A 144,179-nucleotide genomic window follows, 5' to 3' on the forward strand; every position below is an offset into this window, starting at 1 on the left:
CTCAAACCATTTCTCTTTCTGAGCTCTGGTTTCACTTTCCTATAGCATTATAATTTAAACATGAAATACAGGTTGAGTTTTCCAATAGATACTAACCAAAACACCTACTCCAGGAAGCCTGTCCCTTCCCAGCATAAACATTTAGGATTCTTCTTTTTTATAGGTTTATAACCATTTACCCAGGGCGTATAGGTTGTCCAATGTTTGTTCTCTTATCCTGCACAACAGACTAACATTTCCAACTTTTGGTATTTTTGCCAAAATGGTAGTTTCTTTCAGTATTCTTTGCTACCCGTCACTTTACATTTTTCTACAACATGGTTATATGTACTAGTGAATGAAACTAAGGGAGCATAATAATGTTGAATGTCAAACCAGTCATGTTCATTATTTCACTTCAATTATTTTCCTGGCAAAATAATTTCATAAATGGGCCAAGTGCCAATGGCTCATGCCTGTAATCCTAGCTACTCAGGAGGCTGAGATCTGAGGATCACATTTAAAAGCCAGCCTGGACAGGAAAGTCCCTGAGAATCATCTCCAATTAACCACCAGAAAACCGGAATTGACACTATGGCTCAAGTGGTAGAGTGCTAGCCTTGAGCTGAAGAGTTGAGGGACAGAGCCCAGGCCCAGAGTTCAAGCCCCATGACCGACCAAAAAAAAAAAAAAAATCATTTTATAATAAACATTTATTTGGTAAACTATCTTATAACCCTAAAAAGTAAAAACGATTTTTTTTCATTTAGTGACAAAAAGCACAACCTCAGTCAATCCTCCCTCTTGAAAGCCTACTCCATAACAGAAGTGTTAATTCCTTGAACTGTATTACAACTGTGAGAAAGGAGAGACAGAACGAGACATTTACTAAACTTCCACAGGAAGACTGTATAAATCTGGCAATGGTTAAGTAAACATTAGACCATACCTAAGAGTACTACCCAGACTGAGAAAGTAACTAAAAATCTAAACTTATTAGGAATTTTGTTCTTAATAAGGCTAGGAGGAATTACACTCTTAAGTATGTGGTGATATCAGTTACATTTATATAAATTGGCATAATCAAAAAAGTGAAGTGGACAAAATGGACTTCAAAACCAATGTAAAAAAAAAACCTAATTGGATATACACAAGCAAGTTAAAAGGCCTTTTTTTAAAGCTTCACTTAAAACAAACATTCAGGACTGGAATCTTCAGAATTTTCTACTATCTTGAATATTCCTGTCTTCTCTTTAACTGGTCCAGAGGCTTTCATTTGATCTATGGGAAAAAAAAATAAAGCAAGTACTTTAAATAAAAAAAGAACCTGAGGAAAGAAATGAAAAAAAATTCTTGCAAAATGAATCAATCACCTGTCTAAAATATAAACCCACAGAAATGAAGAACATGCTTTTCCTTACCCAGAAATAGTTACAAAAACCAAGTATGTATTTCTCTTATTACAGCAAACTATAAATATAAAACATGAAACCTCGATTTGCTAGGCAAAACACCTGCTGAATTTGATGCAAAAAGTTAAAATAAACAGAATAGTACTTTGAAGTATAATTTTTGCTTGTTCTTTTGGTGGTCCTGTGGATTGTACTTGGGGCTCATGCTTGCTAGACAGGTACTATATCACTTACACCACTCTCCTTTCTGCGCTGGTTTATTTTCAAGGTAGGGTCTTGCTTTATGCTTTATGCCACAAATGGATGACAAGCATTTGTCACCTCACCCAAGGATTAGACAGATTTATAGCTAAAAACAACAATAACAAAAAAAAAACCCAACTTGGTAAAACTGGAATGGACTACAACAAAACTTAACAACTTTAACTCATCAAGACACTAAATTTGGGTCTGAGAATGAGGCTTAGGGTAGAGTGCTTGCCTAGCATGCATGAAGCCCTGGGTTCCATTCCTCAGTACCATATAAACAGAAAAAGTCGGAAGGGGCCCTGTGGCTTGAGTGGTAGAGTGCTGCCTTGAGCATAGAGATGTTCAGGGAAGAGCCCAGGCCCCAAGTTCAAGTCCCATGACCAGCAAAAAAAAAAGATACGATAACCAAAATAAAGTTAGTGCTAGCCTTGAGCACAAGAGGCTCAGGGACAGTGCCTTGGTCCTGAGTTCAAGCCCGAGGACTGCCCCCTGCCCCCAAAGGCACTAAATTTAAGAAGTGCTGAAAGATACATCCGAAGAACTTGTATCCACAATATATTTAAAATGTATATAAATTTAATAAGAAAAACCTGGTTCCAATGCAACATATGAAAATATATCAAAGGCATTACAACACTATACTCAATTGTGTGTTAGTTTCTGTTTATTAAGTAATAATCACCAACTTCAAGATCCTAGCACAATGTCACTAAACCCAGCTAGAAAGAGGACTGGCAATATGAGGATATGAGTTGCTTTAGCAATGCATTCTAAACTAGTTAGAAAATTAATTTTGAATGTTTACAAAATAATTGAAGGTCGTTATTATAGTAGCAACTCATTTTTCTGTAACTTGATAAATAACCAATCTGTACTACCCACTTTTTATTTTAGATGCTTTCTTTTCTAAATGCAAAAGAAAATTCCCAGTAGACAAATTTCAACTAATAAAGCTGATAGCACAGGCAAATCATTTTGCAAAACCTAAGGAAATACAAGTTCTAATCAATCACTATAAAAGTATGTTTAAAAAACTATTAAAGCAGTGTTTTTCTCTGTTCAGATAGAGAACTTAAATCTGATTAAGAGAGCTACTTACCAATCTATAAGAAATATACACTGAAAAACAAATTAAAGAATAAACATGGAGGGGGAAGAACCAGCTGATTATAAAGAAATGTAAGCCAAGCTGGGTGCCAGTGGATCCCACCTGTAATCCTACTCAGGAGGCTGAGATCTGTGGATCATGATTCAAAGCCAGCCTGGGCAGGAAAGTCTTTGAGACTCTCATCTCCAGTTAAACACCAGAAAACCGGAAGTGGTGCTGTAAGTGGAAAAGCTCTAGCCTGGAGCTGAATTGCTCAGAGACAGTGCTCAAGCCCAGAGTTCAAGCACCATAACTGACCAAAATAAAAAAAGGGAAGGAAGGAAGGAAGGAAGGAAGGAAGGAAGGAAGGAAGGAAGGAAGGAAGGAAGGAAGGAAAGAAGGAAGAAAGAAAGGAAAGGGAGAAAAGAAAGGAAAGAAGGAAAATTAAGCCATTTTACAGGGAAAGTACACATATTTTCTAGTAAATGATAAGGAAAAACAAGAGGGGTGCACTATATTTAACAATGGAATTTGGCTCCTGATTCAAATGCTACAAAATTTGATTCAGTTGGAAAAATCTGAAATAGATGAAATAAAGTTATCAGCCAATCCTCTCAAAATGACCTAGTATAGTTACAAAAGCCAAATCATATTTCTTATTATAGCAACCTATAGGACATACAATATGAAGCATCGATTTGCTAGGCAAAAAAACCTGCTGAACTTAAGATACAAAATTTAAAGCAATCGGGCTGGGAAGGCTCAGTGATAAGAGTGCTTGCCTTGCATGCATGAGGCCCTGGGTTCGATTCCTCAGCACCAGATAAGCAAAAAGAAAAAAGCCAGAAGTGGCGCTGTGGCTCAAGTGGTAGAGCACTAGCCTTGAGCTGAAGAGCTGAGGGACAGTGCCCAGCCAGGCCCAGCGTTCAGGCCCCACGACCAGACCCAAAAAAAAAAAAAAAAAAATTTAAAGCAATCAACAGAATAGTACTTTGCATATATTTTCCAATATTTTTTGTTTGTTCTTTTGGTAGTCAGTATGTTTAAAACTATGTTCTTATAGCTGAGCACTGGTGGCTTCCATCTGTAATCCTAACTACTCAGGAGGCGAGACTGAGGATGGAGGTTAGAAGACAGAACAGAAGGAAAGCGAAACTATTTCCTCTAATAAACTACTCAGAAAAGGCCAGAAGAAGTGCTGTGGCTCAAATGGTAGAGCACTAGCCTTGAGAACCAGGGACAGTACCCAGACCCTTTAGTTCAAGTGCCAGGAATGGCAAAAAAAAAAAAAAAAAAGTTCATTATTAAAAAAAATGAATGACAAAAACTTACCAATAAGATCACTTCGATCTAACAACAACTCTAGATCCTTATCACTAATGACCTTCTCTCTTGATCCTTTTACTTCCCTAGAAAGACAAAATATTAAATCAAAATGACGCTTCCTATTTTTATGAAGAAATTTTAAGGGCTCAAGGTATAGGTTAAATGGAAGAGCACCTAGCAAGCACAAGTATCCAAGTTCAATCCTCAGTTAACACATATACACATACACACACACATACACACAACAAAAAAAAAAAGAGAAAATTTTTACCTTTCATAATCTCTAGATTTTAATAATTCCATCAATTCTTTAGGATCTAAGAAAGTTTTAGGTTGATTTAATCCAGATTGGCCACCTTTGAAATGATCTAGAGAAAAAAAATGAACATTAAAAATCCATTTTAAAGCTGAACTGTATTATAAACCTATGAGAATGACTTATAATTTGTTTACAATAAATCCAATCAGGAAACAACAGAAGTATCCATTAACAAAAGAATGGACAAAAACCAAAACTACTTAGCAAAACAAACCTTCTAATTCAAGGATATGAATCTCAAAAATAGTATGTGAAAAAAAATGTGACATCATAATAGTGGATAATCTCAGACAGACAAACAGAGAGAATGACTGAAAAGGGTGCCTGCGTAAACTTTATTACATGAGAATGCTCATTCTCTTAATCTAGATAACTATAAATATACGTATTTCATCAAACTATAAATTTAAAAGCTGTGTATTTCATAAAATCTTTCAAATTTTTTGTGTGACATTAATGTCAGAACTTAGGAAAAGGGGCTGGGAAGGTGGCTCAGTGGTAGAATGCTTGTCTTGCATGTATGAGGCCCTGGGTTCGATTCCTCAGCACCACATAAGTAGAAAAAGCCAGAAGTAGTGCTATAGCTCAAGTGGTAAAGCGTTAGCCTTGAGCTGAAGAGCCAAGGGACAGCACCCAGGCCCAGAGTTCAGGCCCCACGACTGACCAAAAAAAAAAAACACCCCCAAAACAAGAACTTAGGAAAAGATAACTGACGATGTTACCTAAACTTATTTAAAGCAAATATAATTTATCTCATCATCTGAATTTCTAAAGTAACATGTGAAAACTTTTAAGTTAACACAAAAATATATTAGGTTAAGACTCATTTTATCCCCATCTGACTGTTGTAGTCAAATTACTGACTGACTAGTAAGTCACAAAAGTCAAACTGCTTTAAAACCTAACCCACTTTTCCTTAAAAACCGATTATCATACCAGCAAGCAGAGCAGTATTATAAAATTAACTTTCAACATTTTATTATTATGATGCTCAAATTTGTAGAAGCAATTTTCAACTCATGATAATCAAGTCATGAACTCAATTAGTCAATTTTATATTGAATAAAGGTAAAATTTACCCAAGGAATCTCAAAGAATGTAACATGAAAGACTTTAATGAGTCACCTCTGCTCACTAATTTTGAATCCTATCTATATTAATACACACAGATTTTGAATAGGACTAGTTGAATATACCATTAATTTAATGTTTAATACATTAGAGAACATGTAACTTTTCTTAAAAATTTTTGGTAAACAAGTATCTTTTTATCAGAAATATTTATTAAAATGTCAAACTCCCCATTGAGAAGAGTTTAGGGCACTTTCTAATCACTTTTAGTCCTTTGTCTACCCCTCTAGGCCTCATTTAGAAAAACAGTAATGTTCTATGATTACCAATTTAGTGTAGGCTGTTAAGAACTCCAAATCCTCCTCTGCTTATTAAAATCCTGTCACATAACTCTGCACTAATTTGTTTTGTAAGGAAAGTAACAGTAATGACATTAATGGGATTGTACACATGCAATGACAATTAAACAAAAAAGAATCAGAGAGCATCATTTACTTTTGTGGATGATCAACTTCTCCAACTTTCTTTTAGCAGCTGCTCTTTCCACAATTTTCTGGTCGATAGTATTTGCTGTAACAAGACGATATACAACAACTGGCTTCGTTTGACCAATTCTGTGACATCTATCCTGGGCCTGAAGATCAGACTGTGGATTCTTAAAAGTAAAAATAACATTTAAGGCCGGGCATCGGTGGCTCATGCCTGTAATCCTACTCAGGAGGCTGAGATCAAGGATCACCGTTCAAAGCCAGCCCGAGCAGGAAAGTCCATGAGACTTTCATCTCCAATAAACTCTCAGAAAACTGAAAGTGGTGCTGTGGCTCATATCGTAGAGTGTTTGCCTTGAGCTGAAGAGCTGAGGGATAGTGCCCAGGCCCAGAGTTCAAGCCTCATGACAACAAAAAAATAAAAAATAAAATAACATTTTAACAGTATTATGTTAAAAATTAACTTAACCCAAGATATAGAGGTAAAGCCAACATTCATGATAAAATGTAGCTTAACACAACTTAGGGTTCTAAACTATTTTCATAACATTACCATCTCATTATACTCTGGACAGAATTTAAATCTTTAAATATTCCAAAGAAACAAGTTCAAACTTTTGACAACTCAAACCATGACCTTTACAATGAAGGATTTGAAATTTAGAACAGAAATATAATTTGCCCATTGAGGGTTACAACTTACCCAATCACTATCATAAATGATAACTGTATCTGCTGCAGTCAAATTAATACCCAGGCCACCAGCTCGTGTACTCACTAAGAAAAGAAATACACCTGGATCTGTGTTGAAGCTGTGCATCTAAAAGCAGAGAAGATGAAAACATAATAAATTAAAAATAACTAACTAGCTGAGAAGGCATTGTTTTTAATTTCCACTGACAACTTTTCCAAACTTGGCCAAACTCACCTAGGGTGCCCTGCCCTGCTCTGCCTAGCAAATATGGGGCTATGAAGTCAAACCAACCTCAAAACAAATGAATTAAAAGATTAAATGCTAAATGGCTACCTCAATGGCTTGATCCTGTATCACATATATAATGACAACACATAGTCAAATGTTAATGGTAGGGTTAAGATGTGGATCAGAGGTAGAATGGCTACCTTTAACAAGGGCCAGATCCTGAGTTCAAAGCCCAGGATCAGGCAAGGAAACTATTTTCATAGCAAATTCTAGGTGGAATAATAATGCTAAGTACTTTCTACTTTGCTTCAGGCTTGAAATTTGTTTAATGAAACATTGAACCTGGGAGGGAAACAGTTATCTGAATGTTCTTCATATGTGATGATATATAGATACCTAGATATAGATCTAGATATGTTATCTATCTGAAAAAATATGTGCATATACATGCATGTATGTATATACACACAAGTACCAAACACCAACTCATGAATACAAAAACAAAATGCTAGCTTTTAGAGGGTTTTTGGTATTTTCTCATCAATTTAAAGGTCTTTTATACATTACTTCAAAAGTCAAATCAGAAGGTACAAAAAAGAATTTAATGGATGACAAAGTAGTCTTACATGGTTTTCTCTCTCTGAATAAGACATGGACCCATCAAGTCTACTAAAGTTGAAATCTCTAAGTTGACAGTAGTCCATCAAAATATCCAGCATTCTTGTCATTTGTGAAAAAAGCAGCACCTGAAATTTAAATATCTTAATGTAGAGATACTGATTCATAAAACTCAAGCAATTGAAAGTCCAATCAAAATTATCACCTTATGTCCTCTTTTCTTAAGTTCTGGCAGCATTCGATCCAAAATTAACAATTTCCCAGAGTTTGTTACTAATTCTTCATCAATCTTAGAAGTAGAAAAAAAAAGGATAGTTACTAACCATTTGCCCTATAAACATGAAAATCATCTGAATAATTAATGATTCACAATGGCAATTCATTAAAAAACACAAAAACCTTTCAATAGAGGTTACTGACTTCTAATGGAAAACATATACAGTAGAACGAAAAGTGATTCAGTACAGAAGAATTAAGTTCAAATAAGACCATGAGCTTATCCATGAACAAAATCTGAGCCTATCCATGAACAAAATCTATCTTACTCTTCTATCAAAAACTTTGTACAGGGGGTGGGGGGATATGGAAAGGATTGGGAAGGGGAAACAAAGGAGTCAACAATGCTTGATAAGAAATGTACTCATTACCTTACTCGTGTAATTGTAACCCCTCTGCACGGTATTTTCACAATTAAAAAAAAAACAACTTTGTACAGCAGGGTGCCAGTTCACACCTATAATCCTAGCTACTTAGGAGGCTAAGATCTGAAGATCGTGGTTCGAAGCCAGTCCAGACAGAAAAGTCTCATGAGACCCTTATCGCCAACTGACCATTCAAAAACCAGAAGTGGTGCTATGGCTCAAGTGGTAGAAGGCTAGCCTTGGGCACAAAGAGGCTCAGGGAACAGCACCAGGCCAAGTTCAAGCCCCACAACCACCACCAACAAAAAGACTTTGGATAAGAGAATGTAAGTTCAAATTTATTGTATAATCTGAGGGTTTTCCCTTTATAATCAAGTAACTTTTACAAAAATTGCTACCAGAGTTCCAGTACACATTAAAGAAAACATACGAGTTTATAAGTAATCTCATTCACACTAAAGACAATTTTCTCCCTTTGGTAAAATTACCCCATCAAAGAGGTATTTTTATACAGAAGTCAAGTTTTATCTTCCTTTATGTAAAAGTAGAGATTGTCAAATGATAGCATTTTCCCTTCTACCCACATCAAACATGTGGCAGTAGATGGAGTAGGTTGTCACAAATGGGGAAGACATGCGCTACTGCCACCTAGAGACTAGGGAACCTACTAAATACAGTGCACAGGTCATGACCTCCAAACAAGATCTATCTGGCTCAAAAAGTCAATACTGCCAGGGAAACTAGTAATGAAACAAGTTTTAGTGGTTACTACGAACATTTCTTTTAAAGTTATGCAACTTTTCTATCAACTACACAATTTTATTCATTGAATATGATTCTTTTTTCTGTGGCTATTTGTTGAGACTTAACCAGCAAGCGAACTGATTTTGATAAGCTGGTCTTTTAACATTCAGTTACTGAAAATATTACTACCCCCAAAAATAGAGAACAAAATAACTGAATCACTAAAATTTCAGAATAAATTCTAAATTGTTCACATAAAAGTATAAAAGAAGTTTTAAGGCTGGGAACGTGGCTTAGTGGTAGAGTGCCTACCAGTAGGCATGAAGCCCTGGGTTGGGAACCTCTGTACCACATAAACAGAAAAAGTCAGGAATTGGTGCTATGGCTCAAATAAAAATTAAAATTTAAAAAACAAAAAAAAAAAAAAAACCTCAGGCCCTGAGTTCAGGACTGGAGAGGAAAAACAAAGTTTTAAATGTATGAATTAAAACACTTGTTGCATAGCACATAGGAAATGACCACCATTCTCACCTTTCTGAAAGGACTGTAATTTTGGTAAACAGTTCTACATTAAATAATAAATCAAACAAAGTAACATTGTGTCCCAATATAAAAAAAGTATTAAATAATATTTACCTTAAACTCTTGTGTGACAGGATCTATAGGGTACTCAATCAGATATGGATGATTACAACATTTACGAAGTAGCATCATTATATTCTGCAGTTTCAGATTAACTTCAGATTCTACAGGAATATTCATTTCTACAACAGTCCTATCAAAAACATGATATGTGAGTGTGATAATTGTGAAAAACATAGTTGAAATTATTTCAAATTTATGTTTAAACTCACTTTTCGCGGTCCACTTCTGGCTGTATTTGACTCATTAATTTTTCCAATTCATTAGGAAACTCATCTAGTTTGCTGTAATTTATTGATTTTCTGGTTTTTCGTTTTGGTCGCCCAGTAGGACTTAGTTCCACTGATTCTTTCTGGAAGACAATTAAATGTCTATTTAAAACCCTATGTGCTTAAGTTCTAAATGTAAACAAGAAGTTTATGTTCGAAATATACTTATGTATAAAATGACTTTAAGATTTAAAGAAAACTGATCTTTGTCAAGTCTAATAATTCTCCAAGTTCACAATTACAAGAAATTCATAATATAAAGCCAAATATAAATATTCTCAATTTTTAATTTGACAGTTTAGAGAAAAGTCTAATCTTCAGTTATATAATGACCACATACTACCTCTCTCTTGTAATAAATGCATGACTACACCATTTTTCAATCACTATACTAATCCCATCGATACATTCCTGGTAAAGGAATTGATAAATAGAGAAGTCTGGACCAGGAGCATGGTAGCTCAAGCCTGCAATCCTAGCTACTCAGGAGGCTGAGGTCTGAGGATCCCAGTTCAAAGCCAGACCAGGCAGGAAAAGTCCATGACACTATCATCACCAATAAACCACCAGAAAACTAGAAGTGGCACTGTGGCTCAAATGGTAGAGTGCTCAACTTGAGCTGAAAAGCTCAGGGACAATGCTCACCCAACGCTCCCTACCCCCCCCCCCCCAAAAAAAAGAAAAGAAAAAAAATCATGCTGTAGGGCTGGGAAGGTGGCTCAGTGGTAGAGCGCTTGCCTTGCATGCTCAAGGCCCTGGGTTAGATTCCTCAGCACCACATAAGCAAAAAGAAAAAGCCGGAAGTGGCGCTGTGGCTCAAGTGGTAGAGCACTAAAGAACTGAGGGACAGCGCCCAGGCCCAGAGTTCAGGCCCTACGACCGGACCCCAAAAATAAATTAAAAAAAAAATCATGCTGTATTTTATTTACATTCTATTTCAAAACACATTCTACCTCACTAGATCCAAACATCTTCGCAATTGTTCGGTTCACAATGGCTGTATAAAAGACTTCTTGTTTCTTTGAAAGTGGTGCATAAACAACTACTTCTCGTTTAGGAGGAACTTCAAGAGCAACATCAGATTTCAGTCTTCTCAGTAAGAAAGGGGTTAGAATCTAAAATGTAAACATGAATAAATACAAACATTAAGTATTCCTTTCTTTTTGGGAATACCATATCCATACTTATCACACTTTCTTCCCTAGTGTATTGTCTTAAAAAAGTTACCACCTCCTTGAAAGATTCCCAAAGCAAACCAGCAAAAGATAAACTCAGTGTTTTCTAATCTTCCCCCTGCCATACATGCCAGTACTGGGGTCATATACTCTTTTCTTAAGCTTTTCTGCTCAACTGGCTATGTACCACTTGATCTACAACTCCACTCTGGCTTTTTTCTGGTTAATTGGAGGTTAAGAATCTCTTACATTTGTATGCCCAAGCTGCTTTCAAACAGACATCTATGAATCTCAGCATCCTGAATAGCTAGGATTACAGCTGTAAACCACTCATCCCTGACTTCTTTTCTATTAAAATAATATTTATTCTTCTTTGGATTGATAGTGTTAAGTCCAAACATTTTAGTGACATCTTAAGATGACTAGAGAGCCAACCAACTCAACGATATAAAATGTTGTTTCCTTAAGATCTTCAGGCTTAAAATTCCACTATAAATGATATATCACATTTATAAACGAGATAGAAGTTAACAGAAAAAGAGGATCATTGCTAACAATTTAGAGGAAAAGGAAAAAAAAAACCCACCACTATCTGTAGTTACTAGACATAACCCTATGACTTCTGGAAGTAGGAAAAGGGCAAGAAAGTGATTTGACTTAGGGAGACTCATTTCGCTTTTTAAGTCTGAACAATAATGGGTAGTGTCTCTAGAATTTATTATCTATGAGGGTGGAGTAAGAAACAGAGTAAGAAAACAGTCAACACCTGGTGTAGCATATGTAATACGTTTTGTTCTCTTTCTTTAGCTATAATATCTTCAGCAGTATCAGAAAGACTAGTGATGTCAAACCAAGACTCAAAGCTGGAAAAAAAGAGAAATGATTACAAGTTAACCTAACATAAACTCAATTATATTATCTTGAAACAGGGTTTCCAATTTCATAGTTTATTATGAGTCATATGGACAGTTACCAAATCCTCATATGTCATTTTTAATACAATGAAAAAGAACAAAGGACTGGTGACAAAGATCAAGTCATAAAGCATTTGACTAGCAAGTGCAAAGCCTTGAGGTCAATTCCAGTACCACTAAAGAAAACACACAAACAAAAAGGATGTAAATGATGAGATTCAACAATCAGAAACTGCAATCTAAAAGGGATGTTTTTTCAATTAAAAAATGTTAATACCCTATTATAATAAAAAAATAATAACTAAGGTACAGATTTTTGTCTTGTGGTGACAGGGATGAAACCCAAGACATGATGCTATAACCTCAGGCTAAAAGCTATTATTTTACCAAACATTATGAATAGTTGCAGAAATTACAGCTATTGCCAAAACATGTCTATATGGTCTACCTCTACAGAGTGATAGAAATCTGACCCACTCTAACTTTCAACAAAACATTTTTGTGGTTACAAGGAGCTTTGTGTATATTAGGCAAGCATTCTACTACTAAGCTACAAGGCTAGCTTAGATTGAGAAAAGGACATGGTAACTAGAACATTTGGACATCTTAATTACAGCTACCTTTGCTATTCTATGGCTACTCATTTTTTGAAAACATTTTGTGTGTGTGATGGAATGCAGAACTCAAACTGTTTCCTACCTTAAAAAAGTGGTAGGTTAAAATTGGGAAATCTTTGTTTTAATTTTGTTGTGGCACTAACTAATCAGATTTTGTAAAAAATTTATGTCTCTGTTTTCTAATATATTTGAAAAGAAATGGAGGACACTTCCATTTCCAGAGTTTTGGGGTTTTTTTTTTTGGTGTCTGTGCAAGTGTGTGCACATCAATCCCAGGGCTTGAATTCAGAAGCCTGGGTGCTATCCCAGGCCTAAGGCGAGTGGTTAGTGGCTCTACCTTTTAAGTCACAGTTCCATTTCTAGCTTTTTTTGTGTTAGTTTACTGGAGAAAGAGAGTTTCACAAATATTTAACAAGCTGGCTTGGAACTGTGATCTTTTTTTTTTTTTGGCCGATCCTGGGCTTGAACTCAGGACCTGAGCACTGTCCCTGAACTTCTCTGTACTCAAGGCTAGCACTCTACCACTTGAGCTACAGCACTCACTACCTCTGGTTTTCTTCTGTTTATGTGGTACTAAGGAATCAAACCCAGGGCTTGATGCATGCTAGGCAAGCATTCTACCACTAACACACACGCGCGCGCACGCACATGCACACGCCCACACACATGCACACACACGCACACGCACACGCACACGCACGCACACACACACACACACCCTCTTTGTAGAAAGCCCCAAGACAAAATCTTGGAAATATTTTCTTAATATAATATTTTTAGTTTTCCTTTCATTAAAATATAGTTATAAGTTCTTTTATGTGCTCATATATATTTTATGTCAAAAGATGAATTTAATATATATCACAAAGACTCTACCAAAAGATAGCACTTAAATTCAGGTACTTAGAAAAGGGCAGTGAAAAATATAAAACAGTAAAGTAACTGGCTTACCTACCTTTTCAAATCATCAAATACATCTGGCAACAAAAAGTTTAGCAATGACCAAAGTTCTGATAGATTGTTTTGCAAGGGAGTACCAGTCAAAAGTAGTTTGTTATCAGCATTGAACCGTTTTAACTCCCTGATCAGACGGCACTTCATATTCTTAATCCTGTGTCCTTCATCTACTATTAAGTATTTCCAATAGCAATGCTAGAAAATGAATTGAGGGAAAACATTTTTATAAATGATTTTTTCCTAAAAGCATTTCTAAAATAAAACTTCTTTTATGAAGATGTATAGATGCTGAATCTTTTTTTTTTTTGGGTCCGGTCATGGGGCCTGAACTCTGGGCCTGGGAACTGTCCCTCAGCTCTTCAGCTCAAGGCTAGCGCTCTACCACTTGAGCCACAGTGCCACTTCCGGCTTTTTTCTAAATTTTGTTTATGTGGTGCTGAGGAATGAAACCCAGAGCCTCAGGCATGCAAGGCAAGCGCTCACCACTGAGCCTCATTCCCAGCCCAGATGTTGAATCTCATCAAATGTCACTTTGGTATCTAATGAGATAAACATGTTTTCAAAAGATTTAACAATGAGTTAAACTAATGGATTCCTAAACCAATATAATCTGAAAACAGATTTCATTAGGTCAGGAAATAATATTTGAAGTCCATCTGTTATGACGCTATTAGTGCCTCATTCTTTCTGTAGTAGAAGTAATCTTTTATTTCCAATGTTTTATCAAGTTTTGAAATTAGATTTAAAAATTCTAGCCAAAGTTCATTAATTTCATGTATTCTGAAATTTTAAACTGCGTTAGTATTTTCACTTTACAAAATATATCTAAGATTGACACTTTATCTCAGTGTTCTCCATTTTTTTCTTTAGTTTTTAAGTCTTTTTTACTAGAGTCAATTTTAGTAACTGATATTTTCAATCACACATTCATTTTAATGAAGTCGTCCTGAATTTTTTTTTCACTTTTAACACTCATGCTTTCCTTTTTGACTTCTAATTTACCAGGCAATCTGATTTACTTCTTTGTTTAAAAAAATGCAAAAATAGGCACTAATTCTGAAAATATAAACACCAACTAAACATGTATCTTTCAAAAATCTAAGACTGGCAAACTGGACAGAAGAGTATAAGAATTCATCTTTGGCATGTAACTTTTTTTTAAGCATATTACTAAAAGAATAGAAAAAAATTGTATTATTACTTCAGTATTCTGTCTTGCAAAGGACTTAATTTTCTGCCCATCTAACAAATCAGATAACATGAATAATTTTTCACTTTAAGACACCAGTCTAAAACAATAAAACATCCTTTGTAAATTAGTATGTGAAAGAAAAATGAAGGAATGTAAATGAGGAAGAACCTGAAAACAAACTAGTAAGTGGGCTGTCATTCAAACAAGAGCTTCAGAATCGCACTCTCAATCACCCCCTAAAATTAAAATCCTTACACTGTTAAGGCTCAGTGAAAGAAAAAAACTGAAAACATTCTAGCCACTGGCAAATGGAACTGACAAGGAAACCTATTTCTTTTTTATGCTTTTTCTTTTGTTCTTTTTTTTTTGGGGGGGGGGGGAGCGGCGGCACGGGAAAGGGGAGGTCCTGGCTTAAACTCAGGGCCTGGGCACTGTCCTGATTCTTCTGCTCAAGGCCAGTACTGTACCAATTTGAGCCATAGCTCCGCTGCCAGCTTTTTAGTGGTTAAATGGAGATAAAAGAGTTTTTGGAAATTTCCTGTCTGGGCTGGCTTCTCTGAACCATGATCCTTAGAACTCAGATTCTTTGAGAAGCTAGGATTATGAGTTTGAACCACTGGTTCCTGGCTTCTGAACTATTTCAATAGGGGCTGCATAGAGAGAAGAAACTGAGGTGAGTCTTCATATTAGATTATTTCGAAAAGTGTACTCATAGTATGATCCTAAGTACACATTATACCTTTATGTTAACAGTAATTCTTCATTGTCAAAGTAAAATTCAAGTAAAATCATACTTTTATCTCCATAATAAATTTTTTCTATTGACAGTATATATTTTATTGTGAAAAAAATGATTGATATCGTCATACTATACATTTATAATATTGTTGCTAAACTTCTGGTCTAAGAGTGCTACAAAATATATTGCAAAGTTTCATTTATATAAGTGGAACATTTGACAAACATTTGGTCATGATTTTAAAAAACCATTTAATACCAATTATGATCTATGTATTGAATTTACGTTGACTCTATTATTTACATTAGTTTATTCACGCAAGTAAGAAAAAAACAAAGGGATGTCACTTAACAGGGATATCACATGGGCAGAAAAAAGGAACGCACTCATTTCTCATATGTGTAATGAGTTTAACAATGAGGAAGAAAGGTCAACTTTCTAACTGCATTATAGCAAAAGTATTACTTAGTAGTTATAATATCAAGAAAAAAGTAAGGAAATACCATAATACCATTAAGATAATTTAAATATCTTAAAATATTGTATTCTTACTTGCAGAAAGCAAGAGCAGATTGGTAAATTCCATATACTCAAACTATACTTCACAAACACATCTGTCAGATATTCACAGATTAGGTTCATGTCTGGCTAATTTTAAAAACTTAATGTATTATGGCTACAAGTTAAATGTCACAGGTTTATTTTTATTTAACAACCACAGCCTTCTTCCGTATCTTTGTCAAAGGCTCCAGTTTCCAAAAAAATGAGCACAATACAGTCTATTACTTCAAGCAGACATGGTGGTAAGAAAGTGATATGAATTAAATACGATTTATAGATTAGAAGGCAACAATCTATACCTGTAATGCATTTCGGTCCCTCATGGATATTTCAAATGATGTGATTACCACGGGATGAATCTGGAGTGTTCCAGTTCTCTTATGAATTTTCCTTGCCAATTTTTGACGTTCTTGCTGGGTTCCATGATATAACAGAGTAGGAATCTAAAAGATTTTACAATGTTTCAGTACAAAATATAAATGATATGAAAATTATGAACAATTTCCTGGGAGGGAAAAAGATATCAAGACCACAAAAAGAAAATCAAATAAAAAGGCTAAGGTGCAGATGGAAAAATTATTATATATATTGCAAGGATGTGGATAGTAGAATGTATATAGGGAAAAATAAGACTAAGAGAAAACAGGATTAAAAAATCAATATTTGTCTCAGGTACTGTAAGTCATTTAATGGATGAAAGCTATACAAGAACAATTTAAGCAAAGTATCTAATTTCTAATACCTAGTGTTCTAAAAGAATAGATAAAAGGGTTAAAGAAAGGAATTGCTAATATTTGTCTAACCAGATCCAATGCTTTTGTAGAAATCAAGTTTTAATAGTAGGTCTGTAATTTATTTCCTACAACAACAAAAAATGTGGGCAAAAATTTATTTCATGTGAAGAAACATGTCTTACTTCTGGTGTAAATCTTTTGAATTCAGCCATCCAGTTAGGAAGTGTAGACAAAGGACCACAGACAAGAAAAGGTCCAGGTACTCCTCTCTGAATCATCAAAGCAATAGTAGCAATGCACTGAACCGTCTTACCCAATCCCATTTCATCTGCCAAAATGCCATTAATTCCATTTTCCCAAAGCATCTGAACAAAAGAATATACAAGCATGTCCTGAATTAGTAACAGGCTTATTTTTCTAAAAGCATACTTAAAGACAATTATGACACTGGCATAATACAATATATTTTAACAACTATAGGAAGTCATTTATCAAAGCCATAAAAAGTATTGGAAGTCTTGTAAGACATTTTCACTTTCAAAAATTTACTCATGGTAAATCATCCAACTAAACATATACAAATGTCTTATATACAGTAAATAAGTTGTGATACATCAAGTTGTGATACATTATGCTATTTAAGACATCATAAAAAGGAACCAATATATTGTATTAAAAATGAAAGGCATGGCCAGGCAACAGTGGCTCATGCCTGTAATCCTCCTCAGTAGGCTGAGATCTGAGGATCACGGTTCAAAGCCAGCCCAGGCAGGAAAGTCCTGAGACTCTTATCTCCAATTAACCACTAGAAAACCAAAAGTGGCACTGTGGCTCAAGTGGTAGAGCACTTGACTTGAGCTGAAGAGCTTAGGGCCAGCCCCCAGGTCCAGAGTTCAAGCCCCATGACTGACAAAAAAGAAAAGAAAAAGAAAAGTTATTACCCTAAGCCATTCCATGCCTTCTACTTGGTACCATCGCATCACTCCTCCGGTGAAGTGCTTTGGTTGTTGAAAGGGAACTGGTTGTCCATTGTATTTCCGAACTGGGTCAAAAAACAATTTAGCATTCTGTCTAACTGTTTGAGACAATCTATCTTTAATTATGCTATTTGAATCTTTATTTTTCTCAAGTTCTTCTACACAGGAATTAGTAGAGGAAGGGCTCTCATCCTACAAAGAAAAAAGTTTTATTACATGTATGATAGAAAATGTTGCTAAACTTACCACTCACTTACCTGGCAATGAAACTAATAATCATAATCTGCCCAGTCAAGGACTGGGAATGTGGCTAAGTGGTATGCTATGTACTGGAAAAGCAACAACAACAAAAATAAACTATCCAGTCCCAGTCATCAGTAGGTATGGAAAACTAATGTAGATACAAGTAAGAACAGAGACACTTTCATTTCCATGTAAGCACAAAGCCATTAAAAAAAGAAAAAATGAACTAACAGCCTAGTATCAGTATCTCATACCTCATACCTAGCTATTTGGGAGACTGAGACCTGGAGGATTATAGTTTGAATCAGTCTGGGCAAAAAGTCTGAGAGACTACCTCTAATTAACCAGCAAAATGCCAGACTAGAGGCATGTGGAGTATCAGTATAAGAAAGCTGTTTTGGAAATATCGTTCTGGCTGTCTATAAACAAGTGATCATGGTTCATGCCTGTAATTCTAGCTACTCAAGAGATTGAGACCCGGGGATCATGGTTTGAAGCCAGATCAGGCAAGAAAGGTGGTGAAACTCTTATCTCCAATTAACCACTAGAAAAACTAGATGTGGAGGTATGACTCAAAGTATTCACAGTGCTAGCCTTGAGCACAAAGCCCAGGGATGGTGTCCAGGCCCTAAGTTTAAGCCCTATCATCCGCAAAGAAAAAGAAAAAAAGAAAAGTAAAAAAAGAAAGCTAAGCTAGAGCATGAAGTCCTGATTACAGGGTCTTGGAATAAAGAGCTTGGAAAATGTAGTAAGTAATATCCCTATATAAATTGGTGGGGGGATAGAAGGGATGGATAAAAGTAGGTAGGTAATATGGCAACAGAAATCAAGCTTTTGAATTAGAACTACAGAGAATCTTTTTGTATAAGGAAGGTTGAGGGGGTAGGGAATTTGAACTCAGAGTCTGGGCACTGGGACTAAGCATTTCTGCTCCAGGCTAGCAGTCTTCCACTTTGAGCCATAGCTCTACTTCTGGCTTCCTGGTGGTTCACTGGAGATAAAGTCTCACAGACTTTCCTACCCAGACTGACTTTAAACCTGGATTCTCAGATCTCAGCCTCCTGAGTAGCTAGGATTACAGGGAATGCCAGGGCCTAGTTTGAATCTGGTTAGAAACAAGATGAAATGATCCTTCATAGCTTCGACATGATGACTGCATGCATGTATATCCACAGGGTTATAGGAACTTGTAAGTATCATTGCTAAATGCTTTAATATTTATACAGAATTCCATACAATGAACATGGAACATTGTTATGTTAAGTCAGGTACCAGTGGCTCATGTGTGTAATTTTACTCAGGAAGATGAGATCTGAGGATCACAGTTGAAAGACAGCTAGGGAAGGAGAAGTCCTCAAGATATTTATCTCCAATAAACTACTCAGAAAAAGCTGAAAGTAGTGCTGTGGTTCAATTGGTAGAGCCTTAATCTTGAAAAGAAACTCAAGGACATTGCCCAGGCTCTGAGTTCAAGCTCTGGGGCTGGTTAAAATAAGAAAGAAGGGATGGTAGGGGAAAAACAAAGGAGGGAGTAACGATGCTCGATAGGAAATGTACTCATTACCTTACTCATATAACTATAATCCCTTTGTACAGTATCTTCACAATAAAAAACCTATTAAAAAGTGAATAGTCCTTTTTCTTTTTTCCAAAGGTAATGAAGTAAATGAGAAAGATGTGTAGCAGTAATTAAATGTGCTTCATAATCAATAACTAAAAGATTCCTAAATTTAATTTTCTATTTAAATATCTTACCTCATTCTCCTTGCTTTTCTTAGCCACAGATAAAATTTCCTAGAGAATTGCAAAAGTCAAATTAGTAATTCACAAGACTGAAGAAATATTTATTCTGTAGAAGTTTTACCGTGTTAAATGGGGCTAAAGCACTGAGATAAAATTACTCAATCCTAGCCAGGTGTTCACACCTGAATTTTTTTAGCTACTCAGAGGCTAAGACCTAAAAATCTTGGGCTGAAGGCCAGTAAGGGCTAACAAGACAGGAGAGATTTTTATATAAGGAACTGACAAAAGCATTGTCTTTCAAATCAGCTGACCATTTTTAGTAAGCAATTTGGAAATCAAGATGTTATTGAAATTTAATCACAAAAAATTATTAAACTTCTAGATCTGTTTATTTTTTTTAAAGCAGAGCTATGACTAAGTGTTAGAGCACACTAGCTTTTGAACACAAAAGCTCCGGGCCTGAGTTCAAATCTTAAAACTGACTCCCCCCCACCCCCAAAAAGGCCAAGAAAATGTAGAGTATAATAAGCAAAACACAGACAATTACACAGAATTATGCTCTCCATGTGAAAGCATTCTTATTCTAAAGCTCTATAGTGCCTGAACATTATCTTCAGATTCTCTTTAACCAGAGTTGTGAAGCATGTCTCTTTTCTTCTCCAGTTTCCTGTAATTTATATTTTACATTTAGGGTTGATTTTAAAATAAACTATTAACCAAAACTTTACATGAACATCAGAAAAGAATAGAATGTTTACATGTTGAAAAATTAAGAAACAGTAATTCTTACAGCTTTAAGGTGATTTAAACCTACAAGTTTTTACTCAACATTGAGTATTAGGCATCCTTACCTCTTTTGACATAACATCTGAAATGTTGTATGATTCATCTTCTCTTCCTCTTTTCTTTTTGACAACTATAAGAAATTATTTTATAGCAATTAAAACAGAAATATAAACACATTTTTTTTGGTCAGTCGTGGGCTTGTATTCCTCAGGGCCTAAGCACTGTCCCTGAGCTTCTTTTGCTCAAGGCTAGCACTCTACTACTTGAGCAACAGCACCACTTCTGGCCTTTTCTGTGTATGTGGTACTGAGGAATCGAACCCAGGGCTTCAGGCATGCTAGGCAAGCATTCTACTGCAAAGCCATATTCCCAGCCCTAAACATATATTCTTTAAAAACCACAACAAAAAAAATTTACCTGGATTCTCTTCATTTGCATCAATTAAATTTTTACCCTATAAAACAAAAATATAGAATGCTACTTTTACTTTATGGTACTGCATATTTAAAAAATACTGCTTAAAATGTACTTGAGAAAAAAAATATTCCAATCAGCTGAAGTCCAACCCCTATTACTCACTGTTATACCTACCTACATGTAATCTTCTATATTCCCTACACTAACTTCATGATTTTACCAACGGGCTTTACTTTCCCCCTTTTTTCCCATCAAGTTTAGAATTAAACGTAGAAAGCATTTTTAAAATGTTGAAATGCTAGGCACACCTCCTTTCAATGAACATTATATATTGGCATTGACAAGAGTACTTGGCTTAATTCAGAATAAATATTTCAACCAAAAAATACTAGTCTGAGAAGAGTAATACAAAGAAGATATTGTTAAGTTTCAGAATATCAGCAGGATAAGAATCTCATAGAATAGATGGACTGGGTACTGGTAGCTTATGCTTATAATCCAAGCTATTCAAGAGGCTGAGATCTGATGATTATGGTTGGAAGCTAGTGTAGGTCCTCCCCCCAAAAACATCATTGAGATTCTTATCTCCAATTAACCAGCAAAATGCCAGAAGTGGAGCTGTGGCTCCGGTGGGAGAGTACCAGCCTTAAGTGAAAAAGCTCCAAGATAGAGCCCAGGCCTTGCACAAAAAAGGATAGACAGGGGGCTGAGAAGGTGGCTCAGTGGTAGAGCGCTTGCCTTGCATGCCTGAGGCCCTGGGTTCAATTCCTCAGCACCACATAAGCAAAAAGAAAGCCGGAAGTGGTGCTGTGGCTCAAGTGGTAGAGCGCTAGCCTTGAGCTGAAGAGCTGAGGGACAGCACCCAGGCCCAGAGTTCAGGCCCCACGACCGGACCCCCCCCCCAAAAAAAAAAGATAGACAACCAAAATGACCAAGTAAAGTGAAAATTTTAAATTATATTTTAAAAGTTTAAGGATTAAAAAAGAATGCAACCCTCATGGTATAACCTGTTTTCACTGTATTTGATGTTGGTATAATTTGTGGAGGGGAAGGGAAAAAACAGGTGGACCCACTGCAACAATGAGATGTATAAGACGTTAGGTCGAAAATCCAACTTTACAACTTTGTCGTGGGGAGGAGGCATGGAGAGGAGAAACAAAGGAGGTGGCAACAATGCTTGATAAGAAATGTACTCATTACCTTGTTGATGTAATTGTAACCCCTCTGTATGGTATTTTCACAATAATAAATAAATACCCAGAGAGTCAACTGGTTTCAATGGGGAAAAAAAATGCAAAGAGAGAAGAACAGGCAGAATTTGATGATTGTTACTTTCAGACAGAAGTGAAAGGGTGAGGACATAATCCGGGTACAGATTTGCCTGGGTCAAAGTGAAGCACTTCTTTTAAATACTAGTCCAATAAAACAATCATAAAACTAAAACTAAAGATTAATTCCCAGAATTAGTAAATCCATCAAATCATCAGTTTTGAAAAACTGGTTTAAACAATATATATTTAACTTTTTTATTATAAAGGTGATATACAGAGGGGTTAGAGTTTATGTAAGTCAGATGATGACTACATTTCTTTTTGAAGTGTCACCTCTTCCCTCATTTTTTCCCAGTTCTTTCCCTCCTGAGCTTCCATCCCTGACAAGTTGTATAGTTCATTTTCAATATAATGTATATATTTTAAAGTATAACATTTATAGATTTTTTTCAAGGAAGTCAAGTTTTGTCATGATAAAAACTTATATTGACAATAAAAATATGGGTCATATTCGCTATTTCTTAAGAGGAACAGATTTTAAATCCTCCTATGAAGCTTGTAGGCTAATTAAAAAATTGTGAAAGTTAATACGAAGAATAAATTAAATAAGTTAATAACAAATAAGTGAACACCAAAAAGAAACTTCCCCAGTATTTAAGAAAACATAGAAAAACTATTTTGACTGAATAGGTGCTTGTCCTTCCATACTAAAGCATGTGTTACAACACACAAGGTCCTGACTTCAATCTCTGTCATGGGTATAAAAATTCTGGCTTATTGTATTACCTTTGAAGCTTTTAAGAGTTCTTTTTTTCTCTCCAGTTTCTCTTTCTTCTTCTGTTCCTGTAATATATTTTTTTCTTTGTATCACAAGTGGAAAATGCGACATACGAAATATGCATCTGAACGTAGTGGTACAGTATTAGGTGATAAAGAACGTATTAAATAAAATACAAGGAAGAACTATGCTTCACACCTTTACAGAATGAACAGTCATCCTCTTGCCATAAACAACTAAAAACCAAATAAAACATCACAAAACAGTTTTTAGAAGAACAGCAAACACTGACAAAGGAAACCAAACGAGGTACATCTTATTGCCCAGCTTACTGCCTGAAGGTAATTTCCAAGAACAAATAATGGAGAATCCAAACATAACTCAAGTTTCATTGACTCAAGGACTCAAAATTCAAAACTGAGGAGCTGGTAGTATTTCCAGAGTCAAATAACTGGAGACTGAGATACACACTTGGTGGCTCACATGTGTAATCTCAAACTACTCAGGGAGGTAGAAATCAAGAGACCAGCCAGTGCAAAAAAAGTTTGCAACATCAGAACCAGGACAGGTATGCTGGTATGTGCCTGTGGTCCAAGCTACAGCAGCAGCCAGTCATGAGAACCATGAGCCAAACACCCTATTTGAAAAGGAACTTAAATCTAAAAGAAAGGCCTGGCTCAAGTGGTGGAATGCCTAACTTACAAAGGAGGAGGCAACAATGCTTGATAAGAAATGTACTCATTACCTTGCCCATGTAATTGTAACCCCTCTGTAGGTATTTTCACAATAAAAAATAAAATAAAAAAATATTTTAAAGGGATTTATTGTATTTTCTTAATAAACAAGTACATAATTCTTCATACATTCTAGCAAGATAAATGGTACATACAATGATACAACATATCACAGTGGAGTGGGAAGATCACTAAGAAGGTAAAGGGGATCAAACAATGTTTAGTTGTCAGGGATCTCTCACTGAGATAATATTTTGGCTTGAAAAGTCAGTATTTTAGTTTGAACAGGAATCCTCAAATCTCAGTCTCCTGAGTAGCTAGGATTTCAAGTGTGAACTATCCAGGAAGGAAACATTTCTATACATTTACTAGTTTAGTACAAAGGAAATACTAGTAAAGACCTGATCAAAAGAAAAGCTAAGGCATGATGCAGAACTTTGAGGACCTCTCCAGTAATGTTACTACTAAGAACCTCATGTGTTGCCTAACTAGTAGTTCTTCAAGCCCTGTTCTCTTCTGGCTTTATAATTACATCATTTGTCACAAGTGACCAACTAAACCTTCAATATCTCTTCCCTCCCAAGAGTCAAGGAGCTGATCACTTAGTCCCAATACTCCACTGGCTTTCTAGTGACTAGTCCCCATTCTGAAGCGACCCAGGGGCTCATCAGCATACCAAGACATATAAACTGGATCCTGGTGCTGGTGTGTGTAATCCTGCTCAGGAGGCTGAAATCTGAGGATCAGGTTGGAAGCCAGAATAAAAAAGTTCATTTCCAACCAGAAATGGAGCAGTGGCTCAAGTCATAGAGCACCAGCCTTGAGCTGGAAAACAGTCAGGGACAACACTCAGGTCAAGTGCAAGCCCCAGTACAAGCACAGACAAAAAAAAAAAAAAAGTTGGAGATTCCAAAGACTTTAAAAACTGTGTACTCTGGGAAAGATATGAAACCAAATGGATATTTCATAATGATTCCATTTATATACTATTCTGGAAAGGAATACTGGTCCATACTGACAGAAAGCACATCAGTAGTTCACATGATTCACTGATAGCACAAGAGAACTTTTTTTTTTTTGGGGGGGGGGGGGGGGGGGGGGTCCGGTCGTGGGGCCTGAACTCTGGACCTGGGCTCTGTCCCTCAGCTCTTCAGCTCAAGGCTAGCGCTCTACCACTTGAGATACAGCGCCACTTCGGCTTTTTTCTTTTTGCTTATGGGATGCTGAGGAATCAAACCCAGAGCCTCATGCATGCAAGGCAAGCGCTCTATTACTAAGCCACGTTCCCAGCCCCACAAGAGAACTTTTAGGAATGGAAATGCACATTATCATGCTGTTGGTCTATACACTCATTGGTCAGAACTCATTATGTAAAAGCCTGAAATCTGTGCATTTTCCTGTACATACTGTAAGGTCCATTCCTAAATGGTGAACAGACCCCGCCCAGTACTTGCGTTACCTAGGCAACTGGGACACCTGGAAGAGGTCACATCTGAATCTGATGTGGCCATACCTTTCTCCCACCTGGTCCCACTTCCCTTTACCTGGACACACCTTTCCCTGCCCCTACCATATATAAGACCTAACCCAGGGCCAGACGTTCCCTTTTGCCAGCCGTGTAGAGTACCAATCTGGTCTGGTCCCAGCAGGTCTACTGAATAAACCTACTCCTTACCTGAATAGCATGGTGCTGTTCTTACTCAGCTACCTCTTTTTAAAAACCTAACACAGGCATCTCAAGAAAGCTGTTTTTAAAATATTTTTACATCTATTAGAGTTGATCCCATACACATACCTCTAACTGCTGCTGTTCCATTTTTGTCAATAAAAATTTGGAGTAGATGTTGCTTTTCTCAAGCAAATGTTGAAGCCTGCGATACCGAATTTCAGTGGATTCTCTGTCCCATGATATGCGGGCCTATCCAAAGAGAAATTTCTGTTACTGATAAAAATTTCTGACAACCCTTTAAAAAAAAAAACAGATTAATAAAAATAGCTAAACTGCAGCTGGGAAGGTGGCTCAGCAGTAGAGTGCTTGCCTAGCATGCATGAGGCCCTGAGTTCAATTTCTCAGCACTACATAAACAGAAAAGGCCAGAAGTGGCACTGTAGTTCAAGTGGTAGACTACTAGCCTTGAGCTAAAGAGCTCAGGGACAGTGCCCAGGTTTAGAGTTCAAGCCTAGGTGTGTGCCAGTGGCTCACACCTGTAATCCTAGCTACTCAGTAACCTGAGATCTGAGGATCATGGTTCAAAGCCAGCCTGGGCAGGAAAGTCCGTGAGACTCTTACCTCCAATAAACCACTAGAAAACTAGAAGTAGCACTGTAGCTCAAGCTGTAGAGCGCTCACCTTGAGCTGAAGAGCTGGGGGATAGTGCCCAAGCCCCAGACCAAAAAAAAAAAAAAAAAAAAAAAGCTAAACACTCTCTAGATTTATTTCCTGAAAGTAATGAGAAAACAGTTTAAGATTAACTTACTAATGATTTTTTCAAACCAAACACTAGAGCAGATAAGAAAATATTCTTGTGGATTGGAGGTAGGGCTCAGGTGGTAAGAGTACAAGCCAATGAGCAAAAGCATCAGGTACTGACTGAGTTGACACCCGGTCCAGGGCAAAAAAATATTATATACTATGGTGAAGCACTAGCCTTAAGCAAAAAGCTCAGAGACAGCACTCAAGTCCCAGCACTAGCATGTGTGTGGCACACACATACACACAAAATAATGTCACTAAATGGGCTGGAAGATGCAACTTGGTATAGCACCAGTTTAAGATATGTAAATACCATGGATTATCCCCACAGGAGGTAGGGACAGTAAGTAACTTTTGACTGCTACTTGATTTCATCAGCAATATAGTGTATATCATTTTCCCCCCCTTAAACTAGACCATGCATCTCAGGTACATGGCATTGGTCTTCTCTTCATTGTAACATAAAAAAATAAAACTGAAGATGAGACTACTCAAAAAAAGGATTATTTATCACTCTTATTCTGAAATCACATAGCCTATATTCCAATCTTGACTCTATCATTTCTAGTTATCAGATGTTAGACAATCTCAGTTTTCTCATCTATAAAACTAGGAGAACAATCTTTTCTGCTTCACAGAATTCTTTAGTTATCTTCATAGTTGGTACCAATTAAACTTAGTTCAATAATGGTAATGAGGTTAATAGCACTACCTCATAGAATAGCTAAGGAGCTCTCTCTCTATATATATGAGCAAATATATATAGCCTTTAAAACAATATGGGATGTAACAAACTTATGAAGCATTAACAATGCTAACAAATAATATGAAATATAGAGAATATGTGCTCATCACTTGATTGTAGAGTGCAAAATTTCCTACATTAAATAGTTTGCTTTATGCCGAGTTAATTCAACACTCATTTCATATTCATTTCCTGAGAGGCATTTTGGAGACAAAAAGTTCACAGGTGACTTCAACATTTAGTGTCACCAATTGCCTTTGTTCTGTTCGCTTGTAAAGTGATATTAAAGAGAATATTGACCACAGTAATGACTAGACTAATTAAACACAAGAAAAATCTCTGCTATAATTCTTTTTCTTGCAAATCAAACAAGTAATCCAGAGGTTTAAACTGCTTTTAGTAACATAGATCATTTAGTAAAAGTAAGAGATCCATCCCCAGTACTAGAACACCACAAATACAATAACCCCGACATCTCATTTTTAACCAAAGAATCTTATTTCAAGAAAACAAAAACTGGCTGACCCCTTAGGTTAAAAAAAAAAAGCACTAAACTAGGGGCGGGGAAAGCACTGGATTCCAGCCCAGCCGGTGACTGATAATACTAACTTTTACCACCATTGGTCTGGTAATTATGACTACAGGATTTCACGGATTGTACTTGCCATCGCCACACAGATTAAGAAGAAAATTAAGACGATAAGCGAAAACTATTAACGACCAAACGCATCCTCTGAAACACGTCAGGGAGCTGAGAGCACTTTAGGATGTCTCACAACTTCATCTCATGGAAGCCTCTCATTCAAAGCACGTGCAAAATGAAATGAGCAGGTGAGGGTCACGCCAAGAGGAGCTCCGTGAGCAGGTATTCACTGCGGGGAGGAACTGGGCTTCGGAATTACCTTCTCTAACAATTTCCGCTCTCGCTCCAGCCCCGCGGCCTCCAGCTGCTCCTCCTCCTCCAGCATGGCCGGGGTAATCACAGCAGGGGCCACTTCTTCAGCCATTTCTGGAGCTGGGGACCCTAAGAGCAGAGAGACTTTGAGGCCGGGGCTTTTCCAACCCGACGCCCCGCTTCCGCCCTTCCCACACGCCGAGTCCCCAGCACCATTCTCACCGACTCCGCAGGCGCCCGGCTTCGAGCTGGGGAAAGCGCAGCTCTCGCTGAGGCCTCCCCCGCCACGCACGGCGGTGAATCCCAGGTGTCCCCGGCTCCTCCGCCCGCCGCCCTCTCCCCCCGAGTCTCCGCTCCCGTCGGCTCCGCCACAGCCTCCGCGCGGCCCTCCGGACTGCGCCCCGTCGCCCACCGCCGGAGGGAAGCAGGGCCCCGTCACTCACCGCTGCTGCTGGCGGGCTGCTCCGCGGGCATGGCGGGGCACTCGCACGGAACCGGCACCTTAATCGCAGCGCCGAGAAGGACGCACTGGACTCCCTTCTACACAGACTTCTCGCCAAATACCCAGCTCCAGAAAAACGCGCGCTTTCATTTCGCGGGAAAACGCTGTCCTCTCGCGAGACTTCCCTCCCCCGCCCCCCGGCTCGCGGCGGCTTGACTGGCTTTGGCGGAGTTTGTGGAGTTACCGCTGCTGCGCGCACGCGCGCACTCGCGCCCGCCCGGACGCACCTCACGGCACTCCGGCAAACTGCGCTCTCCTCCAGTTATAGCCGTGGTCTCGACCTTGGCGCGTCTGTTGTCCTCTAGTTGATGAAGGTTCCGAACTGTTTAGCCCTGTAGTAGCGCCGTGAGCAGTTGGCCAGGCACGCCGGTACGGGCTGCCAGCGAACACCCACCACCCAGGACCTTCCAGGTGGGAAAGGTGTACGCGCATCCAGGCGGGGCGGTGAACGCCAGCCACCGCAGAAAAACCTCCAGAGACGACCCTGGTGAGGGCTGTTATGGGTGGTGGGAAGAGGGAAGGGGTGGGAAGTCACTTAGGCCCGGACACCGGTATGCACAGACGGAGATGTCACACCGCAGCTCCCACGCACAGCTCAAGTCCGTGCCGCCTGACGGCCGTCTGGACAGCTTCCTTCGGGAAAACGCCTAGCTTTGTCGAGCTGAGTTCATAGCCCTAACTGCACCTTCGTGGAAACTCTCCGGTCCCTCGTCCTTCCCCCGGCTCCCCGTCCCCCTCTTCCCCTGCCCCCCCCCCCGCGCCCCGCTCGTCTCCTCCCCCTCCCACCCACCCCCACCCCGCCCCCTCCAGCAGCTCTTTTGTGATTCCTGTTGTTGTTTTGTCCGGTGCCGTGCTGAGGGGAAATCGGGGCCTCTAGTAGTTTATGCAAGAGCGCTGCCACATATTTGTGATTTGTGTATTTCCTCCACAATCTACTTCATTCTCTCCCACATAACATTTGAAAGTTGGTGAATTTTCTGAGTAAACTAGAAATAATCTGAGTCTCGCCAGGAGCATGGTTTCTCTAATGAATCTTTAAATGGAAGATAAATTTGGTGAGGAATAGATGAGATTTTTTTTAAATCTCATTATTTGTATCTATAGCTGGTAGTGCCAATATTTGAGTAATACTAATTCATTCAGACAGTACTTATCACCAAGTATACAATGTAGCAGATGTCAGTGATAAATAAGATATAATAATCAAATTTGAAGCAGAATAAGGTCATGAAAATAGAAGAGAGATGGTTAAACGAATATCTTCCTCAGAGGAAGTAACACAAGGAACTGAATGAAAAGCATAAGCCATACAAAGACCTTACAAGGAACTCTTCAGAGGAAAAAGTAAGACTTTAAGTAGATGTAAAATCCATAGAATGAGAAATAGCAAGAAGCCCAATGTGTATAAAAGTGAACTTGGGCAGGGCATTATTTCAATGAGTCCTTGCCTAGAATGTACAAGGCGCTGGGGTTCAATCCCCAGTGTTCCAAGAGGGAGTAAGTGGCATTTGAAACTGGAGATGGACAGATCAGATCAAGTAAGACCTAGTAGACCAGAATAAAGAGCTTGGATCTCTTATTGTGAGGAATGCCACTAGAGTATCTTGAGCAGGAAATGATAGGATCTGATTATTTCAGTTATTCTTGGAGATAATGGAGTTTACATTCAGGACCTCTTATTTGCTAAGCTGGCGCTTTACAACTTGAGTCTATGTCCATCCATACTCCAACCATGGACTCTAGTGAATTTGTCTGGCCTTGAACTACCTCCTTCCAGATCTCAGCTTCTTCAGTAGCTAAGTTTACAAGTATGAGCTACCAGCATCTGGCTGAAGTTTCATTTTAAAGTTGAAGAGTAGAAATGAAAACAAATGTATACATCCCATTCATGTCAATTTTATATACTCCTTCAAGTCTGTCTTAATCATTTAGATTTTTATTACAAAAACGATTTTCCAAATACATTTATATAATATGAGTACAAAAGTCATTTTACTTTGTCATGACAGTTCTGTTTAATGTTCAACAAATGAAACACTTCTGCAATGCAGTTTTCTAAAAAGTTAAACTTCCTTCCTAGTATTTATTAAAAAACAACCCTAGCCCACAAAAAGAACTGTATACAATAAAACATTAGTAATTGGGGACAAAATGACAATATAAACAGCCACATGTTTGGAAAGAAAAGCAATTTTGCTAGATTCTCAAGTCTTACAACTTTATATAATTTACCAAAATATAAAGAGGCAGAAATTGGCACATAATCAGGGCTTAATAAGTGTGATTGAATAAATTCAAATTTCCTTATCATTTGCTTCTATTAGAACTGCACTTGTAAACAATATTTTTATAGAGCATGGCAGCTTCTTTTTTGAAGTGGCCAGTTTCCCTGATAAAATGAAGTGACTTCATTTTTCATATGCTGTGAAACAGTCAAGTTTTAATTAAGTAAGGTTTTACTATGAGAATTCATCTTTTAGGTAGTGATTGACAAACAGCAAAATTGGTCAATACATCAAATATCAATTTTTTTCTAGAGATTCTAACACAATTGATCAGTTGGTTATCAGTTAAAACCTAATAGATTTCCATTTTTGCCTCTTTAAAATTTTTTAAATCAAGCCTGTTACCTGAATATGCTCTTCATCAAGAATTTTATCTTATCCAAACAAAAATAGAAAAGTGAAAATAAACTAGGGCATTATTAAGTAAAAAAAATTAGAATTATACCCCCTAAATGAGTTGACTGTTGTAAATAAAAGCAGTACTAATTCCCACCCTACACGGAAAGCTGTTATCTGAAAGTCAGAAGCTTTTAAAATTTCAGTGTCACTTCACAAATGTTATGTTGCCTAACTTTTGTGTAGTCAAATATACTGAAACCAACAGCATTACATAAAGGTCATCAATGCCAAAGAAAAAAGCAAAAATCTGACTTTAGAAAACAAGTTGCTTGAATCTTTCAGTAGCACTTATATAATGCACTATAGCCTGGAATAATAAAGGAGTAATGAAAGAATAATAGACTAAAGGAATATGAAAGAAAAAAGCAACATATTTAAGTAGACAAGCAACAGAAATAACATTAAATTTCACATTATCTTGGATATTTTAGGAAAAATATATTTAACCAAAAGACAAACACCTGCGAAACACTATGTGTTTGCTTATGTATGAGGTTCAAAGGAAAGATAACAGTATAGTATTTTAGCTGCCAGTACTGAGTGTCTCAAAAGACTGAAGGCTTATTGCTTCCCTTGGAAGAGAAATATGAACACCCCATCCTACCTTTCCCCCACCAAAAAAAAAAGTGTAGGCCTGTTTTTCTCCAGATGTGGTTAACTAAATCAGGAATCTCCAAAGTAATAAACACTCACTTCAAATAACTCTGCTTATATGTTTTATTTACATAGCAATTGTTACTAGTGGTTTTTAGCGAACTCTTTATATTTACATTTTATATACACATTTATTTATATTTGAAGGTAAAGAAACTGTACAATAAAAAAATAAGAAAAAGAAACACAGTAACTTAGGTCTCCCTCAAGAAGCAAATACATAAAAGTAATATTAAATATAGGCAGGTAGTAAAACCTCAATGAGATTACTGCCAGAGGATACATTCCCTCTATCAGGGACACCGATACCAAGGAAATAGTTACCAGAGTTTAAAGGTCATCCTAAACCATAAAGACCCTGGACAATTTCCTCAATATGTTATTATATTACCAATTTCCACTGAGCTATCCCCCATGACAGGAGTTAACTTCTGAGGGTTCCACTAGTAGTCCCCTAGGCTAGAATGACCCATAGGGTAAAAATAAATGGGCACCCTCTGGACCCATACTCCTTACGAGGCAGTCACTACACTAACAAGGATCTCAGGCTTGTTAGTTTGAAGACTATACTATACTACTAACAGAAATTGTGTGTTTAAGTAGTTTCAAACCAAACTGTAACATAAAAATATAAACTAATTATTAACCAAGTGGTATGTTATATAAACTCAATAACATTCAAATGATTTAGTTTATGGTCAAAAATTCAATATAATAAATTCAATGTAATAAATTTACCAATATAATAAATTTACCAATGATTAATACTTTCCTTATCTACTATGCCATTAGACTCAGAAAAATTTTAATTTTACTCTTCATTGATTATAAAAATTATACATAGTGTTACACAAGTTATGGATTTAGGACATGTAAGATTTTAAATTTCAAACTGGAATTAATAAATTTCATTTCACAAAGGAGGAATTTATCTAGAAAAAAAGCAAAGTCTTGTGACACAGTATGCTATTTAAAAACTCAGAATTCATTACTTTTTATTCTTACCAATGAAATTAAACCTCATTTATATTTTTGGACTTATTCCCAAAGTCAAAACTTCAGTCCAATAAAGTGCAAAAAGAACTTTCATTCTATCAAATAGTTTGTTTAATACTAAATTATGAGATAAACAATGTTACACTAAAAAGGCTAAAATTCTTCTTCTTCTTCCCTTCAAAAACAAATAGAATACTGTGAGAAAACACCTTAAACAAACAAAAACAATCTCCCACCAATACTTCCAAGTTCCCAGATAACTCAAATTTTCCCCAACCTGTGAATAAAGATAAAAGAAATTCAGTGACAAATAATTTACAACCAAAGTTACTTATTCTTGTTCTACAATGTCTTCAAACAACCAAAGTTACTTATTCTTGTTCTACAATGTCTTCAAATAATCAGAAATGTAGAGAATTTCTACTCTGTAGCATTTTTGAGATTAGAGTAGTATATTTAATAATCTTCTCTTGACCTCAAATGTGTCTTTGTTGTAATTGTTGAAAAAGGAATATGCAAAATGATTTGAAATATCTCTGAAGCTATTAAAATTTTTTATTATTGCACTCAATTATAAACTCCAAATTGTAGAATATGAAATACCTACTTAAGATTTTTACTCTAAAAAATGGCTCTCCCTACAAAATAATTTTTTAAATTAATACTGTCAATAAATTACTTATTTACTTTAGACATGGAATTTCAAATGAGCACTTTTCCGCCTCTTGATTCTTTTAGATTTCCCACTTCTTCCAGCTCTTTACACAGGAAACAGACAACTTTTACCCCCAAAATACTTTTTGTATCAGTCTGCTAGAGGACTAACTTTTCAGGGCAGGGCTGCAGTTCTTGTCTCCTTCTTTAATATCCTTCATTACAGAAGCAAAGACCTGGAAATTTAAGTAAACTTAAGATTAATTCTCAAAACCTAGAAGAAATTTAAGAAACCCAGAAGAGATTTAAATAACTATAGCTCATAAACATGAAAAAGCTTCAGTGTACCTAATTCTGTTCTATGAAAGATTATCATTTTGCAGCTGGGAATGCAGCTTAGTGGTAGAGTGCTTGCCTAGCATGCATGAAGCCCTGGGTTTGATTCCTCAGTACCACATAAACAGAAAAAGCTGGAAATGGCACTGTGGCTCAAGTGATAGATTACAAGCCTTGAGCAAAAGCAGCTCAGGGATAGTGCCCCTTGCCAAAAAAAAAAAAAAAAAAAAAAAGGAAAGATGATCATTTCTTAAATAGAATATAATAAATTCCTTTAAGTAAATTTATCAACTGCAATATTCTGATGTTACTGCTTGATATCAGAACAATTTCTGGATCAGTATTGTAACATTTCATTTTTATAACCAATAAAAATATGACTATAATAAGCTACTTATCTGTATCATTGATGAGATCAAGTGATATTGCTTTTATGTAATTTAATTTGGACTGCCAGTATGTTTGCTTCCTATAACAAGACTTCATTGTCTAAAAAGCCAGAATTATATATTATATGTCTTTAATGTAAATCCTTGTTACATAGCAAGTTTGTTTTATGTGTGTATGTTGTAGTTGTTGTCGTTTTTGAGCTGATACTGGGGCTTGAACTCAGGGCCTCCCATTCAGTTTTTTTTCTCTGCTTACAGGTGGTGCTCTGCCACTTGAGCCATGCCTCCAATTCCAGATTTTTGCTGGTTAACTAGAGATGAGCCTTGAAGATTTATCTGCCTGGGGTAGCTCCAAATTTCCATCCTTTGATCTCAGCCTTCTGAGAAGCTATGTGTGAGCCACCAGAGAGTACCCAGGCCAGAAATTACTTTTAATTTAAACAATAACATATGAGAAATATCTATTATACAAAATGTCAGATGATTATTTTAACACATTTATTAGAATTTTAAACAAAAGGAAGAAAGAAAAAAAAGACTACCTGAGTCCATTTTTTGGTGCTATTCTGCATCTGAATGGCTGCAATACAGCTGAACAGCTTCTCAGATGTGATATCTTCTGGCAATTTTGTTAAAAACTGTGCTATATGAATAAAATCCATCTGTAGGAGAATATCTTCATATAACCGGAGGATTCCTAATCCAGTCCTAAATAAAAACTCCTCCCCATCTCTGCAAAATACATCCCAGACTCGACAAGCCAGATCAAGTGGTAGAGATTTGCTATATAGTGTGAAGATCCTAAAATTAGAGAGAAAAACAGTCACTGAAACATTTCATTCTTTGATTCATTAAATCTCTCTGGAAAAAAAGGATACTATTTAATTAGGGATAAAAAATTAATTAAGGACAGGGACAAGTGGCTCATGCCAGTAATCCTAGCTACTCAGGAGGCTGAGATTTGAGGATTGCAGTTTAAAGCCTGCGCAGGCAAGACAGTTTATGAGACTTATCTCCAATAAAAACTACCCCAAAAAACCAAAAGTGGAGCTCTGGCTCAAGTGGTAGAAGTAGCCTTGAGCAAGAAACACTTAAGGATAGCACCTAGGCTTTGAGTTCAAGCCCAGGCCTGGCACTGAAGAAACAAATGTTTCTCCCCTCAAATTTGAATAATAGAACATTAGGTATTAATAACAATGTAAATTCACAACCCAAGAAAATGTATGGGTTCAGAAACTAGAATGCCTAAGTTTGAATCCTGAATATGTCATTTGGTTATATGACCTTGAACAAGTCTCAATATGCCTCAGTGTCTTCATTAGTAAACTAAAAATAATAACATATCTATCTTAGGACAGTTTTGAAAATTAAAGGAGTAAATAAATATAAAGTGTTTAGAATAGGGTCAAGCACACAAGAAATGGTCAGACACGGGGGTAAAGCTCAGTCTTGCAAGAAAAATCCCCCCCCAAAAAATGTATGAAAATAAAGGCAAAAGCAATTATAAAACATCATATTTGATCATTATTATTTTACAATTTTTTCCTTTTTTTGGTAGTATGAAGATTTGAACTCAGGGTCTCATGATTGCTAGGCCTGGGCTCTACCAATTGAACCATGCCTCTAATACTCAATTTCAACATTTTATAGTAAAACTTAATATTAGCCAGGTGCTGGTGGCTCACACCTGTAATCCTAGTTACTCAGAGGGCTGGGCTGAGATCTGAGGATCACAGTTTAAAGCCAGCCAGGTCAGGAAAATCCAGAAGTTGGGGGGGGGGGGTGTGAGTACCTAACATACTAAAGGAGAATGCTTTGGTCTGAGTTCACGCCCCAGTACCAGCACACAGGAGAAAGTTAATATTAGGCCTGGATGCAGCTCCGTTTTAGCACCTGTCTAGAATGAAGGAAATATCAAAATAAATAAACATCAACAACAACAACAAAAAATCTTAGTATCTAAAGTTTAAAATTGTATCTATTTTTGACAGCCTGTCTTAAGATCAACTGAGTCATCTTTTTAGCAAAACTTACCTACCATTTTATAATGCACTACATACCAAGAAAACCCTCCAAGTAAGAACAGAAAGTCTTTAATTAAAAAAATGAAAAAAAAAAAACACACAAAACATTAGAACTGTAAGCAAGCTGGATAAAGTCTTGAAAAATATCTCTTACTGAAGAAACACTATCATTGTCCTTGTGTGCTAATAAAGGAATAATAACTGAGAACTTAATATGTGCCAGGTATTGAATGTGAGAATTCACTCTCAATACAACTCAAGATGCAGATCTAACTATTCTTTTTTATATTTAAGAAACTGGGTTAAGGGAATAGGATAGGGGTGGGAAAGATGGAAGGGTAACTCTGATCAAGATACACTGTACACATAAATGAAAATGCTAAATTGAACCTCTCTTGTACAACTATTTGAAGATAATTTTTTAAAATACAAAATAAAAATAAACTAGGAGGCACATACTTATACTTCTTGCTACTAGGGAGACAAATCAGGAGGATCACCAGTTGAGGCTTTTGAGAACTAGGTGTGATGTTGCATTCCTATAATAGGGACATAAGAAGGATTATGATGTGAGGCCAGACTAGGCAAAAAGCTTAAGTCCCTATCTCAAAAATAAATAAAGGAAGAAAAAAGGGGTAGGGAGGAGAAGGGGAAGGTAACTAGCGCATAACTCAAGTGAAAGTGCCTTGAGTACTAGGGGAAAAACTTTTGCATCAGTCTGATTTCAACCTGGTTCATCCTCTTAATCAAATACATCCCCATAAATATGTGAGTTTCTCTATTCATAAAAGAAAGTTCTTTTATATGTATGATCCAGTGAATGATAACTACTACAGCTACACTTTCTTTTTTCACTATTACTTATGAATGTTATGACTTACCAGTCTATTAAGTATATGTCTGGTGTAAGACTGTAAGATTTGAAATGAAGAAATAGTTTGGAGAGGTTTTCTTCAAAGAATACTTCAAATGTTGCAAAATATTTCAGCATCTACAGATAGAAAATCAGTAAAATTATAAAAGAAGAGATGGGAAAATTATATAAGAATATTCTAGAAATACAGAACTAAAACTTTATTAATAGAAAGTCTTGTTTGTTTGCACTCTGAGTATTATCACCAAGTATTCCTCACATTAATTCAATGAATATTTTTTTTATTGTAAGAATACCATACAGAGGAGTTACAATTACATGGGCAAGATAACGAGTACATTTCTCATCAAGCATTGTTGCCTCCTCTTTGTTTCCTCTTCCCATCCCTTCCCATACTTTCCCCTTCCCCCTCAATGAATATTTTATATTAGTCAGATTGTCTTAAGTCTTGAAATCATTGAGTTTTTACTCTAAAAGGAAGTAAAAAATACAGAAACATATTAAAACACAATTCCATTCCAAATGTTCATACCATGGTGTGATCAACACGGAAAAAGGCCAGTTGGCATGGCTTGTTCAGGAGATTTGCAAATGCAATGAAGGCATCTGCCTCTTCTAAATTGAGAATGAGTACTGCTGCAATGAAGGACATCCCTTGGACCTTCAAAAGAAAAAACAAATAAATTTAAAAGTGGTAATTCTTAATTGTACTCCAGAAAAATTACAAAGTGACATTACAAAGTAGAATATACCAAGATTTTTTTTCTTCTTAGCAAAGGTAAATAGAGAACTCATATAACAGTTATGAATCTCCCTCCTTTTATATTTCTTGTTCATATGATATAATGAAATTATTTTTAAAAACAGGAAAAAGCTCGAGATACTAGTTTTTATTCTAAGTCTGAACTTTTTCAAAATATAGTACAGAATCATAAAATTTAATGAAAATCAGGTGATTCATTATCCCAACATAACTGTTTGAGTAGAAAAATAGGTAACGAAGAATAAGTGATGTGCTGCTGAAATTCCAAGAGATAAGAGGTAGTAGGAGTTGAGACAACCAGAATCCTAACAAAAACAGGAAAAGGAAGTGGAGTAAAAAGCATTCCAAGATGGAAAAGAAGTATAGACACAGAAATGGGAATATCAGGAACAGCATAATTAGAATAGAAGATTTATAATGGGAACAATAGAAGACATTTGGCAAAAGTAAAATGTATTTGTATTATGAAAGGCCTTGAATAAAAGAATGTCATACAAACGTTTCCTTGTGAGATATTAGTAGCAATTGTACTTCAATTTAAAAAACAAAAAAGTACTTCTATTTAACATCTGTGTAACTGAGTTAAATTAGGAGACTAATAAGTATAATTGCAATGATGTGTCTTCTTCCCACCTACATAATTTGAAGTGTTACTTAGAATAACCATCTCTACTTTCTCAGTTCTTTCTCCCACCCCTTCTTTTTTAGATAGGACCTTGCTATGTAGCCCAGGCTGGCCTCAACTTTGTGATCCTCCTGCCTCTTCCTCCTGAATGCTGCAATTACAGGTGTGTGCCACTACAACTAGCTCTTTTTTACTAAAAAATACTTCACTATGGATTTCCACTCCATTACTATTACTGTATTATGTTGACAGTTTTCTTGCCAGCATGACCAATGGTATTTACTGTAAAATCCAGAGGTGGTTTCCTACCCTGAGAACAATGCTACCTTTAATATTCAACATTCCATTCAGTACTTCTTTGCTGTCCTCCTACTTCTCTGGCTTCTTCTGGCTACTGTTTGCAGATTAATAATTGCTTATTTAACTTTTTTTTTTTTTGTCCAAGTCTGGGCCTGGGCACTGTCCCTCAGCTCAAGGCTAGCGCTCTTTCACATGAGCCACAATGCCACTTCCGGCTTTTTCTGCTTATATGGTGCTGAGGAATCCAACCCAGGGCCTCATGCATGCAAGGTATGCACTCTACCACTGAGCCATCTTCTCAGTCTTATTTAACTCTTATTTAACTTTTTTTTTTTTGGTTGTGGTGCTTGAACTCTGGGCCTGGGCACTGTCCCTCAGCTCTTCAGCTCAAGGTGAGTACTCTACCACTTGAGCCACAGCGCCATTTCCGGTTTTCTGAGTGGTTTATTGGAGATAAGAGTCTCACGGACTTTTCCTGCCTGGACTGTCTTTGAACCACGATCCTCAGATCTCAGCCTCCTGAGTAACCAGGATTACAGGCGTGAACCACCAGTGCCCGGCTTATTTAACTTTTTATAATAAAAATTCCATGAGCAAAGACACGATAGTAAGCAGAATAATTGGCCATCCACATATGCCCATATCCTAATCTCCATAACTTGCGAAAATGTTACAATATATGATGAAATGTATTTTGCATCCTTTTGTGTCTGTCTGACTGTACTGGGGTTTGAACCGAGGACCTCATGCCCTTCCTCAGAATTTTCTTCCACTTACTTCTGAAACTCTACCTCACCTCCAGTTCTGGCTTTTTACTGGCTAATTAGACATACGAGTCACCAGAATTTGTCAGACAAGCTGGCTTCAAATCATGATTCTCAGATCTCAGTCCCCAGAGTAGCTAGATTATAGGTATGAGCTACTGACACCCTGCTCAGATCAAACTTGAGATAGGATAATTATGTTGGATCAGTTGGCACTAAGTAATCATCCCAAAGGACCTTCTAAGTGAAAAGAGGAAGCAAGAGATTCAAAGAAAGGTTTGGAATGCTACTTTCCTGGCTTTAAAGAGGTAGGGGCCCATGAGCCAAAGGAGCCAAAGAAAGCAGCCTCTAGAAGGAAGAAAAGGCAAGGAAATGAAGTCTGCCATGAAGCCTACAGAAGAAACACAGCCCTCTCAACACCTTGTCTTGAACTTAGTAAAATCAGTTTCAGATTTCTGACCTGCAAACTGTCAAAATTTGTGCTGTTGGAAGCCATTAAGTTTGTGGTTTTATAGTAATATAGAGACCAGAATATGTTTGTTCACGATTGTATTCTTAGTATTACAATATTTGCTGAATGGATATAAGGAGCCATTATCAACCATCTGTAATACAACAGTAGAAAACAAATAGAATGGATTAAAGCTATAATTAAACCTAAGGCCTTATTAGTTAAAATACTGTGCATACAACTGAAACAGAAAATGCTGCCAAATGAGTATGCTTTATCACTTACAATGTTTATTTTATGCATATGCTAAGGCTATTTAAAACATATACATCATATATCATACATGCATACATGCATACATGAAAGGGAAATAAAAAGAAATTTCTATGGCTTTTTCAGAGTTCATTTCTAAATATTCATCCACTTATGGTATAATGCATTGAAAAGGATTTATCATTTATGGTAGTATATCTGTCAAAAATGTCTAACTTGAATTTACCCATGAGAAAATCATAATGGTATTTTAATTCTATTGCATAATTTTAAGGAAATGTAAAATCTCCAGTGCTAAAACTTGAATTCTTTGTAAAAATTAAACTTATGATGAAGAATTTAATTATAAACCTAAACACATGGGATATACTGTGTTTTACTATTCTTTTGCAGAATATCTAAACAAGATAGTGTACAGTAATCTCACCTTATTCACCAATTTATTACATGTAGTTGATACAGCTCAGTTGATTTGGAGAAGCTCTCAGTCAGTCCCAGGTTATTGTTAGTTAGTGCTCAATCAGTCCCAGGTTATTGTTAGTTGTTTTTAAATCATTGTGTGATCTGCTTAGTATTTCCTACCCATAATTTTGTAAAATTATGCCTCTCAAAAAAGAAATTGAACCCAAAAGGCAAAGTGAAAGAATTTTAGATTTGTTCTAAGGCAGCATGTCTTAGCAGAAGTTGGGTAGTGTTAAGAGGAACATTAATCAAGCATGGGAAGGACAGTGGTGGTCTCCTTAGAACCAAATACCCATGGATGTACTCCAAACTATTCACGTAAGGACTACATGGCCACCTTTGAAAACAGGACAACCTGCCACACTCCAAACATAATTATCCCCCTGTACCATGCCATACTTTTTAATATGACATGATGTACTTGATGGTTGTTACTGTTTCCTCCTAAACTGGAAATATCAAGAATCATGTGGAGTACACACTTATTGTTCACTGAAGTAAATCAAATGCCAAGAACAATGTCTGGCATAAGGTAGCAGTAATAAGCATATAAAAATTTGTTTGCATATACAAACAAACATGCAACAGAATAAAGTTGTGCCAAACAATTATTTTAGAGAAGTCTCTAAAAGTCTTCTAAGATAAATGTAAGAAGATGAGGGTTTTATAACTTCTAGTAAAACATGGCACTATAATTTTTCTTTGTTCTCTCCCAAAATCCAACTAAAATGACAGTAAGGAAAAATGTAAGGGCCAGGCACTGGTGGCTCATGCCTAAACTCCTAGCTACTCAGGAGGCTGAGATCTGAAGATTTTGGTTCAAAGCCAGCCTGGGCAGAAAAGTCTAAGACTCATATCTCCAGTTGACCACTAGAAAACCAGAAGTGGTGCTGTGATTCAAAGTGACAGAGTGCTAGCCTTGAGTAAAAAAGCTCAGAGACCACTCTCAGGCCTTGAGTTCAAGTCCCATGATGACCAAAAAAAAAAAGTTAAGTATTACTTAGGAAGACAAGGATAATGGAAAAGGATATAAATAACACATTAAAGATATCAGTAGAATTTTAGAAAATTAAGTAACTAATGTTGAAATTAAAAGATCTTCATAGGAAGAAACCAATAATCAGCAAGCCAACTGAGCTACCAAATCCTGGGTCAAGAATTGAAGACATTAAGTACCTCTAAAAACAGGATTGGGTTAGCCTGTAAAAGGAGCAAATCCTGTCCTCTATTTTATCTGGACAAGTGCTTATCCTCCCCTTAATCTGGAAGAACATAAAAGATTTGTTCTATAGAGGCAGTCAGGGGAAAGAGATAAAGCACATATTGACAGTTGAGAATAAGTTTATAAAATGAATGGTGAGTGATCCCTAACAGCCATTTCAGAAAGCTGGTGGCCCTCTCATAAGCTCATGGCAAGAGACAGAAAGCTTTCTCTCTACATAAACTGAAAAGCCAAGAAAGAGATATACTTAATGGTATATCTGTAAACATCTAGGACAACATAAAGTATTTGATAAGAGTATAGATGAAATGATTATATGCAAAAACCACATTGAAACAAATACTTACATAACCAACATCAGGTCTGTAACAAGTATATGCCCCTAAGATACTATGTAAAACATCATGATATGGGCCACCCTTAGGAGAGAAAATGAAATTTGAAACTATGAATAATTGTCTCTCAGTTAGCATATAACATGTTAAAAACTGTAGCATTTCCTAAATGACTAGTTTTAGTGTATTTAACAATATCAAAAATATTCTAGAAGTATTCTATGAAGGTACTTTCAAAATTAATAAAAATATTGATCTCAAATAATAAAAAAGGAAGTCAAATATATACAGGGATATAAGCTATATAATTTGTGAACGATTTTAAAGAATTCTGGATCTGGCATAATAAGTAAATGGTAAATACAGATTCTCTTTTTTTGGTGGAGGAGATTGCTGGTGATTAAAGCCGGTGCCTTGCAGGCCCTTTACTACTGAGCTATATCCCCAGGCCATTTAATTAATTATTTTTTTTTGGTGCCAGTCCTGGGGCTTGAACTCAGGGGGTAAGCACTGTTCCTAAGCTTTTTGGTTCAGGCCCAATTCCACATCCAACTTTTTGGTAATTAATTAGATGTTAAGAATCTCATGAGCATTCCTGCCCAGACTGGCTTTGAACCATGACCCTCGGATCTCAGCCCCCTAAACAGCTAGGATTACAGGCCTGAGCCAATAGTGCCTGGCTCCATTTGATTTTATATAATGCAATTTCTGCAAAAGAAAAACAACTAAAAGATTATAAATTAAATTGTAACAATTTTAATCTTATTAAATGAATTCTATTAATGACCTAGCTTGCAGTATGAATGAAGTATTTTCTATTTTAATTGTAACTACAGAAAATAGCTAATTATTTTTCTTGTAAAATAAATTAAAAATAAACTTTAGGGGATAACTTCAAAATGTTTAGTTTGTGACAGAGTTAACTATATTTTAATATTTTACTAGGCAAAACATTAAGAATTCAAGTGGCATAGAATGAAAAGTAGAACAAGAAATACAGTGCAATAAAACTATATTAAATAACTATTACAAAGAGACATGTACTATACTAACTAAAATGTATTTTAGTCAGTGGAATATTAAAATTTTCTTTTTATATAAAGTGCCCATTTATGTATTTAGAGAATCTATCTAATTGGATATTGAAATACTTAAAAAAAAAAAATAGTTACAAGCTAGTTGCAAACCCTCACCTTCTGAAAGATGTAGAGAGATGGAAATGTACGGGATATGTCCAACTTAATTAATTCCAGACTGGCCTCTCGGTCAGCAACAGATATACCTGCATTTACCAAGTAGATAAAATTTAAATGATCACTTGGCTGTAACAAGTTCAATGTTGTAAACACAGAATGATCATATAGCATATGTGTTATTTATTGAAAGTAAACACTGAGTAATAAAAAATTTAAGAAATGCCATAGTTTTTCCTATAACTCAAAGTATTGTATAAGAAGAAAATGTCTATATATTTATTAGAAAAGTATACAATGAACAAAGTCTACTATAGATTTATAAAATGCAGGACAGACTTATCTTTCCCATGGTAAGAATTAGAAAAATATTAAAACAATCACAAATAACACATTTTAAAAATGACCTCAGAGTTGATAAAAGTCTAGAACATTTAAATTCCAGAAAGGAAACAGCCTTTCCTGTGTAAGTGGACACTAGTGGCCATTTTTCCCCTTTAGGGGCCTTTGTCACATCTGTGATTGGGTTTAGAACAGAGCTAGTACACTGTACCCTACTCCAGGAAAGAGAAACCAGGATGAGCTTTTCTGGCCAAATAGGGGTGATAAATACAAATCTGGAGATTTCTGTATCTGGTTTTACCCTATCTAGACTTTTCTCTGAATGCAGGAAGTCAACGTGGAAGGAAATTAACCCAAGTCACATTGTCTTTGGAAGACCTTTCATTGGAGAAGCCTAAAATCATATTCTTTCCAACAAGTAATTTGAAACCCCAAATGAACTCAATCTTTAGACATCTACAACCTCGTCTCAATTCAGCAATTACTGATGATAAAACCCTAATCCAACTGCCTATATATAGGTACAGAACATGCTTCCCCTGTACAGGACACATCAGCATCAATTTCTATACTCCTTTTCTTTATACTGTCTAGATATTAATTTTAAAAACTTAAAGATATGCAAAGATGTAAGAAATGTGACTTAATTAAGGGGACACCAACCCATAGAAGCAGACCTACAATTCTGTAATGCAGAATAGGAATTAATAGACAAGAATATCATCTGTTATTCTATGTTAAAGAAAACAAGGGAAAAGACAGAGAGAAAATGTATGGATGGAAAGCCAAAGAATTTACACAGAAATAGAATGTATAAAAACAACAAAGAAGACATTCTAAAATTACAAAGTATAATACTTAAAATTAAAAACTTAGATTTCATATAGTATGAGAGCAAGCAGAAGAAAGGATTAGTCCTGATCTTAGATTAGTAAAAAATCATTCAAATTAAAGCAAAGAAAAAAACAGTACAAGAGATTTGTTGGACATCGTTCAATGGTCTATTATGCACATAATTAGAATATGAGAAGAACAACAAGAAAGATGTAGTTAAAGCAATATTTGCAAAGCAAATGGCCAAAAAGTTAAATGATAACTGCAAATTTAAAATACTCTAGAATCTGGGAACTGGTGGCTCACACTGGTAATCTTAGCTACTCAGGAGACTGAGATCTGAGGATCACAGTTCAAAGCCATCCCAGACAGGAAAGGCTGTGTGACTCTTATCTTCAATTAACCACCAGAAAACTCTAAGTAGAGCTGTGGCTCAAAACTAGTCTTGAGCACAAAAGCTCAGTGACAGTGCCCAGGCTCTGAGTTCAAGTCCACAACTGACAAAAGATAAAATACTCTAGAAAGGAGAAAACAGTAATTTAGAATGCTGTTTCTAGCCAGGCAACAGCTTCTTACACCTGTAATCCCAGCTATTTAGGAAGCTGACATCTGAGGATCATGGTTCAAAGCTAGCCCAGGCAAGAAAGGCCCTAAGACTCATCTCCAATTAACCACCAGAAAACCGGAAGTGACACTGTGGCTCAAAGTGGTAGAGTGTTAGTCTTGAGTGAAAAAGCTCAGGAAAAGTGCTCAGGCCCTGAGTTCAAGCCCTACCACCACCACCAACAACAAAAGAATATTGCTTCTGACTGGAATAATTCTTCATTCAAGCAATTTCTCCTGAAGTCAAATTATTTATTTATAAACTATTTCATGTATTAATACTTCTCATTACAATTCCTAAAATTTTGCTTCTTTGAAACCAGCACAGAACTTCTTAGATCTTTGCCTTTCTTTTATTTATTAGAAGTTTTACTTTTATGAAGCAAAAATACTTTAAAAATTGTTCCCCATTATCCAAGGGCAACAGATAGTTGAATAAATCTACCCAAATTAATAAACTATGAGAGGAAAAAATAATGTTCCTAGTTACTTCCAAATGACTAGAAAATCAACTGGCAAGTATGGAGGGAGAGATGGGGCTATGAGTGAATTGCATAAGCAAGAAATAAGGAATAGTAAGAATTATAAATAATAGATTAGGGATTAGTCAATGGATGGGCAAAGATAAAGAGGTCATAAGTAAAATGTGAACTACACCTATATTTAAGAAAGAGTTTGGCTTAAATGCACTTTGTCAGATTAACCTCATAATTTAAACCTGGAGTACAACAAATATGATTTATACCTCAGCTTCTCAATTTATAAACTACTTAATTATTCTAAGTCTCGATTTCCTCTTCTATAATTCAGAATAATATCACCTACTGAAAAAGTTAAGAATAAATGATATAATATTTGTAAAGCGATTTTTCACATTTTCTGATTCATGGTATAAATTCACGGTATTATCTTCAGTAACTGGATTTTCATCCTAAAACGTGTAAAAACACAACAACAAAAAGGAGCATACCTTCTATATCATTATCTGAACTTGTTTCACTGAAGCTTTTCCATCGTTCTTTTGCTCTTGAAAGGAAGATCTCATAAAGTTCTAAGGAAAAACAACAACAAAATTTTATAAATAATAAGAAATATATTCACATTTTTCTCTTAAATCTTTACTATAGGTCAATTCTTTCTGGTTTATCACATATCAAAAAAGTAGCAAACTGCAGTATTTGATTTTACCAGAATTATTCATAATCCAATCAGAAACAACTTAAAATGAAAATACTTAAGAAGCCCAGGCAGTGTGTTGATACATATTGTAATATCAACTACAGATAGTGACAGAGATGGGAGAAATTCAGTTTGAGGTCAGCCTAAGCACAAAATTTAGTGGGATTCTTAAAAAAAAAAAGACAAAAAACACAAGTTGAACATGGTGGTACTTCCTGTAATGCAAACTATGCAGAAGACAAAGTAGGAGGATTGAGGTCCAAAATTGGCCTCAGGTGAAAGCACAAGACCATATGATTGACTGAGCACAAGTACTTGAGTTGAACACGAGGACCTAAATTCAAACCCTAATAATGATCCCTCACACACATGGTCATACAGGTAGCTACAATATTGAATGTATATGAGTACAGGAGACATGCTTCTGTAAAGGAAGTGCTATTAGGGAACAGCAGAAACAACTCTTGGAGGCAGAAATAGATTTGCATTCCAACTCTGCCACATGCTACCTAAGGAACTTTGTTACTTAATTCTGGAACTTGGCTTCCTTCATCTGTAAACTAGAGGAAATAACACCTACTCATACACTACTGAATGAGTATACAAGGTATTGTTATAAACAAGATATTTTATATAAAGCTTCTAGTATCTTATGTACTCTCAGTAAATGCTAGTTCTTCCTTTGTTTCCTTATTTTTCCAATGCTTCCTAAAACTATCTTTACTTCATACAGATTTGGTTCTTTAGCCAAAAATCCCTATCCTAACACGAGTCTTTCTGATGAAAATCTCTATCTATAAAAAATTTCTATCCTTTTCTTTTTACTCAGGCATCCTACCAATCACTGTCAGAGAATACTGCTGTTTCATGTTTGGTCTTATAAAACTTGAGGAACATGGGCTGGGAATGTGGCTTAGAGTTGGCTGTTTGCCTACCATGTATGAATCCTAGGTTCAATTCCTCAGTACCACATAAACTGAAAAAGCAGGAAGTGGCTTTGTGGCTCAAGTGGTAGAGTACTATCCTTGAGCAGAAAAAGCAGCTCAGGGATAGTGCCTGGGCCCTGAGCTCAAGCCCCAGGACTGGCAAAAAACAAAAAAACAAAAACTTTAAGAGCAGAAAATTCTCACATTTTTATTGTCTTACCCTTACAGATACTGGAAGATATACAAATAGTGAATTCAAGTGACAGCATGTCAAAAAATATTTTTAGTGAATAGTAACATTCATATATTGTCCAATACTGAGAAGAGTTTTTACTTAAATGGATTCTTTTTAAAATTTACAGTAAAATATGAAAGTATTATCTAAAATATAAAAACAGTATAAAATGGTAAAAAGTAAATTTCTTTCTCTCAGATGCAACTAAGGTTACTAGAGGTCTCATGAACTCTTTCAGAGATGGAGTATACATGCACTATTGTATACATAAAAAATATAAATAAAAACAAAGTGACCACATATTAAATGTACTGACCTGTATCCTATTTTGTGATCATAAAGGCTGTTCCTCGTTGGTAGATATGTCTTTTATTTGGATGTGTATGTGTATATGTATAGGTATACTTATATATACGTATATCTATATATACTTACAAATACATTTAACTATAAGTGTATGTATATGTGTACATACATAAACACATTTTAGTAATACTGTGATTTCAACTCAGGGCTTTGTACTTATACCTCAGTCCTTTCTCTTTTAGTTAATTTTAAGTTAGGGCCTCTGGCTTTTTGCCAAGTCTATCTTCAGACCTCAATCTTTCTACTATGCTTCCCACCTAGCTAGGATCACAAGCATATGCCATCATGAAGTTTCTTTGTTGAGATAGGGTCTTGCTAACTTTTTGCCCTAGCTGGCTTCAAACTGTATTTCTACTGATCTCTGTATCCTGAATAGCTGGGATCACAAGCATGTGTCATTGTACCCAGCTAAAAGATATAAATCTGGTTTTGGTCTTAAACAACTGTTACAGCATTCTAATGTATGAGTATACCACAAGTATTCTTGTCTTGGCCAAGAATCAGATCACTAGAAAATAACTGACTAGATACATTTCAAGTGATTTACTATTAGAATTTCTTCTTTTCTATTCACTATATCATTACTACCAAATAAAATTTTAAAAAGGAAAAAAAATTAAAGTTTCTATGCAACCCATGAATGATTTGGTAGAATATGTGAATATAATTTTAATTAATTTATTTTTTGGTTGGTTGTGGGGCTTGAACTCTGAGCCCAGGCGCTGTCCCTCAGCTCTTCAACTCAAGGCAAGCACTCTACCACTTGAGCCACAGCGCCACTTCTGGCTTTCTGGTGGCTAATTGGAGATAAGAGTCTCACAGACTTTCCTGCCCAGGCTGGCTTTGAACCACGATCCTCAGATCTCAGCTTCCTGGGTAGCTAGGATTACAGGCATGAGCCACTGGCGCCTGGCATGAATATAATTTTTAAATGTACATGTACAACTATATGAGGTTGAAAATATCAAATTATAAGTTCACATTTAAAATTTTTTTCAAACTCATTTTTAAGTTAGGTAAGTGTCATTATTCTTTCCAAATTTTACAACTGCTCTGGAAGTCAACATTTCTTATAGTTCTGGAAACCACAAAATAGATCGATCCAATATAAAAAATGGTAATGCATTTTAAAACACCAAAGAATATCTCTCCAAGGAAAATTTATAGTGCATATCTGTAATAAGACTTTCATCTCAGTTTAATTCCATACTTGGCTGCTCTTTTATTTTGAATCTACAAATGGAAAGCTTAAAGGCTTAAAGACAGTACCTTATAGCTGAACAGAGAATACTTTGATTTCAGTGTATGTTAATTTTGTGATCTTGTGACAATGATAGGATATTTAAGTTCTCAGCACAAAAGCACCTTTACCATAAATACTATACTGACTGTTATAAAAAGTACTAAAACAATTATTTTTGAGATACCTAATGGTCTTAGGTCCATTTTACAGATAAACTAAGAATTCTAAATGTTAAGTAACTTGCCCAAGGACACAAAGCATATATATATTAGAACCACCTCTGACTTGACTTTAGAGCCTTTACTCTTAGCTATTATACTCTAAATAAATTTCATGATTGAAACAAAGAGGGTTAAATTATTAGAGCCATTCAAAGTAAACAAGGCCACCAAAAAAATAAATTTACTTCAATCAAGTTTGAGCATCCTTACCACTACTAATGAAAAAGAAGAGAATAAGTTCCCATTCCATTCCTGAAAATGTCTAACAGAGAAAACACAAAATTACTTTGAAAATAAATGGCTCAGTTATGCTACCAGTTTTATAAATTTCCCTATTTAATCAACATTTAACCAAGCTACCTCACATTCTTAAAGCCAAAGGTATCAGTATCAACAACAGAAACAAAACAAACAAAAACTGCAAGTAAAAACAAAACTTTAAGTAACCAACCACCAGGCAATGCTTTTTTAAATCTAACCAAGTTCTGACTGCAACTTAAAAGGCATTTCCTTGCTGGGGATGATGGTAGCTCACTACTAGCTACTCAGGAGGATGAGATCTGAAGATTGCTTTTCAAAGCCAGCCTGAGCAGGAAAGTCTTTGAGACTCTTATCTTCAATTAACCTCCAGAAAGTTTGAAGTGGAGCTGTGGCTCAAGTGGTAGAGTGCTAATTTTGAACAAACAAGCTCCAGGCAATACTCAGGCCTTGAGTTCAAGTCTCAGGACTGGCACACACAAAAAAAGAAAAATTTTAAATTTAAATGAAAAAGAAGACATTTCCTTTTAATCTGTTGCAGGCATATTGTTTTATTTGAAGAAAATAATTAAGTCATATAGAATCTAATCCATGGCTCAAGTGGTAGAGAGCTTGTTTAGCAAGTAAAAAGCCCCTCATTCAAACCCCAGGACCACAAAATAATAATAATAGAATCTAACTTATTCTAAGAAAAATTAAAACCTGTAATTCTTCCATTTAACTCTAAATTCTTTGTAAAAGTTCTTTTAAAATGTTTATTTTTATTTTTTACAGGATAATTGTTAAAATCAATTTCAATAACATAGACAGTCATAATATCCAGTGTTTCTACTACTTTTTTTTTTTTGTTTTGTTTTTGTTTTTGTTTCTTTTTTTTTTGTTTGTTTCTACTACTTTTAAGAATAAAGATAAAGCTTGGTGCCAGTGGCTCACACATGTAATCCTAGCTACTGGGAGAAGGGAGAGATCTGGGGAGTGCAGTTTTAAGCCAGCCTGGGCAGGAAAATCATGAGACATCTTTAACCACTAAAAATAAAAAGCCTGAAGTAAAGCTGTGCCTATACTTCTAAGAGTGTTTAACCTTGAATAAAAGAAGGTCATGGATAATACCCAGGCCCTGAGTTCAAGTCCCAGGACCAGCATAAAATAAATAAATGAATGAGTATGTAAATAAGAATAAAAATAAATATTTTCATGTTGTCATAATTCTATCCAATTTCATATTTGTTATGTGCTGCAATAAATATTCTTATAAATTTTGAAACTAATCCAGCTTCTTTCCTTAGAGTAAATTCTTACAATTAAAATAGGGGCTGGGAAGGTGGCTCAGTGGTAGAGTGCTTGCCTTGCAAGCCTGAGGCCCTGGGTTCGATTCCTCAGCACCATATAAGCAAAAAGAAAAAAAAGAAAAAAAGCCGGAAGTGGCGCTGTGGCTCAAGTGGTAGAGCGCTAGCCTTGAGCTGAAGAGCTGAGGGACAGCGCCCAGGCCCAGAGTTCAGGCCCCACAACCGGACCCCCCCCAAAAAAAAAAGAAAAAAAAAAATAAGTCAATGGTTTTTTGACTTTTGTTAAATATTTCTAAATTATTTTCTGTTCTACCACATATAAATAATTCTTTACACTTCTGATTTCAGAGGTAATAAGCAATAGTCAGATATAGTTTCAATACGTATCTTTAATTTGGCTAACACAGTGAAAATAATTAAACTATATATAGTACAGCCAAATTGTTGAATACAATATACCTATAGTAAATATGAAGCATACTTATCTACATGACAGGGGATAATCCAGAGAGATTAGTAGAGGGAAAAAAGCCATAGACATAAATTTGAGTAGAAAAAATAAAGAAAAATAAAATCTTTAAGTTATCATATGTAGAAGGCACACATTTTTTATTTATTTTTTGTCGGTCTTGGGGCTTGAACTCTGGGCCTGGGCGCTGTCCCTCAGCTCTTCAGCTCAAGGCAAGCGCTCTACCACTTGAGCTACAGTGCCACTTCCGGTTTTCTGGTGATTTATTGGAGATAGGAGTCTCACGGTCTCTCCTGCCCAGGCTGGCTTTGAACCGCGATCCTCAGATCTCAGCCTCCTGAGTAGCTAGGATTACAGGCGTGAGCCACCAGCGCCCGGCTACATTTTTATTTTTAAATATTGTTTTTTAATTATAAAAGTAACTCAGGACCATAAAAGATACTGAATAATAATATCCTTGGTAATTAAATATATTTCCAAAATTCTACTTGATGCAAACATTCTTATTTGTGCATATGAATGATCCAGAAGATTACATACCAAACTGTTAACAATGCTTACAGTAAGATCAAAAACAGTCTGAATGGAAGACATTTAAAATTTGTATATTATTGCTTGCATTTTTAATAAATACAAAAAGAAAAACTTTAACAATGTATTATTTCCATTATCTGAGGCCCTCCTTCATTTTGTGGTATGGTTATATCTAACATTAATAGTTACCCAGATCAATTCAGCACCTATTTTGTTAATTATATTTTTTATTACGTCATTATTCTAATTCCACTTAAACTTTGTGTGTATGTGTGTGTTCATAGGTTTGAATTCAGGACCCTTGCACTTACTACCAGGCATTCTACCACTTACACCACATCCTCAACCTATTTTATGTTAGTTCTATTCTAATAGGGACTCATATTTTTGTCTAGGCTGACTTGGACCATGATTCACCTATTTATACCTACCAAACAACTAGGATGATGGGTGTTCACCTGCATATTTATCTTATTGGTTCAGATGGAGTCTAGCTAACTTTTTGCCCAAGCTTGCCTAAAACCTCTATCACAAATCTCTATCACTTAAGTGCCTGGAATTACATTTGTAGTCAATAGGCCCAGCTTATAACTACTCTACATTTTAGCACTATTTGTCAAGGTTTAAAAGTTCAAGAACTATCTATTTTGGGCCAGGCCATAGTGATGCATGCCTGTAATCCCAGCCACACAGAAGAAGTTGGTAGGACTGCAGTATGAAGCAAGCTCTGGACAATAACCATAGATATGCAATCTGGAAAATAATGCAAGCTCAAGTAGTAGAATATCTGTGAAGCATGTACAAGGCAAAAAAAGAAGACAACTCATTGAATTATCTAGATGTCAATTTGGATGCCAAAAATACTATTGCTGACTGGCCGCCAGTGGCTCACATCTGTAATCCTAGCTACTTAGGAGGCTGAAATTTGAGGACTAAGGTTCAAAACCAACCCAAGCTGGAAAGCCTGAGAGCCTCTTATCTCCAGTTAACCACCCAAAAACTGGAAGTGGAACTGTGACTCAATTGGTACAGTACTAGCCTTGAGAATAAACAAAAATAAAAAACCCTCAGACTCTGAGTTCAGGAGCAGCAATTTCAGTGGAATTAGAATAATGACATAATAATAAATAATTAACAAAATAGGTGTTGGATTGATCTGAGTAACAATGTTAATGTTAGTATCCACACCACAATTATTGCTGTGTATGACAGCTAATAGCTGTTATCTAGCTATCTGGAAGGCACAGATTAGAGGATTATGGTTTAAGGCTAACTTGGGCAAAATATTAGCAAGACCTTATCTCAAAGAACAAACCAAGTGTTGGTTTCATGCTTATAACCCTAGCTATGCAGGAAGTTAATTTCAGGTATGTGGGAGCAGAGTTAGGAGAATCAAGGTCCAATACTGGCCTAGATATAAAGTATAAGACCCTATCTGAAAAATAAAATGATCACAAAAAAAGAATTAAGAATGAGGCTCAAGTGGTAGAGTGTCTGCCTAATAAGCATAAGCCCCTAAGTATAAACCCAAGTACAACATACACACACAAAAAAATTCTCAATAGTTCTAAACTAAAGGAAAATCCACAAATATTATTTATGTAATATGAATATAATATAACAAATCATATAAAATAGGCATTTGGGCAGGCACAAGGCATGATTTTAAAATGAATTTACTTATAATAGTATCTTTCTTAAATGGCCACTATACTAATCTGCCTTATAAAATTCTGAAGATGGCAATCTATAGTGTGGGAATAACTGAACATAGAATACAAACCAGGAGTGATATTTAGTTCATTTCCTACAGCTAGACTCCATACTTTCCCACGAACACTAGGGGGCAATCCCTGCCACCACAATTCTCGAACTCTTCTTGTACTACGCCTAGAATTAAAGGAGGAGAAAAAAAGGAGAAAGTTATTTTTATACCCCAAATAGCAATTGCATGATGGTTCACCTATGGCCAAGTGATCAGATGAATTTTACAAATACAGAGAGTTAAGTATGTAATGAATTCTTTCATATAAGTTCATGATTATAGACCACAAAAGCCTATAAAGTATCTCAAAGAAAAACAATAATAATTTAATGGGAACTGTCTGAAACAATCAGAAATATGCAGTTGTCAAAAACAAGGACAATAAAGACAAAAAAAAAAATGTGTTGCCAGTTCAGTATCAAAAATAATCACAAAGAACTTGGTATGGGTAAGGCCCTAGTTTTGAGGAGCAGTAATCTGCTGAAAGAGTGTAGGCTTTAGAGTCTGACAGACACAAATTCAAACCAGTGTAGCCATTCACTGATTGTATAACCTTGGGCAAATCACTTAACTTCTATAGCCTTGAGCTTCTCTAAAAGATAAATGTGAGTACAAATGCATACATTTATAAAAGTTCTATTATAATTGCCTATGCAAAGAGCTTAGTAGAACACAGTAGTCTCATCTGTGGGAAATGCATGTTAAAATCCCTAGGAGGTGGCTAAAACCAGACAGTACTACATTCAACGTATACTACATTTCTTCCTTCACATACAGACCTATGATAAAATGGAATACATTAATTAGGCATACTAGCAATTAATGATAATAACAAAATGGAACAATTATAAAAACATACTATAATAAAAGTTAGGTGGATGTGGTCTGTCTCTCAAAATACCATTTGGTATGTTCACCTTTTCACTTAAATGAAGCACTTTACAGCTTCTCTTCAATAGATCTAGCTGAACTGCTAGCAACTTTACTCTCTTGCTTGGGGCTATTAAGTTTTTTTTTTAAATGGTTACTTGAATACAGGCACTGCAACACCTGATGACTAACAGGCAGGTAGTATTTGCAGCATAGATAGGCTACAGAAAAAGGGGTGATTCCCCACCAGGTGATAGGAGTAAAGCAATATGCTTCTGAGAATAATGCACAATTTAAAACTTACGTGTTGTTTATTTCCACTTAGTATTTTCCAACCTCAGTGGACCACAGGTAATTTTAAAACTTCAGAAAACAAGATTGTAAATAAAGGGGTATCACTGTGTTGGCTGTATTTCCAAAATTCAAAAAATTGTCTAAGTATATCCTATACTAGGCATTGCAGACTTTATCCCCAATTAGCCCAAAGGAAAAATAAAGCATATACAAAACTTATCCCAAAAAAACGCAAATTAAAGCAAGAAGTACATTAGTCTTAACATAAGACAATAAGACATTTTAAAAAAAGCAAGATCAGGGCTGGGAAGGTGGCTCAGTGGTAGAGCGCTTGCCTTGCATGCCTGAGGCCCTGGGTTCCATTCCTCAGCACCACATAAGCAAAAAGAAAAAAGCCGGAAGTGGCGCTGTGGCTCAAGTGGTAGAGCGCTAGCCTTGAGCTGAAGAGCTGAGGGACAGCGCCCAGGCCCAGAGTTCAGGCCCCACGACCGGACCCCCCCCCAAAAAAAAGCAAGATCAGACATATTTTAAGAGGCATTTAAAAATATTTTAATATTTAATCTTTCAGTAATTCATTTTATAATGTATATGTACATATAGTGAGCTTTTTCTGGAAACCTGCTATTATATTAATGGTATATCTCATAATGCATGGTATGTTAGGATTAGGAAAATATATAATTGAGGAGACTAAAATTTTCATGAATCAACTTGCATTTCATATGGGTCTCAAATATAGGTAAGATTTCAACAGGCACAGATATGGTCTGTAAGAGAAATACGTAACTGCACTTGATGGATGGAAAATGCACAGAGATAAACATGGCGATTTTCAGGTTAATAATACAGTTCATTCAAAGGTAAGATAAATGCTAGAAAGTAACAAAATACTAAATTGGAAAGATGAGAACTCTGGAGACAAACTAAACTTCGGGAAAAGTCTTCTTACTTACATCACTTCCCAATTGGGCAGTATTTCATTGATCCAAATTACCATTGCACTTGCAATGCTTTCTTCCTGTTTAAATCGCTCTTTCATTATTCTTTTTCTTTTATGTGCTTCTTTGATTTCTGTTTTAAACAAGGAAGAATTATTTCAATACGAATGACTTACAGCAAAACCTCCTTCTTCCTCCTCCACTTAACTCTTCAAAAGAGACATTTTCAAAAAGAATATTCTGCCAGGCACCAGTGAATCACGCCTGTAATCCTAGCTACTCAGGAGGCTGAGATCTGAGGACTGTGCAGTTCAAAACTAGCCTGGGCAGGAAAGTTCATGAGACTCTTAACTCCAATTAACCACCAGAAAGCTGGAAGTGGAACTGTGGCTGAAGTGGTAGATTGCTAGCCATGAGATAAAAAGGTCAGGGATACCACCCAGGCTTTGAGTCCAAGGCCCAGGACTGGCTCTCTCTCCCCTCAAAAAAGAATCTTCTGATAATAGAGATGAAGAATGGGACAGGAGAGAAAAGGGGAAGAAAATTACATTGAGTAACAAAATTTTTAAGTAACATTTTATACTCCACAAAGTAAATGGAAAAAAGGCCAGGAAAATTATTTTAATAAGTTACCATACGAAATAGTTCTGTTTTCATTAAATCTATGAAATAAAATCTCTTATGGATTAACTAGATTAAAACAAACAACTATAAACAAATTACCAGTCCATTTTTCATAGATGTTTAAAACTTTCATAGAGGTTTCAAGAGGTTTATAACTGTCTTAACATAACCCATGCAACAGGTCAGGCTGGAGGTGAGGGCACAGCAGTAGAGCACCTTCGCTGCAAGCATGAAAGCCCCAGGTTTAATCTCAGTACTGCCAACCATTTTTTTGGCCAATGATATTTAGTATTTTAATTATTTTAAAGTATAGTGTTTCACTTTACTAATTCCATTGAAATAAAAAAATTCTTCCCAACAAATACATGGATATAAAAAAATCCTCTGAAATCAGAGGTCACAATTTGAGAATAAGATGTGTCTCAAGTACAGAGAGAAGTAAATTATAAATCAAGTCATATATATTTTACATTATTTACTTTATTGTGCAAGCATTAGGGCTTGAATTCAGGACCTGAGTGCTGGTCCTAAGCTATTTTACTCAAAGCTGGCACTTTACCACTTGAGAGACAGCTCTGCTTCTGGCATTGTTTTTTTTTGTTGTTGTTGTTTTTTGGGTCCGGTCGTGGGGCCTGAACTCTGGGCCTGGGCACTATCCCTCAGCTCTTCAGCTCAAGGCTCGCTCTCTACCACCTGAGCCACAATGTCACTTCCGGCTTTTTTTCTTTTTGCTTATGTGGTGCTGAGGAATGGAACCCAGGGCCTCAGGCATGCAAGGCAAGCGCTCTACCACTGAGCCACCTTCCCAGCCCTTCTGGCATTGTTTGTTTGGTGATTAATTGGAGGTAAAGAATCTCATGAACTTTCCTGCTGGGGATGGCTTCAAACCTCCACCATCAGCCTCTTGTGTAGTTAGGATTACAAATGCAATCAGCGCCTGGTGAGTTGTATCATTTTAGAGCCACTGGGGGATTTTGTAGGACTAGAACAACTACCCCAATTATTTTCAAATTTTATTTCATAAATGTCTCAGAAACTGTCTTAAGGGGAAAGCAGGGAGCTAAGTAAGTAAGCAATTCCACTTTTCTTCTGTGTATTCAAGTTCTGTGTAAGATGACTTAGAAAAAGTTGTCATTGTTGTTTTTAAAAAAAGAATGGGAAAGTGGCTCAGTGGTAGAGTGTTTGCTTTGCATACATGAGGCCCTGAGTTCAATTCCTCAGCACCACATAAGCAGAAAAAGTCAGAAATGGCACTGTGGCTCAAGTGGTAGCACGTTAACCTTGAGCTGAAGAGCTGAGGGACAGAGCTCAGGCCCCACGACGGACTAACTAACTAAATAAATAAGTGTTGAAGGGGCCTTTAAAAACCTAGTTAACTTCTTCCCATACTTCATAAAAGAACACAAACACTAGACCTAGTCAAATTATCACAGGCAGGTAGTAAGAAATAGGATTAAAGTTATACTCTTCTTATTTCCCAATTTAACATACTTTCTATTGTACTATATTTTTATGATCACAAATTTATCAATAAATAAATATAACCAAATAGTAAAGTCAATCTTAATCAATAAACAACTATTAGCCGGGCGCTGGTGGCTCACGCCTGTAATCCTAGCTACTCAGGAGGCTGAGATCTGAGGATCGCGGTTCAAAGCCAGCCCGGGAAGGAGAGACCGTGAGACTCCTATCTCGAATAAACCACCAGAAAACCGGAAGTGGCACTGTAGCTCAAGTGGTAGAGCACTCTCCTTGAGCTGAAGAGCTGAGGGACAGCGCCCAGGCCCAGAGTTCAAGCCCCACGGCCGACAAAAAAAATAAATAAATAAACAACTATTGTGTATGTATGTTACAAATATTTCAAAGTCTGAAGAAAAAAAACAAATTCAACTAATGTTTTAGAATAATAAAATTAGCTTTATGAATCTGTGTATTCCAACATTAAAGAAATAACTTCATTTCCAGTATAGTAACAAAAAGCAGAACTGTACACTGTTATCCCACTCACTTACATTGAATTGAAGGGAAAAACAATTGTCAATATGACATAGTACTAAAAATGAGCAGTACTTTCTAAAAATGCACACTTATCCTAAACTAACAATAGTCCGTAAATACTGTCAAATTCAGTTTTCGGATAATTCACTATCAAACTTCCTATTAAAATTAAGTTCTTAAAATCAGGCAATTAACAATTTGAAGCTAAATCTTATACCTCTTTTTTTAGCCTCAGCCACCATTTCATCATATTCTTGTCGGTGGCGTAAAGCTTCTTCCACAGATTTAGCAGGAAGATTTCTACAAAATAGAATACAATTAAGTCAGTTTTTAAAACATTAACTTTTAACATTCAGAGTCTGATTCAAAGAATTTCTAATCTGACCACATTTCATATATTCAGAAAGTCTAAAAGAATCAGAATTGAACATCCTAGTATTTATTGTATAAAAGTATATAAAAGATTTATACTTCATGCATCCATCAACTATTACATATTTAAACATTTCAGATCAAAGTCAGTATTTTTGGTTTTACTCTAAATATACTTATTAGTTTTCCTTTTTGTTCTGTGTGTTGGTCCTAGGTATTGAACTCAGGGCCTAGGCACTGTTCCTGTCTTTTTGCTCAAGGTTAGTGCTCTATCACTTGAATCACAGGTCGACTTCCAGTTTTTTGATAGTTAATTGGAGATGAGTCCTGTGGACTTTGCTGCCAAGGCTAGCTTTGAACATGATCCTCAGATCTCAACCTCCTGAGTAGCTAGGGTTATAGGCATGAGCTACCCAACTCAGGGTCTTTTCTTGCTAGGTAAGCATTCTACTACCACTTAAACAATGTCCTCACTTTTTAGCTTTTTTTTATTTTTTTTGTCTTGGGTTTTTCCCAGGGCCAACCTCAGGACATGACTCTTCTACCTATGATCTCTAGCATAGCTGTAATACAGGAACGAACCACCATGCACAGCTTGTTTGCTGAGATGTGATCTTGATAACTTTTTGCCCAGGCTGGCCTCAAACTGTGATTCTCCTGATCTTTGTCAGCTGAGTAGTTAGGATTACAGGCATGAGCCACTATACCTCATTCCCTGGACTGTACTTCTGTCTATGTAACTTGTATTATAGGCATATGACACCACATCCTGCTTGTTTGTTAAGATGGAGCTTTGGTAATCGCTAATACTTACGATGGTCGATCCTCAAGAATCAGGGCTGTGGTAGAAAGTGGCTCAAATTCAAAATTTTTACGTCGTGAAGACTGAGGTGGTGGTTTACATGTCCTTCCTGTTCGTGCTTCATATTCCTATGGTAAATATATGCATATATATAATCTAGGTAGAGATTTTTCTCTCAGATTATCAGCTTGTATTATTAAATATCTATGTCATTAAGAATATCATGGTATAAGGAATATATATGCACAAATTATACACCAATTTTATAAAAATCTCAGGTAGACAAACAAGTTTCTTTTTCTTTCAGTAACCTAAACAATGAAATTATATTACATAAAAAGGTAGACAGTGGGTTGAAAGAACAAATATTAATGTCATAGATTAACTACGAAAGTTTTAAAGGACACATATTTTAATGGTATCAGCTATCCAAATCCATACTCAAAAATCCATACTCAAATAACCTATGTGTAGTCTTCAACTATTGGTACTGGGAAAACTGGGCAGCCACATGTAGAAAACTAAAAGTGGACCTCAGCCTGTCACCCTGCACTAACATCAACCCAAAATGGATTAAAGGCCTCAACATCAAACCTGAAACTCTGAAAATACTGCAGTACAGAGTAAGAGAAACACTAGAACTTACAGATATAGGCAGGAGCTTCCTGAACAGAGTTCCAGGTCACACAAATTGGAGAGAGACTTGACAAATGGGACTACCCTAAAATAAAAAGTTTCTTCACGCCGGGCGCTGGTGGCTCACGCCTGTAATCCTAGCTACTCAGGAGGCTGAGATCTGAGGATCGCGGTTCAAAGCCAGCCCAGGCAGGAGAGACTGTGAGACTCCTATCTCCAATAAACCACCAGAAAACCGGAAGTGGCGCTGTAGCTCAAGTAGTAGAGCGCTCGCCTTGAGCTGAAGAGCTGAGGGACAGCGCCCAGGCCCAGAGTTCAAGCCCCACGACTGACCAAAAAAAAAAAAAAAAAAAGTTTCTTCACAACAAAAGATATTCCTACCAAACTAGAAAGACAGCCAACCAATTGGGAAAAGATATTTACCAGCAAAATATCAGACAAAGGCCTACTATCCACTATACACAGGGAACAAAAAACTAATCCCTCCCAAATCTAACAAACCAATCATTAAATGGGCAAGGGAACTAAAGAGAGACTTCTCAGAAGAAGAGATAAAAATGGCAAAGAAACCCATGAGGAAATGTTCATCATCCCTGGCTGTAAAGGAAATGCAAATAAAAACAAGACTGAGATACTACCTTACCCCAGTCAGATGGCCTATATCCTAAATTCAGATGACAAATGCTGGTGGGGATGTGGAGAAAGAAGAACCTATTGCATTGCTGGTGGGAATGCAAACTAATACAACCACTCTGGAAAGCAGTCTAAAAGGTTCCTCGGAAAACTAAATATAGACCTTCCCACAAAGCCATACCACTCACTCCTAGGCATCTACCCTGACCAACAGGAACCAGGATACAAGGACACATGCACCTCCATGTTCATTGCTGCACTTTTTTTTTTTTTTTTTTGCCAGTCATCGGGCCTGAGCTCTGGGCCTGGGCACTGTCCCTCAGCTCTTCAGCTCAAGGCTAGCACTCTACCACATGAGCCACAGCACCACTTCTGGCCATTTCTGCTTATGTGGTGCTAAGGAATCGAACCCAGGGCCTCATGCATGCAAGGCAAGCACTCTACCACTGAGCCACCTTCCCAGCCCCATTGCTGCACTTTTCACAATAGCTAAGGTATGGAAACAACCCAGAGGCCCCACTACAGATGAATGGATCCAAAAATTGTAGTACCTATATACAATGGAATACTATGTAGCCATTAGAAAGGACAAAATAATGGCATGAAATGGATGAAACTAGAACTAATCATGTTGAACGAGATAAGCCAAGATCAGAGAGACAAATGGCACATGGTCTCCCTGATATGCAGATGTTAAATTCAAAATGCAAGGAGATATGACAAAGTCAATAGGACTCAAGAAACAAATGACCTCTTCTTAATTTGTCGTATTGTTTTTAGATGACTCCATATTCTTGACCTCACGTATAGTATATACATGTGCACATTTGAGGGAAGCTAGGAGAATGGTACAGAATCAGAGGGAAACGGGAAAAAACATAGCAGAGGGGCCCATCAACTGCACTGGACATTAATGAAAATGAACTAAGCAACTCATGAGCAGCAATGGGAGGGAGGGAATGAGAGAAAAAGAGGGAACAGCTTACACTAAGCAAAAGGAAATAAATGTATGTATCACCCGATTTGGGAAAAATGGCTGTTGTGTCAAAGTTTGTAGAGTCCATAAGCTTTACAAACCATGATAATGACAATGCTCCTTGTGAAGGTTAAAATGTGTTTGTGACTTTAAGTATATCACTATCCCATAATACTGTGAAATTTCAATAAAGAAAGAAAAAATAATCTATGAGTAAATCTTTATCTAGATCAATGATGGAAATGCTGAGATAGATAATTCCACTATAATGCTCAGAAGATCTCTCACAAGGCTGACACTGAACCTCTAATCAAATGGTTGTTTTAGCCGGGCACGGTGGCTCACGCCTGTAATCCTAGCTACTCAGGAGGCTGAGATCTGAGGATCGCAGTTCAAAGCCAGCCTGGGCAGGAGAGACCGTGAGACTCCTATCTCCAATAAACCACCAGAAAACCGGAAGTGGCTCAAGTGGTAGAGCGCTCTCCTTGAGCTGAAGAGCTGAGGGACAGCGCCCAGGCCCAGAGTTCAAGCCCCACAGCCGACCAAAAAAAAAAAAAAAAAAAAAATGGTTGTTTTATATTTCAATCTGCTATGGTTAGCTACACTAACTTTAGAAACTCTGCCAACACATCTTACACAAAAGTATGACCCAAAACTCTGTCATATGTTTCACTACATTAAGAAAATATTTTTATATTTTTCTAATTTCATTGAGCAAAATTCTATTAAAAAGGATGAAGTTAACTGGACACATTTAATGTTCCAATTTGAGCACTCTTTCATAAATATTCACTTTTTTCTCAGTACTGGAATTTGAACCCAGAGCTTCACACTTGCTAGACATGTGCTTTACCACTAATGCTATGTCCTCCAGCCCCCTTTTTTTCTTTTTTTCATTATTTTTCAGATATGGTCTGGAATATTTTTGCCAGGGCTTTCCTGGACCAAGATCCTCTTACTTAAGCATCCCATATGGTTGGGATAAAAAACATGGGCAACCATGACCAACTTTTTATTGTAATATACTACTGACAACTTTTTGCCTAGACTGGCTTTGAATTAATATCCTTCTACAGCCTACCTCCTGAGTAGCAGAGATAACAGGTATGAATTGCCGTACTTGTCCTAAATGTTCACTATATGAAATTTATTTCTAGAATTTCATCAAATATCAGTAACAAGTTTGCTGATGTATAATTCCCAGAACCACATCTTCCTTCTTTATAAAAAAAAAAATCTTACAGGGACTTAGGTAGCTCATGCCTGTAATCTAGCTACTCAGGAGGCTAAGATCTGAAGATCATTATTCCTAGCCAGCCTAGGCAGAAAAGTCCCCATATAACTTTTATCTCTAACCACTCAAAAAATGAAAAGTGGAGCTATGGCTCAAAGTGGTAGAGAGCTAGCCTTAAGCAAAAGAGCTCAGAGACAGCCCCACAACCAAACAAAACAAAAAAGCCAAAAGTAACGCTGTGGCTTAAGTGCTAGCCTACCTTCCATTGGCTGGAACCATAGAGTGGGGATTTTATAGAAAATCCTTAAGGCAATTTAGGTTGTTTTTAAAAAATAATCTCTCAAATAAGATTAAGTTTTGTGTGTGTGCTGATTCTGGGGCTTGAATTTAGGGCTTGGATACGGTGCTTGAACTTTTTGTGAAGGCTACCACTTAAAGTAAAGCCATAGCTTTATTTCTGGCTTTCTGGTGATGAATTAGAGATGAGTCTCATAGACTTCCTTATCCAGGCTGACTTTGAACCACAATCTTCAGATCTCAACCTACTGAGTAGCTAGGATTACAGACATAAGCCACTGTCATTCATTTATAGAGAGCCAGAACAATCTTTCAGAAACAGAACAAACTCCTTATCTCTATTTTAAGACCATGTTTGCCCAAGATGAAGGAACTCTAATACAACTGAATCACAGCCAGAGAAACTACCATGCTTAAAGCAGAGAGAGTGTAGGTGCCTAGGTCAGACACAGTGGTTCATACTTCTAGTCTCAGCTACTTGGGTGGTAGATATTAACAGGATCACAGTTTGAGGCCAGCCTAAGCAAAAAGTTATCAAAACCCCATCTAACCAATAATGTGGGCATAATAATTCATACCTGTGACCCTAGCCATGCAAGAGGCATATAATCCTTTAAAAGCTATAAGAAACTTCAAAGCTATATCAATACTTACCTGCTGAATGATTTTGGAAGTTTTTTGGAGATTCTCTCTGGGAGGGACTTTTCCAAATAATTTCCAACCAGGCGCACTATGAACAACTGATTTGAGTTCCTTTGTCCTTTTTAGAAAAAGATTTCTGAAACACAAAAAAAGTTTCACAAATTTTGTATTTTGTAATCCGGGAGCAACTAAATAATAATTGTTGAAGTTGGGGCTGGGAAGGTGGCTCAGTGGTAGAGCGCTTGCCTTGCATGCCTGAGGCCCTGGGTTCGATTCCTCAGCACCACATAAGAAAAAGAAAAAAGCCAGAAGTGGTGCTGTGGCTCAAGTGGTAGAGCGCTAGCCTTGAGCTGAAGAGCTGAGGGACAGCGCCCAGGCCCAGAGTTCAGGCCCCACAACCAACCAAAAAAAAAAAAAATCATTTCTAGCCAGGCACCAGTGGCTCTGGAATCCTAGACACCAAGAGGATGAGATCTGAGGATTACAGTTTCAAACCAGCTGGGTCAGAAAAGTCTATGAGACTCTTATCTCCAATAAACCACTAGAAAACTGGAAGTGGCACTATGGTTCAAAGTGGTATAGTGCTAACCTTGAGCAAAAAAGTTCAAAGACAGGTCCTGAATTCAAGCCCCACTACCAACAGAAAAAAAGTATTTCTACTATTTATATTAATACTGGTTTAGGTGAACATGCTTCAGTTAGGAGTACCTGGCTTAGCTGTGTGCCATTGACTCACACTTTCTAATCCTAGCTAATCAGGAAGCAGAGATCAAGAAGATTGAGGCTCAAGTCTAGCCCGAGCAGAAAAGTTCAGAAACCCCATCTCCCAAACAACCACCAAAAAGCCAGGCTAGAGGCATGGCTCAAGTAGGTGAGTGTCAGTCTTAAGCTAGCACAAAGCCAGTAACAGAGAGAGAAAATATATCTTACATAGATCTATTAGAAGACTCATCAATAAAGATACTAGTTAAAAAAATTGGAAGACAGCTGTAAATATAAATAATAGTTCTGAATTCATAATTCACATACTTAACAATAAAAGCCAAAAATTGAGAACAAAGAAAATTGAAAAAAAAAACCTAAAGGGTTAGGTAATATAATACTTTTTAAAAATACCATTTAGTTTGCTGTCAGTTGTAATAAAAAGTATATTTAATATAAATTGTTTTCCCTAGGATAAGCTACATATAACAATGCTTATTGCAAACAAACCAATATATAGCCAAGGGAAAAATGTACTTCTCACTGAAATATCGAAAAACAAAATAAAACAAAAAATCTGTACATATATTTTACTTTTCTTATTTTTGGACTAATAGTCCAAGCCCTAAGCAATCAAAATGTAGAACCTAACTGGTTATGAAAACTGGGAATGACATTCAAAGTAGTTGCTCATCAAAACAGTATGGAGAGCCAGCACAGTGGCTCAAGCCTGTAATCCTAGCCACTTAGGAAGAAGAAAACGGGGAAGAACGAATAGGAAGATCACAGTGCAGGCTGGCCTGGACATAAAGCAAGACCTCTAAAATAACCAACACACAATAGGGCTCAAGTGGTAGAGGCCTGCCTAGCAAGTGTAAGGCCCTGAGTTTATATCCTAGTACCAAGAAAGCGAAACAGTATGGAAGGGACAGCATGGACCAATTAGAAAAGGTACTGATGAATCTTAACTCAATTACCAAACATTTATACAGGCTATGATACAAATGGAGATTAAGAAAAGCTTAAATTCATGTACAGTTATAGCTCCAAATTATTTTAATTCCCAAATAACCAGGTTTAGCTACACTCAAATACCACATAAATATATCTTGAAAGAAATATCATAATATAGAAATAAGTTTTTAGTAAGTTTCAACAATTAAAAATATTTTTATTTAGATATGCGACAGAAAAGATGACATCACAAAGCAATTTCTGTTTAAAGTACTTTAGAGGTTTCTTTTCTTTTCTTTTTTTTCTTTTTTTGCCAGTCCTGGGGCTTGAACTCAGGGCCTGGGCACTGTCCCTGAGCTTCTTTCTTTGCTCCAGGTTAGCACTCTAGCACTTGAGCTACAGCTTTTTCTGTTTATGTGGTACTGAGGATTCGAACCCAGGGCATGATGCATGCTAGGCAAGCACTTTACCACTAAACCACATTCCCAGACCCTGTTAGAGGTTTCTTTATAGATGCTTATATGCAGTAATTTAATTTTCCACTTTTTAAGATCCTAGGTTAGAGGTTTTTCAATAATGAACACACTGAAGACCAGGAAATTGACAAGTAGCAATTTCAAGCCACAGTGGATGACCTATTAAAGTATGGGCAACACAAGCTATGTCTGCAATTTATTGCCTCAACTCCATATTTATCCTGTGATAACAGAATTCTTTAAGTATTTCTTCTTCAAAACAAATAAACATGAAACTGGCTTTCTCATTAGAAGTCATTGAAGGGATACTAAAGGAGAAAAAGGCTTTCTGGTGGTTTCCAGCTGAGGCAGAGTAAGGTGGGTGGTATTATGGGTATGAGACCATTCAGTAGAACTGGTCAACCACATGCCCAAACTGTGTAGTCCCTCAGCAAACTTTCAGCCTCAGCCTAGAGATAGAAATGGCCTAGAGATAGAAATGGCCACTCTACACCTCTCTAGTCATGGAAAGAACCTCATCAATTTTCAATGGGCAGAAGCAGGAGTGGGAGATGACAGGCCTGGATCACTTATCTCTAAAAAATATACAAATCAAGGCTGGGAATGTGGCTTAGGGTAGAGTGCTTGCCTAGCATGCATGAAGCCCTGGGTTAGATTCCTCAGTACCATACAAACAGAAAAGGCCAGAAGTGGCACTGTGGCTCAAGTTGTAGGATGCTAACCTTGATCAAAGAAAGTTCAGGGATAGTGCGTAGGCCCTGAGTTCAAGCCCCAGAACTGGCAAAAACATTAATAATAATAATAGATAGATAAACAGAAATGAATCAAAAAACACAGTTAAGACACCAGTTCACATAGTTATTACTATTTAAACAAACACACACAAAATAGGTGTTGATGAGAAAGCAAGAAAATTGGAACCTGATGAACATTTAAAATCATATAGTAGAGCCACTGTACGAAGTATTTTCACAACTGTTCAAAATGTTAAACACAGAATTATCATATAAACCAGAAATGCCTAGGTTTTTACCTAAAAGAACTAAAAACAAAGATTGAAACAAATACTTATATACCAATGTTCGCAGCAATAGTACTGACAAATCAAAAGGCAGAAATAACTCAAATACTCATCAATAAATGAATCAGGCTCACCCCTGTAATACTAGCTATTCAGGAGGCAAAAGTCACTCCTGGAAGACAAATCTAGAGGTTTATTGGACAAATCTACTGGTTTATTGGAGATAAATAAATAAATCTTATCTCCAATAAACCAGTAAAAGCAGGAAGTAGAGGTATGCCTCAAGTGGTAAAGTGTTAGTCTTGAATGAAAAAGCTAAGCAGGTAAGAGTTAAGACCTTGAGTTCAAACCTCAGTACTGGCACCAAAAAATAAATAAATAAGCAAAATTTGGTGTATACATATGTTATAGAATGAACTGTGTCCCTTAAAATTCCTATGTTGAAACTCTGATCACTAGACCCTTGGACTATGACTGTATTTTAAGGGTTTTTAAGAGAACTCAAGGTCATGTAGATGGGCTTTAATCCATTATGCCTGGTATTCTTGTAAAAGGAGATACCAGGGCTGCATGCATAAGAGGGAAAATGAAAGGAGGATTCAACAATAAAGAAGTAGAAGCTAGGTGCTAGTGGCTTACACCTGTAATCCTAGCTACTCAGGAGAATGAGATCTGAAGATCACAATTTGAAGTCAGCCCAGGCAGTAAAGTCCATGAGACTCCTAACTACCAATTAATCAACAAAAACTCAGAAATGGAGCTGTGAATCATGTGGTAAAGATCTAGCTGAAAAAGTTCAATACAGTTCCCAGGCCGAGTTCAAGCCTAGCCCAGGATTAGGGGAAAAAAACAAAAAAGCAGAAAAAGTACATGATACTCTTACCTCTAAATAACCAGCAAAAAACTAGAAGTGGAGGTGTGGCTGAAGTGGTAAAGGATCAGCCCTGACCAGAAAAAGCTAAGGAACAGCACTCAGCTCATAAGTTTAAACACCACTATCCATACAAAAAAAAAAAAAAAAAAAAGTAAAGAAAATAAAGCAGCAGCAGCTAAAAAAGCAGCTATCTACAAGCTAAGGAGAAAGACTATGGGAGAAACTAAACAGCTCATCTTCATTTTAGACATATAATCTTCAATACTATGAGAAAAAAATTTCTGTGATTTTTTTTTGTTTTTTTTGTTTTTTTGCAATGGGTCTACTTGTATCCCTATTTAAACGATTTGTTTTTTCCCTTCCCCTCCACAAATTATACCAACATCAAATACAGTGAAAGCAGGGGTTATACTGTGGGGGAGGGACATACAAAGCAACAAAGAAATCATCTTATAAATATGTTAGAAATGATCACATGAAAGAAAAAAAATTTAAATACTTATCTTGGAGTTCTTTTCACCTAACATCAACTTATCTGACCTTTTCTGCTTATCTCAGACATATACTAGTTATTGCAAATAAGGGAAACCATGGGACCTATGTTTCTTTGGGCCTGGCTTACTTCACTTAATATAATTTTTTCCAAGTCTTTCTGTTTTTTACACCACCTAGTATGATATTTTGTTATTTTATTATGGTATCCCTATAAAACTAATACAACATACAATGGAGTATCATTCAGCCACAAGAAGGAGCCAAGTTCTGATATATACTACAATCTGGATGGACCTGGAAAACACTGTGCTACCTTAAATGAGCCAGAAACAAAGGAACTAGTATTATGTAACTCCATTTATATCAGGTATCTAAACAGGAAATTCATAGAAACAGAAAATATATAGACTTTATCAGGAACTGAGGAGAGAGAAATATGGAGTGATTGTTTAATTGGAAAGATGAAAAGTTCTCTAAGTGATGAGTGATAATGTATATTATCATGTGTTTAATGTCACTGAATTACATAACCACATACTTAAAATAACTAAAGTTATTGATTTTATGTTATGTTATTCTACCAAAATTATTTTATTTGTTCATTCATTCAAACATTTTGAGACAAGGTCTAATTATGTTACCCAGTCTAGTCACTAAATCATGGACTCAAGAGATCCTCCTGCTTCAGCCTCCCAAGTTGCTGGGATTACAGATGTGTCACCCCACCCAGATATCACAATTTAAAATAATATGTGCAGAAAATGAAAAAGCCAAAGTTTGAGAACAATATAAAGCTCAGTAGCAATATAAAGATCAATAACAAGTTATTGAAAAACAAAAACAAAAAAAAATAGAGAATATTTAAGTTAATGTTTTGCCAAAGAAGGTATATTAAAGCAAATAAGCAACATGAAAAATGCTCAATATTATTAGTCATTAGGAAAATGCAACTCAAACTTGCAACGAAGTGACACTTCATTACCTTCAATGATTCATCTATCTATATGTGTTTGCAATATTCTAATACATCTTTCTTTTGCTTCTTTCTTTTACATACACACAGAAAGCTTCATTTGAGACCCACACTAATTGCCTACCACACCTAAAAAGCTGGGTAAAACTTATTTATAACATGAAAACTTTCTGCTTATGAAGTAACAGGATATGAAGTGCTTAGGCCTCTAAGAATTGGCATACTCACTTATATATGAGGCAATGTAAATTTCAGTCTCTCAAATTATGGAACTTGACAATACAGAAAATTGTATCTAATCTTGAATCTTCTTACTAGCAATAATAACACCAACCTAATAAAAAGGATTGGAAACTTTTCCAAACAGAAAATCAAATAGTAAAATAATCGTCAAAATAAACTAAGTTAAAAAATTAGAAACCAGCCGGGCGCTGGTGGCTCACGCCTGTAATCCTAGCTACTCAGGAGGCTGAGATTTGAGGATCGCGGTTCAAAGCCAGCCCGGGCAGAAGAGACCGTGAGACTCCTATCTCCAATAAACCACCAGAAAACCGGAAGTGGCGCTGTAGCTCAAGTGGTAGAGCGCTCGCCTTGAGCTGAAGAGCTGAGGGACAGCGCCCAGGCCCAGAGTTCAAGCCCCACGACCGACAAAAAAAAAAAAAAAAAAAAAAAAAAAAAAAATTAGAAACCATAACCTGACCTTCCAAGTTTTTCAGGGGAAATTAGACCACTAAAAACAAACCAACTTCCTGGACTGTGAACTTAAAATTTCCACAAAGAATAGAAGACCAAAAAGAAAACACTATTTAGTGACCATGGAATGCTAGGGTTGACTACATAATTAATTCAAAGAAGTACTATTTCTTTAAAATTCAGTACTTGGCTATTTTGGATTAAAGATCTGGCACAAAGATTACTTACATTCTTTCCAAACCTCAATCATTTTTTTTCATTTGAAAAAGACTTTCAGCTGACTATACGAAAAAAAGTACTTTTCTGCCAAATAAGTTTAGGCTTTTTTAATTCCAAGAATTTTCTTTCTCGGGCTGTTTCTCGATCTTGTCTTGGTCGCTATTACAAATCCTAAAAATTAAAAAGAATAAAGAATTTTTACTTCATAAGACTACATAACTATCCTTGCTACTTTCAGATGTCAGAACTATTTTTAAAAAGGAGAAAACTTAGTATACTTAGTCTTATTTTAAAAAAAAAAGTAATTACAACACTGAAAGAGTACTTCTTAACTAACAGTCTTTTGGAGGTGCCCAACACTTTATAAAATATCTAAGTCAAAGGTTCTTCAAGAGTCAATGAGCCAGAGTCTCTTCTCAAATTGCATGCACAATTTTAAGAAAACGATGTGGCTAACAAACATTTCCTTGGGGAACTGTTTATAGTCTTCATCACATTCTCCTCAGATTCATCTCTACACAACTCCCAAGAAACACTAATAACTCAATAAAGTCACTTTCTATAGTCAAATAAGTGTTTGAGGCAGTTTACTGCAGTTTCTTTTCTTTCAAATTACCTTTGTTTTGATCATGTGTGACATATCCCTACTCTTCTTTCTTACACATTACTAAAATGTCTTCATTTAAGCAGCTCAATAATATAAATTATTTTCTTCTTCCTCCAGAATAAAGTTAGAATGTATTTGCATCAGGAAGATACTTTGGTAGATCCTATCTTGTTTACCTTACAGTAAATAAATTACAGGCAAGGCTTTACTAACAGAGATCTTTGCTTCTTTACATAGCAGAGGAAAGCAACATGAAATGCCATTATGGGTAAAATAGTAATAATTATTATGACTAAAATATTTTTGCTTTTTTCTGTATACTTATTATAGCATGTATAGAATACTCCATAAAAAGAGTTGATTTAAGTCCAATATTGGTGCCTTAAGACATTGAGAAGCGAGGCAGAAACCACCAGGAGAAAAATAAGAGGACAAATATAAGAAATGTCCTATAATTTTTCTTTTAGTATATGCACATAAAGTAGAAAATATCAGGGCTGGGAAGGTGGCTCAGTGGTGGAGTGCTTGCCTTGCATGCCTGAGGCTCTGGGTTCGATTCCTCAGCACCACATAAGCAAAAAGAAAAAAGCCGGAAGTGGCGCTGTGGCTCAAGTGGTAGAGTGCTAGCCTTGAGCTGAAGAGCTGAGGGACAGCGCCCAGGCCCAGAGTTCAGGCCCCACTACTGGACGCCCCACAAAAAGAAAAAAAAAAAAGAAAATATCAGAAGAATATGTAGAAAACATCACAGTTAGCAGGATGTATACTTCATCAAAACAACAGAAACTAAGCTAACATTTTTTATTTACAATAAAGGCAAAATATATTCTTATCTGTTTAGTCACCGTGATGTACATAAAGGACAGAAATGTTTTAAAATTGCTTAGGAAGATGGTCATATGTGATTTTGCTAAAAGCCATAAAATTGTATACCTTTAGGTGAGTTATGAATTATGTCTCAAGCTGTTAAATTTCTATTAAATGAGAAATTAATCTGATATATTAACATGATAAAAAAGACCAACTGGGGTTTATCATACAAATACAAAGAACCACATGATCATATCAAGTGAGGCATTCAAATTCACTTAACACCATCATAAATATATATTAGTAAATAGTAGAACAAAGGGAACAAAAATTCCTTAGCCTGATTATGATCATTTACACTATCAAAGAACCCTATTGCTAACATGAAAGACTCAAGATTTCCTTTTAGATTAAAAACAACTTTGAAATATTTTAAACTGTTGTCTTCTGCATCAAAATGTTAGTTCTACAATATCACAACTGTATTAGACTATGAGTTCTGTATTTACTATTGAATTTCCAGTGCAGAGTCAGCTAACTTGGGGGGGTCGGTTTAAGGGGAGTTTTTCACTGGGGAAAAAAAATTTTACTCTAAGCCATTGTTTCTATGAACCTTTCTCTACTACAAGCCTTTTCTTTTCTTTTCTTTTTCTTTTTTTCTTTCTTTTTTTTTTTTTTTTGTGGGTCATGGGCCCTGAACTCTGGGCCTGAGCACTGTCCCTCAGCTCTTCAGCTCAAGGCTAGAGCTCTACCACTTGAGCCACAGAGCACCACTTCCAGCTTTTTCTGCTTATGTGATGCTGAGGAATCGAACCCAGGACTTCATGCATGCAAGGCAAGCACTCTACCATTGAGCCACCACCTCACCCCTACAAGCTGTTTCTTGTATAGATTATTCTATTTCAAAATTTCTTACTTTCTACCTTATTTCCATACATATCTGAATGCTACTTTTAAACTATAAATGCCCAGAGAATAGAATTTGTATAATCTTCTCAATGATCTGTTCTCTATATTTTTAAAATTGATTCCTTTTCTTTTGATATATAGTTCTACAAATTTTATTACATGTAAAGATTTATGTATCTATCACCTCAAAGTACAGAATACTTCCATCACCCCCAAAATATTCCCTGTGTACCTCCTTGTGGTCACAACTCCCTAACCTCTGTAAAAACGTGAAATGATCTTGAGATAGATTTACAGGTCAGATTTAGTGGCAGAGAAGTAAATCTTGTTTCCCTGTCATGAATTCTTATAATTTATAATTTAATTCATATTAAATCATTAATCATTGTCTCAGCATCCATTTTAAACCAGAAGCAAGGTTCAATCACTGTTAACATGGTTAACAGTTCTATGCCTCTTTCCAGTTTCTCAATGTGGTCATCTAGATTTCTGGCTCAGACAGCTACCTCCTGATGACCACTTCTTTATGGGAAAGCTAAACACAAGCTACTTGACTGGCCACGCTGACTCCATACTTTGCACAGGAGGGATGCTACGATGTTCTTGTAGAACTCATATCTGATCATTTTGGTGGGACTGGAGTTTGAACTCAGGACTTCACTCTTGTCACACTTGCTAAGCAGGTACTCCTTGAGCCATGCCCTCTGGCATACCTTCTAACTTTAAACCTATCAGAACTCTCCTTAGGAAACACGTTTAAATAATGCTCTTAATTGTAATACAGCTTCTAGCCCATAGCTGAATCCTGGTGTGGACCAGCCAGCTTGCTACAAATACCAGGGCTTATATAATTCATTAAATAATCCTTATTTCCATCTTCGTCACCTCTTGTGATCACTGAACAAGAATCCTCTATTTTATTTATTTATTTATTTATTTAAGCAAATCTATGTTTATTAAAATTCACTAAAGGACAAGAGTAAAATATTGATAAGAGTCTTAGCACTACCTTGAGCAGTGCTAGTAGAGTGAGATTATAGTGACGAGGCATGAGATCAAATGGTTAAAGACAGGAAATGGATGGGGATTAGGCAAAGTGTGTGATGTGATGATCATTCAGGACTGGCTGATCTATGAAATGAAGATCTTGAAGTATTTCTAATATGCCTAGACTATATAACAAGACTCTGTCTCAGTAAAACAAACCTAAAAAACAGAAACATACTATACGTTCATAACTAGCAAGAAAGGTCTAAAAGAAACTAATAAATAGCTAAGTAGCAATCTTGAAACTTCAGAGAGGTGATTATGTAAAGAACTGACTTATTAGCTAAATATGGTGATTTGTGCCTCTAATCACAGCACTTAGGAGGCTGAGTGAAGGTTAGCCTGGGCCACTTTATAAAATCTTGTCAAAAAAAAAGCCAGGTACCAGCTACACAGGAGGATGAGCTCTGAGGATCAAGGTTCAAAGCCAGCCCCGGCAAGAGAGTCTGCAAGATGCTTATCTCGGGGTTGGGGAGGTGGCTCAGTGGTAGAGTGCTTGCCTTGCATGCATGAAGCCCTGAGTTGGATTCGTCAGCACCACATAAGCAGAAAAAGCCGGAAGTGGTACTGTGGCTCAAGTGGTAGAGTGCTAGCCTTGAGTTCAGGCCCCACGACCAACAACAACCAAAAAAAAAAAAAAGGAAAAAGAAAAAAAACATGAAAAAGATGCTTGTCTCTAATTAACCACTAAAAGACTTCAGCTCTGCTCAAGTGGGAGAACACTTATACTTGAATGAGAAAGCTCAGGGACAGCGCCCAGGATCTGAGTTCAACTCCCAGAACTGCTCTCTGCAAAATGAAGAAAAAATATACCATGAAGAACTGACTTGTTCTTTGTGGTTCTATAGGGAAAACTGAAACAAGAACAATTACAAAGAGATATAATATGCTTCAATATAAATAACCTTTTAACAATTAATACCGTTAATAGGCTGCCTTTAGGAAAACCATAATATCTATCCAGTACCTAAATTATCTAAGAATAAGAAAGTTAAACGCTACACTTTAAAGTTGTTGGTGATGTATTTCTATGTTGATTTTTTTGGCTCATGTCTGACCTAACAGTACTTCCTGAATTGATGATATACATGATAGAACTAGTCTTCAAATACCATAAGTGAAGTCCCAATCCAAAGTAATGGGTTTTTTTCTTCTGTATTGTGTTATACTCTCATTAAATGGATAACTGTCATGAGCAAACTATGTCACAAACGGATATATTTGGCTCTTTTACAATGTCAGAATTTACTGAATAACAAATTCATAAGCCATGTCAATTTTGGTGGCAATGATTGTCCAAGTATTACTGTTGTCGCTTGACAGCCCAGAGCCATCATCAACATGGGTTTTTTCAATCCTAATTGTAAATTTTAATAATTCTCATATATGCATTACACTGCACATAATAACACTACATAATGGGTTACAGAATGCTAAGAAAAGGTTAAAGAGGCTGTAGAGTTGAGAGGACTGTTCTAAAGGCACAAGCAAAGAGCTGTCTGGTCTCAGCAGGGAAACCAGATTAATAGTTCTATGAAGGAGGGGCTGGGAAGGTAGCATAGTGGTAGAGTGCTTGTCTTGCATGCATGAGGCCCTGGGTTCAATTCCTCAGCACCACATTAGCAGAGAAAGCCAGAAGTGGTGCTATGGCTTAAGTGGTAGAGTGCTAGCCTTGAGCTGAAGAGCTGAGGGACAGTGCCCAGGCCCAGAGTTCAGGCCCCACAACCAAAAAAAAAAAAAAGAAAAGTTTTATGAAGAACCTATAAGTATAGGTACAGAATCATTCAAGGCACAGAACTGTCAAATGCAGGTTCAGGAAGACCTCTGACTGTTGTCAGTCAGTTTGAAGTGAGCTACTGGTCACAGGCAGTAGACAGCTACTGGTCACATTAAAGTCCAGGAACCCAGGCAGACATCCATCACTTTGCAAATTTTCTCAGACTTGGTTAATGGGGTTTGATGCCTGCCACATGGAATTGATAAGTTCATGTCTCTGTGGATTCTGCTGTATTTGCAGATATAATTGCTTATTGACATAAGTCAACTGTTTGTGCTTCATGGTATGCTGGATGGTGTCCCCGCCACCCCCCCTCCAGTGTTTATGTATACAAGATGTTGAGTCATTCTGTTTTGGCACTTAATTTCAAAAGGGAGTAAGCTTGGGTCAAGACTATTGATTGCATTGCCTTAAAACTGTTGTTCTCTATAACATAAAAATAAAACAACATAAAGTATCAGGCCTAGGCTGTTAGTAACAGTAAATCAAAAGACTGTGTTTCAGTGATCTTTAATAAGTACAAAACAATTGCTGGATGCCAGTGGCTCACCCTGTAATCCTACCTACTCAGGAGGAGGAGATCTGAGGATCAAGGTTCAAAGCCAGCCTGGGCAGGAAATTCCGTGAGACTCTGATTTCCAATAAACCACTCAGAAAACCAGAAGTGGCGCTGTGGCTCAAGTGGTAGAGTGCTCACATTGAGCTGAAGAGCACCCAGGCCCAGAGTTCAAGAGCTACGACCAACAACAACAAAAATCTTACTCATTAAAATAGGCGACTCATTATTAATTTACTCAAGAAAAATGTTATGGTAGTTATTCTTCTTTGCAGAATATTTCTGAGTTACTATAATTGTATGCTCAGTTTTATTCATTTTTTGCAGGTGGGGTGAAAAGCTCAAACAATCTTCCTAACTTAGCCTCCCAAATAAGTTGGGCCAATAATTACAGTCATTGTACCTAGCTGTGTATCCAGTTTTGAAAATTTATCTGTTTCTAGAACTATACCACAAAGATGAACATTATTCTCTACGTTGAGTTATGTGCTGGTAACATTAAGCAATGACCCCTTATCCGAAAATTTTTTTTTTTTTTTGGGTCCAGTCGTGGGGCCTGAACTCTGGGCCTGGGCACTGTCCCTCAGCTCTTCAGCTCAAGGCTAGAGCTCTACCACTTGGGCCGGAGCGCCACTTCCAGCTTTTTTTTTTTCTGCTTATGTGGTGCTGAGGAATCGAACCCAGGGCCTTGAGCATGCAAGACAAGCGCTCTACCACTGAGCCACCTTCCCAGCCCCTCTTATGTGAAGTTTTATGTTACTAGGTTTTGATACATAGCTCAGATGGTATAGCCCTTGCCTATCATGCCTGAAGCCCTGAATTCAAACTCCAGGAACCACCAAAACAAACAACAAAGTCAATGAGGGGAGGGGGTCAAGGGCTATGTAAGTTAAAAAAAAAAAAAAAGGCAATTTAACCTTTATCATTCTTTAAAAACAAAGTATAGCCAGGTAACAGTAGTTCATACTTATTAAAATCCTACCTACTCATGAGACTGAGATTTGAAGATTAAAATTTGAAGTCAGCCTGGGCAGAAAATTCCCTAAGACTGGTATCTCCAATTAACCACCAAAAAGCTGGTAGTGAATGTATGCACTAGATATCTTAAGTTCAAGCTGCAGTACTAGCACAAAAACAAAACAAAATTTAAAAAACCCACAGAATACAGAAGGTACATATTCAGTTGGACCACTATCTTTATTTAAAATTTTAATAATGTACTTTTGAATTTTTTTTTTTTTTGGTCTGTCGTGGGGCTTGAACTCTGGGCCTGAGCGCTGTCCCTCAGCTCTTCAGCTCAAGGCGAGCGACCACTTTGGTTTTCTGGTAGTTTATTGGAGATAAGAGTTCACGGACTTTCCTGCCCAGGCTGGCTTTGAACCACGATCCTCAGATCTCAACCTCCTGAGTAGCTAGGATTACAGGCGTGAGCCACCGGCGCCCAGCTTAAACTTTTATATAGGATATATTTTGGGGAATAACTAATGTGTTTTCCCACACAAGAGGGATTTAATTCTGCTAGCTTTATTTTATTTTTGCAAGTCCTGGAGCTTGAACTCAGGGCCTGGGCACTGTCCCTTAGCTTCTTTCTTTGTTCAAGGCTAGCACTCTACCACTTGAGCCACAGCACCACTTCTAGCCTTTTCTGTTCATGTGGTACTGAGGAATCGAACCCAAGGCTTCATGCATGCTGGACAAGCACTCTAGCACTAAGCCACATTCCTAGCCCCTCTGCTAGCTTTACTGTGGTGCTTGAAGGAGAAATTTTCCTTTCCTTGTACTGGAGTTCAAGTAAGGATACACTGTACAGCTATATACTGTATTTATCTTAACTCTTCATACATGTACTATTTTGTTTCTTCTTTTTTCTTGTTTTTAACATTATCTTAAAATAGTTGCACTTTACTGGACATAGATGAAAATGAACTAGGCAACTCAAAGGCAACGATGGGAGGGAGGGAATGAGGGAGAAAGAGGGAACAGCTTTCACTATGCAACAGGAAAGAAATGTACATATCATCTGATGTGGAAGAAATAATTGTATTGTCAAAGCTCATAAAATTCACAAACTTTATAGACCATAACAATGACAACTTGCCTTGTGAAGGTTAAAATGTGTTTGTAACTATCACTATTCCACAATACTGTGAAATGTGTGAAATTTATGTAATCACCTAATCTCAATAAAAAGTTGCACTTTTAACACGTCGCCTAATGCGTATGGTAGATCTTGATCAGTGTCACTCCTTCCAGCATTCTCCCGACTCCCATCTATCCCATCTCCATCTGTCTCCTAAAGTTTCCTAGCTCTGTTTTCCCATATGTACATGTATTATCCCCATTTCTCTCTCCCACTTTCTTAGCCTCCATCTCCTTCAGAAAGGAGATATTTTAGCTTTCTGGTATTCTTTTGTTAATCTGTTTCTAAATTGTTCAAAGGGGTTACACCATGGAACCCTACCCTTATGCATACCATACTCAATTCAGTTTGATCCTGTGTATATATACAAATGGCCAGCATGTTTTCAAGTATGTTTATACTTTGGGTCTAACTTCTATATATGAGAGAAAACATGTATACTTTGTGTCTCCCAGCCTGACCCACTTCACTCAACATGTTTTTTTTTTCCAGGTCCGTCAATTTCTCTGTAAATGACATAATACTATTAATTCTGACAGATGAATAAAATTCCATCATATGCATATGATATATGTTATACATATTCTGATATATATCAATAAAAATTCATATGTATATTATATATATATATTTATGCATACATGAGACAGCACTCAGGTTCTGAGTTCAAGTCTGAGGACCAATACACACACACACACACACACACACACACACACACACAAAATGCTATAGAAGGGCAGAGGATGGAGGATAAGAAAGTAAAGGAGAGATGGTAGAGACTTGGAAAACACTTTAAAAGTTAAAAAAAAAAAAAGGAGTTAAAAACATCTTCAAAGGCATTGAGGTAGGCAGAGTAGAAAAAAAATTAACAGTACACAGATAATTTATATAATCTGGAGACCACAGTCCAAAGTACTTACTAGCAATGGCTAACTTCTAACTGGCATTTATTCTTGCAGCAATTTTTCTACCTACAAACCATTTTTCTACAAACTTGGTTTCTCTTATTGCTAAACATACTTCCAAATGTTGTAATTTCTTTTTTCTTTTTTTTTTTTAACTGGTCCTGATGCTTGAACTCTGGGCCTTGGCGCTGTCCCTCAGCTCTTCAGCTCAAGGCTAGCACTCTATCACCTGAGCCACAGCACCACTTCTGGTTTTCTGAGTGGTTTACTGGAGATAAGAGTCTCACGGACTTTCCTGCCCAGGCTGACTTTCCTGCCCAGGCTGGCTTTGAACGTGATTCTCAGATCTCAGCCTCCTGAGTAGCTACAATTATAGGCGTGAGCCACCAGTGTGTGTGTTTTTCCCCCCAATTGTCAGTGTGGGTCTTGAACTCTGAGATTGGGCACTGTCCCTCAGCCCTTCAGCTACTTGAGCCATAGCGCCACTTCTGTGCAATCTTCTTTTCATTGTCTTTACAAGAACAGTATGAAATATGGTATATAACATGTGAACACTGTTATATATTACAGACTGTGGTAGACAATTTGCTCCAGGGAAGTTAGAATGAACTTGTGACTTTGAAATTATGTAATCATTTAATCACAATCAAAAAAAAAAAAGAACCTCGGGGAAGGGAGGGAGGGAGGGGATGGTAGGGGGAAAACAATGGAGGGGGTAACAATGTTCAAGAGGAAGGGTACTCATAACCTCACTCATGTAACTGTAACCCTCTGTATAGTAGCTTTACAATAAAAAAAAAAAAAACAAGAACAGTGTGAGAGAAAAAAAACAGTATTTATCTATTTATTTATTTTGCTAGTCCTGGGGCTTGAACTCAGGGCCTAGGCACTATCCCTGAGCTCCTTTTTTTGCTCAAGGCTAGCACTTTACCTCTTGAGCCACAGTGCCACTTCTGGCTTTTTCTGTTTATGTGGTACTGAGGAATCGAAACCAGGGCTTCATGCATGCTAGGCAAGCATTCTACCACTAAGCCACATTCACAGGCCCTATTTTATTTTTTGTGTGTGTGCTGTCTTAGGGCTTGAACTCATGGCTTAGGTGCTGCCCCGAGCTTGTTTTTTGCTTAAGGCTAGTGCTCTACCACTTGAGCCACAACTCTACTTCCAGTTTTGTTTTTGTTGTTGTTTATTTGTTTTTGGTGCTTGAGTCTTGTGCACTTTCCTGCCTGGCCTGACTTAGAACCACAATCGTCAGATCTCAGAGTTTTAAGTAGTTAGGATTACAAAGCTGAGTCACTGGTGTTCAGCTAGTTTTATTTTATAATCCTTGACTTGCTTTTTAAAAAAATGAACTGGGGGCTGGGAAAGTAGCTCAGTGGTAGAGTGCTTGCTTTACATGTATGAGGCCCAGGGTTCGATTCTTCAGTACCACATAAGCAGAAAAAGGCGAAGTGGTGCTGTGGCTCAAGTGGTAGAGGGCTAACCTTGAGCTGAAGAGCTGAGGGACAGTGCCCAGAGTTCAGGCCCACAATCGACAAACAAAAACAAAAAGAACTGTTATAATTCTTGAATAAATTTTTCCAAGGACAATAACAAAAATATATTTTGCCTAAGTTGACTAAAAAAAGATGGCTAAAAACAGTGTAGATTAAAACCAGATTTGTAACTTCTAAAAAATTCCCAATGTATAATGGGGTGGTTAGTTATAGAGTATAGTATATGGGAAAATACACATAATCTGATTTCAAAACCATCATGTTCAATTCCAAATATAAAATGTAATCTTTGTGAGACTGGAATCAGAAAAATACACAAACACACAAAAAAGTATCCAAAATAAAATTGAAATTAAAAAGAAAGTGCAAGGCCAAATTCAGAAGTAAGTTAAATACTGTATTACCAAGTTAACTTTCAAACTAGTTTTCAGGGAAAAAAAGCCTGCTAAAAACTCAAGACAGTCACATGGGTTTCCCCTCTTCCTTTAGCCACAGAAATAAGAACTACAAGAAAGGCTGAGGTAGCAAATTTTAGAGGTGGGCCAAGCCACATTCAGTGTACATAACTCTTCCCTTGTTAAAGGGTTTTGTTTTGTTTTCCTCTACACAGGGTTTCACTCCCAGACTAACCTGCAGCTCAAGATCCTCTTGCCTCCCAGGTGCTGGAATGGGCCCAGGGCCCTCCAGACCAAAAAAAAAAAAAGAGACAATAATTGAAAAATAGCAAAAGCAAAAAGGGATGTAGGCATGGCTTAAGTGGTAGAGGGCCTGCCTTCAAGCACAAGGCTCTGAGTTGCCTGTTTTTTTTAAATCATTGCAGTAAGGTTCAAGCAGATATAAACCAGAATTATCTGGGGGAAAACTTTTAGTGTAGCTATGAGTTCCTAAGCCACTAGAATTACTTACTTTTTCTGAATACATTTAGAGATAGGTAACCGATATATTGCTTCAAAATCTCCAAATATGGTGTATACATGTGAACATATGAGGGAAGGTGGGAAGAGGGCACAGAATCAGTGAAGAGCAGGTAAAGAAGTACTACAGAGGGGTCTGTCAGCTGCACTGGACATTGATGAAAATGAACTTAGCAACTCAAGGGCAGTGATGGGAGGGAGGGAATGAAAGACAAGGGAACAGCTAATATTAAGCAAAAGGAATGAAATGTACATATCACCCAATATATGTAAAGTTAACCTTGCTGTGTATCACCTCTAAAACAACAATTAAAAAATCAATTTATGTTTGTGTGTGTGCATGTTTATATGTGTGTGCACCCAGGTCCTAGGGCTGGAACTCAGGGCTTGGACTCTGTCCCTGAGATTTTTGGTCAGGGCTAGAGCTTTACTATATAAGCCATAGATAGTTCCATTTCCAATTTTTTGGTGCTTAATTGGCAATTAAGATTCTCACTGACTTTTCTGTCTAGACTAACTTTGAACCATGATACTCCAATCCCAGCTTCATGAGGAGACAGAATTATAGGAATGAACCACAGGTATGCAGCTGGGGACAGATTTAATAACTGAAAGTTACCTGTCAAAACCAGTTCTCCTGAATCTGACTAGATCAAGATTATGAATTAGAGAATCTAATTTTTTAATCTACTTTTAGGTAATTTTGTTGTATATCAAATACTGGAACTATTATACTGGTTCATCAAAGTGGAACACTGGAAACCTCCAAGAAGTTACTCAAGGTATGGAAATAAAAATCTTAAATTCCAGTTCATTGATTAAAGTTTACTATTACCATATTCTCTCTCATGCAGTGCTATCTTCCCCACCCTTTTACACATAACCCCCCCCCCCCCAAAATCATAAAGGAAATAAAATATAGACTAAACTGTGTGTGGTGTCTCATTCCTATAACCTCAGAGATAAAAACATTACCAGTTTTGAGGCCAACCTGGGCTGCGTAATGAGACCCTATCTGCCTGGTGAGACCATATCTTAAAAAACAAAAGGAAAAAAAAAAACAACAACAACAACAAAAGGGGCTGGGAAGTTGGCTCAATGGTAGAGTGCTTGCCTTGCATGCATGAGGCCCTGAGTTTGATTCCTCAGCACCACATAAGCAGAAAAAGCCAGAAATGGCACTGTGGCTCAAGTGATAGAGTGTTACCCTTGAGCTGAAGAGCTGAGGGACAGTGTCCAGGCCCTACGACAAAAAAAAAAAAAAAAATCAAACTGCATTTAAAGAATCCTCTTTCACTCAGTTCACATTTGAAATATTAGCCAAAAAAAAAGAAATATTAGCCAGTAAATATGTGAGGTTTACTATGTGTGCAAAAATAAGTCATCCTATACTGAAAACAAGGCATGAATTTTCTTGAAGGCCTCACAAAAATAATTTAAAGAAAGAAAAAGGAAGAAAGGGAGGGAGTGGAGGGGAAAGGAGGAGAGAGGTAGGGAGAAAAGGGGTAGGGAGGGGAGGAGCAGAGAGGGTAGAGAAAGCATAGCTGGAAGCCCAAGAGATTCCAAAAAAGGTTTCACTCATAATTGTTGAGTTGTAGGAACATGAAGCTCAAGGCTAACATTTCAAGTTTTTTTGCGTAGCGTTTTTTTTTTTTTTTGTCAGTCATGGGGCTTGAACTCTGGACCTGGGCACTGTCCCTCAGCTCTTCATCTCAACACTAGCGCTCTACCACTTGAGCCACAGCATCATTTCCAGTTTTCTGAGTGGTTTATTGGAGATAAGAGTCTCACAGACTTTTCCTTCCCAGACTGGCTTTGAACCATGATCCTCAGATCTCAGCCTCCTGAGTAGCTAGGATTAGAGGTGTGAGCCACCCTCACCAGCTCACATTTCAAGTTTTTATATGCAGGCTACCCCTTGGGCTCCCAATGCTTAGCTGAAGCAGAAGCAAATTCCCAAGAGAGACTGAAACAGAAATTCCCTCACAGAAGGGAAGGAAAGCATGAAATCACCACTGAAGCCATTCAAAATTAGAGTAGAGTCATTCTAAACAAATCCCCATATCTTCTACATGAATTCTCACCTAGTCAAAGAAGCTTCAGCTACCAATGATATCTTAAAATTTTGTAATAATAAATTGTCATAAAGAATTGTCCAGCCATGTGCCGGTGGCTCACGCCTGTAATCCTAGCTACTCAGGAGGCTGAGATCTGAGGATCGTGGTTCAAAGCCAGCCTGGGCAGGAAAGTCCATGAGACTCTTACCTCCAATAAACCACTAGAAAACCAGAAGTGGCACTGTGGCTCAAGCGGTAGAGTGCTAGCCTTGAGCTGAAGAGCCGAGGGACAGCACCCAAGCCCTGAGTTCAAGTCCCATGACCAACCAAAATAATAAAAAAATAATTATCACTAATTAAAAAACTATTCTTAAATACTTTTTTAAAATAGATTTTTTTACCCTGTTAAGAGAAAAAGAAATGGAAGAAAAGGAGAAGGGAAGGGGAGAGGATAAACAGATGAGAGAAAAGAACCATAAAGTAAATCAGGAATACTAGGAATCGGAAATCCTGGTTTTTGAATGCACTAACTAAAATGAACTGCCTTCTTTCATGAGGTGGGAATAGCTGTACCAAATAGTAAGAGTCTATCTCAGAAAAAGCCAATAGTACCAAAAGGAACTTTGGAGTTAAGAATGGCAACTATATACAAAGCAACAATAAAAGCCTCTTGAGTTACTGGGACAAGGGTACTTTCTGATTATTTTGCCTGAGATGCAAGATTTGTTGAAAATTACAGTCCCTGGGGGACTGTGAAGAAGGGGAGTCCTTGAAAGTTACCAATTCAACCCAACCTGAATGGAGTTCTTGATGCCAGTGCCAGGTATTGCAGATTCAGCAATGAATGCCAGTCCTTCTCTTTAAGAATTCACCGTCAGAAATAAAGTATTAAGAATTAAAGAGTTGAAGGGATGGGAAAGGGAAACAAAGGAGGAGGCAACAATGCTTGATAAGAAATGTACTAATTGGAAGTGGCGCTATAGCTCAAGTGGTAGAGTGCTCGCCTTGAGCTGAAGAGCTGAGGGACAGCGCCCAGGCCCAGAGTTCAAGCCCCACGACCGACAAAAAAAAAAAAAAAAGAAATGTACTAATTATCTTGTCCATGTAATTGTAACCCCTCTGTACAGTATTTTCACAATTAAAAAAAAAAAAAAGAATTAAAGAGTTGGGGCCGGGAGTTGGTTCAGTGGTAGACTGCTTGCCTTACATGCATGAGGCCCTGGGTTCGATTCCTCAGCACCACATAAGCAGAAAAAGCTGGAAGTGGTGCTCTGTGGCTCAAGTGGTAGAGTGCTAGCCTTGAGCTGAAGAGCTGAGGTACAGTGCCCAGGCCCAGAGTTCAGGCCCACAACTGACCAAAAAAAAAAAAAAGAATTAAAGAGTTAAGAATCCAGTTAAGGTTTTTGCTAAATATTAAAGGAAAATTTGTATCCCACTCTGTCCTTTCCCAAGAATAACATATAAAGGAAGCAATGATTTGTAGAGTCTTGAAATTTGTATCTCAAGAAAAATATGGGCTGAAGAAATAAACTTAAGGGTAGCTAAATTTTCTGATTTTAAATCCAGTGCTCTGATACATCTGATTAATGTGGTCATCTGAATAAAATCTAGCTATATTAAAAGTCTAATTATGCTACAAGTCAAAGGTTTTTAATTTGATGAAAATTTCTGTACACTGCTAATAATGTGAAAGCCTCTAATAAATAGATTTCCTTTGCTACTGTTTATAAATTGCAACCAGATGTATGTGTCTTTTCCAACTTATTCCCCATTAGGCTGCATTTCACCTCTAAGTCATTGACCATTGTCTAAATCATGTCTATTCCCAATACTTGGCACAAAGTAAGCTAATTTATTAATTGAATTGGCCCTATCCAGGTCTAAAATTGCACGATATCTGATCTCAAAACAAAATCAAGATATGAGGACCAATAAGCACCTAAAGGTCACGTCATAAACTTATGTCACAAATAAATTTAACTCATTTTGAGACCTTTTGTGAATATAGTACTGATGCTGCAAGTTTTAAATATATTTTTACAATTACAAGTACAAATACAGATCTACTATATATTTTGTCCTTAAGTAGCACAAAATCAAGATTTCCTACTGATTTAAGAAACTATGTAATTTATTTGTAAAACTCCTTAAGTAAGGAAAATAGGGATAAGAAATAGTAGAGAGGGGGGAGGCTGGGAAGGGATGTGAAGGGTAAACAAAGGAGGAGGCTGCAATGCTTGATAAGAAATGTACTCATTATCTTGCCCATGTAATTGTAACCCCTCTGTACAGTATGTTCACAATAAAAAATTAAAATTAAAAAAAGAAATAGTAGAGAGTAAGAAATAAAAATCAGGAAACTGTGTCTCTGTCGACACACTAATTGTATAACTTTCTAAGACCTAAACTGCATAATGTTTCAATTCTGGTTACAGTCAAGACCCCTAAAAAGAAGGTGTTACATGTTAGAAATACTTTTTGCCTAGAGATTGAAGTGGGAGGGAGGGCAGTAGGATGGTATCAAAATGCAATTCAAGTGAAATTGCTTTTTCAGTAATGCCCATTGAGATATATATTTTCCCATTGCATCTGTTTACTCCTATTAAACCATCAAAGCCTCATTCTGAATCGTATTTTCTTAGCACTATAATTCAATTTCAGAATATCCTGTCAAATTAAAAATAAAAGACCTTTAAACTGATGTTGTTTGGGGCTGAGGATATACGTTGTAGTCCAGAGCTTGCCTAGCATGCCCTAGATTCGATCCCTAGGACCTCAAGAAAAAAAAAAAATTAATTAAAAGTTTTGAATTAACTGAGAGTTCTCTGGGAGAAGTAAAGAGATTTCCTACATAACTACAGTAATTTGGCTTATATGTCTAGCATCTAATTCTAAGCACCAAACCGACTGCATTTTAGTAAAGACCACTGAAGCAAACCCAATGAAAAACCACGGCTTCTAATTTCAAGAATCCTCACACCACTGGAATGGGTTTAGACTCCAAGCAAATTAACAGCTCTACAAAATGACTTCCCTTTCTTCCCCAGCCACACCCTCAGGCATAGCCCTTCCCCATCCAAGCCCTTCAAGTATAATTATTTTTAAAAGGGGGGGGGGGTGTCTGCTGGTCCGGGACAGGCAACTGCACATTTGTCCAGCAGGCAGGCTAGCCTGATTGCACAGGCACTCGGGGAGCGTGGTGTGGACACCTCCAGCCCCACGGGACAACAGGAAGATTGCTTCCCACAGAGTTCACAACCACAGAAACACAAAGCCAGCCGACCGGGTTCCTCTTCCCCTACCTGCAAATCAAAGCTGTCGGAACCGGCGGCGGGGCCGGGAGGCAGCCGACGCAGCCCTCCCCGCAGGTCCCCGGCCCCGCCCCAACCCCGGTGCGGTACCTGGCGAAGAAGTCCGCAAAGCCTCCACCCCGCCGAGCCCGGGCCGAGGTGCCCGCGGGGCCCGGCTCCATGCCGGGCGATGGCACTGGCCGCTCCGCCGGGGGCAGGTGGTCGCCGGTGCTCGGCCGGCGGCTCACCTCGAACGTATTCCGGGAGTTCAAGTGACCGTCCGGGAAGCCGAGGCTCGGCTCGGCACCCCCACTAGTCCTCCCGGCTGGAGTGACGGCGAGCTCGCGCTCCACGGACCCCGCGGGGCTGGCTGTGGGCCGCTCCGAGTCCTCGCTGCCCCCCGAGTCGTCGTCGGCGTCGGCGTCTGCGGCCGCCAGGCAGCAGCTCCGCAGCGGGTCCTCGAGCGGCGCGGCCCAGTCTGACGAGCTGTCGGCGCCGCCCGCACCCTGGTCCCCGGGCCCTTCCAAGCGGAGGCGACCGCACGGGCGCTGGTAGCGAGGCTCTGAGCCGCCAGCACGAGCTTCGGCCGGGCAGCCACGGTCCTGGCCCAGCAGGAAGCCCGAGTCCCCGTTGGTCATGCCGCCCAATCGCGACGCGCGGGCGTCCGCCGCCTCCGCGACGCGGGGCTTGGAGCCGTGCGGGCGGGCGGCCGGGCGCGAGGCGGCCGCAGGAGGGGCGCCGGCCGGGCCAGCGGGGAGCGGACAGTCACACAGCCCCGGCTCGCGCGGCCCCCCGGCCGCCACCAGGTGAGACTGGAGGCGCTGCCGGGGCGGCGTCTCCTCCTCCTCCTCCTCCGGGGGCTCCGCCGCGCCGACACTGCCACCAAACCCGCCGGTGGCCGGGATCATCTTCCTGTCCGGGTCCGCGGGCTCCTGCGCGGGCGCCGGGAGCAACTTGGCGTTTCTTCTCGAGCAGGCGGCAGCATCCTCCGGCCCCACCATCTGAGGGCCGGGTGGCCGCCGCCCGAGGAGACCGAGGGCTCGGCCGCGCAGCCTCTGCCAGGGAGCAGCCGGGGTACGGGGACCGCGGCCGCCACCGCAGCCGCAACGCTCCAGACCCGCCCCTCCCGCCCGGCCCGCCGGCCTGCCAGCCCGACCGCCCGACAGTTGCGATAGGGCGGGCACGCGCCTGGGCTCGCGCACGCGCAAAAGACGGACCGGTCAAGCCAGGACCTGGAGATTCCCTGAACCATAGAGATGGCAGCTAGAGAGGCCTGGGCCGCCAATCTGGAATCCGCCGTCTGCGTGGCGGAGGCTGCTTTGCACACTGCGTCTGGCAGATAGTAGAGGGAGGTATTACTCACTTAGCAAAAATTAACTTGGCCTAATCATTGGTGAGAGCAAAATACAGGATCTTAGAGTAGGTAAGTCATTCCAGTGCACGAAGTCCATCAGCAATGGACTAAGCCTATAGCCTTAGTTCAGGATTTCATCGCCGCATGGCCAACACCTCAACACTTCATCTTCCACAAGCTATCTAGCACAGTGTTTCCATTATTTTCTTAGAAGGGAGATGAAGCAGGGATCAGGAAGGGAAGGATTTATACCAGCCCCTTGTTATGATGTAGTAAAAATTGAGTGGCGACAGTTGGCTGGAAATGAAGGACATTTCAAGTAGAACAAGAAGTGCTAACTACTAGGAGGAGACACAGGATGGAAGCTAATGGTAACTACAAAGCTAAGGAGACGGAACCTGATATGGTTTGAAAAAAATTGGATTAAAAAAAATCTCGATTCATACTTAGAAAATATCCAGTAAAGTTAAATACTGGAATCCCAGCATATAGTGAAAACTCAAATACTTGGGTTAGAATTTAGGCTAGGTGGAGGAGTCACCCGAATAATACACCTAGATGAGTCATGAGTGGCATTCCTGGGAAGTAAAAAGGTTAGGGGTGGGGCAGAGAACCAAGAGGTTATTTCAGAAGAGTCAAAGATGTGTTGCAAGAGATTAAAGAGACATCAGAATTGGATAGGATGAAACAGCAAATGTAGAAAACTCATTCTAGAATAAATTATCAGTGAAATGGACAGAAATAGAAGAATAATAAGAGCCAGGCTGGTGGCTCATGAATGTAATCCTAGTTCCTGAGGAAGCTAAGACCTGAGGATTGAAGTTTGAAGCCATCCCAGGCAAGAAAGTATTGACCACCAAAAGAGCTGGAGGTAAAGATGTGGCTCAAGTGTTAGAGTACTAGTCTTGAGCACAAAAACTGAAGGACAGTACCTAAGCCCGAGTTCAAGCCCCAGGATTGGCACAAATTTTTTTTTTTTAAATGAAGTAGTAACTAGAGAAGGCAGCATTTTTGAGTCTTTAAATTTTTTTATGCAAAAAAGCATACATATACACATGAGTGGCTATAATTACATTTCTGGTAAAGTAAAAATATGTCAAGATAGGAATCGTGTGCCTATCACCCAGATTTAGAAATACCCTGTATCTTTTATAATGAGCTTTTTGTAAGGACTGAAGTGGCAAAGCTATTGTCATTTAGATCTTTCAGAATAAAGAAATAATACCCAGAACATAGGTATAAGAGTTAATATTAAAAGAAAGGCTGAGACTGGAAGATAGAGTTCTAAGCTAGCGTGGGCCACATAGAACCTGTCTCAAAAAGAAAAGGAAAAATATAAAAATAAATCTATGAGAGGATGTGGAAAAAGTAGAACACTAACTCATTGCTGATAAAAATGTAAAACAGTGCAACCTCTATGGAAAAAGTTTGCTTAATTACCCAAAAGTTAGTTAAATAGCATTTCCTAGATACATCTCTAAAAGAATTAAAAACAAGTACACTAACAAAACTGCTAAAGGGATGACATTGGTCAAGACCCACTGTAGTCACAAACTCCTTTGTTGAATGGCAGCTTCTTTGTACAACTACTTAAAGATAATACAAAAAAATATATAAAATTTTTACATAGACATTCACAGTGGTAGTATTCTTAATAGCCAGAAGGTAGAATACCAAAATTTCTACTAACAGATAAAAGTAGTACAGACATATAATGGAATATTACTCAGTCATGAAGAGATGGACCAGCCATGCCTACTGCAGCATTGTGAATGTATTGACTCTGTTTGTACAATGAACATGGTTAATTTTGTTATATATATTTCACCTAAACTTAAAAAAATAACTTAATATAGCAGATGTCTGGGCATAAGGATAGTTACAAATATCAGTAACATACACACACACACACACACACACACACACACACACACACACACACACAATCTAGAAGAGAGTAGCAGGAGTTCAGCCTCATTTGTCTTTCAGTCTTCGTACTCTCAATCTAGAGAATGTCATGTGTTTTCTTCTTGTTAAACTTTTCCCAACAACTTCTTTCTAGCTGCCATTGTAGTTCTTTTTGTATGAAATGATACTATATTTTTTAAACTCAAATTGCTCTAAGTAGTATATTTTGCTCATCTTCCTCTCCTCAAAGTAAAGACCATAGTAGCCCACATAACCCTACTATTTTTTAATGCAGTCTTCAAAAGTGAAATACATTTATATTTTACAACTTTGTCCACAATGAAGATGTAATGTGACATACCTTCTATAGTGTTAAATCATCACTCCAGAACAATGTGGCAATGCTTCTAAAAATTGGCTGCACATTAGGAAGTTTTAAAAAATACTGTTGCCTGGGCCAGATCAATGAAGTCATTATCTCTGGAGAAGATGCCTTGCTTTTTTGCAGTCATAATTAATCTGCCAGATTTTTAAAAGAAAGATTGTTTTTTTTCTTTAGTTGCCATTGTTGTAGTCTCTCTCTTTTTTCTTCCCCAGTTTTAGCTGCTTTTTCTAAGTACTCTTGGAGAGGATTCTTCTTCCTTAATCCAAACTAAGTTTCCTGTTCTCTTAAAGCCAGTGACAAAATCTTTAGACTGCAAGACTTTTCCTAGTCTGTCTAACCAGCCTACTTTCCTACTTCTCTCCCAAACTCTGAACTTAATCATAATAATCTTGTATTGTGTCTACTTCTATTCTCCTTATTTAAGTTTCTTCTATGTGCTCTATGATGAGCTATATCATTGTTATGCTGACTTTGAACTCCCACTCCTGCTTCTTCATCTCATAGTTTCCTTTTCCTCACTCATCATGTTTCAGACGGTCCTTTCCTCGGTTTCTAAAATTTGTGCCATGGTCCTTCTCCCTAAGTAGCTTCATATGTGTGGATCAGCCTGCCTGGAATATTGTCTCACCTTGATAATTTGGCTAATGACTCCTACTCTTTCTATACTCTAATTTAGTCTCAGATATGTTTGAGGTTGCTTAGTCTCGTGCTGTTTCATAGATGTGCCCTCTTCCCTCCTCCCTCTCTTCCTTCTTTCCTTTCCTCCTTCCTTCTTTCTTTCCTTCTTCCTTCCTTCCTTTTTTCTCTCTTTTTTCTTGCTTTCTTTTCTTTTCTTCTCTTCTTTTTCTTTTCAGTGCCAGGCCTGGGACTTGAACATTTTGCTATAAACATATTTGTAAAATTTTCATCTTAATATTTGTTCTATGAATGAACAAATCCTTAACCTAACAATCATTTGTTTTGAATCAGCATGCACTAGTAAAACCTAAAATAATTCCAAGTCAACTGAAGGATATATTGATCTAACACTATGAGTCTTTAATGATGAATAGATTAAACAAAAGGGATGGTATGTTCCTTTGGAAATTGACTAATGAGATACAAAGTAAATTTGATATCAAACTTCAAAAGAAAGGTCTGCAAGCAGGAGGAAATGTAGTCTTTTAAGTCTATGCATTTTGGTTTGCTACTGAAATCTTCAACCTCTGTAAATAGTTTAAATTCCATGCATGCCTGTTAAAGCCCAAGCTGGTTAAAAAAAGTGATTTAGGCCTAGGTTATGGATTATATTGAGATAACAAGATTGAAGGGATGAATATTGCAGATTAACTCAGCAAGATGAGGTATGTGTGGAAAAGGAATGATAGGAAGATAACAAACAGCTGCTGTTTGGTAAGTCACAGCCGCCTGACAAGCCAAAACCAAGAAACAGATGAAATGCTTTAAAAATGCACCATGATCTTTTGCGGACACATATTGATGCTACATATTAATACACACTGTAATCCTACTCCTGGGAATTTTTCATAAGGAAATTATTCAAAAAAGAAGATGAAAGTTACACGAAGATGCTTATAGCAAAATGTGTTCAAGTTAATGAGAATTTACCTAAATAATAATATGGGAAATGCAGGCGAAAAGATTATAAGGACAAATAGAGAAAAAAACAAAACATATGGGGAATTTGTACAAAATAATAATAGAAAGTAGTGATGCACAATTGCATTCCACAATGACAGTGATCTCTTCAGGGGCACATCTAGCTTCATAAAGATAAAAGAAGATGGACATGAGGATGATGGTCCTTGTAAATTTTTATACTTCTTCTTTTATAATATCTCCACAATTGCTTAAATGTTAACTTTGAAAAGATGCTCTGAAGTGCATTTCCAATGCACATCCTAAGTACAGATTGTGAAAGGAACAGTTGCAAAGCCTTTTTAAATGCTGCAAAAGGAATTCAGGACTTTCAGAGACAAAGCACCTATGTTTAAAAATATAGGCAGGTTGGGGCTGGGAAGGCAGCTCAGTGGTAGAGTTCTTGCCTTGCATGCATGAGGCCCTGGGTTCGATTCTTCAGTACCACATAAGCAGAAAAAGCCGGAAGTGGCACTGTGGCTCAAGTGGTAGAGCGCTAGACTTGAGCTGAAGACCTGAGGGACAGTGCCCAGACCCAGAGTTCAGGCTCCACGACCAACAAATAAATTAAAAAATATATATATATGTATATATATATATATGTATATATACACACACATATGTATGTATATATATTATATAGAGAGGGGGGTAGTAAAAAACAATGGTAAGTTGTGCAAATAGTTACTAGTGCTATAATCAAATGAGAGTGTTTACATAAGTTCTGTATGTGGGGAGCTAAAGTTTGTAACATTTAACAAACCATTTTCAAAAACACTTGGGGCTACACTTGAAGTAAATTAAACATTTTTCATGTTTTTTTCAAGGACATCTTTATTTTGATTACATAAGTATGACAGCTTAACGTGAGTCATTTTACAATAGACCAAGATGTAGAAATTATAAAACAAAAAAAAATTAAGAAATTATAAAACAAAACTGCTGGCTTAAGTCTGTATCCTAGCTACTCCAGAAGCTGAGATTGGGAGGATTACAGTTCTAGACCAGCCTAGACATAAGAGCATAGGGGTCCAAAAAACACTTCTCAACTAAGAGCTGGTTGTAGTGGCACATGCCTGTTATCCTAAGCCACGACAGGAAGCCTCTCACTATTTAGTAACAGGAAAATAATGTATCTTTGAATTCTAGTACCTACTCAGATTTCAATAAAAATGCTCAATAATATGCATGGAACCTGACTGAAGAGTTTCATATTATGTCCACTTAAAAAAAAATGTTGAGAATCAAACCTAGAGCCTGTGAATTCTAGGTAAGCACATTCCTCCAAGAAGTGAAGTATGGCTCCAGTCTAACTGCATTAGTTCCAGAAAAAAAGAAAAAGAAATAGGAAAGAAACAAGGAAGGAAAAAAGGAAGAAATAAAGAAGGAAGGAAGGAAGAATAGAAGGAAGAGAGGGAGGGAGGGGAGGAGGGAGGGAGGGAGGGAGGAAGGAAAGCAGTCCTTTATTTTCTACTTACAGTTTTTGCTGATTAATTAAAATTCATGACATTTCCTCTTTGTTTATTTTCCTTAGCTGTTCATATCCATTATTTATTCATTGCCATTCAGAACCCCTAGAGAAGGAGAAGTAGATTCTTATGCAGTCTACAATTTCTGACCTTAGGGGCAGACTTTATCTTCTTTCTAATGTGTGTGTGGGAGTGATGCATTTTGAATTATCTAGACCTCTCACCAGTCTCTTATGTATCACCTTATTTTACTTATAGATTCCATTTATCTGCCTATAAATGCAATTAACACCATCATTTTGAGAAATGAAGGGAAAGGTCAGAAGCATAAATTCACCCTAGCAGATCTTCACAGTTTACGTGGATAATCCCATGAGCAGAAGTGTTTCCAAACATAAACAATGGTAGGACTTGCAATTTGGTGAAAGGTGTAGTAAAGAATACACTAAAATAATTAGGGGTGGCATGTGAGAATGATATATGTGATAGCTTAGATATCAGTTTCGTTCTATAGTTTCTTCTCTGACCAGCTATACTTACCAGCAACTTTAGAACAGAGGCCAAGAGACAATAATACACCCTTGTTTTACAGAACATTCTTTCACAGAGAGTTCCTAGCATAGTCTGGTACAGAAAGGAGGGTGAAGCACTGTGCTACCCAAGGGACTATCAGAAACTGTGCAGGACTTTATGCATGGAGTCTACTTCCCCTTCATTGGGGATTTCGAAAGACAATGAATAAAGAATGGGTCTGAATAGTCAATTCAAGTAAACAAAGAGGAAATGTTTTAAGTTTAATTTATCAGGAAAAACCTCAACTGGAAAAAAATGTATGTCATAATCCTAGGAAAATTCTCGCTATTTTCCCTCTCATTTATAATATACAGATTAGGAAAAAGGCTTTAGGTATTTGATTCCTTTTGCTGAAAGAATATTTCCACCATGTGGGACTGAAATCTTGTTGCATTTCCCACCTGGTATAAACATAAGCCTTTGCTACAATGTAATGTCTAATCCTCTGATTCATAGTTAAATTAATGAATTAAGTGAAGCTAATATTTATCTGGTAAGATTATAAAGGACAAAATGAAATACTCTACAATTTACTTGGAAATATGTGCTTAAATAAATGGCTCTTGCTCAGCTTTTTCTGCTCAAAACTGGCACTCTACTACTTGAACCATACCTCTAGTCTGTCAACTTTCTGGTTAATTGGAGATGGTCTCTCAGACTTTTCTGCCTGGGTTTGGCTTCAAACATTGTCCATTGTCAGATCTGTCTCCTGGGAAGCTAAGATTTCAGGCAGGCATGAGCCTGACTCCTTCAGATAACCTTTTGCAGGATATTATCATACTTACTCGGTTATATCATTAGCTATTATTGTTAATTTCTTCATGTGCCTAATTTATAAACTTTACCATAGGTATACTTTCTCTCTCTCTCTCTCTCTCTCTCTCTCTCTCTCTCTCTCTTTTGGGCAGTCATGGAGCTTGAACTCTGAGCCTGGCACTATCTCTCAGCTCTTCAGCTCAAGGTTAGTGTCTACCACTTGAGCCACAGTGCCACTTTTGGTTTTCTGGTGGTTAATTGGATATAAGTCTCATGGACTTTCCTGCCTAGGCTGGCTTTGAACCATGATCCTCAGATCTCAACTTCCTGAGTAGCTTGGAATATAGGTGTGAGCCACTAGCACCTGGCTCATAGGTATACTTTCATAAGAAACAACATCATAGCATCAAAGTTCAGTATTATGCCAGGTTTCAAATCTTGGAACACACCCCTGTGAATAAGCGAATGCTGTTATTGTATGTGAAAATCCTAAGCAAAGGTATCTGCAAGAAACATTATTTGGAAATGGATATTTGTGGATAAAACCTAGTTAGGATTAGGTGATCAATCCAATATCACTGGAATCCCTTTAAGAGAAGAAAGATGTGTGGAGATAGAGAGAATTCTGTATAGATTAGACATGGGAGCTCACATCTGTAACCCTAGCTACCTAGAAGGCTGAAATCTGAGGACTGGATTTAAAGCTAGCCTGAACAGGAAAGTCCAGGAGACTCATCCAATTAAGCATAAAAGAAGCCTGTAATCCTAGCTACTCAGGAGGTTGAGATCTGAGAATCGCTGTTCAAAGCCAGCCCGGGCAGGAAAGTCCATGAAATTCTTATCTCCAATTAACCACCTGAAAACTGGAAGTGGAGCTGTGGCTTGAAGTGGTAGAATGCTAGCTTTGAGCAAAAAAGGTCAGGGACAGCGACCAGATCCTGAGTTCAAGCCCCAGAATGGGCATAAAAACAAAAGAACAAAAAGGATGGAGGCAGTGATAGGAGGAGTGCATCGGGAGCCCAAGGATGCCAAGCTCTGCCAGCTAACATCAGATGTAAGGACAAGGGATGAAACCCATGCTTTTTTGAATTCCTGAAGAGGAACCAAATGTGGCAACTTCTTGATTTCAGACTCATAGCTCCCATGACTAGAAAAGAAAATTTATGTTATGTTTTATGCCATGTAATTTGTGGTGTTTTCATATGTCAGCCCTGAGGAACTGATGCATAAGGAATTGAGTGCAAATTATTTTATTTTTGAAGGGAAGTGGAGGAACTACTTGATAGCAGGGTGTTGGGGAGAGGTCACTAATAAAGTGTGATAACGAGTAGGTTGTCTCTGCCAGAGTGGCTCAATCCTTTTGTGAATTTGTGGGAAGCCATGTGGAAGATGACTCAGAAGAAGAGTGAGGGTATTTGTATAAATATAGGTATCTGTAGCAACTTACCACAAACTTGGTAGTGCAGTGTAACAGAAATTTATTCTCTGAACAGTTTTTAGAAGCCAGAAGTCTGAATCTACTTTTCATGCCATTCCAATTTCTGTCTCTGTGACCACACTTTTCTCTTCTGTGTGAAATTTCTCTCTGCTTCTCTCTTGTAAGAACACATTTTACTGCATTGATGACATGTGTCCTACTTCTTGTGAAGAGATAAGTGATCATTTATCCAGATAATATTCCATCAGAAGTTCCTCTATTTAACCACACCTTTGCCCACATATGATTAAATTCATAGATTTCCAGTGATTCCACCTTTGTATCTTTGTTAGTCTTCTTGAACAACCATAATTAGTATATTTATCCTTGAAGTTGTTTGTTCTTGTCTGAAAGCTACTCCCAGAGCTGGAAATTCTCTAGTACTTCTGTCTACCATGTAGGGTTCCAGGAAAAGTCCTTCAGTGAAAGTTTTCAAGCACTAGAGAGAATGAATATTTTTGGCATGTATAGAATGTAGGTATTGAAGAACTACAAATGGGACATGAACATCTGCTGCATCCATGTTTTAGTTACTAATTTGTTTAATAACTTTGCCACAAGCTATTTCACTTAATTTCTTGATAGATGACAACTTATTTCTATTACCTGTGTTTCCTAAGAACATTATCCCAACTGTCTGAACTTTGTCCTTTTGGCAGGTTCCAGTTAGGCCTGCATTGCTGTATCCTTTTCTCTGAATCAGCTTGCCTCTATCATTTAGCACTTGTGGGATCTCATCTATTTGGTTATCCATAATTATCTTTCTCAAGTACACAGTATTTTTCGTTGTGGGAATTGGGTTCTGGGGTTTAAACTCAGAGACTTATGCTTGCTAGGCAAATGCTATGCTACTTAACCAAGCCCCTAGTTCTTTTTGCTTTAGCTATTTTTCAAATAGCAGCTTGTGCTTTATACCCGGGCCAGCTTTTCACTGCAGTCCTTCTACCTATACTTCCTACATAACTGGAATTACAGGCTTTACTACCAAGCCTGGTTTGTTTTTGAGGTAGGGTCTTCCTAACTTTAGCTCATGCTGGCCTCCAAATAAAATCCTTCCATCTCCACCCTCATGCATATTTTCTGTAAGGTTCTTTTATTTTGTACTCAAAATAACTTGAAGTTATGTATCTATTTACCTATAAAAATGATCATTTCTGGGCTGGGAATATGGTTTAGTGGTAGAGTCCTTGCCTAGCATTCATGAAGCCCTGGGTTCAATTCCTCAGTACCACATAAACAGAAAAAGCCAGAAGTGGTGCTGTGGTTCACGTGGTAGAGTGCTAGCCTTGAGCAAAAGCAGCTCAGGGACAGCTCAGGCCCTGCCTGAGTTCAAGCCCCAAAACTGGCCAAAAAAAACCCCAAAAAACATTTCTCAGCTCCCTGATGGTGAGGTTTCTTTCCTTAACTAATGCTTTTGCAAAGCTCTGAATAGACTCCAGATTCCAGATTCCTTCCTCCCCCAAACCTTTGGAGGAGAAACACAAGGAGTTCTGAGTATAGTCAAGTATAGTCAAGCATTTGACATAAGATAGGATTATTTATTGTACAAATCTAAAGGATACCAGTCACAACTTATTTATGGAGATAATAGTTTTGGTTTGGTTTTACCTATACAGTGTCTTGAGGAAATGGAAGCTTTCTCTATTGTTTCCACAAAGTTGCCTTGGGGTGAACTATAGAGCATTGTTTGACTCTTTTATGTCCAAGACGATAATAATGCCACTATTTTCTAATTTGGGATACTCATGGGTAGTTCTCCTACCACCAATGGATATTACAATAACTTATAAAAACTATCTTGTAGGATTAGAACACCAGCCTTTTGTACCATATTAACTTACTGGCAGTTTTCAAACCTGCATGTTTCTAGAAAATACAATTATAATATGGTGAATAGTCAAGAAAGTCCTGGCTTATTCCTAAAGATCTCTAGAACATCCAGATTTTAGCTGTGGGTGACTTAGTGAACCAGGGAATGTTGAAGAGCTAGAAGGGAGAAAAAAAAATATAGTTTTGAACACAGACTCAGCATCCTTAGTGTTGGGATTACAGGCATTTATCATGACACCTGATTTCAATATGGTGATCTGAATTCTCACAGTTACTATGTGGAGATGTTCAAGAGGCTGGTGATTACAAGACTTGAGTTTAGAGGAGAGATATGGGCTAGACAAATATCTCTTTCACTAGATGGATGAGATCATGCTAGACAAGCATATAGAATAAGAAAAGTGAATAAGAATAAGAAGAATAAGAAAAGAAGAAAAGTGGGCCAGGAGAGAACCTGGAGCAACTCCTACACCAAAGAGACTTGAAGAAGAAGGAACAGAGGCAGAAGGAGAACCAGGGCAAGAGGTAGTTAGAGGAACCCAGGGAGTAAATGTTCTAGTAAATCAGGAGAAAGGTGTGGCATCAAATGCAGCAGAGAGACCTAGCAAGGTTACAAAAGAGAGAAATGATGCAATTCAATGTACATTTAGAAAATGTCCACACTAGTTTGGAGTTTCTCAGTGACCTCAATGTTCAGTTTTAGTGGAATGCTAATGTGTTTTTTGTGTTTGTTTTTTTTTTCACTGTGTGTTCTTAATAAGCCTCCAGAAAAGACACACAGGAATCTCTGAGTACAATTCCTATAGTTTGGGAGAGCCTAGTGATGTCTATCAGCTTGTGTTCAGCAAATCTCTGAAGGATCCAGGAAGATATGGAACACAAACTGGGCTTAGCAGACTCACTGATGAGAAGATGACACAGCTGGAAAGGACAAAACTAAGAAACCAATGAGACTAAGTAAAAATCATGGGAACTCCCATTTTTAAGTCTGCTTTCAAACAATAAGCTGCTCAAACTGAAGATGGGAGAATTTAGTTTGGCAACAAATGCTTAAAAATGATCCAGAGATTTGTAGTTGATTATAAACTTCAAATAGCCAAGATATGATGCATTTCATATGCTTAGCTCAGACTTGGTTATGATAATACAGAAGAGGAAATGTAGACACAAGGAGAATAATGCTTTTTTTCCTGAAAGGAAGACTATAAATAAAAATTAAAGGGAGAAAAGGTTTTGGTTGTTTTTTTTTTTTTTAACTTAAGTTTGAAGAGATTTGAACAAGTTAACAGGCTAGGGAAAGGATCTATTAAGGAAAGGGTGAGGGAACAAATGTAGAAAAGATGGAACAAATAAGGATAAAAGAGTCTAAAAGTAGGAGGAGCTGAACAGGAATGATCTGAGCTGCATCATACTTGGAAAGACCAGAAGGCTGAAAGAATGGGAGTGACTGTAGATATGTTGATGCTTAGGAAGGAATTTAGGCACTTGGGAAGAGCAAGGCTGATGGTTTCAATTTGTATGATGAAGTAATATTCCAGTGGGACAGGCTCTGCTGTTTCTGAGACAGGGTGTGGAAAGATAGAGCAAAGGGGGAAGTTACAAAGGAAGTGGAAAGAGTGCCAGACAGAAGGGGACTCTTAGTCTCTAAGGCTAGATCCTGAAATTGGCAGGACTTCTTCTCAGCCTCTGTTAAGACCAACACTATCTGGACCCAGAACACTTGCTCAGCACTGAATCCAATGATGACAGGACTGTTCAAGAAAATAAAAATTTATATACACACAATATACAGATATATGTAGATGTATATATGAGACTCATTCATATAGTTCTGTATCCAATAACATTTTAAAATAAAGCAAAAATATTTTACAATAAAACATCAATTTTTTTTTTAATGTACTAGAGGACTTCTAGGGCTGGTGCTATACCACTTGCGCGAGGCATGCCTCTAGCCGCTTTTTCTGTTGGTTATTTTCCGGATCTTGCTGTTTTTAGGCCTGGGCAGGCTTAGGATGAGGTCTTCCTTCTTGTGAAATGACAGGTGCATGCCCCTAATCCCAACCATTGCTTCCTACACAGCTAGGTTAACAGCCACCACGGGTTAAAAAGGAGCCTCTCAGTCCAACTTTTATATTTTGGCTGGTTCTTGATCCCTGGAGCTCCACCTTCCAAGTAGTTAAGATTACAGGTTTAGGCAAGCTAGCCAGAATCATACTTTTGATTGACAAGAAGTAAAAAAAAAAAAAAAAAAAAACCATTCCTCACCACAAAAATATGACCAGGGAGGGACAGGCATCAAACACAAGCTACAAATTTCTTTCTGCCCTCAAGACTTTAGGGAGAAAAGGAACTGAAAAAAATCAGCATCTGTAAGGATAAGAGGAACACCTTGAGCAGAGGCACTAAATGCAGTACGGGACTGAAACAGCGCCTCTTCATGCTCCCGCAAGAACAGTACTTCAAGACTTGGGTTGGGCATGCCTCAAGCCTGTAAATCCTAGCTACTCCATAGGCTCAGAGATACGAGGATCGTGGTTCAAAGCCAGTCTGGGCATGGAAATTCTGTGAAACTCGTATCTCTAATTAACCACCGAAAAGCCAGAATTGGAAGTGTGGCTCAAGTGGTAGAGCGCCACATTTCGAGTGGAAAAAGATAAATGACAGCGAAAGCCCAGTCCCTGAGTTCAAGCGCCGGTCCTGGTACACACACACATACACACACACACACACACACACACAAGCACACACACACATGCACACGCACACACACACATGCACACGCACATGCACACACATGCACACGCATACACACACGCGCGCACACACATGCACACACGCACACACACATATGCACACGCACATGCACACGCACATGCACACACACAGGCACACGCACATGCACACACACAGGCACACGCACATGCACACGCACATGCACACACACATGCACACGCACATGCACACACACATGCACACGCACATGCACACACATGCACACACACGCACACACACATGCACACGCACATGCACACACACGCACACACACATGTACACACCCACATACACACGCACACACACCCATGCACACACGCACACACACATGCACACACACACAGGCACACGCACGCACGCGCGCGGGTTAAAAAAGAAAACTGGAAGAGTCGAAGACTCGGTCAAAAAACCTTGTGAAGCGTCCGTTCCCCGGGCTGTGACGGCGCGCGCTCACACACGGCGGAAAGCCACGAGCTCACGGTCTGGAAACCTCCACCACGAGGGGGCGTGCGCCAGAGCGTGCCTCCGGAAGTCCCGCCTCCCGTTTCCGGCGGCGGAAGGGCCGGAAAGGCCGGAGGTAAGTTCCGGGTTTGGAAGGGAGGCTTGTGCACGTGTGGTACTCGCCTTGGGCCCTGGATCACCGCTGGCCCAGCTGAATTGGGCGTTCAGGCCTCAAGATGAAGGCGGTAAGTGTCCTCAGGACTCGGTTTCCCGCGGTGTGAAGGTTGTTCTGGCTGACACTTGGGGGCGGGATCTCCGCGGGCACGGCCGCCAGGGTCCCGCATCCTTGCTGTCAGTCTTCGCAGATTCTTCGAGACCCTCTTGAGGACGCTATTGCTAGGGATGAGAAGCAGGCCAGCTCTCAGAGACTCGCGACAACTGGGATGAGTCCGTCCCATAAAGGACCAGGAGGTAGAAAGCTACATCTGCCCTCCGATGCTCAGGGAACATTAGGACCAGCCCTGTCTGGGATTTGGATTTCTGAATGTGGGGGCTCCAGCAAGAAAAGTGGGATCTGAAGAGCCAAGTCAGAACTCCCTACAGGTCTTTGACAAGTCATCTCCGTGAGTCTTTGCTTCGTCAGTTACCTGAGAGTAACAGCAATCACTACACTGTTGGAGGTGATTTGTTGGAGATTAATTTTTCTGAGCACAAAAGTATGTCAATGGCATTTATTGTTAAAGACAGCCATTGTTTTGCTCTGAATGTGTAAGGCTACAGGTATTAAACCGTCTTGAATATACCATATACCACAAGGGAGATTTTTAACCTTTTGTTGATCTTAGATCCATTTGAACAGCTGTGGATTCTAATCATAGAAAAACTCTACGCTGAATCATTGATAGTCTGGTACCAGTCTTTAGGACTGAGACCATGGTTTGGTTTTATCTCTTGCAAGATCTGTGGCTGTGCGATATTAAAATCGTGGGATTGGTTGGATTTATAATCAATTCTATTTAGCCTGATTTTTACAATAAGTTTCATTTCTCAATATGTAGTGTTTTTCTTGTTGTTTTCTAGAGGAGGAATAAAAAACAGGTCCCAAGCTTCCGCAAGTTGTTAAAAACTAGTAAAGTCAAACTTGAAAACAAGCTAAAAAATAAGCAATTTAAACAACAAAGCACTCTCAAGAAGTACCGGAAAGAACAGAGGAAACTAAGGCAAGCTGTAAAAGATGCTGTTTCTAAGAAACCCATTCCATTGGAAGACCCAAAGGAAAAACGACCAGGTAATTATGAAAGCATTCACATGCTCTGGTTTCCATAGATCATTCCAAATATTTTCCTAGAAATATACTTGTTAGTAATAAAGTAAGGATGTAAGTCCTATGTACAGTATGAGAAAGCTTTTTCTTAAGAGAATTCATCGTGATAAAGAGCTAACCTTAGTTTGTCTAATGTGCAGTCCTGGAAATGCACTACTTGGTAAATCAGACCTGGAGTAGCCATGTAAATGTATGTTGTGCATTTGGCCAGTGATGCCTCTCCATTCACTGGCAGTTAGGTAGCTAAGGTAAGAAAAGCACTTTTTTCTGGTGCATTCTTTACAGGGTTGCCAAAATGTACTTTCCTTTTTAAATTGTTGACTTTCTTTTTGTAAACTTGGAGTGAAATTGAGCTGTCATTGTCTGAATTATTGTTGTAAAACTATCCAAGAATGCCAGCTACATAAAACAAGAAAAGAATATTACCATTTTGCGTCAGGCTAGTTCTGCAACTTTACTGGTACTTTTACGTTTCATATTTAGTTGTCTGTATCTAGTTATTAAATAACCATTCACCCTTTGCTTTCTATCTCCTTTCTTAATTTTAATATTGATTGACCCCTTGGCAGTGTTATTGTGCCAAGGTCATTTAACTGGAAATGAAAAATCCAAGAACACTTGGGTTTCTCTTTTTTTTTTTTTTTTTTATTAATCATGTGGGCTTGGTTGGTAACTTAATTGTCAGCCACTTTAATCTGTTAAAAGAAATGAAGTAGGTAAATTAGATACTTTAAGTTTTAGAATTTTAACAGGTTGATATGCTAATAGCTTTGTAATGAAAATAAAAGAAAAGAATTTCTTTAGCCTCTAAGTCGAGTCTATCACACAGATGCGAGAGGGAAAAAAAAAGATGGATGCAAATGGTATTGAATCTAGTATGGGAAATTGGTGTTTAGCTTATGGCCTCTTGTCCCATTAAAGTAGAAAGATAGGTCTTTTGGTCATTATTATGAGGTGGGTGATGGGATGTGGGTGTGATGGTAGTCTATGAAGGAGAAACCTGACCCTAGGAAATACATGGATCGCTGCTATGTCTGAAAAATAGAATGGTCACATAAAGTCAGTAGTTCCAGAACTGTTGGCATGGTGCAGTAGTAAAGCATCTGACAAGCATGTGGCTCTGAGTTCAAACTCTAGTAATGCCACCCCCCAAAAAGCAGTTATGTGTATTTAATATCAGTATTTACCTGTCTTATTGCTTCCAGGAAGACCTTTTAAGTCCTGATAGAGAAGACATTAAGATCACTTTGTTTGTAGTTGTATCATCAGCACTTAGAATAGTTTCTGATGTTTAGTTGGCATTCTTTTTTTTTTTAAATAAGTTTTTTTATTGTGAAAATACTGTACAGAGGGGTTACAGTTACATGAGCAAGGTAATGAGTACATTTCTCTTTTTGTTTGTTTTGCTGGTCCTGGGGCTTGAACTCTGGGCTTGGGTACTGTTCCTGAGCTCCGTTTTACTCAAGGCTAGCACTTTACCAATTTAGCCACAGCACCACTTCAGGCTTTTTCTATGATTAATTGGAGATAAGAGTTAAAGGGACTTTCCTGCCCCAGCTGGCTTCAAACTGCCGTCCTCAGATCTCATCCTTCTGAGTAGCTAGATTACAGGTGTGAGCCACTAGTACCTGGCCTTTTTTTTTTTTCCCAGTAAATAATAAAAAGAGATGTAGAAAAAAAATCAAGGGATTGCAGAGAGAGAAGTTAGAATGATCTGTATTTGAGATTTTGTTAGATGTGTCCTAAGTATACAAAGAAAAGTAGTTGAGAAATGGAATGAGAATGGTTGAAGTGTTACCATGCAGTCTAAGTGAAGGAGTTATGACAGAATACATTGGTAAAACATGAAATGGCAAAAGAATTGCAATCTGTTTATTAGCATTGAAGTAACTGAGTGATAGCTGTTCAGAGAGATGAGCACAAACATCTGGAATATAGGCTCAGAAAGGCTAGCTAAAGTGGAATAGAAGTGAAAGTCATTGGAGATAAAGAGTTGGAAGATATAAGTTATTTGTTTTCAAATCAAATGCCGTGAGAGACATTTCTGAGTATGAAGAAACATTTATTTTTGATTGATACTATGATATGGAAATGCTCTTGGTATTTATTTTTAAGAGTCAGAGTTACTAAGATTGTGGCATTTTAATCTAGATCAGTGCATCCCAATCCAGCAAAGAATTTTCATGCCCAACATGTCAGTCGTGTTCCCACTAGGCTAAGGTATCAGATAAACATAAGACTTTTCTATTATAGCCCGTAAAATGCAGAGAGTTCTTATATCTCTAATCAATGTGTCTGATTTTGTTTTTGTGGAACAGTCAAAAGGATTGAGAGGGAAGAGGAAGAAGAAGAAGAAGAAGCCCTTCCCTTAGATATGATGGATGAAGATGACCTACAGTTAATGAAGGATTTAGGACAGAGAGCATCTTTCCTAACAAGAGATCTTTCTTCTAGGTATTATCTCATTTGAGTTATAATCATCCACATCTATGCACTGTCAAAAAGTAGGTTCTGAATTACACTTCTTAGGTGATTAGTTCAGGATGCTCACCCAGACTCAGTGTTTACAAAGAATGAACTCAGATTGATACCAGGTTACTTCCTAAATAAATATCTGAGCAAAATAAGTTGATTTCAGCATACTTATTTTTTTGGTCATGGGGCTTGAACTCTGGGCCTGGGCACTGTCCCTCAGCTCTGCTGCTCAAGGCACTCTACCGCTTGAGCCACAGCACCACTTCCACTTTTCTGGTGGTTTCTTTCCAGTTTTCTGGAGATAAAAGTCTCATGGACTTTCCTGCCCGGGCTGTCTTTGAACTGTGATCCTCAAATCTCAGCCTCCTGAGTAGCTAGGATTACAGGCATTAGCCGCCAGAGCCCGGCTCATTTTTATTTCTTTTGAGAATGAATAGTGAGTTGGCAGAGGATACTATTACATTTGAGCACTGGCAGAACAGTCCACAGTCTTACTTAATTTTTATACCTTGTTAGGTAGTATTTGAATTTCCAGAGGTGGAATTAGTGCTTTCCTGTGATGACAGGGAATGGATATAGAATTTATACTTCGATTTTTTTAGTTCCAAATTCCACAATGTGCTCTAAAGGATTTTTTGGGGAAAAAAAGGCTAATGTCATCTTTACCTCTACACACTGTTCTTCAAAAGGACTCTTATTATGACTTTGACCTTCATTTTACATCTAAAGGAAAAACTAGATGTAGCTTTAGTTTCAGTCTCAGCTGTAGACTTAACACAGTTCATTTGCTATTTGAATGCCTACAACAGATACCTGGATAATTAGCTTTATTTCTAGCCCACAAGACCAGTGCCTATTAGTCTTAAGTGTTAACACCTAGACATAAGTATAAAATATTATTATTTGTGGAATATTTGTGATAGTTTGAAAAAACTTGCAGAAAAACCACAGAGCCTACAAATAGAGAAAGAACTAAAGGGTATCATGAATGTATAAAATATTTATAGTTAATCATACATTTTGTCATTTATTCCATAAAATATATACAAATCTATTATGAAAAGTTGAAATTTGCCAGGCGTGGTGACTCACGCCTGTAATCCTAGCTACTTATGAGGCTGAGATCTGAGGATTCCAGTTCAAAGTCTGCCCAGGCAGGAAAGACTGTGAGACTCTTATCTCCAATAAACTACCAGAAAACCAGAAGTGGCATGGTGGCTCAAGTGGTAGAGCGCTAGCCTTGAGCTAAAGAGCTGAGGGACAGTGCCCAGACCCAGAGTGCAAGCCCTATGACCGACAAAAATGTATCAAAGTTTGTTCATACACTTGGCCATGTGCCATTCAGAGTAAAGAGAAAAACATGAAGATGCAGTATTAAATCATAACTACATAAACTAGCTATACTATAGCTAGTAATAGTAATTTTGTAGCAGTCTCCTATTGTCTAAGACTCTGCTGCTGGGAGCTGGTGGCTCATGCCTGTAATCTTAGCTACTCAGGAGGCTGAGATCTAAGGATCACGGTTCAAAGCCAGCCTGGGCAGGAAAGTCTGAGACTCTTTATCTCCAATAAACCACTAGAAAACCAGAAGTGGCGCTGTGGCTTCAGCAGTAGAGCACTCGCCTTGAGCTGAAGAGCACAAGGACAGTACCCAAGCCCAGAGTTCAAGCCCCACAACCAACAAAAAAATTCTGCTGAAAATTTTGTCATATGAATAATCTTGGCACGAACAGCTCATCTCTAGTGAATCACATGTCTCAGCTAAAACTGATCTCTTACTGTCTGTATTTTTTCACTGTGTGTAATGAGTAATGTAAAATATGTATTGGTCACTGTTCTTTTGTCAGGACAGCTTCTGGTGAACGGGTTGTAGTGGGGTGGAGGGGTGGTAGTTACATCTATAGTACTCTTAACTTCTGCATTGTACATGGGTCAACAGTAGTTTTAAAATAGGTTTTTAAGTACTTAGGTGTACGCATGCACACACATGCAAATGCTAGTTCTGGGACTTGAACCTAGGGCCCAGGCATTGTCCCTGAGCTTTTTTGCTCATGGTTAGTACTCTAACACTTGAGCTACAAGCTCCATTTCTGGCTCTTTTGGTAGTTAATTAGAGATAAGACTCTCTAGGCTTTCCTTCCCTAGGCTAGCTTTAACCATGATCCTCAGATCTCAGACTCCTGAGTAGCAAGGATTACAGCCACAAGCTGCCAGCACTTGCCTTTCAGATACCTTTTAAAACCAATTAAAACCAAAAACAGATTTTTGTTTTCTTGCAGTGAGCCAGTTCATGCCAAGAAACGGAAGAAAGAGCATGTTATAGATAAATATGAAAAAATACCAAGAACTCTGCAAACAGAACCTGAGAAGGAACTGATACACTTGCTTCCTATCAAAGATAAAAGTGGTATCATCCCTCAGACCCGGGAGAAGCCAGGTTAGTCTGTTCATTTGATTTAGTCAACTTGTAGTTCCTCACTAATACTGTGACACGTTTCGTTTCATCATGACTTTTACTTTGACTTTGTACTCATAGCTACAAAATAGGGACAGGTGCAGTTAATCATATTGCAAGCTTGATGACATGGGCTAGAAATAAAGTTGATTATCCAGGTGTCTATTGTACAGTGAGTACAATGGAACCTACAAGGTTTGGGTGATTTTTCTTTTTTCTTTTTTACATCAGTTCTAGGACAAACTCAGGTCCTTACACTTGTGAAGCAGGTGCTCTACCATTTGAGCCGTTCCCCATCCATCTTTGCTTTAGTTATTTTTTTGGTTAGGGTCTTACGTTTTGGCTTTATCCAGCCTATATGGTGATCCTCCTGTCTATGGACTTTGTCTCCCTCATTGCTGGGATTTCAAGCATGCCACCACTACACCTAGCTTATTGAGATGGAAGGTGGTCTCACTAACTTTTTTCCCCCCGGGCTGGCCTCAAACTGCAATCCTTCTGGTTTCCGTCTCACAAGTGCCAAGGATTATGGGCATGCACCATCAAGACAGTCTTAGATAATTTTCTTTTCCAAGAGTATTTTGCCAAATTCTTTTTTTTTTTTTTTTTTCGGTCATGGGGCTTGAACTCTGGGCTTGGGTGCTGTCCCTGCGCTCTACCACTTGAGCCACAGCACCACTTCCGGTTTTCTAGTGGTTTATTGGAGAAAAGAGTCTCACAGACTTTCCTGCCCGGGCTGGCTTTGAACCTTGATCCTCAGATCTCAGCCTCCTGAGTAGCTAGAATTACAGGCGTGAGCCACTGGCACCCGGCTTATTTTGCCAAATTCTGTGGTTTCTGAAGATTGGGCACATTAACTATTTTCAGAAGCAATAGAAATTGATAATTAGCCCCTTGGTTTTTGTTTTTGTTTTTGTTTTTTTGTTGGGGGGGGTCGGTCATGGGGCCAGAACTCTGGGCCTGGGCGCTGTCCTCTCAGCTCTTCAGCTCAAGGCTAACGCTCTACCACTTGAGCCACAGTGCCACTTCAGCTTTTTCTGCTTTTATGGTGCTGAGGAATCGAACTCAGGGCCTCATGCATGGGAGGCAAGCACTCTACCACTGAGCCACCTTTCCAGCCCAGTTTTATTTTTTTTTAATGTTTAGTTGTTAAAAGGAGCTGCCATTTAACAAATTTTATGAATACAATGCATCTTGATCAATGTTACCCCTTACCCATCCCTCCCAAACCACCCCCTCCCTTAATTTTCCTAATTTTGCAGCATATGCATTGAATTCTTGACGGCATTTCCTCCCCACCCCCTTCTTTTCATTCGTCTGCTTCTCTCACCTTAACCCTACCCGACCCCTTTCAAATACCTATTTTTCTGGTTTTTCTTTTGTTGAACTTAGTTTGGCCTTTTTATGGTTATCATAGTTTTAATATGTATATTTTCCAAATAGCTGTTGACATTAACAAAGATGAAGAGGATCAAGAAGAAGAGATGGAAGATAACGAAGGTAATGAAGTGATATCTTTACAATGACTACATTGCTAATTGAGAAGTAACTTTTTTTTTTTTTTTTTGCATAATAGTAAGTAAAACCTGGCATGTCCATTTTGGAGTACTGTTCATTTTCCCACATATGAAATTTTCACTATGTAGAATTTGATATTCTCTTTATTTTACCCATTTACATATTTGCAATATAATGGCACACATGAATTTTAAAATTTATTGTTCTGAATTCCTCCATTCTTTTGAACTCAGAGTCTTATGCTTGCCAGGCAAGTGCTTTACATCTTGAGCTATACTCCAAGTTCTTTTGCTTTTTTTTTTTTTTTTTTAATTTTTTTATTGTAAAGATACTATACAGAGGGTTACAGTTACATGAGTAAGGTAATGAGTACACTTCCTATTGGGCATTGTTACCCCCTCCATTGTTTTCCCCCTTCTATCCCTTCCCCGAGGTTTTTTTTTTTTTAATTGTGATTAAGTGATTACATAATTTCCCAAATTTCACAGTATTGTGGAATAATGATGCTTATTTAAAGTCACAAGTTCATTCTAACTTTCCTGGAGCAAATTGTCTATCACAGTCTATAACATATAACGGTGTACACATATACACCATACATGTGATCAGCAGCATGGGGATATTTAGTAGTGGTTCGACCAGATGAGTGGAAGTTCTTTGTTTCTTAAGTCCTGTTAATTTTGTCGTATCACCTAACATTTTGGATTTAACATCCACTTATCAGGGAGACCGTGTACCGTTTGTCTCTTCGTTCTTGGGTTACCTCGCTCAACATGATTCCTTCTAGCTCCATCCATTTCCCTGCAAATGCCATTATTTTGTCATTTCTTTTTTTTTTTATTTTGTCATTTCTAATGGCTGCATAATATTCCATTGTGTATAGATACCACAATTTTTGGATCCATTCATCTGTGGTGGGGCATGTGAGTTGTTTCCATATCCTAGCTATTGTGAACAGTGTTGCAGTTTCTTTTGCTTTTTAAAAAATTTTTCAGATTGAATCTTAAGTTTTTTGCCCAGGCTAGCTTTGGACTGAAATTCTATTTCTGTTTCTTTAGTAGCTCAGATTATAGTTTGTACCACCATGCCTGGTCCTCTTGATTCCTTTTAATTATAAGAAAAGAACCTAACTATATTGGGCTGGGAAGGTGGCTCAGTGGTAGAGCACTTGCCTTGCATGCTCGAGGCCCTGGGTTCGATTCCTCAGCACCACATAAGCAAAAAGAAAAAAGCCGGAAGTGGCGCTGTGGCTCAAGCGGTAGAGCGCTAGCCTTGAGCTGAAGAGCTGAGGGACAGCGCCCAGGCCCATGAGTTCAAGCCCCATGACCAGACCAAAAAAAAAAAAAAGAACCTAACTATAAATAATGAACCTTTTAGGTGTAAATGACAAAAATGGTTGCATTGTCTGAAGTCCAGATATATGTATGTGTGTGTGTGTATGTGTATGTATGTATATATATTTAAGACATATATATACATATATATATGTGTGTGTATATATATATATATTTAAGCTACAACTCCAGTCCTCTGGTTTTTGTTAGTTTTTTTAAGGTAGAATCTTAACTTCTTTTGCCTTTAACTCTCTGTCCTCCTGCCTCTAACTTTCAAGTACCTATGATTATAGGCTTTTGCTACCATGCCTGACCTTAGTTTAGAATGTGTCATAAAACATGCTTGTTAAATTTTACTTTGACCAGGTAGATGTAAGTGTCCCTGGGATGGTAGATCAACTATTTAACTATTTTCCGTTATCTATCATAGGCTCATTACAAATTATATTTATGCATTTATTACATCTATTCACTCTGAATCTCAAGATAGATATGTTCTCTCTATTTCACAGAGTTGAAAAAAGCAGTATTCTATCCTTGAAGAAAAACCTAATTACCCTTTCCTTAGTTAATATAAATTACTGTGGGTTTATTAGCACAGTAGTTAAGAATATGAACTTTACAGGATTCAAATCCCATTTCTATTAGGTTTATGAAACAGCTTCCTTACTTATGAGTCTAATGATAGTGCCTGTCCTACATGATTGTTTAGAAGATGATATATATTGGCAATATAAGATTCTTAGCTAGAAGCATTATTTTCTACTAAGAAAAGTATTTTATTTACTCATATACCTACATATATATGTATAGATATGTATGTGTGTATAAATAGGTATATATGTTCACATATGAAATTTTCTTGGATGCTTGCAAATGAAGAATATTTAAGAGGGAAACCCTAATCTATTTCAGAGACAGCTGAAGAGCCTATTCGAGAGCTGACTGTAGAAGAACATCTGATTGAGAGAAGGAAGAAACTCCAGGAGAAGAAAATACATATTGCAACCTTGGCTTCTGCCATCCTGTCAGATCCAGAAAGTAATGTAGGTAGTGTGAGTTCTCTCTTAAAGGTGGGGTAAATGCGTAATATATTCAAAGTTTCTTATTGTATGTGAGCATACACAGAAAGGAAAATAACTGACTGTAGTAGCTGGATGAGGGTAAGGGAGTAGACACAATCTTAGCCTAATCCTGATCTGAACTGAGTTTCTTTGTGGATCTTATGAGTGTCACTTAAATTCTGAGTGTAAATTTTCCTCATCTCTGAATGAAGATAATGGATTTATTTTTGGTAACTCTAAAAGTTATCAAAAATTGACACTAAAAAATTCATTGTATTAGGGAAGAGAAATTTATTTGCAAATTTGTTCAACTGATTGTTTTGCTTTGTTTTTGCACAGGGTCCCTCTGTGTAGCTTAGGCTGGTCTCCAACTCCTAATGTTAATGTTCCTTCCTCATCTCCAGTGCTTGGATGTGCTGCCATGCCTGACTAGAATTTTTAATAAGGAACATTCTATATAGAAGTCAGTGGAATTAGTTTAGGGGTATTTTGGAATTAACATTGGATCTTGTATGTAATGGTCAAAATGCTTGTACCATGTAAACTCGGGAAACTCAGAACTGAGTGTGGAGTTGTGAAAGTTACTGTATCCTAGAAGACTCACTGTCTTCAAATAGGTATATTAACATTTTCAAGCTATCTTTAAGTGACATCTGTATATTTGTAACTACTTATAGAATAAAACTGTGGTTACCCTCTAACTTCAGTGTTGATGAGGCGAGCTAGTCTAGAGTTTGGTGTGGTTGACTGTCCTGACTCATCAAGTGAGGACTACTTACTGTACTACATATGGGGCTGTTGTTGCCGCATTACTTGTGATTCTTTTAGTCTTATAAGTGATTTCTTTAACAGATTAAAAAACTGAAAGAACTGCGTTCCATGCTCATGGAACAGGACCCCGATGTAGCTGTTACTGTGAGGAAGCTAGTGATAGTTTCGTTGATGGAGCTGTTTAAGGATATTACCCCTTCATACAAAATCCGGCCTCTCACAGAAGTTGAGAAATCTGCCAAGGTAATGCTAGGTACAATTACTGTAGAAAATATGCTGAAAGTTTTGGAGAGCTAGAGATGGGAAAATAGTGTGGTTTTGCTGTTTTGTCTTGTTTGCTTTTGTTTTTCATTGTTTTTCTCAGTACTGGACACACACATGTATTTTATGCCAGTTTGGGGTTCTCATGTTCTGACTTCTTTAAAATAATCTTTTTGATCTTTTCAGATGCGCAAAGAAACCCATAAGTTACGAGAATTTGAAGAAGGCCTGGTTAGCCAGTATAAATTTTATTTGGAAAATCTGGAGCAAATGGTTAAAGGTATGAAAAACATACTAAAGGTACATTAACGACCCTACTCACAAAGGTAAATTTTGTATTTTGTGTATAGTGTGTGGTGAGGAGTTGAGTCTGAGCTCAGTCTTTGTCTACTATTTACTACTTATATATTAGACAAGTCACTTAATCTTTGTGTTTCTCAGTTTTCCTGTCTGAAAAATGGGGAGATAACTAGCACTTATCTTATTGAATTACTATGAAAAGTAATTCAGTTTAGAAATATAAAGCACTTAGAACTGTGTCTAACATTTATGTTTCAGTTATTAATAGTAGTGTTAACTGTAGTTATTATTTATATATTTTTTCTTGATTTGTGGTGTGGGGATTGAATTTAGGACCTTGTGAGTGCTAGACAAGCAGTGTACCACTGAGCTACAGTTGCAACCCTCAGAGCTTTGTGTAGATTGACACTGAACAAAAAATTGAAAATAGCATGCTGTATACATCATTTAAAAAATTGTAGTCCTGCTGGGCGCTGGTGGCTCACGTCTGTAATCCTAGCTACTCAGGAGGCTGAGATCTGAGGATCGCGGTTCAAAGCCAGCCCGGGCAGGAGAGACCGTGAGACTCCTATCTCCAATAAACCACCACAAAACCGGAAGTGGCGCTGTAGCTCAAGTGGTAGAGCGCTCGCCTTGAGCTGAAGAGCTGAGGGACAGCACCCAGGCCCAGAGTTCAAGCCCCACGACCGACAAAAAAAAAAAAAAAATTGTAGTCCCACCCCACACAAAGTGTTGAAATTTATTTTAACAGTAAATTATATATGTGTATATCTGCAAATTGTCATTTCAACATACAATTTATTTTCAAGATTAATGAAAGGTTCTACCTTCTTATTGTTTTGGTCCAAAGTTCAAACTCTCAGTTGCTAATGGTCTCTGTATGTAATCATGACAGGTATAGGCCTTTTCTAAACAGGCTGAGCTAACATGAAGTCTGTTTTTTTTGGGTAGCTTTTGTTTAAGATATGCATTTACTTTAAAAAGAAAGCTAATTAGTTTTAAGAGTTAACCAGTGAATAAAGTGAGGAAGTACATTCGTCTTTTCCTTAGACTGGAAGCAAAGGAAGCTGAAGAAAAGTAACGTGGTGTCCTTAAAGGCTTACAGAGGACTTGCAGAAGTGGCCGTGAAGAGTCTGTGTGAGCTGTTGGTGGCACTGCCTCACTTTAACTTCCACAACAACATCATCGTGTTGATTGTCCCTCTCATGAATGATACCTCAAAATCGGTGAGTTATTCTTGTACACTGCATGAGCTCTCCCCACCTCCACCCCCCCATTCTTTTGGTTCTGTTAGTAAAATAGTATCCATTTGTTAAACACTGTCTCTTTTAGAAAATTCTTGGCCTTTTCTTCCGGTTCGAAGAAGAGGAAGTTTGTGTCCTGGAGAACATGAGGCAGTGTCTGCAGACAGTTCTGATTGTCCTGAGTGTGGTGGGGGAGGTGTTATTCCTGGGGCAGTGGTGAAGACCAGGAGTGCCTTCCACACCCCACTGGGCGAGAACTGCCCCCTTATCTATCTGACCTTCAGTATGAGAAGGGGAAGCTTGGGAACATTGGTTTAGTGTAACATTTTATTTTTCAGATATCTGAAATGTGTTGTGAGGCTGTAAAGAAACTTTTTAAACAAGATAAATTAGGTCAAGCTTCTCTTGGTGTAATTAAAGTGATTTCTGGCTTTGTGAAGGGCAGAAATTATGATGTTAGGCCAGAGGTAAGCCTTTCTTTTCTTACTCTGCATCCGTCTTTAAATTACAAGGTTAATTTTCAGTGTTTAGTAATTTATTCCTAAAGAAAGTATAAAAAAATGCAAAGTGAAAGTATTCAACCTCAGTAAATGTAAGCCCTTAATATTGGTGTGTTAACGGCCTTCCAAGCTGTGTGTCTGTGCAGATGTGTTCTTATACTATGAAGACTATTCTGACCCATGTGGGGATCTGTCTTCTTTGGGTTCGGTCATGGGCCTGAACTCTGGGCCTGGGCGCTGTCCCTCAGCTCTTCAGCTCAAGGCTATAGCGCTCTACCACTTAAGCCACAGCACCACTTCCGGCTTTTTTCTTTTTGCTTATGTGGTGCTGAGGAATCGAACCAAGGGCTTCATGCATGCAAGGCAAGCGCTCTACCATTGAGCCTCTTCCCCAGTCCCAGGATCTGTCTTCTTTGTAATGTCCATCAGACTATTTTACTGTGAATATATAGAACCCTCTAAAGGGCATCTGAGTTACTTCTAGATTTTTGCTGTTGGAGAAAACATTTTGGCCATATTATTTTTTCATATTCTGTGAGTTATACTTCTGAACTGTAATGCTGGATCTAACAGAAATCTCACTTAAGAACATGAGAGAGGGGGCTGGGAAGGTGGCTCAGTGATAGAGTGCCTGTCTTGCATGCATGAGGGCCTGGGTTCGGTTCCTCGGCACCACGTAAGCAGAAAAAGCTGGGAAGTGGTGCTGTGGCTCAAGGGTAGAGCGTTAGCCTTGAGCTGAAGATCCTGAGGGACAGTACACAGGCCCAGAGTTCAGGCCCCACGACCGGCCGGGGGGGGGGGGGGGGGGGGGGAGGAGAGCAGGGGGCTCTAGAGAGAGGCCAGGCACTGGCCTGCAGTCGGCTGAGATCTGAGGATTGCAGTTTGAAGCCAGCAGGGGCAGGAAAGTCTGAGACTTTTTTATTTTCTTTGTCTTTCTCCTTTTTTGTACTGGGGATTGAACCCAGCATGTCGTACTTGCTAGGCAAGTGCTTTGCCACTGAGCCACATCCCAGTCCGGTGAGACTCTTATCTCTAGTACATTACAAAAATGTAAGAAGTGGAGCTATGTCTCAAGTGGTAAAGCACTAAAAAAGGAAGCTCTCAGGGGCAGTATGCAGGCCCTGAGTTCAAGCCCCAAGATTGGCACAAAACAAAAACGAAACTTGAGAGAAAGTGCCAAATTGTTTTCTAAAACATTTTTATCACTTACATTCCTATTAGGGATATGAGTATCATTTCCCTTGTGTATCTTACTATTTACTCTATCGTCTTTACACATACATTGCGTGTTTATTTTTATATATTTATTAGTAAGGTTCTACTCCCTTCAGTTCAAGTACTACTTATTTGAACTTTACTTGTTTATATTATTTGCCAGATTTTCTCATCAAGTATTTATCTTTCTTAATGACCTCTTATAATTTTTTTTTTTTTTTGGGTCCGGTCGTGGGGCCTGAACTCTGGGCTTGGGCGCTGTCCCTCAGTTCTTCAGCTCAAGGCTAGTGCTCTACCACTTGAGCCATAGCGCCACTTCCGGCTTTTTTCTTTTTGCTTATGTGGTGCTGGGGAATTGAACCCAGGGCCTCATGCATGCAAGGCAACTGCTCTACCACTGAGCCACCTTCCCAGCCCCAGCTCTTATAATTTTTAAAATATTTAATTTCAGTAAATTTGGTATGTGCCAGGTACTACTCTAGGTTCTAGGGATAAAATATCAAAAGATCAAAACTGTCTGTAGTCTATACTACAAAATAAGGATATTAAACCTTTGTGACACAATTTTTTTTCTTAGTTAAGCTGTTTTCTGATCTTACCTGCAAGTAGTGTTTGTTCTTCCTTATATACTCCTGAAACAACAAAGTTTTTTGTAGTTAGCAAATGACTAATGTTCTTTTATAGACATAAATAACTGAATATGACTGGCAGAAGGATATTGGTACTTCGTATAAAAGATGTTTCAAAGTGGTTTCGTATGAATGAAGAAATAATGTTGTAAAATGTTAATCTTTCTATAGAGTTTTTAAAGTCAGTATAAGTATTAAGTTATGTATTTGTATTCTTTCAATATTAGATGTTAAAAACATTTTTGTGCCTAAGAATTAAAGAAGTGGAAGTAAAAAAAGACACAGAGGACATAAATAAACCAAAAAAGTTCATGACTTTCAAGGAAAAAAGAAAGACTCTATCAAGAATGCAAAGAAAGGTTGGATTTAGTTTCTTTTTCTTTTAAGTATTGTTTTATTTGATCTTAGATGAAAACCATAGTTTAGGCATAGGTAAATAATAGTTAAGGAGAAAGGAATTACTGTTTTTGGTGGGGGGGGGGAGGGAAGGCAGTGTCTTACTCCTCATAATCCTCATAATCCTCCCACCTTAGCCTTCCTAGAGCTGTGATAATAGTATGTGCTACTACACCTGGCTTTAAATCATAGTAAAATCTGGTGGCACATGCCTATAGCCCTAGCTACTCAGTTCCCCAGGAGTTTGAGGCCAGATTCTGAGACTGTCTCAGAAAAGAAACACATTTTGAAATCTAACATTTAGAAATTTTTATTTTTCCCAGTTAATGTAATATCTATGATAGTTCATAGGAAATAGAAGTAGGTGAAGAGATATTTTGGTCATGTAGGCTTTTGTCCTTTGCCTTCTTAGATCAATTTAGAATCATGGTACAGACTTGTTTCTTTTAACAGAAAGGATGCATTCATGTCAGTTTCTGTTAAATTGAATCACATTTTTGGTGTTTGTTTTTAACTGGTTGGAATTCTAGTCTGTTATTAATCCTGGGTTGAAATTCCAGACTGAGACTTTAGAAACATTGTTTTTAGAAATGGGGTGCAGAGTGCCTACCCCATACAGTCATTTTATGGTTTAAATGAAGTGAAGTAGGACTGGAAAGAGGGCTCAAGTGATTGAGCACTTGGCAAGTGCAAGGCCCGGTGTTCAAACCCCCATAACATCAAAGAATAGGTGAGGATATGTATATGAAACACATAGAGTTCATTACCCTTGGCAAGCTTCATAAACATTGTTACCACCACTGTCATGGTAATAACATTAGTGTAGTGATTATTTCCCAAAGCACTTATAAACCATTTATTAGGATTACAAAGTTGCCTATAATAACAAAACAGAAAACAACTTCCAGATACAGCCATCTCCAAATGAGTCTGATAATATATATATCTGGTTTCATATATATAGGACTGGGCACGTTGGTACATTCCTGTAAATTCCAGCCACTTAGAAGGTGGAAATGACAACATAATTTGAGGCCAACCCAGGAAAAGATTAGCAAGACCCTATTTCAAAGAGTAAGTTCTATGTATTATGATAGTTCACACCTGTAATCCTAGCTAGGATTACATAGGAATTCCTAGGTAGGAAAGGAAGGAGTTCTAGGCTGTCATGGGCAAAAAGCACAAAATAGCTAAAGCAAAAGTGGGTGGGGCCATGGCTTAAATGGTAGAGGTGCTTTCCTGGTACTCAGCAGGAAAAAACTTGAGCACCAACAAAAAAGAAAAAAATTGGTGCAAGAGTAGAAATCCCCTTTTTGGTTTCTCTACAGTCTGATTCTACCTTTTTCCCAAAAGGCAATCAGGGCTTACATTTGCATTCACAGATTACCTGTTTTCTGATTGTTTTATAAGTTGATCTTCCTCTGCTTTGTTCACTCAGTGGTATGTTCACTTTTCCCCTTCTACTTCAGTGGAAGAAAGCAGAAGAGAAACTAGAGCGAGAGCTTCGGGAGGCAGAAGCATCAGAAAGTACTGAGAAGAAACTTAAACTGGTAGGCAGTTTCCATTCTGGTTGCTTTCTAGGTGTTGTGTTAGATGATGATTTTAAATAGAGATTCATTGTGTGTATAATTTTGATTTAATATTATGTGGCATAGATACAAGACAGGATGATGTGGTTGGTGCTGGTTTTATGAAATCACAAGATACTTTTTATTATGTTTTCCTTAATGTTCCAAAGATTGAATTGGGAGGAATGGGAAAAAAGATTTAGTGTTGAAAATTGAAGTTATGCCACCTCAGTGAACTCAAACCTGATGCTGTCTGTTTCCTCTGCCAGCACACAGAGACTTTGAATATTGTATTTGTAACCTACTTCAGAATACTGAAGAAGGCCCGACGGTCACCTCTTCTACCCGCAGTTCTGGAAGGTCTTGCCAAGTAAGGGCTTTGTAGGTCAATACCTTTCAGATTCTTCCTAAATTCAGAAGATCAAAGTAACCATGAATTTTAACAATGGTAACTAGTGTGTCATCTTTCTTTTTCCCTCTCTCCTCCTCATCCTTCTAATTAGTCCTATACTTAGAATCGTGTTCTATGTATGTGCACTTATATGTATGTATTTATCTACAAGTACATTTTTGGGTCTAGTTTTCACAAATGAAACACAGTATCTGGTTTTTGAGCTTGCCTTATCTTGGTCAAAATGATGACCTCCCATTCCATCCATTTTCCTGCAAATGGCATGATTTCATTTTTCTTTATGGCTATGTAATAGTCCATGGTGTGTGTTCCATATTTTCTTTATTCATTCATCTGTTCAGCCCCTTAGCTATGGTGAGCAGCTCTGAACAAACATGGCTATGCAGGTGTCTTCCTTGTATATTGATTTACGCTCCTTTGAATATGTAAACAGTAGTAGTATGGAAGGGCCATAGGGAAGATCTAGTTTTAGTCTTTTGAGGAACCTCCATACTGACTTTTCCATAATGGTTGCATTAGTTTATAGTCTTATCAGTGTATGAGGATTCCCCTCTCCCCATCTTCATCAGCACATTTGTTTTCTTGATGGCTGCCATTCTGACTGGGTAAGATAGAACCTTATGTATTGTGCAAACAAACCACTGAGCTACATACACTCCCTGTTCTAGATCCAGCTTCTTGCAAATAGCATAAATCTCTTTCTCTCTTGTATGCTCCTTTTTCCTAGAAGCTGAGGCTGCTGGCCCCTTTATGACTTAAGATGACTATTAGAAACATAATGGGCTTTGCTCAGAGAAGTTGTTTATTCTTAGTAATTTCTTTATCAGGACAAAAGTATTTTTAAAACATTTTAATTTATTGCTTAGTAGTCATATATCCCTATCAAGTAAAATGTCCAACAATGTGTGAATTATTTAAAAAAGCAATCTGAAATTTATAAAAAGTATTAATAACCTCTATTAACTAAGTTATTTTGTTTGCTTCTAGGTTTGCTCATCTTATAAATGTGGAGTTTTTTGATGATTTGTTAGTAGTTCTTCACACACTCATTGAGTCTGGTGTAAGTTACTATTAACATATATAAATGATGATTATCAGTCTTTTTGTTTTGTTTTTGGCTGTACTGGGGTTGGAACTCAAGAGTTTCACACTTGGTAGGCAGGTGCTCTAAGTTTCTGCCACATCTCCAGCCATTTTTTCTGTGGTTGTTTTTGAGCTAGGATCTCATTCATTGCTTGGGCTGGCCAGAATTGAGATCCACCTATTCATACTTTTCACCAAAGCTAGTATGACACGCTTATCACACCACACACCCAGCTTTTTCTGTTAAGATGGGGTCTTGAAAACTTTTTGCCTACTTGTTCTTATCTCTGCTTTCTGATTAGCTAAGAACTGTAATCCTTCTGAATTACAGTCCTTCTGATCTCTGCTTCCTGATTAGCTAAGACTATCTATAAGCCACTAGCCCCTGGTTAATTATCATTCTTCATTTTTTTTTTAAGGACTTAAGCTATCAAGAAAGTCTTCACTGTGTCCAGACTGCATTTCATATTCTTTCTGGACAAGGTAAAATAGGATTTTTTTAATGCATTTTAAAAATTGTTATTGTAAAGGTGATGTACAGAGGGTTAGCAGTTACATAAATCAGATAAATAGTACATTTCTTTTTAAACAATGTCACCTCTTCTCTCATGCTCTCCCAGTTTTTTCCTTCTTGTCCCCACCCACAAGTTGCATAGTTCATTTTCAACATAGTGTCTAGTTTAATCACTGCTGCATTTTTTCACCCTGTCCCATTCTTTGCTTCCCCTTCCCCTTCCAAAAATAGATAAATGAACAAACAAGATAAAAGGAAAAGAAAACAAGACAGCAACAAAGAAAAAAGAACTCTTTGTTACCATTTCCTGGAGTTAATTTCAATAAATATCATTTTATATGATCAGATGCACATTACGCTTTTTGTATTCTTCTAAGAATATCCTCCTTTGGTCTCACTGTGTGAGAATGCTTAGAGACCTGTATGATTTATTGTGTCCCAGTGTATTTTTTTTAAACCATCCATTGTGTTTACTTGTAGATTTATATGCACATTCTAGTTACCACAAATGAGAGAAACCATGCATTCTATTTTTCTTTGGGTCTGGCTTACTTTAATATAATTTTTGAAATCTTTGCATTTCCTTACTTAATGATACAATATCATTCTTTCTGATTCCATATCTTTGCTATGGTAAATAATGCTGCAGTGAACATGCTTGTGCGGTAGCTTTAGTATGGCCTTGTTTGTGATCTATTGATTAAATGCCCAAGAGTGGAATTGCTCTACGTTTAGTCTTTTGAGAAACTTCCATAGTGCTAAAATATTTTCTTAATCAACTTTTTTTTGCTTTGTCTTTGAAGCCTATAACTTAGGTAATTATGTTTATTTTCATTTCAAAGGTGATGTTTTAAATATTGATCCAATGAAATTCTACACACATCTGTACAAAACACTGTTCAAGTTACATGCAGGTATGTATACTTAATGTTTCCATAATGCATATATTTATCTTCCATGAATGTTATGCCTAGAAAAATAGGCAATGAGAAATGGGAACTGGTATATAAAATACTGGACATATTAAATGACAGGCATCTATCTGTATTTCACCTTACATAAGACTTGGAGAGTGAGTTCTTGGAGTTGACTGGGAATTTAGTAAATATAGCCCACCATATCTCTGAGCAGCACATCACTAGTATATTGGTTAGGAAAATGGGTTGGTTTTCTACTGGAGTTCAAGGAAGTTGCATATGAAGAAGCAGCAAGAAAAGCCCTGAAGGATGTGTGTGGTATTTTAGGTGCAACCAACGAAGGTGTTGAGATTGTTCTCCAGTGCCTGGATGTCATGCTTACCAAGCGCAGAAAGCAAGTGTCCCAGCAGCGAGCCCTGGCCTTCATCAAGCGCCTCTGCACACTTGCTCTTCAGGTTCTTCCAAACTCAAGCATTGGCATTTTAGCCACTGCCAGAACATTAATGCATGTAAGTAGTGATTCAGTGGAGAGTTGAGTTCTTAGGGTGTAGTGGCATTTTGTTGACATACACACATAAACACTTTTTTTTTTTTTTAAAGCAGAAACTCTGTGTCTCTGCCTCCTTCTCTCCTTCCCTCAGTGTGGTATTGGTGATTGAACCTAGGGTCTCACACATTTGAGACACACCTCAGGACTATTTTTGTGTTTGAGACACTGGCTGGCCTGACACACGAGGTATTCCTTCCTCTGCAGCACAGTAGCTGGGATTATAGGCATACACACCTATGCTTAGCCATCCTTTGTATCTTAATGATTAAGATGTGACCTACTTTATCTCTTAAAGTGAATTTAGTTGTTTGTTAAACTATCACTGATACAGTTCTTACTTCATACCTGTGGCTGTTATAATAACTGTTTTACAAACCTTAATTCACCTAGTGTTTCTTTTTTTTTGTGTGTGGGGGTCCGGTCGTGGGGCCTGAACTCTGGGCCTGGGCCTGGGCGCTGTCCCTCAGCTCTTCAGCTCAAGGCTAGCACTGTACCACTTGAGCCACAGTGCCACTTTCCGGCTTTTTTCTTTTTGCTTATGTGGTGCTGAGGAATCGATCCCAGGGCCTTATGCGTGCAAGGCAAGTGCTCTACCACTGAGCTACCTTCCCAGCCCCTCACCTAATGTTTCTAACATAGCTACTCATATTGTTTCCATTTTACACATGGGGAAAGAGGTCTATAAGTAACAGTGCGTGTAACAGAAAGTGGAACTCAGATTTGGGTAGTCTGGCTTTTCTGTTCTTTTGTTATTCTCTTGGGGGTATCAGTTATTTTCATTAACAAAGTTGTCATTATTGCTATTACAAGTGATGTCATGAATATCTTCATACATGTATTGGCTGTATATTTTACAAGAAAGATTCCAAGACTACGAGAAAGATACCTAGAGTAGGTTTGGAGGGAAGAAAATAATATTCTGGTTTAAAGACAATTAATTCATTTCTAAACAAGGAATTTTTTCTTTTTGATAAAGTTAAATTATTTTTTATTAAAAGTAGATGTTATGTCCCTTATTATAACCATTTAAATGAGATGCAAGTATAGACTAATAACATCCTTCAAATTAATGTGATAATTTTGCAGACTTTCCCGAAAGCAGACCTGTTGCTGGATAGTGACTCTCAGGGAAGTGGAGTGTTCCTCCCAGAGCTAGATGAGCCGGAGTACTGTAATGCACAGAACACGGCCCTATGGGAGCTGCATGCGCTGCGGGTGAGGGCGACCCTTCGTTCTTGCAATCCGTGTGTTTGCGCTTTTGTCTCATAGTTATGTTTGCCAAGGTCCTTCTGTGTTGGAGTGTCTTTTTTGGAATTCTGATTTAGTATTGGTACATTTTACTTTGACATTTGTGAACACTGGAAAGTGTTGTGATGCTTGTTGACTCTTCTTGACACTATTCAGAGTATAAAGGGGATTGCTGGGGGGGCATTTGTTTTGTATGGAAGGAGACTGCCATAAGCCATCTCAAGTGGCATTGGCTGAATCCTGTAGTGTAAGACAGCATTCGAATGAGCATAGAGGGAAGCAGGAGCATTGGGCAACCTGTTGTCAATGTTTTTCACTCAAATACAAATTGGTTTTTGTTTGTGCTTTTTATACTATAAAGCAAGACTTAAGCTGTATTACTGTTCACTTGGCCATCAAACACATTTGGGTTTTAATCTTGTAAGCAAAGTTAATATTCTGTGTGTAACTGCATAGTTCAAATGAGTTCCATATATAGGCATCTCTAAAATCTGATATACTTTACTAAAGAAAGTGTTTACTGTAGTTGGTGTTTTCTAAAGTACTGAATTGTGCACGACCTTGTACCGCTTCCTCCTCAGAGGCATTACCATCCCATAGTGCAAAGGTTTGCAGCCCACCTCATCGCTGGAGCCCCTTCGGAGGGCTCTGAAGCACTCAAACCAGAGTTGAGCCGAAGGTAATATTTAGCAAGTTCTATGTTGTTATTTTTATATTATTATCATTATTATTGACTTTACCCAGAACCTTGCCTCGTTCTAAATCAGGTAGATATAGCACAGTTGTAGAATACTTATCTGTTGTTTATCAGCAGGTTCAAAGTCATCAGCTTGATTCTCAGCACCACAGGAATAAAACCCTAGGAAGTACTGGATTATGAATGTACCAGATTATAAACTATAGAATACATGTGGGCATCTACATTTTGTTTGACTTCATATTCCTGAATTTTACTATGGAATAAATATGATGGCTGTAATTTTATTAAGTTTGGTTTAGGTAATCACTGAAAACTACTTTTTTTTTTTTTTAATGCCAGTCCTGGGGCTTGGGTTCTGTTCCTCAGCTTTTTTGTTCAAATCTAGCACTCTAACATTTGAACCACAGTTCCACTTCTGGCTTTCTGGTGGTTAATTGGAGATAAAAGTCTCATGGACTTTTGTGTCTGGGCTGGCTTTAAGATATGATCCTCCAATTTCAATCCTGGGTAGCTAGGATTACAAGTATGAGCCCCTGGCACCCGACTTTTTTGTGTGTTTTTTTTCCTTTTTATAATAAGTTTTATATATTAGAGAGACATCAAAAGAATAGGAAAGTAAATTCCTGTATGAAAATACCACACAGACCTGAGGCCACCCCTGGTGAGCTTCATTTCTTCCCTTTTTTAAAAAATGGTCCTGTTAGTAGCAAAAGGAAAAAAATAGGATGATAGAAAAGAGGTGCAAAAAACTGGGAGAAAATGAGGGAGTAGGTGACACTGTTCAAAAAGAAATGTAGTCATTACCTGACTTATGTAATTGCAACCCCTCTGTACATCACCTTTCCAATAAGAAAAAGATAGAGAATGAGAGAGGAAGAGAAGGAGAGAGGGAAGATGCCATTGAACCTAGCCACACTGAAGGGCAGCAGCTTCTCTCCATGGCCAGGCAGGAGAACCCACCTTGGCTCTACAAGAAGCTCGCTGGGTAATTCCTATATCCCACGTTACATTCTTCCACTTTTTTTTTTTTTTGAAATTTTCAAAAGTTGCAAAGGTAGCTGTTCCCTGTCTCTACTCCTCAGCCCTCTCTTTCAGAAAGGGAGAAAACACTATCATTCTAATTTGCAATAGCCAGTTTTGGGCATGCTTTTATTACTACTCCTATATATCCCTCCTGTCCCTTTCTTCTTACAGTACTGACTTTGAACTAAGGAACTCATGTTTGAGATGCAAGTACTCAGCACTTGCGCTACACCTGCAGCCTGTGTTTGCCTTTTTTATAGCAGTTTTCCTTTTCTGGATGATGATGAGGAATGGGTTTATCCCAAAGATTTGCTCTTTTGGGGACTGGAGCTTAGAGCGTGAGTCTAGTCACAGCCCCTATCTGCCTGGGCAAATGTGAGCTAACTCCAGATCATGAAATATTCACTAGTATGCCACGAATATAGGCATATCCTCTGTCTTGAATTACTTCTTGTTTTTCATCGAGACTCCTAGCTGATCAGTTGAATGGTGTTTGAAGCCCATGGAAACTGACTCCATGCTTCATTCCTCCAGCTCCAGTGACCTTAGACTTGGGTGTTTATCATTCACATAACTATAGTTGAGTTGGGATTTTTGTTTGGTGTTTCTCTGTAGCTTTCTCTTTGGGCTGTAGACCTTCATTTCTAAATGTAATTGGATTTAATAGCATAGTTGAATTGCAGAGGAACATAAGATATATTTCAAGTGAGTTAATTGGTTCTGTTTCATTTTTTTGGCTATACTCTATCTTAAATTTAACAGATAAGATTTTCCTACAATTCTTACTTGTGATTGTAGATCTGCAGTTGAACTTTTTGAGGCTTATAGTATGGCAACAATGACATTCAATCCTCCTGTTGAGTCTTCATACTCCAAAAAGAAGGTATGTGATACTTTTCATTTTTTTAAAAGAAGAAAAAAAAACTACACTAGGATGTCTCAGTAACTTTACTGCTTGCTTGCTTTATCATGCTTGATTGGTAGATGGTAGGATGGAAGTTTGAGGTTAGGGTTCTACAGAAGTGGTCTATACATTGTATAAAGTATGACCAAGACCTGACACACATTGCTCATGACTGCATTTCACCAGTTGATACTAGCTCTTGCTCACAGTTTACTTTTAACTTATGGTATTTTAACCTTTTTTCAGGATAAGGTTTTACAAGGGACTCCATTTTTGAATGAAGATTTAAATCAGCTAATCAAAAAATACTGCAATGAACTTCCTGCTCCCTCCTCTTTGGACTTCACCAAATATTTGAAAACATCACTCCAGTAGTACAAAAAAGCAGCAGCAGTGGATTTTTTTTGTATATGTGTACTTGTGTATAAGCAGCTCTTAAGTGGTTAACTTGGGGCTTTTTCATTTTATATGAGGAAAACTTCCTACGAAGGATGCCGTTTCCAGGGACAGGGCTGGGCCCCACGTGTGAAATATTTCACTGAGAGAATTGAAAACCTGTTTTTACTCCAGTTTTGGATGTCTGTTTCTTAATGAAGTGTTTCTTTTGTGTGTGTCAGTATGGAGCTTGAACTCAGGACCTGTGTGCTCAATCCCTGAGCTCAAGACTAGCATTCTTAGCACTTGAGCCACAGTTTCACTTTTGGGTTTTTGCTGGTTATTGGAGGTAAGAGTCTCACAGAATTACCTGCCTGGGCTGTCATCCTCAGATCTCAAGATTCTGAGTAGCTATGATTACAGGCGTGAGCCTCTAGCACCTGACCAATGATAGCTTTTAAAAAAAAATTGTTTTTTTTGCCAGTCCTGGACCTTGAACCCTGGGCCTGGGTTGGGTGCTGGTTCTAAGCTCCTTTTGCTCAAGGCTAGCACTCTACCTTTTGAGCAACAGCACCACTTCTGGCTTTTTCTGTGATTAATTGCAGATAAGAATCTGCCAGGCCTGTCTTTGAACTGATAGCCTCAGATCTCAGCCTCCTGAGTAACTAGGATTACAAACTACTGGTGCCTGGCTTTTTTATTGTTACTATAAAGGTGATGGATGATAGCTTTTTACAACTTAATGTACATGTTGTAATTTTGTTTTTTACATCTTTGGGGAGGCTGGATATGTTGGTGCGTGCCTATAATCCCAGCAGAGGCATGAGGATCAGAAGTTAAATGCCAGATTGCGGTAGAGAGCCAGACCCTGTTTCCAAAAACCTCACAAATAAAAAAGAAAGAGAAAGAGAGAGAGGGAGGGAGGGAGGAAGGAAGGAAGGAAGGAAGGAAGGAAGGAAGGAAGGAAGGAAGGAAGGAAGGAAGGAAGGAAGGAAGGAAGGAAGGAAAAAGAAAAGAAAATATTTTTAGGAACTAGGGCTATAGTTTAGTTGAAATCCCTGGGTTTCATCCCAAGCACCACATACAAAAAGTCTGTGGGCTACATCTTACTGAAATTATTATATTAAAATTAGAATGTAGAGCACAAAACAAATCATGACTGACATGATTTTTCCCCCCTTTAGCTACTCTACAAATATATACTTTAAAAAAAACCAATCTAAATTTGAGCAAATCTATTATTACACTATTCTTGAGAAAACAATAGCTTACAATTGGAATCATGTGATTGGCTCTTGTTGAACTAACCTAATTTGGCCTTTTAGAAAAAGAAGTGATTATTATGGCTCCTTTCAAGGAAAGTGTGAATGTGGTTCTAGCATTTAACAGTTTTGCGCGTTTTCTTAATAAGCTATGCAGTGATGGGAGTGGAATTGCTCTGGGAGAAACCAAATCCAAGACTCTTCTATTTTAGGGACCTAGGGTACCCAGCAAAGACCTTGTTTTCCTCCTTAAATTTCATTCATACAAGCTGGGCACTGGTGGCTCACACCTACAATTCTAGCTACTCTGAGAATCCCAGTTTAAAGTCAACTCAGGCAGGTAAAACCAAGAGACCCTCATCTCTAGTTCACTAGCGGAAAGCCAGAAGTGGACTATGGCTCAAGTGGGTAGAGTCAGTAAAGCTGAGTAAATGTATGAGTTCTGCGTTCAAGCTCCCATGCCATGGCCAAAAAAATTTTCATACAAGTAAAATGCATATTATGAATATTAATTATAAAGCAATATTTTATGTAATAGCCATTTTAGTCTATGAAATTCATGTACAAATATTTTCTGTTAATAATTGAATAAAATAGCTTTCTTTGTTCCCTATTTTTGTGAGAATTAAAAAAAAATTGGATAACAGGCCAATTAAATAGACACCTATTGATTCATATCTGTAAAAGCAATTATTTTGGTGTGGAGCTTAGAGCTTTTCTTGTAAAATAAGTGAATATAAAAAATTTCTTGGGGCTGGGAAGGTGGCTCAGTGGTAGAGCACTTGCCTTGCATGCGTGAGGCCCTGGGTTCGATTCCTCAGCACCACATAAGCAAAAAGAAAAAAGCCGAAAGTGGTGCTGTAGCTCAAATGGTAGAGTGCTAGCCTTGAGCTGAAGAGCTGAGGGACAGTTCCCAGGCCCAGAGTTCAAGCCCCACAACTGGACCCAAAAAAAAAAAATTCTTTATCATTCCCAAGTAGTGGGGTGTGTCTATCAGCTTAGTATATATGAGTTTTTAAAGTATTTTTGAGGTCGCTTCTTTTCTTGGTTTGCATGCTGGTCCTGGGGCTTGAACTTAGGGGTGCTGTCCCTGAGCTTTTGTGCTCAAGGCTAGCACTCTACCATTTGATCCACCTGTCCAGGTGGATTCCGAACTGTGATGCTGAGATCTCAGCCTCCTTTGTAGCTAGGATTATAGATGTGAGTCATAGGTGCCCAGCAAAAAGGAAATTGATTCATACTATAGTAGGCCCTCATTCATGCATAAGCCCCCATGTCTACAGAGCCATCGAGGGGAGAAACCTTTTTGAAAGTTTGATTAGAAGTAAGGCACTTTTTAAAGCTTTACTTTTTTTTTTGGCACTTAAATTAGCTTTATTTAAAATACTACCAATCAATAAATAATAAATGCCTTTCTTTACTCCCTGCCAAGCCAACTTCATTTCATTACACTAAAAGCTCCAGTGTAATTTTACAAAGTCCTATCTCTGTTGGCTGCCATAACCTTAATAGTTTCTCACAGTTTAACAATCATCTTAAATTCTACTGGAACAAAATGAAATTTAGACCAATGGAACAGAATAGAGGGCCAAGAAATAGATTTCTGATCAACTGATCTTGGACAAGTTGCCAAGAACACACAGTTGGAAAGGAGGGTATGTTTAATCAATGATACTGGAACAAGTGAACATACATGAGCAAAAAGATGAAATTGGACCATATCTCTCTCACCCCAATACACAACAACTGATTAGTGACTTAAACATTAGACCTACAATTCTAAAACTAGTAGAAGAGGAGCTGGGAAGGTGGCTCAGTGGTAGAGCGCTTGCCTTTCATGCCTGAGGCCCTGGGTTCAATTCCTCAGCACCATATAAGAAAAAAGCCAGAAGTGGTGCTGTGGCTCAAGTGGTAGAGCACTAACCTTGAGCTGAAGAGCTGAGGGACAGCGCCCAGGCCCAGAGCTCAGGCCCCACGACCGGACCCAAAAAATAAATAAAATAAAACTAGTAGAAGAAAATAATGAGGAATCACTTTGTAACACTCATCTGGGGTAAAGAGTTTTTGGATATAAATTGTTTAAAAGCAGTGACAATAAAAGCAAAATTAAACACATGAGAGAAAATACAAAATGCACAGGTAAGTCAGTTAAAAACTGAGCAAAACATGACCCATGGAATAGCCAAAAAGATTTAAGGAACTCAACAAAATAGCAAGAAAATAACCTTCCTCCCCTCCCCCCTAAATGGTGAAGAGATATGTGTGATGGTCATCATCGTCATCACAGCACTCAAGGAGCTGAGGCAGGAGGATCACAAGTTTGATACTAGCTTGTGCACCATAAGGAAAGCCTGTCTCAAACAAAAGAGAAAGCCAGACATGGTGGGTCACACTATAAAAAATCCTAGCTATTCAGGTAGTGGCAATGAGGAAGATTATGGCTTATGGCCAGGCAAAAAATTTGTAAGACTTCAACTCAAGTAAGAAATTGAGCATCAGCTGGGTGTCAGTGGCTCAGGCCTGTAATCCTAGCTACTCAAGAGGCTGAGATCTGAGGATCGCCATTCAAAGCCAGCTTGGGCAGAAAACAGAAAAGTCCGTGAGACTCTTACCTCCAATAAACCACTGAGAAAATCAGAAGTGGCACTGTGGCTCAAGTGGTAGAGTGCTCACCTTGAGCTGAAGAGCTGAGGGACAGCATCCAGGCCCAGAGTTCAAGCCCCACAACTGACAAAAAACAAAAATTAAAAATCTGAATACTGCTGACTAGCAGCATGAATTCTCTGCTAGCCCTTCAGTATTTATTTGCAATCATCTAATCTCCACCACTGATGGCAGTGCCTGCTCCCTAGGTGAGGCTCCTCCCCCCTCTGGCCCCTTGACTATAAAAGGTCCTTCAACGAGCAGGTCAGTGTCACTTTCTCCTCTTCGTGAGACCTTAGACTTGTCAGCTCTGCTGGAAATCAATCTTTCTCCTCTACATGACTTTCGTCAGTGTGGTCTTTTGGGTCACATTTCCTTTCAAATGTTATTTTGAGCATCCATGGCCAACCAATCAACAATGTCTTTGGAGAACAGAATCATCTCTGATTTCACATATTATGTAGGTGATTAAAAATAGTTCCAAAATTCAAGCCTAATGAATTTAGTACTCTTCTGACAGTGTGGCACAAAACTTACTCTAGGTTAAAAACATGATCATTGATCACAATCTTATATGAAAATGCTGTGGATTGTAAGATTCTTCACCTAGAAGAAATAAAAATGTCCTATCTATGGCTAGTAAGGCAGACGTTAAGAATAAAGTTCAATTTTTTTTTAAAATTGGTAATTGCAATTTTGCTGCCAAAATAGGTCTGAGAGGCAGTCTGCCTTTTGCCACAAGGTGCTTATCGTGGATCTTGTTTTTTCTGGAGCCCTGACTGCAGGAGGGAATGGCTGAGAGCAAAGGACGCAGATGCAGAGTCGAAGGGTTGGGTACTCAGCTTTATTTCACAGGCCCAGCAAAAGCAACTTTCACTGGATTTAGAAGCTGTGCTGATTCCTCAGTGGAACCTGGGAATACAGTGCCTGGTAGGCAGGGAGTAGACCACACCATGCGGATATGGACAAACTTTAATAAGGGAAGCTACCTACTAATATGTGGCATACACACAAAGATAGTAAATCATCAGTCAGGGGGCATGTGACAGGTTCACAAGGCCAAAAGTTTACAGGAGATAAATGAGCCAAAAGGTTACAGGAGATAGGCGAGGCCAAAAGGTTGTAAGATATATATGAGGTCAAAGGGTGACAAAAGATAGACAAGGCACAAATGTTTTTCCCATAGGAGAAGTGTGGAGGGGTTGTTTGTGGCACCATTAGGAGGGGGCACGGAGAATATCAGATTCACAAAGAGTTTGCCCTGTCCCGGCTTGAGAGCGGTTGCCAGAACTTATGCAAGAGCTTTCTCCTTCCTGATCTAGCTCACAGCACTTCGTATAACACTTCGTACAAATCCTCAGGAAGGGTCTCGCGAGGCCGTGTCTCCAACATCTCCCCCACTCTATTCTTTAGTGTATTAAAGCAAGCGCGAGCTTTCTCTGTGGAAGGGCCATCTTGCCATTTTGTGGTGGATGCAGTGGTACCCTTTCATTGATATCTCCTTGGTCAAGTAGTGTGGAATCAAATAAAATATCACTTTCAGTGACATCCTCAGGTACCATCTCTCCTGCTTCATTCTCTTCCAGACCAATAGTCATGTTGTTACCAGAAATGGTGACCACATCCAGGATGGTACCTGTGTCACCCTCTCCTCCTATCCTCAGCTCCCTTGTAACCACTTGGCAGCTGGGCAGTGTCTCCAGGGATGTGACCATCACAGGGTATGTCACCCTAATGTCAGAAAAGAAACCACTAGGAATTTGGCCAGGGCCGGGCAGCGGGATGGGGGGGGGGGGGGCGTCCCCTGTGGCCCGGCCCCTGCGGGTGGAAGGAAGGATGGACCGTTGGCGCTGACCGTTTAACGGAGCTCAGTGGGCTCGAACGCAGCGCAGCTGCCTGTTGAATGGGGGGGAAGAGGAGTCGGCAGAGGCGGCAGCAACTGCAAGGCCGCAGGACTGGCGGATCTGCTGCCGCCGCCCCCACGCTGCCCCGCCCCGGGAGGCATGAAGCTTCACTTCTGATGAGTCCAGACTTCACTCTGATCTTCAACTGGAGTAATGGTGCTCCCGTAGATGAGGCCTTACCTCCAGACAGCACTTAGTGCTCAGATAGAGTCCTTAGTGCCTACAGCCTTTCCTCCAGCTCCCCGCATCTGTCCTGCTCTCTTATGGCTATGCTTATGCTGTCTTACAAAGCACTCAGTTCCAGATGCATGGGGAGCAAATAATCTCTGCCCTTTCCAGCATCACTTACTACACTGGATTCTTGAGCTGACCAAAATTGTGTCTAAAAGTTGACACCACCCAACAGAACGACCAACTTGATGCTCCTTTTCATTTTAATAATAAAATTAGCTTTGTATTTAAATCATCTTCCTTACTGAGTTTAGTAGTAAGAGTTTAACCCATATTTCTTTTTTATGTTGTGGGTCATGGGAGCTGAACTCTGGGCCTCAGCTCTTCAGCTCAAGGCTGGCGCTCTACCACTTGAGCCACAGCACCACTTCCAGCTTTTTTCTGCTTAGGTGGTGCTGAGAAATGGAACCCAGGGACTCATGCATGCGAGGCAAGCACTCTAATGCTGAGCCACCTTTCCAGCCCCCTAACCCATATTTCTTGCAGCCTAAAATGTATAAAAGGATACGTATAATTCTAATGGCTACTTTAGATTTCTTCTAAATAATAGGAACATGTCTTTCACTTATTGTACTGGTGTGGTTGTATAATCCAGATTAGCTTTAAGTAGAATTTTCATATTCCTGGCAAACATCAGTGTGGGCCTGTGTCTCCATGCTGTCTTGGGGAAGGATGGGTGTCTGTGTGTGGATGGCATGGTGTGTGACAGTGGTCAAAACGTTACAGTGGAGCTAAGCGCACTGTTGAATTACACTGGTGTTAGCAAAGATGAAATTGCCTAACAAGGCATTTCTCAGAATGACTCCCCAGCAGGTGACACATTACTGTAGTGGGAGGTTTATGTTTCTAAGCAATGTGTCCTTCACCAAATCTAAGAACCATTACAGCTTGTACTTTAACCTCAAAATGTGATGTACAACAAAGTTGGGACACAAGTACTAGGCTGGATCCAGAATATTTTAAAATATGGGCAGTACTGCGTTTGTTGGAGATTATTTGATTTGAAAGGAAGCTTGTAGCGCTGTATGAATGCAGAAGGAACAAGCCTGAATTCTGTGGATAGTAAAGTGGCTGAGGAAGTGTTTTCAGTGACATGAAAGTTGATGAGTGTATTTTTGACACTTCTGCTTTTAGAACATGGGGGGACAAAACACATGGAGATGGTTTGATTCACTTTTATAATTGTTAAAAAAAAAATGCCTCAAAGCAAAGGTTAGGTTTTAGAGAAGGGTCTTAAAATTGACTGGAAGAATAAAGTTTGAGTTCCACTTTAAAGGAACACCGATTTCAATTTTAAACGTCATTATTTGCTTCATACAAAGAATGAAAAGAATCCATTACACTTGGCTCATGGTTTTGCATAGCAAGATTTTATTTTACTTATTTTTTGCTGATCCTAACACTTGAACTCTAGGCTTGGGTGCTATCCTGAGCTTTTTGTGCTTAAAGCTGGCGTTCTCTTGAGCCACAGCTCCAATTCTGGCTTTTTGTGGTTAATTGGAAATAAGAGACTTAGGGACTTTTCTGCCCAGGCTGGCTTTGAACCATGATCCTCAGATCCCAGCCTCCCGAGTAGCTGGGATTACAGGCGTGAGCCACCCGTTCCTGACTCTGTAGTAAGATTTTAAAAAATAATTTACATTAAGAGGCAAGGATGACTTAGCTATTTGGTTAGCCAAAAATGCAGATAAATCCCCCTCACATGAACATTTAGCCCATTCCATATGTTCAGAGTATACATTTTATTTTTAGATTTGTCTCAAATAGTGAAGGAGTCACTAGTACTTCTAATCCATAGCAATATCAAGAAAGCTATGTCTAATAAATATGTAAGTACAATGTCAGTACAAACTTTGCAAAATAAATAAATCTACCTTAAACACCAACTCATTGTTTTTTCTTTTGAAAAACGATTTTCTTATTAAGATGCTACAACTTAGTAAATATTACATTATACACCAAACTTGATTTACTGAAAACTAAAAATGAAATCACCTATGCATATATGAGCAATAACCTTTTAAAAAATCCATTTCTACATGTTAAAAAGAAATCCTGAAGAAGAGTGTATTATGTATACAAATACAGAAACTAAGCTGAATGACTTTGAATCCTGTTTTAATAGGTCAGATTTACATTTGCAATGCTCAAAAACTTCTCCACTTAGTCATATAACGTATTGCTAGTTTTCTTAGTCTCACAACTCAGTACCTCCTACTCTCAGTTCTGTAAGTCAGGGTTGGCAAACTGGCCCATAGGCCAAATTCAGCCTGCTACCTTTTGTGGATGGTCCTAACACTAAGAATAGCTTTTGCATTTTTTTTCTTTTTTTGTGACAGTACTGGGGCCAAACTTAGGGCCTGGGCACTTTCTCAGAGCTTTTTAACTCCAGGCTGATGCTCTACCACTTGAGCTACAGCTAGACTTCTAGCTTTTTTTGGTGGTTAATTGGAGATAAGAGTCTTATGGACTCTGTTGCCCAGGCTGGCTTTGAACCACAATCCTCAGATCTCAGCCTCCTATTAGCTAGGATTACAGATGTGAACCACCTGGAAGCTTCTTCACTTTTAACTGGTTGGGGGAAAAAAAATATTTTTGATGTGTGACAATTACATGACATTCCAATTTCAGTGTCCATAAATAGTTTTATTATTGGAATTATACACGTTCATTTGTGGACCTGTTGCCTGTGGCTGCTCTTACATGCCACAGTAGATCTGAGTAGTTGCACACAGACCATGTGACCCCACCCATGAAACATTTACTGTCTGGCCATTTACAAAGTTTGCTGGCCCTTGCTCAAAGTCAGTTATCACAAGCATAGAGGGATAGCGTCTCCCCTGGATTTCCCTCCTCTGTCACTGTGAGCCCTGGGCTTCTGTGCTTGTCATCTCCATGGATCTCATGTGTGATGGCTGCAGTTTAGAAATCCTCCACTTCCAGTTTAAATCTGATGAAAATGAGGAAGTTCTATTTCTTTCCACCATGTTAGTTCTGGACTAACTTCTTGCCAAAAGATCTTCACCTGTAACATTTTATTGACAAGCTTATTAGTATATTGAAGATGAACCAGAAATCTTCATAGCTTAGCAAGGTTTAGAGTTATCCAGCCAACAAACCTACAGCTCTGGTGACTCATTTTAGGGGCTCATGTATTTCATATAACTCACAATGGGTAAGACATTATGTACTTACTAGGAAGAACGTTAGGCTACTTCTGCCCTGGAACAGTACATTCTTTAGCAAAAACAACTTTTTATTACATTCAAATAAGTTGTTTAAGAGAAGGTGGAGTGCCTCCAACTTTTCCCGATTGTTAATACAATCTACTACTTGAGTTAAGGGCAAGATGAATATTCTTTAGCAATTCTTTTTTTTTTCTCTCTCTTCAGTAATGGGGTTTGAACTCAGAGTCTCACACTTTCTAGGCTGGCACTTTACCAGCCACATTTCCAGCCTGGCTAGTTGCTGGCTGTTTTTGAGATAGCATCTAGTAAACTTTTCTTTCTGGCTTGGCCTCAAACCATGATCCTCCAGATCTCAGCCTCCTGAGTAGCTAGGATTACAAGTGTGAACCACCAGTACCTAGCCTGCAAAATTTTAAGGTATCAAAATTTTAAATGTGAGGGCTGGGAATGTGGCTGAGTGGTAGAGTGCTTGCCTAGCATGCATGAAGCCCCCTGCATTTGATTCCTCAGAACCACATAAACAGAAAAACCCAGAAGTGGTGCTGTGGTTCAAATGATAGAGTGCTAGCTTTGAGCAAAAAAAAGCTCAGGGATAGTTCCTAGGCCCTGAGTTCAAGCTCTAGGACTAGCAAAATCAATCAATCAATTTACATGGGAATATTTTTTAGAATAAAGAAACCCATGAAATATGTCATCAGAAAGTGGCACAAATGTTAAACTTTTTTTCTTAGGAGCACCTAACCAAAGAGCCCCTTTCTTTTTTAAACAACTGCTTTTCCTGGAAATGCCATCATCAAAAGGTTTTAACATGGGATATAAATTCCTGTACTAGCACCAATGCCTGTTTTAAAGAAAAGCTGCCACTTGTAGCAAAGACTCTTAGCAACTTTTAGAAGACAAATGCTAAAATGTCTGCTTGCTACAGGAAAACTGAATGCAAAGGCAATTAACTATAAATCAGTATCACTCTCACTTTTCCTAAAACTCCTAAGAAATGACATAACGATGCTTTTGTTCCTCCTGTCTTTACCTCCTGAAGGAGTGTGCCACCATGCCTAGCTGGTCTAAACTTTTAAAAAAGGTCAGGTTTATACAACTCCAGGCTTTTTTTTTTTTTTTGGGGGGGGGGTGCCAGTACTGTGGTTTGAACTCAAGGTTATGTGCTTTTGTTTGTTCCTCCCCCTACCCCACACTGCTGGCTCACTAGCACATGAGCCACACCTGCAGTTCTTCAAGTCCCATTTTAAGGTATTACTCCCACCTGCCTTCAGGGTACATTCTCTTGGAAAAGACTTTGTTATTTTGAAAACACCTGGCAAGTGTCTTCTGGGGAGCTCGTTCTTGAACACTGAAGGCATTGTATGCCTCACAAAGCAGCTTCAGTTGAGCCCTATTTGGAAATGGTGCCATGACCTGGTATACCTGGGTATACTGCGCTGTCCTTGGTCACTGTCGGCATTCCATCCTGTCACTGGAGGACAAGCTACTCGCAGGTTTCTCCTTGGTTTGGAGACTCTCTGAGGCTGAAAGCTGGGGAGGAGATATGAGTCCTCGGGGCTGTTTCGTTGACTTGGTGAGCTTCTTGAGTTCACTCGCAAAAGAGATGCCTCTTCTTTTATCTTCACGGGATGCCTGGGGAAAAAAGAACCTTCCCTTGAGGTTACGTGGAAGCCAGGGGCCTGGGTCACATGCATGCTGGCAGAGAGGGCCCTTTCCACTTTTGTCTTTGGGAAGAAGAGCCAAGGGATTCTTCAGGAGGACTTCCTTAGGACTCTTTGTTTACCCATGCCCTGAAAATACACCTAAACAAGTCTTTTCAAACAAAACTCCTCCCAGGATCTTTGTCCTAGAGTTCCCTAGTTCCCAAATTGGGTTGTGATATGAATCTGTGAATATCAAATGATTCACGAAGAGATCAAAGGAATTTGGAACTCTACCTGCACCTGCTCTTTGAGCTTAAGGATGAATTTTCCTGCACCTTTCCACTTGCTTTGGGCTTGAAACACGCACTCCTGATCCAGAAGGACCCGCTGTGAGGACTTTGGGGTGGCAGATTTCTTGTTGGGTGTGTCTTTTACCACCTCTTCCAAAAGCACGTAGTCGCCTGGGTTGGGGTTGCTCAGGATGCTATAGGAATATTTGGCTTTGCATAAAGTCTGAAAGATAAGTTTCAACCAACTGAATATAGTATCTCCAACATATGGATGAGTTCTAAATAGAAAAGTGCCACTTTCCACCTTATGTGGATATCTACATATCCACAAGCTATGTAGATCTTGTCATCTGGCACCTCCTTTTACATGGCTTATAAGACACATCTGCAAGTTGCCTCTTGTGCTTCCCAATAGTCTCATTTAGATGAGGAAACAAATTTATAAAACTTAAAGCAGATTCCAGAGGACAAAGCTTAAACTTGCATGGGTTAAGCAGATTCCAGAGTATGCACAACTCCATAACAGAATAAGGATTCAATCTAGATTTGAAGGAGAGCCAGTCTGGAATTCTAATCTGGGTTTCCTACAACAGTAAGGAACAGGGGCTAGGAAGGTGGCTCAGTGGTAGAGCGCATGCCTTGCATGCCAGAGGCCCTGGGTTCGATTCCTCAGCACCACATAAGCAAAAAGAAAAAAGCCGGAAGTGGCGCTGTGGCTCAAGTGGTAGAGCGCTAGCCTTGAGCTGAAGAGCTGAGGGACAGTGCCCAGGCCCAGAGTTCAGGCCCCATGACCGGACCAAAAAAAAAAAAAAAAACAAAAAAAAAAACAGTAAGGAACAAAATCCAGTCTCTGTGTCCCAGGATGCTCTGTCATACTCTTGCATGTTAAAAGAAAACTTAGAGGTCCCATGGTTTCCTTTTCATTTAGCCCATGGATTATCTTTCACATATGCATTTATTCACTCATCAAAGATTTAGTCAGGGCCTACTACATGTCAGATACTGTGCTCTACTTTGCAAAAAGAAACAAGAATCTAGAATTTACAGTCAATTATGGGGCTTTCTAATAACCAAGTTATCACACAATAGGCATAGCAAAAGCCAGGTACTGGCGGCTCATGCCTATAATCCTAGCTACTCAGGAAGCTGATATCTGAGGATCCCAGTTCAAAGTCAGCTCCAGCAGAAAAGTCCCCATGAGACTATAATCACCAATAACCACTCAAAAACTGGATGTAGAGCTCTGGTAGAGTGCTGGCCTTGAGCAAAAGAGCTCAGGGGCAGTGCCCAGGACCTGAGTTTAAGTCCCAGACCAAACTAAAAAAAAAAAAGGAATAGCAAATCATGGATACACAGTGTTTACTATGTACTAGGCATTGTGAAAAACAAAGAGCTTTACTGCCAGTCTTCTCAACAGCCTTGTGAGGAAAGCACTATTATGCTATCTATGTTCTCCATGTGGTGACTTAGAACAAAGGGTGGGCCAGAGCCAAATAGAATGGTCTCATGAAAGCAGACACAGTAGGAGTACTTCCACAACAGAAACAAACCAGGGATTCTTCTCCCAAAGACCAAGTGTATCAGTGCCCAGTATAATGAAGACATAGATTTGAGAGCACTTGGGATCTCAGTAGTGAATAAAAGTAGAGCTAATTAGGGGTCTGTGCTCCTAACCATTCTGCTGTGTCACTCGTTAAGTAGGTGTTGAATGAACGCAAAGTATGAGGAGGCTAGGATGGAAGGAATCAGAAAGGATGCAGACGAGGAAGCTTGCCCTAGAGGAGTGCAGAGGGTCAGAGCTGGCCTGTCTTCTATAGGATCCTCCAGAAGTGGCCCTTAGCTAGTAGCTCAGGCATTTCTGAGACAATGAAATATCTTCTTTGCAGAGTCACCTCCAAAATTCAGCATTACCAGTGCTTTGTAGGGATCCAGATTCATTGCAGACACTAGGTAAGCCCCTGCTGAAAAAAGGAGCTAGTATTTCCTGTCCATTCATAAAATGAGCTCTTAATGCACAGACCTGGGATTATTCTCAATAATGGATACCGTCAAAAGGACCAGTGTGAGGAAAGAAGAGTTTTCCTTTTCTTTCCTTGTGGTGCTAGAGATAAAACACAGGGCCCTGTGCATGCTGGGTCAGCATGGAGCTTTACCATGGAGTTGCACCACGGCCATAAGAAGGGGCATTTACCTGCTGAATGACCTCCTGTGCAGTGCTGACACGGGGTGCTTTGATGACTGTTCGAGGCTGTTCTGGAGAAACGTCATGCACTTGTACGAAGAAACTTTCCTCCTCTGAGCTCAAGATCATCTCTTTGTCATCCTGAGCAACACTTTTCTCTTCTACAGACTATGTTAAAAAGGAAAACATGTAAATGGTAAGGTGATACAGAAGAAAGAAAAATTAACTGAAATTTTTAGGTGTGTTTATTTTGGATGTCACCCCTTCTGTCTCTCTCTCCCAATTTTTCCCTCCATCTTCAGCAGTGTCAAGTGAGTACCACTGCTGCTTTCTCCATATTTTAATATCTTATGTCACCAGTGCCCCAGCATTTGTTTGTATTTTATACACGACTGGCTCATCACACCTGTAATTCTAGCTACTCAGGAGGCTGAGGTCTGAGAATCATGGTTCCAAGCCAGCCCAGGCAGGAAACTCCATGAGACTTTTATCTCTAGTCACTAAAAAGCCAGAAGTGGCACTGTGGCTCAAATGGCAAAGCACTAGCTTTGAGTGAAAAAGCTAAGGGACAGTGCCCACATCCTGAGTTCAAGCCACATGACCAGAACCACAACACAAAAAGGAATAAGCTGACTCAAGTTATGGTCACATGAAATTCAGGATTGGAGGATGTGGTGAGTGGTGAGATAGTTAATCAAGTACTGAGTTATTCGTGCCTCCTCCCAGGACATACGTACTTCCTGCTGTGCTTTTAAAACAATTCTGCCCACATATCCTTCTTCTGGAAACCAGCTGCTTAAAATCTGCATGATCTCTTCTTCTGGACCAATGACCCTCTGGAATGGTGGTTTCCTGCACTCGTTCTTTTCTTTAGATATGAAATACTTTTCTTCCATCAAAAAATAGTCGGTGGCAATCAGTTTGGTGTCTTGATCAGATGTCAGAATCTAAAGAAAAAAAAAAACAAAGATAAAATTAAGCATACCTCTTAAGACCCAGAGGCAACTCAAAATAAGTTTGCTTTCTTGGTGGTCACACAGGTATTGTTATGGGGAAAAGAGTCCACCTCTCAGAGACAGCCTCACGTAAAAAGATGACTTTATTGGGGAAGTGGATAGCTGACCGGCCAGGGATGCAGCACAGACTCAGGAACTGAAACTGCGACCCCGAACAACCCACAAGCTAGGGTTTTTAAAGGCAAAATCCATGTGGTCAAGCCCGGCCCCACACAGGTGGCCGATGGGATTGTAACACACACATAAAGATTGCATATTTATGTCAGTGGCCAATGGGGTTACAGTCCATCTCCTAGTAACTGTTTGAACTAATCTATCATTTTGGTTTGAATTGTTGCGCAAATTTGGGGTCCCCAACACAAAGCAGGTGGATATTCTTACTCATGGCAGCTGTACATTCCAGAAACATAATGTCATATGCCCCTGCATCCTTGAAGCTGGGGGTTGTTACAAAGACAGCTACAGATGTATTACAAAGATAGCTACAGGAGGATACACAATGTGGCACGGCCGGCACCATTCTAATTAAGCAGGGTATAAGATAGGGCCAAAGTCTGTGTGAAATACGTTTTAAGGTTTCCCTTTATGGTCTCTCTTTGATTTAGTAATAGGTCAATTTCTCAGCTTAGTTTTTCTCACACAATCTGGGACCTTAGCAGTCTAGGAGACCCTTCCTGCCTACAGTATGATGTACAATTTACAAGTGAAAACTACTCTGAGTGTCATGTGATTGTTTTTGTCTAAGAATTCTTGTATGCCCACATTTATGTCTGCTCTAATCCCAGATAGTATCTGATTTTCCCCACTGCTGGAATGAGAGCTACAATGGAGTAAAAAACTTTCTTACTCCAAGAATTTAGCCCTTTGTAATCTTGCAACTCGGGATGAGGGCAAAGAATTTAGCCTAGCCTTTACTAACATAGTCTCACTTTCTCATGTTGGAAATCATCTTCTTATGCAAGAATCATAGGGTCAAACTCTCATCTGATTAAGTTGCTGGAATTCTCCTCTCAGTAAATGCCTCCCAGTATGTGTGCAGGCTTGGTATTCTGTGCTAGACATTGGCCCTGTGCAGTTCAACTGAACAGTGGACCCAGAGCTCAGGAGCCAGTGAGACCTGGGGCTGAGGTTTCCTTTTGGGACTTCCTAGCTATGAAGTATTGGGTGAGTTACTTGACTCTTTAGAGATTCAATTTTCCCATCTACAAAATCGGAATAGTCACAGTAACAGTCTTGATTGTTTTTTAATGAGTAGGGCAGGAGACATACCATGGGTACATAATGAGACTATAATAAATAGCAGCCATCAAAAAAAAAATAGCAGCCATCACTCTGGGCAAGTTAGCCCATGTATTCTTTTCACTCCTGTTGCAAAGGTTTGTTAACAAAAAGTTGCACTCTTTAGGGAGTAAAGGTCAGTCATGGTGAAGAAATGCCCTTTGTTCCCTTCCTGTAAGAAGTATCTGGGTGATGAGACAGCTGTCACCACCTGACCTGGATTAAGCAAGCACCCATCTCCCCAGTGATCAGAGTTGACACTTTCTCAAGTGGAGAAAGAGCAGAATGTAACATACTGAAGATACTGGACATAGAAGATTCTTGGAAGACCAGATTTTTCCACTCAGCTGTTGGTCTGGGCTGTGAGTGCAGACCCTGCTTAGTAGCCCACTGGGTCAAGAAGCAAACACACTGATTTAAACACATCCACTAAAGGAACAATCCAGGATGTGAGGCCTCCAAGAGGGCAGGTGGCACTGTCACCTCCATATGAAGGGCCAGAGGCACTGCTCCTCAGTCCTGGGAGCTTTTTTGCTTATTGGCTTGGGGTCTGCTGTTAAGGGTGGCCCATGGAAAATTTTCCTTACTAAACACACACACACACACACACACACACACACACATACACAAATAACTGTGTTTTGTGATAATAAACACTGAAGTTCATGGTCTAATAGGTAAACAAAGAACCAAACAAAAGAGCCAAACCAAATCCCCTCAACAGCAGCTTCTGTTTGGTAATCTGTGAAATGTGGTATCTATACAGTTTCTAATGATTCTACTTAGGTCAGTTTATAAAATGTGAAGTGCAAAAGGCCATTAATGATCATGTATAGAGTATGGTTGTTCCATGGGTTTTAAATTCCTCAATGTATTCTATGATTCTAGATACATTGCATCATACACTCTTAACTTCAGAAGGAGCTCTAAGGTCATTCCTCTGCTTCCTACCAAGAAGAAGGGGTTCTGAGTGGACTATGCATAAGAGTCTGCAAGGAAGTTAGGCTACTGGAACTATTGGAGTGTCCAGTGTGTATGGCACAGGGTCTTTTCTTGCCCTTTGAGGAGCTTCCTACCAAGCTGCCCTCCTTTTGGAGGTTGCTCTCTCTCTGTCCCTAGTTTGCTACTGAACCCTACTACATGTCCTCCCTCAGATAGGTGATAGTCTTGCCTGAAGAGGGTCAGAAAGATTGCTACAGGAACCCAGAGGAATGTCAGTCCACTATGAGAAGGCTTAAGCCAGTTCCACTTCAGGGTTTGGGGGTAACAGGCTCTCAGTGTCTTGTTTTAGGTACTCTATGCTTCTTTGCACTATCAGAAGGGTAAGACCTTGATGTTCAAGATGATAGGCCAAGGCAGGAGGGCAAAGAGGCTGCTCCTCTTGCACAGGAAGGCCTGAGGGGCTGGAGATGTGTTCTTGGTCCATGTAGTCCATGCTGATGCTAGAAGAATCTGATCAAATTCACAGGCCAGCAAGCAGATCTTGTTCAGCTCATGTTTAAATTCTGATTGTTAGTCTTCACTGTGTTAACAAGGAAGATGATGCCCATGGGTAGGCTTGAGGGGAAAAGGATATTGTTGGAAGGCCATCCACTCTACTTTGCATGCTTCTAGAGTCCAGTGACTGAAGAACTGTTTAAAACTTTCTGGGTAAAATACCTCATTTAATGGTTCCAAGATCTCTCAGATCATTCTTAGAGTAGATCTCAATGTTGAACAACATTGGCAAATAATCAAAAGGCAGATGATCATCACAGATACACATGTATGCTTGCATCTACATGTTTACCTATGCATGTTAGACATCAGATTCCCCTAACCGTAGGCTCAGTAGACTTACCTGCTGGAGCAGCTGCTTTGCTTTGGTGCCTCCACTTATAGTGAAAACAGCAAAGGGCTCTGGCCCTGGGACCCCATGTACCGTGACTCTGTGAGTCTGAGAACATCTTCTCTCTTCTGTATTAAACATCTGCCAAAAATAAAATCCTATGTTATTAATTCTAAACTACATGATAGTCCTAGGCTCTGTTCAAAACAGAAGTGTTTGTATTTAGAAACATGTATATGGTAGTGTGGTAGAATAGAGAGACAATGTATTTCTTGAGAAGCACATCATCAAAGGATTGATTTATTTTAAATCACGGTACAACTTTCCATCAAAATTAGGGAATGATATATGAAACATGTTAGTCCTTACTTCTATAAATTAACATTCTATAATATTTATTGAGTCTCAGCTCCCTTCAGGGGACTGGACTAGATTTTTTTTTAGGGGAAGATAATAAATAAAATCCAGGTATGGTAGCACATGCCTATAGTCCTAGCGTTCTGGAAGTGGAGATAGGATGGACAGTTCAAGGTCAGTCTGGGTTACATAGTGAAAAACTGTCTTGAAAAACAAAACTAGAACAAGCAAAAGATGATAAATAAAATGCTTTATCCTCAAAG

At 38.3% G+C, this 144,179-nt stretch overlaps 4 protein-coding genes across 9 annotated transcripts in view; 1 reads left to right on the forward strand and 3 right to left on the reverse strand.

Moving 5' to 3' along the window:
- Window positions 1-672: 672 nt before the first annotated feature.
- Hells (helicase, lymphoid specific) lies at window positions 673-28,279 on the reverse strand. Its single transcript, XM_042689533.1, has 22 exons — window positions 28,162-28,279; window positions 27,726-27,847; window positions 25,401-25,523; window positions 22,880-22,936; window positions 20,823-20,859; window positions 20,471-20,535; window positions 19,632-19,670; window positions 17,598-17,825; window positions 16,839-17,021; window positions 16,222-16,365; window positions 13,429-13,625; window positions 11,709-11,805; window positions 10,721-10,882; window positions 9,711-9,850; window positions 9,493-9,631; window positions 7,677-7,760; window positions 7,480-7,599; window positions 6,635-6,751; window positions 5,939-6,098; window positions 4,325-4,421; window positions 4,060-4,136; window positions 673-1,260 (listed from the first exon to the last, which is right to left on the reverse strand). Exons 1-22 carry the CDS (start codon window positions 28,190-28,192, stop codon window positions 1,166-1,168), a joined length of 2,514 nt encoding a protein of 837 aa, XP_042545467.1. The 5' UTR covers window positions 28,193-28,279; the 3' UTR covers window positions 673-1,165.
- A 1,940-nt stretch (window positions 28,280-30,219) lies between these two features.
- Window positions 30,220-87,817, reverse strand: Tbc1d12 (TBC1 domain family member 12). 5 transcript variants are annotated; one of them, XM_042689475.1, is made up of 15 exons: window positions 86,820-86,901; window positions 70,213-70,374; window positions 63,809-63,932; window positions 59,391-59,506; window positions 58,422-58,504; window positions 55,598-55,715; window positions 53,499-53,605; window positions 45,969-46,049; window positions 43,220-43,308; window positions 42,039-42,110; window positions 37,364-37,492; window positions 36,839-36,948; window positions 34,476-34,734; window positions 33,381-33,444; window positions 30,220-32,831 (listed from the first exon to the last, which is right to left on the reverse strand). In XM_042689475.1, the coding sequence occupies exons 5-15, from the start codon at window positions 58,444-58,446 to the stop codon at window positions 32,677-32,679; spliced, it is 1,209 nt and encodes a 402-aa protein (XP_042545409.1). In that variant the 5' UTR covers window positions 58,447-58,504; window positions 59,391-59,506; window positions 63,809-63,932; window positions 70,213-70,374; window positions 86,820-86,901; the 3' UTR covers window positions 30,220-32,676. The 5 variants fall into 5 exon arrangements, 4 of the variants coding, with proteins under 4 accessions (XP_042545409.1, XP_042545407.1, XP_042545406.1 ...); XM_042689473.1 differs by lacking the exon at window positions 70,213-70,374 and having other exon boundaries at window positions 86,820-86,967; XR_006148845.1 differs by lacking the exon at window positions 70,213-70,374 and having other exon boundaries at window positions 32,737-32,905; window positions 32,941-33,444; window positions 86,820-87,817.
- A 13,626-nt stretch (window positions 87,818-101,443) lies between these two features.
- Window positions 101,444-126,385, forward strand: Noc3l (NOC3 like DNA replication regulator). The gene is made up of 21 exons (XM_042689611.1): window positions 101,444-101,559; window positions 102,395-102,602; window positions 104,957-105,092; window positions 107,393-107,550; window positions 109,012-109,068; window positions 111,336-111,466; window positions 112,337-112,498; window positions 112,703-112,796; window positions 113,867-114,042; window positions 114,399-114,527; window positions 116,632-116,763; window positions 118,270-118,350; window positions 118,638-118,738; window positions 119,768-119,840; window positions 120,283-120,346; window positions 121,220-121,291; window positions 121,622-121,803; window positions 122,931-123,059; window positions 123,674-123,771; window positions 125,614-125,698; window positions 125,966-126,385. Exons 1-21 carry the CDS (start codon window positions 101,551-101,553, stop codon window positions 126,092-126,094), a joined length of 2,406 nt encoding a protein of 801 aa, XP_042545545.1. The 5' UTR covers window positions 101,444-101,550; the 3' UTR covers window positions 126,095-126,385.
- An 8,264-nt stretch (window positions 126,386-134,649) lies between these two features.
- Window positions 134,650-144,179, reverse strand: part of Plce1 (phospholipase C epsilon 1) — a 234,927-nt gene continuing 225,397 nt past the window's right edge. For both annotated transcript variants that reach the window (XM_042689538.1, XM_042689537.1), the window contains exons 27-32: window positions 143,572-143,700; window positions 140,175-140,384; window positions 139,447-139,605; window positions 137,260-137,478; window positions 136,745-136,954; window positions 134,650-135,159 (exon numbers count right to left, since the gene is read on the reverse strand). In XM_042689538.1, coding sequence (XP_042545472.1) covers window positions 136,769-136,954; window positions 137,260-137,478; window positions 139,447-139,605; window positions 140,175-140,384; window positions 143,572-143,700 — 903 coding nt within the window. In that variant the 3' untranslated portion in view covers window positions 134,650-135,159; window positions 136,745-136,768. The remainder of the gene's footprint in view (window positions 135,160-136,744; window positions 136,955-137,259; window positions 137,479-139,446; window positions 139,606-140,174; window positions 140,385-143,571; window positions 143,701-144,179) is intronic.

Source organism: Dipodomys spectabilis, unplaced genomic scaffold (assembly GCF_019054845.1).
Source record: "Dipodomys spectabilis isolate Male_0828 unplaced genomic scaffold, ASM1905484v1 ptg000125l, whole genome shotgun sequence".
In the NCBI taxonomy this organism is placed as follows: domain Eukaryota; kingdom Metazoa; phylum Chordata; class Mammalia; order Rodentia; family Heteromyidae; genus Dipodomys; species Dipodomys spectabilis.

What these genes read in the sequence shown, in the direction of transcription:
- Hells (XM_042689533.1), bottom strand. Translation starts at nt 28,192, where the DNA reads ATGCCCGCGGAGCAGCCCGCCAGCAGCAGCG. An exon ending in AACTCTTAAAAGCTTCAAAG is followed by an intron (nt 20,860 to 22,879) that starts GTAATACAATAA and finishes TTTGTTTTATAG; the next exon opens with GGTAAAAATTTAATTGATGC. An exon ending in CCAGAAGTGGACCGCGAAAA is followed by an intron (nt 9,632 to 9,710) that starts GTGAGTTTAAAC and finishes TGTTTTTGATAG; the next exon opens with GACTGTTGTAGAAATGAATA.
- Tbc1d12 (XM_042689472.1), bottom strand. Translation starts at nt 87,709, where the DNA reads ATGGTGGGGCCGGAGGATGCTGCCGCCTGCTCGAGAAGAAACGCCAAG. An exon ending in CTGCCCAATTGGGAAGTGAT is followed by an intron (nt 53,606 to 55,597) that starts GTAAGTAAGAAG and finishes CTTTAATTCTAG; the next exon opens with GCGTAGTACAAGAAGAGTTC. An exon ending in CTCTCTACATCTTTCAGAAG is followed by an intron (nt 42,111 to 43,219) that starts GTGAGGGTTTGC and finishes TTCTCTCCTAAG; the next exon opens with GGTGGCCCATATCATGATGT.
- Noc3l (XM_042689611.1), top strand. An exon ending in ACACACTCATTGAGTCTGGT is followed by an intron (nt 119,841 to 120,282) that starts GTAAGTTACTAT and finishes TTTTTTTTTAAG; the next exon opens with GACTTAAGCTATCAAGAAAG. An exon ending in AAACCAGAGTTGAGCCGAAG is followed by an intron (nt 123,772 to 125,613) that starts GTAATATTTAGC and finishes TTGTGATTGTAG; the next exon opens with ATCTGCAGTTGAACTTTTTG.